At 39.6% G+C, this 135,049-nt stretch overlaps 5 protein-coding genes and 1 long non-coding RNA gene across 8 annotated transcripts in view; 4 read left to right on the top strand and 2 right to left on the bottom strand.

Annotated features, from left to right (window-relative positions):
* LOC135474119 (FERM domain-containing protein 5-like) overlaps nt 1–3,790 on the bottom strand; it is a 46,604-nt gene extending 42,814 nt beyond the window's left edge. Inside the window, exon 1 of one of the 3 annotated variants that reach the window (XM_064754137.1) lies at nt 3,392–3,790. In XM_064754137.1, coding sequence (XP_064610207.1) covers nt 3,392–3,490 — 99 coding nt within the window. In that variant the 5' untranslated portion in view covers nt 3,491–3,790. The remainder of the gene's footprint in view (nt 1–3,391) is intronic. The other 2 variants (XM_064754138.1, XM_064754135.1) reach the window with 2 other exon arrangements.
* A 12,933-nt stretch (nt 3,791–16,723) lies between these two features.
* LOC135473360 (uncharacterized) lies at nt 16,724–18,521 on the top strand. The gene is made up of 3 exons (XM_064753211.1): nt 16,724–16,895; nt 17,817–17,926; nt 18,426–18,521. Exons 1-3 carry the CDS (start codon nt 16,754–16,756, stop codon nt 18,519–18,521), a joined length of 348 nt encoding a protein of 115 aa, XP_064609281.1. The 5' UTR covers nt 16,724–16,753.
* Nucleotides 18,522–18,851: 330 nt separating this feature from the next.
* Nucleotides 18,852–22,261, top strand: LOC135472441 (uncharacterized). Its single transcript, XR_010444530.1, has 4 exons — nt 18,852–18,932; nt 19,757–19,866; nt 20,883–20,934; nt 22,225–22,261. It is a non-coding gene; the product is annotated as an uncharacterized LOC135472441 (long non-coding RNA).
* A 669-nt stretch (nt 22,262–22,930) lies between these two features.
* On the top strand, nt 22,931–28,768 carry LOC135473359 (uncharacterized). The gene is made up of 8 exons (XM_064753210.1): nt 22,931–22,943; nt 23,191–23,300; nt 23,800–23,851; nt 24,110–24,304; nt 25,130–25,239; nt 26,256–26,307; nt 27,595–27,743; nt 28,468–28,768. Exons 1-8 carry the CDS (start codon nt 22,931–22,933, stop codon nt 28,705–28,707), a joined length of 921 nt encoding a protein of 306 aa, XP_064609280.1. The 3' UTR covers nt 28,708–28,768.
* Nucleotides 28,769–31,677: 2,909 nt separating this feature from the next.
* LOC135473358 (arrestin domain-containing protein 3-like) lies at nt 31,678–40,022 on the top strand. Its single transcript, XM_064753209.1, has 7 exons — nt 31,678–32,048; nt 34,889–35,035; nt 35,395–35,621; nt 36,798–36,980; nt 38,054–38,236; nt 38,734–38,914; nt 39,250–40,022. The coding sequence occupies exons 1-7, from the start codon at nt 31,928–31,930 to the stop codon at nt 39,444–39,446; spliced, it is 1,239 nt and encodes a 412-aa protein (XP_064609279.1). The 5' UTR covers nt 31,678–31,927; the 3' UTR covers nt 39,447–40,022.
* A 2,865-nt stretch (nt 40,023–42,887) lies between these two features.
* Nucleotides 42,888–78,490, bottom strand: LOC135473357 (receptor-type guanylate cyclase gcy-28-like). Its single transcript, XM_064753208.1, has 19 exons — nt 78,469–78,490; nt 76,697–77,059; nt 74,058–74,251; nt 72,984–73,085; nt 72,286–72,421; nt 59,503–59,584; nt 56,549–56,651; nt 55,771–55,947; nt 55,115–55,219; nt 53,253–53,324; nt 52,378–52,534; nt 51,786–51,929; nt 51,128–51,323; nt 49,293–49,433; nt 48,537–48,729; nt 48,009–48,198; nt 46,289–46,372; nt 43,674–43,765; nt 42,888–42,959 (listed from the first exon to the last, which is right to left on the bottom strand). The coding sequence occupies exons 1-19, from the start codon at nt 78,488–78,490 to the stop codon at nt 42,888–42,890; spliced, it is 2,625 nt and encodes an 874-aa protein (XP_064609278.1).
* Between the last annotated feature and the right edge of the window lie 56,559 nt (nt 78,491–135,049).

Raw genomic sequence — 135,049 nt, 5'->3', positions numbered from 1 at the left:
AAATGTGCCTTTTAAACAGATCACCTTTACACATCCAAGTGCATGTTCTTTTGTACCTGGCCCTGTGGGTAATAATGGTGCTGGTACAGTACTAAACCCCTGTGGTGATGGTGACCCAACTGAGGTCCAATGTCTGGGTATGCATGTACCCTACATATAGCAGTGGGGTGTCCTACGCTCTGCCTGTGTCCACCAGGGTTGTATTCAGCAATGATTTAATCCTCAATTAAGTCAAACCACAGGTCTAAGGAATCCACCTTGCTCAATGCTACCTACAGTGCACTTATAGCCTGCATGGATGAAAGCTTTTGTTAACCTGTACAAGGGAATGGGTTGCTTTATACTTAATAGGGAACTCCACTACATGTAATTTACACCAGAAAACTGCAGGTCCACCTATGCTGGCACTAATATAAAATTGAACAGTATACTGTACTTCCTGTCAATGGTCACCGGTTTACCTCAGAACTGACTAACAGACACCTAGTTTGTGGTTCTTAGCTGAAGTGGGCGTATCCATAAATAAACTGGCTCCTACATACAAGTTGTAGTTTGTATTTCATGTAGAAGTTCTCAAAACACACACACGTACATGCAAATACAGGAGATGGACATACAGCACATCCATGTACATACATGTATAGAGCTATGCTTTTGCTCAGCTGGCTATAGTTACAAGCTAACTACGATCACACATTGCTTAAGAGCTATTATATATATATATATATATATATATATATATATATAGTTAGTTATTTATTTATTCATTTGACTGGGGCTTTACGTGTGGTCCAGATTATTCATAGTTACAAGACAGCAGTCACGTTTATGTGTACAGGAAATAATTGATAGTAATTTACATCTATTAACACCTACATGTATACATTTAAAGTTTTCGGTATAATTATGTAACAAACCAGTGTGCCATCTGGTTATAATGGTGCTGGTTTGTACTTTCTCAAGCATTTCCGTAGTTTCAGGAGCCTGGGAGGTTTAACCGCGAGGCTAATTGGACTTGCATAAATATTCCCTTAATTTTAGGTTCCCAGAAGGCGTAAAAACAATACACAGAAGTAACTGTGGATGATGACCGGTACACTTTTCTCATGCAATCCCTTTTCACAAGCACTATTTCACAACTGACTTGGAATCATTGACAGGTCATTTCTCATACATGCCCAAATTCTTACCCAAATAAAAGAAAACTTCAGTTTGTAATGGTGACTTCTTTTTCTGGCTGAATTCACTGTTATGACCTTGTAGTAAAGATACCTTTATTATATGTACTGTATGTGCCAGTAACACAATGCCTAAGTATATGACATACATATACATATGTACAATAAACATTAAGGTACAATCAGGTGCACTAATGCCTTTTATCACCCCAACTGTTGGGTCTGCTGACCAGTTTACATGTGTGCAGTGAGTGTGGGTACACAAAGCTCAGGGTTGCACTGCCCTGCCTAGGCTGTTCCAGATTTCTGTTACTGGTATTGAGAGAAGTCCCACATGGTACCCTTAGCCCTGAATGCTATCAGAGCAGCTGATAGGCCAGCACCCTAGGTAGCTACTGTACACTGTGTCTGCTGGCCTGCTACATGTAGAGGTGGTTTTAACAATAACAGAGATGATGGGTGAATCAATAGCAGTACTCCCAGTTCGTGTATTCCAGCAGGCACACAGTTATTAGTAATCTCTGTATCATCTCCCCCATTTAAACGCTGACGAAGGGTCTGTGTCATGCAATTATAACACGCTGTACAAGTACCGATGGTACTAATTGTGCACATATTATATAGAAAGTTAACTACAGCTGCTGGCCTTATCTTGAACATTTTTCGGGTGTAAAATGATCGCAAACCATTTCTTTTTCTTTCCATGAACATAATCTTATGTTATATAGATATATATATATAGAATTGGCATCGATACAGAATAGACTTGCATTCGTGACTATTTCTTGCAAACAACTCAAACTGCATGTTTGAAAGAATGCCCAGCACAACTATAATGTATACATGAATTTGTTTATCACTGGTAACTGGCTTTGCAAATTAAACAACAAAAGAAAAAAAACGTCTACATATAACAAAAATGAGATAAATTGTGTGTACATGTACATGCAAGTGTCCTGAAGGTAAATTATGGCATAAATTGGAATTGTATTGATTTCCAGGTATTTTACAGGTAACCTAAACATACATGTATACATTACAGATCTATGCGGGTTTATCACAAGCCATGTACATGTACTATGCTGGCTACATCTTACTTACATGTACACATACATGACATTGAAGACTAAGAGTCATAAATGACCAACTGGTTCGTCATGAGTTTATTAACATTACTACTCAATGTGCAAATACTGCAAAAAGCTACCGCTTGTTATGAACCCAGCATATACATTGTAAACAATCACAACATAAACTTACCCATGCACTAGATCTCCAGGAAGTGCTAAATGACATGCTTTCACTTTCAGTCAGATATGACTATGTTTCTAAGCTAGCACTGATAAATGATCCCAGTAACTTTAATCATTATTTTTTCTCTTTTCTTTCAACCATCTTTATTTTGCAATGCTTAAGTAAAATTTACCTTCATTTCTGGTAAATCCTATGTGTACATGTACCTAATTTGTGAAGGCAGATGATCTATAAACGGCATTGTAATGTATTGGATATTATGCATTCGAGAATTTGTTCATAGATAACCAGTCATTTCTCAGCAATACAACGATAAAAAAATCATACTGTTTCAATTTTTACTATATAAATGTATATGCAGGCCTGCCATATACAGTTACGTACATAAGGAATAACATATATACAATTACATGTAGATAGGCCTGTAAAACAGAGGAACCATTTAAAATTTCAAGTGACAACGACAATCTCAATTAAGTATTTCACTTTTTGAGATAATCGCACCAACACAATGGGCATAAAATATAAAAACTCCAGGACATACATTGCCCTCAATCTTAATCATTAAGCTTTCTTTTTTTTCTCTACTTGGCAGCGTGAATGGCCTACCTTCCATCTACATGCACCGTGACAGCACTCTATCTCAGTGTTAAATCATGTCGGTGAAGGGGTTAAATCAGTGACCACTCAACTGTGAAAGAATTCAACCATTTACCACAAAAATGTGTAGGGAAATTTGGCTTTCAGCAATCTGTGAGATCTATATATGTGGTATTGAACGAAATTTGCAGATTGAATTCATAGCTTTAAGATACTCTAATCCGAAAAAAATACAGTCGATGTATGCCGTATGTTATGCGTAATTAAACAGGCCGGTAAACTGAATTCAATACTGCATTGCTGCGGACTAAAATACTGCGGGGATATAGCTTAGCTCTGTGATCTCTAGTAGTACTCACTCGAAATGTTATCTGCATAGGCTCCGAGTCGTCCAGAAATCTGATCGTACACTGGAACTCCTGCTGTACATCGTTCTTGTTTCCGATTTTCTTAAACATCTTGTCGAGTTTCTGGAGGTAAAACTTCACTTGCGGGCAGGCCCTTACTAAATCCGCTTGTGTTTCGCTATCTACTGATGCTTCTGTGTCAACATTCAAGATGGAGCGAGCTGACGGTTAGCTTGGGCGAGTGCGAGCTTGACCCAGTTCTGCACGAGCCCTGCCCTTCTGCAGACGGTTACCCACGCCTCCTGTGGTAAATATCCACCACCCCACTTTACCGTGCACCACAGTGACTAACTTCCCAGCACTTATCCGCACAGAAATTGTTAAAATCCCGTCTTTGACTCTAAGGACGGACAAAAAAAGCGACTTGGCTTGCGGCCGGCTTCTCCGATCTTCATGGACTTCCTAGTTGCCTCGTTTTGAGTTGGGGAATCACCCGGCGAGCGCGTGCAGGCCGCGCGCATTGAGATTCCAGCAGATAGAGTTTCAAGATGCCAGCAGACCAAAGCTACATGCCTCCACCTTATCACTATAAGGAAAAGTCTGTATGTACTAAATTCCTCTCCAATACGAGGTATATAAGTACACAGTTCTATTTTTTTTTTTTTTTACACTGCAATTCATGAATTCACTTAACAATCAGAATGGACAATAAAAGTGATGCATTCAAGAAACGACTGGAAGTAGAGACCGCTTCAAGGGTTTCGCTACATTATATGTTAATGAATTTTATCCATTCATTCAATACGCGGTCTGTGACCTACGCTTGTGACCCATGGCATCCTATTTATCGTTTTCACGCGATGGCATGTGTCGCACTCTTCAGCCATAGCTAAATATACATAAACATTTATTCATTTCATTAGTGTTTTAGGCAGTAGGCGTACTCAAGAATATTTCACTTATAGGCCTACTTCGGCAACCAGCAATATGGTGGGAGGAAACTGGACAGAGCCCGGGGGAAACCCAGTAAAGATGTAGGCCTATACACGTACATATACATGTACAAGATGCTGAATGCAGACCGTAAATGATAATCGTAATGTTTTATAGTCCTATGTAAGGCTCTGGTCTTTAAGACTGCACTGGGCAAAACTTCACACGCATAATTTGACGCTCCCAGTATGGTTTTCGTGGGCAATGCATGAAATCAAAACATAGCAAAGGTGGGAAAAAAATCGAAGTCCATGTAATATAGTGATGATACGCCCTATATTAGTCAATGTCCTGCCATCATGTAATATCGCAGACTCCTCATTGTTTAGCTAACAACACTAGGCCCCTATATAAGAGCTCCAGAAAAGTCCAAATTAATTCATCAATAAAAAAAATAAATAAAATAGTACCTATACATTTGGCCTTGTAGTGTGTGCTATGTACGGGACGGGCATTTAACAGTTGGAGTGTAGGCCTGCATGACGGCACTTTCGCACCGATAATATTTTGAAGTCACTACATTGCATACACTTCATGCCGTTATGCAGAAATAGGCAGCAAAAGGGACCACATGTTAAGAATGACGTAATGATTCTTGCGACTGTTACTGAAGTCATAAACAACTCTTTGGATCCCGTCGTTGTCTGTCAGTGTAGACCTATGTACCGTCTTCACGACATTTCAAACACAAACATCGCCAAGCAATACGCCGACATGAAGATAGAATTTCAACAACATTGAAACAGACTGTCCTGACAGGGAATAGTCTTTATCATACAGTTATTAGGTATCGAAAGAGCGTTGCTGAAATTGGCCTATACATGTATAACATTCAAGATTAAATACGGAAACTTTAGCCCTATTTGAATTGCCGTGATCTTGTCACAACAAACTGCTGGAGTGTTTCAACAATCAATTTTCCAAAAACATGCATCAAAACGCATCGTTTCCATTGATACGTAATATTCTGTGAAGCATGTACGTGTGTACATTTTAAATAGGATTTTGTATACAATGCATTCATGCAATTAACGCTGTAATAGTAGGCTATATATGACTCGGATCGCGCCATCATCGTCTATATAGCTTTTAGTGATCAGCACAAGTTATATTCGGGAATAATGCTCTTCAGAAATAATCCTTTCCAAGAATACCAGAGAGCATATATGTATGCCATATCTATGCACGGCCGGACATTTGTCAAATCCCTTTTGTTGATCATAGCTCTAGCAATTCCACGGTATATGCTGTAATAAATTGTCTGCATGGTCAATCATGCGTGCATATAGAAATTTGATAATGTCTGAAAAAATTTCTAAGGAACCAATTTGTACGTTATGCAATTAGATCGCCACCCACATGACCTAATCTAAACAACATGCAGGAACCCGTCCACAATAGCTTATCAAGCCCTCTTCAAAATATAGGCCAGCGGGGAACATTTCCATGCAGGTGAGGAATCAAAATGTCACCTGTGACCGCAAACTTGCCATGTCCCGTCGTGTCAACGGCAAATGCCCTATACACTGACCAAACTGAACTGTCACTCCGTTAAAAAGTATTTCTCACATTTATATCAAGACAGGAGATTAAGATTTACCCCACGTATATATGCCGGACGTCCTGCGTGGTTAAAAGCGCCAATTATAATTAGTATATTATCATATCAATATGACATCCGAGTGAACAGCTGTTTGTAGCATGTTGAATTCACGCTGGGTGCATTTCTCTAAGCACCTTGGTTTTCTCCACCCATGAAACGGACTACCGTTGTATGAAGTGAAACACATACTTATCTAAGTCAAGTATATTGGCGATAAACGCCAATCACTGTAAACTGACGACCAAAAGAAACTTTACAAAGAGTTCAAATCAATTTATTTTGCCAAAGCAAAGGAAAAAGAAAAAAGAAAAAAAAAAAAAAACAGGATGACTGACGTTTAATATATTGAAAAAACCAATGACTTTTAGATATTGAAAGTCTTGAGTAAAACGTACAAAGCTGCCCTTAAATCATTTTACAAATGAATAAACAGAGCAGGGGTAGAAAATTAGCCATTCCATCTTGGTTAACAATGGGCAGAGTATACAAAAAGTTGATTATTTTTAAAATCAGTCAATATTGCGCGTGGCCATCCCTTGCTTCAATGCATGGAAAAACTCTCCAACGCTTAGAAAAAGTCAGTCGTCTGACGAGATGACGTGGGATTGGTTGCCACTCATCTTGGAGAGCGAACGCAAGTTCCTGTCGGTTGGCTGCAAGGTGTGGTCGTTGTCTTACTAGACGACCCATGATATCCCAAAGATGTTCTATGAGGGACATATCTGGGGAACGTGCAAGACGTTAACATTGTTGGCGTCCGGGAGTTCTGCACAACTCGAGCTGTATGGGATCTGGCAGGACACCACGTGGCTGCTTTTGAAGGAATGGCAGGACAACAGGACGTAGAATTTCTTTTACGTAACGTTCAGCTGTTAGGCTCCTGATGACCAGTGGTGTCCGTTCCTCTCCACAAATCACACCCCACACAATCACGCTGCCGCTACCAAACCGTATCACCTCCATGACGTACGTTCGGCTCTTCGACAGTAAACTTCCTGTTTGCCATCGGCTCGGAACATGCAGAAGCGGCTTTCATCCATGAAAATAACTCGTTGCCAAATCACGTCGCTGCCAACGGCGTTCAATTCGAGCCCATCGCAACCTCTGGCGACGATGTTCGGCTGTCAACAACTGCCCTCTGAATGGTCGATAGGCCCTAATACCGTAAGCCACGAGTTTCCTGGACACGGTCTGCCGGCTGACCCGGTGACCTAAGGCATTGATTGACGATGACGTTGCTTTCAGGAAGCGATTCCTCTGGTGTAAGGTGCGCAGGTACCCGTCTTCTCTGGGCGTAGTAACCCTAGGCCTGCTTGTTCTTGTCCTGTCCGATGTCTGCCTGTAACGTTGCATCAAGTTTGACAGTTACACGGGAGCAGCCGAAGGTCCTTATTGCTATGTGGACATAGGTGGCTCCCGTGGATGCCATACCCAGGGCCCTCTCGCGTTGTTCCGGAGTCAATCGAGGCATTACTTTGGTGGTTTTTAAGTCAGTGTGCAAGTCCAACACACTGTGTAACGTTTATATACCCTTATTACATGTGCAGTTGTGGCCATCCATAGGTCACGTGATTTTTCAACTTTCTTCGTTGTCTCAAAACAAATTCGTGTGGGCGTACATGACGCTTGTCGCACATGTGACTATGCTTCGTACAATGTTTTCCTATATTAGTTTGATATTAATTTGCTGAAAAGGCTGGTTAAATTCAACTCAGAGTCGTAAAGTTTCTTTTGGCCGTCAGCGAGATAGATAAATACTGAGACAAGACTTTTATTCCTCGGCTCCAAGTACGAAACTATTTGTGCACTGCAATACGGGTTTTGTTATTTCCTTCAGGTTGGTGGCCAAATATAAATTTGCCCGAGCTAATTAATGATGAGGGCTGGGAGTATATTCCTCACAAATGAGGGTTTTCGCCGCAGAGTGGTGGTATTCAGCTACCATGGGAGATGACTAGCTCCGCAGTTGCTTGGTGACTTTGTTTGAAGTTATCTCCCTGGAAAACGCCATACTCCTCTATCGCGCACGCATCGCTTGTTACGTTCGCCCTACGTCACTGCCGCCAATAGCAAATTTTGTACAAAAATCTTGAACAATCCCGAGGTCACTAGGATTATGGTGAAGAGGCAAGGAGAGATGTCAGAAAACACAAAATCTCAATTTTAGTTTCTAATAATGCTTTATATTCATGCATACTATTTATCTGAAGCTTGCACAACACGATGCCAATCAACACCTGCGTTATTATTGCATTGTTATTAACATTTTATTCCCGGATGCTGATTAAAAAGTTCAGCGCGAGGGCACCAGGGGTGCGGCTCTGCGTAACTAAGCCAATTGTGACGTCATAACAATCAGAAATTGTGAATTATTGTTTAAGAATCTACAGGAGAAAAGTATTAGTCACGAAGCCCTACGTGTATATTGAAGCACTTTGGGACTGAACATACACAACTCAATATCAAAGTTTATTTTCCTAAGCAATTACAAACATCCGCCTGTAATGATATTTAGGCTCTGTAAATAACAGCCCACAGTATTAATATGATCAAAATTAAAAAGCGACATGCATAATAAATGGTAAACTTTACTCATTTTAAACACTACGTGCAGAGGTTTTGACTAACTCAGATGTTCTAACTCCACAGAAAAGTTCTTTTTACGGAACATCTCAAATAAGTTACTTTCAAAGAAACTGAATAAAATGGATTTAGCATTCTTTAGATTACGTAATGCAACAAATGCCCATCATCAGTGGGTTCTATTCCATTTCTGCTTTAATCTTTACTGACGTGTACGTTAACAGTTATATTGGGACAAAGGCGAGACGTTTCCGGCGTGAAGTTTCCGGCGTGAAGTTTCCGGCGAGAAGTTTCCGGCGTGCTGGCTAGGTCGGATTGGTACTGCACATGACACCCACAGGTGATGTCCTTGCAGGCATTTCTCTGGTCGTCGCTTGTGCGTTTGTAATTCGGTACAGCACTGCTACGGTGGCCGGTGATTTCCGATATGATCTGTTCATCCACATCTTGCTGATATAATCGTGTCGCAGCTGTGGCCCACAACGAGTGGGCCGAAATCCACGAATTCTCGCTTCTCTCCACAGTCTCACAATACCGCCGGTAAGCTGGTTGACACCTATAGTTTGGTGGTCTTTCTGGTGGGCTGAAGAAAGAAAAAATGTGATGCATAATACCGGCATCGATAAAACGATTGAAAATAAGCAGGTTGATTTAGCCATTGGCGAACACTTAACCATAACTTGTTTTTCAAATGAAAAATCGAAAAAATGAAAACTTGCTACTGGTTTAAGTGTTCCATTTATTATATACGCGCAAAAATTTTTCCAGGTCCATTTTAAGCTAAGCTGTTAAATATATTCTGTTTAAGGGACCTAAAGTAAACAGGCCCGTAATAGCCACGGTCAAATACTTACCAGTGTTGGTCATACAGCTGAAAGAGTCGAACGAGGCTCCGTTCTGGGTTGTCTACGTTTTCGTATGCGTAGATCACTTAACAGTGGACCTTGCGGCGTTTCAGACCTCCCTGATTACCCTTTGACAAAATCTCGCGATAACAAAGGCATCGTATTCCATGTGAATTCTGCAATATGGACAGCTGGCTGTTCTGAAAGCACATCTGCCGGTGATCCTTTACAGCCCGTAATGCAAAGTTCAAGCCCAACAGGTGCAACATAGTATTTACTCGTATTTGCGGAGTTGAACTTCTTAAAAACTGTCTGTCATAATAACTCTTCCTCACTCAAATGTTATTACCTCTGCTTTACGATTCGCTCTCATTATTCCTTCTTCGGCTCGTTCCTTTATCATGGAATGCTTTGTCCTGGAGCAGTTTGTAGATCTGACCCTTCGTCTCCAGACACAATTGTAAGCTAACTACCAACTTGTATGGCGTTGTACCAGGTTATTCTTCGCCGGTACCCTTCCTCACTTCACAAATTTCATCTTTAGCCATCTCCGTAAATTCTGGCCCAATACCACTTATGCCAGAGTCAATTTGCGCGACACAATTCCGTTCCAGTTACCGGGATTTTAAACAGCTCAGCACTAATGAAATATATAGAAAAGACGAATTAGTTACGTAACATCTAAATGTAGCAATGTTTACGTATTGACTGCAAATATCTTAACAGCGCAGGTCGCTACACTCTAAAACGTCCGGATTTGGAGTAAATGTAGACAATCGTGAAAAGATATTTGATAGCGCTCTATCCATGAAGTTTGCACGTTCACAACCCAAAAGAAGCTACACTGTCGCTTCCTAAATACTATACAGGGTAAAGGCCTTTGGCCTTTGATATTGAAACATCCCATCTAACGAAAAACAAGAAATTCCAAAAAGTACTATTAAAAGTTTTGTATCACAGTTACAAACCAATTTAGTCGTCATTATGGCATGGTTATAGAAATAAGCCTTACATTTAGCATGCCAAAGAGCCCATTTCCTTATCTGTTTTCCGCTGTTTGAATCTGGTCGACGGTTTGGCCACTGGTGGCTCATCTCCGAAGGAAATATCGTCGTATTTGCTAGCAGGCAGGTTATTCGCAGGCATTTTCTTTTTAGGGAGACCTCTATATCACTGACGTGTTGTGACAACTCTTCATCAGACAGTGTATAAGACTGATCATCTTGTCGACTTTCGTAGGTTCTGTCGAATCCTCCATGTCACTCTGGTGGCGTGAAAATCGGTTTTGTGTTAGAAAAACATCGTCATCCTCAGAGCTCGCCATGTTTCGAGTGAAGCGTCTAAACGCATTCGTTTGGCTTATATACGGCGGTACCTTCTTCGCATAGCCATGCACTATCTCAGCACTTCCAGTGAATGGAAGTCGGTATGTGTGCAGATGTTCTTTATATAAAGCGACACGAACTAAGCGTTCCTTTGTTACATGGAGGTGAGTCCTGGTATTGCCAAGGTTAGAAAGTGAATGACCGGTAATTCGTTGCAGAGGACAAAAGAACAATAACTCTTGATTCTTGAAAAATAATCCACAACTGTGATTGTAGTTTAAGTTGGATAAAGCACGAGAAATTGTGGATTTTTTAAAAATAATACACAGTTTCTCGTTCTTTATCCTCTACAGAAAAGCCGACGTGCGTCGCACAGTCTCCAAATGCCAGGCTTATCCAGCGGTGACAGTATTGTAAAGCGAGCGCAGGGAGCGGCACATGCGTGGCATGGAGCATGATATAAGATCTAACCCTATACATTTATACGTACTGTGGACGTGCTAATGACTCGGTTCGATTTCTTGCAGTTGATCTTACAGAGCACACCGACACTATAATCTAAGAATGTAAACTGTATATACGATGGCAAACAATGCAGAGTTACGTATACACAGGCTAGAGTTTTCATGACCTTTTCTTTCAGTTCCTCTACCCACAAGTAACGTCTCTGCCATCCAGATCGTCTTGCTGAGCAGAACTGGACGTCAAAGCAAATACATCCAATCTACCGCTAAAAGACATATATACAGGGGATCAGTAGATAGTGCAGCAATAGAAAAGAAGGCAGTATACAAAATAGATACAGCATGTGTATAGTGTAACTCAGCCGGTATTTTACCTGCATGTAACTGCCAAAATTCAGCAGTTCTCGTCTAACGTTTCTACATTATACATATGGAGACGTGAACATCACGTAATATATCTACGTTTATCTTTGACATCATACACTATACATATGGTAATCTTCACTCATCTACAAGTATCTACATACACACTAAAGTGCATAGGGCGTCCGCTTCGGGAGCGGTAGATCCAGGGCCAATCCTGGCTCGAGTCACACTTAAGACCTTAAAATAAAGGTTGGAAATCCGTCCTGCAACAACCGGGGACACTAAGGATTCCTTCGTCGTCATATGACTGAAAAATTGTTAAGTACGACGTGAAACCCCAAGCACTCACTCAGTCACTCATTAAAGTGCACTAGGTCTGTACTCTAGTGAAAACCCGCATGAAATGTACCTTCAGATATTGCCTTCACTTGGAATTTCTTCACTCGCAAATCTTTTAACTTAAAAGTTGGTGTGTCAGTAATAACATAAATTCAAAACACACAAGGTCCACGATGACTGCCATAATTGTTATTTCCATACACAGGGCGTCAGACTTTGATAAATGTACAACGTATAAGTAAATACAGATACATGCATATTCTGAATATGAAAAAAGAATTTCATTTCATTACGGTGGTGAAGTTTTCACTCTTCTTCCCAACAGTAACATAAAGGAATCAAAATAAGTTGTAGTTAATGCTGATTCCCAGCAATATCAGTGGGAATTGCTTAGGTTTCTGGACATTTTCTCCATAAACTATCATGTATTGAATGTCAAGCCCCGTCCAGACTATCCAGCATTTTTCAACTTTTGTTAACTCAACAGCCAGTTGAATGCTGTTGAGGTAAGTTGAGTGTTCCGTCCACACTACAAGTCAGATATGTCAACATTATCCAATACTGTTGTCGTGTGTTGAGCTGTGTGTTTTTTTTTTACCAAACTTTCGATAAATTGGAGGAAAATTTCCATCTTTTTCTCCAGTGCATGGAATGCAATGGTTTTTCTTTCCCCTGTCTTTGTAATCTTTAGAGGGAGTGTTGTACAGGCAATGGTATTTTTCATACTCCTGTATCAACGAAGCTGTCTCATCGTGAGACCAGTTTCTCTCTTTCGCCTTTGGTGCCGCCATTTTGTACAAATCACGTGGCTTAAGGTGGTCACGTTATTTCGACACGTTGGCTGATTGGCCACTTTCACTGAGCTTGACTCAACTTGTTGACAAAAAATACACATACACATTTCCGATTTAACAACATTGGATGGTGTTAAGTGTTACTGAAGTTGATGAACCTGTGCAGACTACTCAACACCTCTCAACTTGTTGACTCAAGTTCAAGTTGACTCTTTTTGAGTCAAGAAAATGTAAGTGATGTTGGATAGCTTAGACGGGGCTTGACGGGTCAAACTGCATATGACATAGAGTATAATCGTCAACATATGTTTTTTTTTTGATTGGTGTTTTACGCCGTACTCAAGAATATTTCACTTATACGACGGCGGCCAGCATTATGGTGGGTGGAAACCGAGCAGAACCCGGGGGAAACCCACGACCATCCGCAGGTTGCTGGAAAACCTTCCCACGTACGGCCGGAGAGGAAGGCAGCATGGGCTGGTCTTAAGCTCACAGCGACCGCATTGGTGAGAGGCTTCTGGGTCATTACGCTGCGCTAGCGCGCTAACCGACTGAGCCACGGAGGCCCCCGTCAACATATGTAATATATGCCACAACAGTACAGGTGAAGATTGTGAATATATATAAAATATCGCCAGTTAAACGAAATAAAAGGTCATTGCATGTCTGAAACACCTATCGCCCGAAACAAAAGAATGTTGACAATGTTTTGTATGTCATTTCTTTCATCGTGCTTATTAATTATTCGGTGGATTATATGCAAAAATGCCCATAGCATGTAAAGTTTTGCTCCAAACAAATGTATGTGGCCTACTCTGATTCTGTGTAATCTTTAAGTGAAAGACAGCACCTGACTAATGTTTATGTCCACTTATTTTAAACCGGCATTAAATATTTTTTTAGGTTTTTTTCAACCCTGTATAAGTGTCATATGATGGCGTTATATGTGCCAAGAAGCAAACTTTGTGTTTGAAACAAACTATAGTCGTGACAACACATGTGCACATGCCGTGAGTTAGTAAAAGAGTTCAGTTACTTTTACGGACCGATCTTTGTTGTAATTCATTATCAACAACAAGACAATAAGTTCATTGAAACTTCGCCTTGACACACCTTCAATACGTCTCCATTATGGAGAACAAGGTGACGTCACGTTTGCTTTAGCTTTGTAACGTCGAAGGTATTTTCCGAATAACAGTCTAAGCCTCCGGATGGGCTGTGCTGGTGATTTTGATTCCTATAGAGTAGTTGCATGACCTACTTCTGGCAGCCATATTGGAGTACTGCGGCTATACCAGCCCATGTTAAAAGGACTCCAATATGCCCGACTGGCTATTGTTCTGACGGAGTCAAGATATGTCATATCTGCTTCTGTTAAATGTTTACAAAATTACAATAGAATTTTTGTATAACTAGATACTTGCTCACTTCTGAACCAAATAAATCTAAGCACCACTTTGGCTGATATAGGCATTTGACTGTCGTTGGGTTTTATGCTTCAATTTTTAGCGATGGCTTCTAAAATGAAGACAGTACTGACCTGTATCGCGGACGTCAGTGAAATCACGTTGGCTTGAACATGGCGTTTCAATAGTTTCGCTATATTTTATTAAAAGAAAAAAACGCCTCTTGTATACGAGAAAGACGGAGGGAAATTTAATTTCTTCAGTTAATTCAGAGGAAAAAAATTATATCATAAGAATTTATTAATTTTAAGCCTTCACTGGTGAGACGCTGTCTTCTCATTCCCATGAGCCGTCGGTATCCCATATGAATTTTGCACTGACGGCTACAGGTAACTAAATCGTTGTAAACGTTCTCAAAATGATGTCTTATGCAATATTTCTGCGCGTTATCTTATGTTACTTCGTTAATTGAATGGGTAAAGGCTATGTCACAGCTTAGGTTGCACAAACTCACAGCAACGTATTTAATTGGATAAAATTCTCAAGACGGCTGCCTTGGCTCACACAAGTCATTTGTGCAATATTGTGATTTTGTTCTATATGTTATTCGGTGAAATCTCATTAAAATAATGAAGTATGATACCTTTTAGAAGCTTGAGTATCCTGCTTTCTATTGAAATATGTTTTAGCCAGGTGCTTTCCTGTCCTTTAAAGGAGAATATTACAGGAGTTGTACAAAAAAATTTAAGAATGAGTTATACAAAGTTTGCAAAGAAAAATTATTCTGCCGATTTCTACATTTTCACTCTTTGTTGGCTTGCCGTTGATATACATGCACAATTGAGCTAATTTAACCGAGTGAGTCAACATTATATAAACCAGGTGAACTTTATGACTCTGGTTATATTACCCAGTTTTCTGAACTGAATTAGCTTTTTTATGACTCAAATTTCTGAGTCAGTTAACACAAACTTTTTTCTCAGTGTACCCACCCACCACTTAAGCATGTATATCTAGGTACATGTACAGTTTTGTTGGAAGTGCAATAGACTTAGTACTCTCGCCGAGTATGTCAGTTGTTCTACTCACGTCCCAAAATACAGGGCACCACACTTGTCATCTCGTCTTCAGAATGTAACAAAATGGACAACCGGATACATCTTGATAATTGTTGCGCATGTGTGTTAAATTCCATTGTGACAAATGGATAACCGGATACTTCTTGATGATTGCTGCGCATGTATGTTAAATTCCATTGTAACAAAATGGATAACCGGATACTTCTTGATGATTGTTGCGCATGTATGTTAAATTCCATTGTAACAAAATGGATAACCGGATACTTCTTGATGATTGTTGCGCATGTATGTTAAATTCCATTGTAACAGTGTACTATCTTGTGTGGTTTTTATCATAGTTATTTTAGTATTGAGGATATATGATGAAATAATTATTTTCATATTGACTGATAAAAAGAAAAATTGCCACAGTTAATATTTGTCTGGTTATAAGCCATTTTTATTAGACAGAATATGTTCGATAAATATAATCGTGTATAGGAATTTACAGCATGCCTATAGATGTAGACGTCGAAAGAACGTCAGCTGTATATGTAAGGTCTGCCAGCCATTACGAGAATGATCTAGCTCTGCGTTACGAATTGTTACAAATCTTATAATATCATAACATCATGGGATCATGTAACATTCACGTGTTCATGGTTAAGCGGGTATGCAATAAACATAGTGTTGTAAACACCGACCTGCGCACGGTTTTGACTTTCTCCCCGTTAGACAAATACATGTACCAGTTTTCAAACACGACATGTAAGTTGTATAGATTACATGTACATGTAGACGTAGCAGGCGTACGGGAAACTTCATGGTGGCACACACAAAAGTGTATGAAAACCAATGGTTTTCTGAAGTAACGCTGTAATGCTTACTTTAGTGATTTATTTATATATTTATTTCATGTGTAGTTTTCACTTTTACGACGGCGCCCAGAATTATGGTGTGGGGAAACCAGGCAGAGCGCTGGGGGAAACGCTGCACCTTACCAGGACAAAAACAAGTAAAAATTCTATACGAAATCAAGCCAAAAATTGCGTGTAGATCAGGTAAAATGTATGTTAAAAATAAAAGAAACCGTGCAGACCACATAGGCTTACTCGTATTATTTACTTATTTATTATACTGTTTTATAAACCATACTTTGTGATATTTCGCCTGCATGGCGGCGATCAGGTTTATGTTTGAAAGAATAAAACATGGGTGATGAAGGCGTGAAACTGCGTTTACACCGCACCCCGCCGTATATCTAACAAATGATCTGATATTAAATCTATATGTAAAATGCCTAGTGGAAGCTGCAATTTATTTGTTATTATACGACCACATCTGTCATTAACGCGTTGTCTCTGCGACAGCCCATTATAGGGATTGGCCAGCCATATGTTGCCATATGCCATATGTCTCCAAACGACTGACCCTTTTTATACACCTGGACAAATTCTCATCTTTTGACACATTCATCTGATAACCTGAAAAGAAAAGACTGTAAAAAGTTCTAATGTATGAGAAGAAAAAATCTTATTTCTCTGTTTATCAGGGTTCTCAGATATCATCGCTGTCGTGCACACGCAGACTGAACTAAAATGGCGCACATACCGTATGTTTTCAGCTTGTGTCTTGGAGTCATTTCTGTGGGCTTCTCCAGCGCTAACATCTTTAACAGCAATCCAAGTACGGGTGCCTGTCTCTGTGTGACGTCGTCCATAGCCCAGGTATTTGACAAAGGTAATGCCGCTTTTGAACTCGTGAAATATGTCCTGGTTCACTCACAAAGTAATATAATCCATCGGTGCCAGATATAAGCCACCAACTATTAACCCAATACCATACCTGCAAGCCTGTAGGTCACAAAACGCACTGTGACAACATGGATGCCAGTGTATTGAAGGGTTAATTTCGTTGAGTCGATTTTAACGCATCCGGTGACGTGCTACAGGTAGCCAACGTTTGGCCAATGACAGTGTGTTCTCTGTGGAAGTGAAATTAAACCTTGATCTAGTAAATAAGTATTAGTGTTTTTTTCCCCAAAAGATTATTGTGCATATGCTTGTCAGAGAACTTCGGGTAAATAACGTAGCTGAAAGCTATGTTATCTGGAATTAAAACTCGCCACATAATATCTACGTTTATACATATATCGTACATTTGGTAGGGTAATTTTTTTTAGTTTGACAAACATTAACGTCGTTGCACAACTTAGATATTATGTCCACATATACAGGCATAATTATTATAGAACGGAAAAATAGCCAAGTGGCGATGAAGATACTTAAAATAGGTAAGTGGTGATGAAGATACTTCGATTCAGCACATGAAATACACACTGTGACGATACATATTGGCTGAAGGGCGGCGTACTATCCACGTCTTGTCTGTATACAAACACCATGGCCTTACTTGGTACAGGAAACGGTCTGGACGTCCAAAACAAAGCGATTTGAGCGATATACGAGATAACGTTTGCAGTGAAAGATTCTAAAAGTAGGTGATTGCAAATTGTGCAGTGTTACCTTTTGTATGAGAGAACAATTATCAATTAGGGCTAGTGGAAAACACGATAAAATCACATTTGTGGCGTAAATATAGTAGTGTAATATATAAATCGATGGCTTTCAATGTTTCATTGCATTTCGTCTGTATTTACAGGATGTGGAAATGCCGTTGACAAGGCCGTTAAAGGTCAGTGCTTGAAGTATTATGGACTGCGCTTGACATGCGGCGACAAACAGTACTTCCGGTGTGACATCGTTGGCAAGGTAAGCTTCGGAAGTGAGCTGAATTATAGCACCTTTCATTGGACGCCAATGCATATCAGCTTGATGACAGGCACGGGGCATTAAGTTGAAAATGACAGAGTAATTTTACTTTTACCTAATGTACCGTGTACATGTATGACTGGAAGTTATCTCACATGCACTCACATGTCCAGAAAGAGACGCAGATTTGTCTGCATAATAAGCAACCGGATTATCCAAGTGGTAATGTTTTGATTTGCATTGATAGTGACCTGTAACCACTAGATTATGATTGCATGTGTTAGTTTATACCATATCTATTATAAAATAAGTTTTTGACTGGCGATGAAGATCACCTGCCACCACTAGATTTAACACGGGATACCAAAGACAGGACTGTACCGACCGCAGCTAGGATATGCTCTTATACCTCTGATGTTTCAATACACACAGAGATAACTATATGTAGATAATTTATTACATGTAAGTTGTATGTTTTTTATGGTGTTACCGCTTACAGGAGAGATGGCTGGAAGCGCATGATTTAGAACTAAGCGGCGCGTCCAAGTGCAGTAAGTCTATTTGTCATAGTCGTTCACTATTTCTAGGTCTATAGGTGTCAAAACAGACATTCCTATGCCAGCCGTGAACCAAACTGGGCGTTGCGGGTCGATATGCGCCAAACCAATTTCTACAACAACGTTCACCCCAAACCGCCAAGGAACTAAGAAAATATATAAAGAAATTAGGACGAATTCATGTAATCAGTAGTTTTAAAAGATGAAAGGAAACAAAAGCACTGAATCCACATGCAATGCTAACTTGAACAGGATATGACAAGAGATTACCACATATTTTTACAAAAAAAAAGAAAATGTTTTTGTGTGTTATTTGTTTGTTGTCTTTATAAACATCTTGGCTAACATCGCACTGCCTGTTTTGTCAGACACGCATAATATACTGGGAGCCAATCCGGATGCAGGAGCCTGTTTCTGCGCTACAACTGGTGCGGCGGTATATGACAATGGTAAGCTGTCCACAATAGACAGCAATATGCTCGATTTTACCCCTTTGCTCATGGTTTTACACGACTCATCGCACCGGATATTCTCCACGAGAGCATATCCATGTAGGATGTTTTACCCCTTTGCTCATGGTTTTACGCTACTCGTCGCACCGGGTATTCTCCACGACAACATATCCATGCAGGATGTTTTACCCCTTTACTCATGGTTTTACGCGACTCGTCACACTGGATATTCTCCACGACAGCATATCTATGTAGGATGTTTTACCCCTTTGCTCCTGGCTTTACGCGACTCAATACCTTCGATATTCTAGCCTATCGAGCCACGCGATACAAACTTACCTGTATGTCACCTAAGTACTAGAAAAAGTCTACACCGTCTCCAACTGGAGTCCATCCTAATGTTTGGTATACATTGAATGCACAAGTCATCCGAGATTTGAAAGTCAATCTAGCCGTTTGAAAATTGAAAAAATCAAAAAGTCAAACGTCCACCATGTTTCATGATATTCACGAAAAAAAAAGTTCTGGTGTGATGGCAATGCAGTTGTATTACTACACAATACATCTTAAATCATTAAACTGTGTTTGTTGTTCTCCTAGAAAATATACTCGCAAAAAACACGTCATGTGCTGTCTATCTCAAGGAGAATTTGTGGCATGTTTGACATGTTTTGAGAACTGTAAAATCTAATTTTATTATTGAAATGATACTTCAATGGATATAGTGATATATAGGTTCTGTTAAAAGCACAAAAAACATCTAACAGGGAAAAGAAAATGAGTTAATGCCGATGTTTAATGTTCTTTTTGATTCTGCATAGCTTGTGGTAAGTCTGTAAGCACAGTGAAATCTGGGACGTGCATGAAGTACTGGGGACTACGACTGACATGCGGAGAATCTCAGTATTTTGCCGTGTCTTATCAAGGAAAGGTAAAGAAAATCTGCGGAAGAAAGTTTTACAAGCAGCATTCATTGTGACGGTATTGCTGGCTCATGATTCATTGTGATGGCATTCCTAGTTCTCCATCCAATGCCTTGACATTGTTGGTTCATGATTAATTGTGACGGCATTGCAAGTTCACTATCTATTGAAATGACATTATAAGTTCGTGATTCATTGTTATCGCATTAATAGTTCGTGATTCATTGGGATGGCATCACTAGTTCACGTGACGACATTGCTGATTCATGACTCATTGCTATGACATTATTGGTTCATGATTAATTGTGACGAAATTACTGGTTCATGATTCATTGCGATGGCATTACTAGCTCATGATACATTGCGATTACATAAGTAGTTAATGGTGCATTGCCATGACATTACAAGTTCATGATTCATTGCCATAGCATTACAAGTTCCTGATTCATTTCGATGGCATTACTAGTTCATGATTCATTGCGATGGCAATACTGGTTCATGATCCACCGCGATAGCATTGCCAGTTTATAATTCATTGCGAGGATATTACTGGTCCACGATTCATTGTGACGACATTACTGGTTCATGATTCATTGCGATGACATTACTGGTTCACTTAGTAGGAAGGGCTTAATAATCTATGGTTGAATTCTTCACGTCTTCACCGCGATTATGGACGCACCATACTAAATTGTTTATGATGTGTTTTTCATTTTTTGCCACACTAGGTATGTAAATCATTTGTCAATTTATCGATCGGGCAGTAGTTGTGTCGTTCATGCAATCGATCAATTAGAACTTAATTATGTTTTAGGCGATATCATAACTGGGTATACAGGGTATCCAAGACTTTAAAATAAACGTCGATTGTTTCCCAAAAGCTTAAGGGTTTTGTGTAAAACAGCCGTTCATTCGACAATCAGTGTTTTATTTATGTTCTTATAATATGCCATAGTTAATAGATCTGTATGTATGCTTTGTCCTGTATGTTTATGAAAACCGTATCGTCTCTATTGTTCTGCAGAAAAGATGGATTGATGGGAAGGCCTTCGCTTCTCAGACTGCGCACCATTGTTGTACGTAGTTATTTGTTTATTATTTAATGGTAACAATATATTTGACTTACTGAAATGTATGAGGAAACTGTAGGTTTAATCAGGGTTTTTCTTTACCAGTCGACGTAATAAGGTAGGAATATTATCCATTTCGAGGTGATACATATCACATTTTATGTCAATATTTAGTTATCTAAATGTGCGAACGTCGTTTACAGGGGTCGGCATTGCTGATTAGTGACTCATTGCGATAACATCATTGGTGCATGATTCATTGTGATGAAATTACTGGTTCATGGTTCATTTCGATGACATTGTTGGTTAATGATTCATGGTGACGACATGGGCATGGATTTCTCACCTGTACGATGGCCTGTAGATTTTATGCGTGGAAAAAATTCGAGTACATTTGTTAAACCACTGGTAAGTTACTTATGAACGTTTCGACGTGTGCCCCACGCAGTATTACTAAAAGACAAGAGGTCAGCAACGAAATTAAGAGAGTAAGTATCTATAAACGTAAAATTACGTATATGCGTTCCAATCTATGGCGTGACAATTCACTGCGGCTGGTGTTTTCACATGTTTTATATGTCTGATTTACTTTACCAGAAAGAAAGTTTTACCTCATCTCACCTGGTTAAAAGGAAGGATCACCAAGATTTATATATATCTCTTTCATGATCGGCAATTCATCAAAGATATCTTGGGGAGACTACATTGTGTTTGTGCTGCCAGTGATCGTCGTCCTTCGTCCTCCATAGCACTGCATCGGGCAATGGCACATTATCTGCGTCTATTCCACACAGGAAGAGATGGACATCCTCTCCAGTGGTTTTGTGGGAAGGTCTGCCAGCCACGTGCGGGTGGTTGTGGGGTTTCCTAAATAATGCTGGTGGCCTTTGTATAATTGAAATGTTCCTAAGTGCGGCATAAAACACTAATAAAATAAACAAACAAAACATGTAAGGATAGACACGCCGAGACCATGTTTAGCAACGAAAGCAGCTTTTAAATACTTATAGACTAGCAGTAGTTGCTGGAAGTTTCCCATTAGCTCATTTCTAGCCCAAGAGTGTTGAATATTGAATTACAATAACCGACGTGACCTACAGAGTAAGGCGGCTTTTTTCCCCCCGGTATTTCTTGCGTTTAATTCTTTTTTACCCTTGCATGTACTTCGATATTCATACCGGTACTTTCAAACATCTACATGTATGAAACATTACTTGGTGAATAAATGAACATTTTAAGGTAAAGAAAGACCTCGAAGATTTTTTTATGTTGATCGTCATTTCAATATGACTCCAGCAATTGGCAGTGGACTTGGCACAGTTGACTTCCGGGGAAGCATGTCTCTGACGCTATTGTAAAACAAAAGCTACACGAAATCGCTGATTATTTCGGCACAAGGCTTGGGTCACCAGCGGGGACAGAAACGGAAACGGACATTCTCATGTGAGTTGATTAACTTAGTTAGGACTATTTGATTTAAAGGCAAAGGAAGCGCAAAAGTTCAATAAATATCAGATTTTTCACTAAATTTTTTTATATTTATTTATTTATTTGATTGGTGTTTTACGTCGTACTCAAGAATATTTCACTTATACGACGGCGGCCAGCATTATGGTGGGAGGAAACCGGGCAGAGCCTGGGGCATACCTACGACCATCCGCAGGTTGATTTTTTTTTATAAGTAAATAATGTAGCTGAAAGCTATGTTATCTGGAATTAAAACTCGCCACATAATATCTACGTTAATACATATATCGTACATTTGGTAGACTAAATTTCTTTTGTTTGACAAACATGAACGTCGTGGCACAACATAGATATTATGTCCACATATACAGGTATAATTATTATAGAGTAGAAAAATAGCCAAGTGGTGATAAAAATACTTAAAATAGGTAAGTGGTGATGAAGATACTTCGATTCAGCACATGGAATACACACTGTGACGATACATGTTGGCTGAGGGGCTGCCTACTATCCACGTCTTGTCTATACAAACACCATGGCCTTACCTGGTACAGGAAACGATCTGGACGTCCAAAAACAAAGCGATTTAAGCGATACACGAGATAACGTTTGCACTGAAATATTCTAAAAGTAGATGATTGCAAATTGTGCGGTGTTACCTTTTGTATGAGAGAACAATTGTCAATTAGGGCTAGTGGAAAAGACGATAAAATCACAGTTGTGGCGTAAATACAGTAGTGTAATATATAAATCGATGGCTTTCAATGTTTCATTGCATTTCGTCTGTATTTACAGGATGTGGAAATGCCGTTGACAAGGCCGTTAAAGGTCAGTGCTTGAAGTATTATGGGCTGCGCTTGACATGCGGCGACAAACAGTACTTCCGGTGTGACATCGTTGGCAAGGTAAGATCCGGAAGTGAGCTGAATTATAGCACCTTTCATTGGACGCCTATGCATATCAGCTTGATGACAGGCACGGGGCATTAAGTTGAAAATGACAGAGTAATTTTACTTTTACCTAATGTACCGTGTACATGTATGACCGGAAGTTATCTCACATGCACTCACATGTCCAGAAAGAGACGCAGATTTGTCTGCATAATAAGCAACCGGATTATCCAAGTGGTAATGTTTTGATTTGCATTGATAGTGACCTGTAACCACTAGATTATGATTGCATGTGTTAGTTTATACCATATCTATTATAAAATAAGTTTTTGACTGGCGATGAAGATCACCTGCCACCACTAGATTTAACACGGGATACCAAAGACAGGACTGTACCGACCGCAGCTAGGATATGCTCTTATACCTCTGATGTTTCAATACACACAGAGATAACTATATGTAGATAATTTATTACATGTAAGTTGTATATTTTTTATGGTGTTACCGCTTACAGGAGAGATGGCTGGAAGCGCATGATTTAGAACTAAGCGGCGCGTCCAAGTGCAGTAAGTCTATTTGTCATAGTCGTTCACTATTTCTAGGTCTATAGGTGTCAAAACAGACATTCCTATGCCAGCCGTGAACCAAACTGGGCGTTGCGGGTCGATATGCGCCAAACCAATTTCTACAACAACGTTCACCCCAAACCGCCAAGGAACTAAGAAAATATATAAAGAAATTAGGACGAATTCATGTAATCAGTAGTTTTAAAAGATGAAAGGAAACAAAAGCACTGAATCCACATGCAATGCTAACTTGAACAGGATATGACAAGAGATTACCACATATTTTTAAAAAAAAAGACAATGTTTTTGTGTGTTATTTGTTTGTTGTCTTTATAAACATCTTGGCTAACATCGCACTGCCTGTTTTGTCAGACACGCATAATATACTGGGAGCCAATCCGGATGCAGGAGCCTGTTTCTGCGCTACAACTGGTGCGGCGGTATATGACAATGGTAAGCTGTCCACAATAGACAACAATATGCTCGATTTTACCCCTTTGCTCATGGTTTTACACGACTCATCGCACCGGATATTCTCCACGAGAGCATATCCATGTAGGATGTTTTACCCCTTTGTTCATGGTTTTACGCTACTCGTCGCACCGGGTATTCTCCTCGACAACATATCCATGCAGGATGTTTTACCCCTTTACTCATGGTTTTACGCGACTCGTCACACTGGATATTCTCCACGACAGCATATCTATGTAGGATGTTTTACCCCTTTGCTCCTGGCTTTACGCAACTCAATACCTTCGATATTCTAACCTATCGAGCCACGCGATACAAACTTACCTGTATGTCAGCTAAGTGCTAGAAAAAGTCTACACCGTCTCCAACCGGAGTCCATCCTAATGTTTGGTATACATTGAATGCACAAGTCATCCGAGATTTGAAAGTCAATCTAGCCGTTTGAAAATTGTAAAAATCAAAAAGTCAAACGTCCAAAATGTTTCATGATATTCACGAAAAAATATGTTCTGGTGTGATGGCAATGCAGTTGTATTACTACACAATAAGTCTTAAATCATTAAACTGTGTTTGTTGTTCTCCTAGAAAATATACTCGCAAAAAAACACGTCATGTGCTGTCTATCTCGAGGAGAATTTGTGGCATGTTTGACATGTTTTGAGAACTGTAAAATCTAATTTTATTATTGAAATGATACTTCAATGGATATAGTGATATATAGGTTCTGTTAAAAGCACAAAAAACATCTAACAGGGAAAAGACAATGAGTTAATGCCGATGTTTAATGTTCTTTTTGATTCTGCATAGCTTGTGGTAAGTCTGTAAGCACAGTGAAATCTGGGACGTGCATGAAGTACTGGGGACTACGACTGACATGCGGAGAATCTCAGTATTTTGCCGTGTCTTATCAAGGAAAGGTAAAGAAAATCTGCGGAAGAAAGTTTTACAAGCAGCATTCATTGTGACGGTATTGCTGGCTCATGATTCATTGTGATGGCATTCCTAGTTCTCCATCCAATGCCTTGACATTGTTGGTTCATGATTAATTGTGACGGCATTGCAAGTTCACTATCTATTGAAATGACATTATAAGTTCGTGATTCATTGTTATCGCATTAATAGTTCGTGATTCATTGGGATGGCATCACTAGTTCACGTGACGACATTGCTGATTCATGACTCATTGCTATGACATTATTGGTTCATGATTAATTGTGACGACATTACTGGTTCATGATTCATTGCGATGGCATTACTAGCTCATGATACATTGCGATTACATAAGTAGTTAATGGTGCATTGCCATGGCATTGCAGGTTCATGATTCATTGCCATAGCATTACAAGTTCCTGATTCATTTCGATGGCATTACTAGTTCATGATTCATTGCGATGGCAATACTGGTTCATGATCCACCGCGATAGCATTGCCAGTTCATAATTCATTGCGAGGATATTACTGGTCCACGATTCATTGTGACGACATTACTGGTTCATGATTCATTGCGATGACATTACTGGTTCACTTAGTAGGAAGGGCTTATTAATCTATGGATGAATTCTTCACGTCTTCACCGCGACTATGGGCGCACCATACTAAATTGTTTATGATGTGTTTTTCATTTTTTGCCACACTAGGTATGTAAATCATTTGTCAATTTATCGATCGGGCAGTAGTTGTATCGTTCATGCAATCGATCAATTAGAACTTAATTATGTTTTAGGCGATATCATAACTGGGTATACAGGGTATCCAAGACTTTAAAATAAACGTCGATTGTTTCCCAAAAGCTTAAGGGTTTTGTGTAAAACAGCCGTTCATTCGACAATCAGTGTTTTATTTATGTTCTTATAATATGCCATAGTTAATAGATCTGTATGTATGCTTTGTCCTGTATGTTTATGAAAACCGTATCGTCTCGATTGTTCTGCAGAAAAGATGGATTGATGGGAAGGCCTTCGCTTCTCAGACTGCGCACCATTGTTGTACGTAGTTATTTGTTTATTATTTAATGGTAACAATATATTTGACTTACTGAAATGTATGAGGAAACTGTAGATTTAATCAGCGTTTTTCTTTACCAGTCGACGTAATAAGGTAGGAATATTGTCCATTTCGAGGTGATACATATCACATTTCATGTCAATATTTAGTTATCTAAATGTGCAAGCGTCGTTTACAGGGGTCGGCATTGCTGATTAGTGACTCATTGCGATAACATCATTGGTGCATGATTCATTGTGATGAAATTACTGGTTCATGGTTCATTTCGATGACATTGTTGGTTAATGATTCATGGTGACGACATGGGCATGGATTTCTCACCTGTACGATGGCCTGTAGATTTTATGGATGGAAAAAATTGGAGTACATTTGTTAAACCACTGGTAAGTTACTTATGAACGTTTCGACGTGTGCCCCACGCAATATTACTAAAAGACAAGAGGTCAGCAACGAAATTAAGAGAGTAAGTATCTATAAACGTAAAATTACGTATATGCGTTCCAATCTATGGCGTGACAAGTCACTGCGGCTGGTGTTTTCACATGTTTTATATGTCTGATTTACTTTACCAGAAAGAAAGTTTTACCTCATCTCACCTGGTTAAAAGGAAGGATCACCAGATTTATATATATCTCTTTCATGATCGGCAATTCATCAAAGATATCTTGGGGAGACTACATTGTGTTTGTGCTGCCCAGTGATCGTCGTCCTTCGTCCTCCATAGCACTGCATCGGGCAATGGCACATTATCTGCGTCTATTCCACACAGGAAGAGATGGACATCCTCTCCAGTGGTTTGTGGGAAGGTCTCCAGCCACGTGCGGGTGGTTGTGGGTTTCCTAAATAATGCTGGTGGCCTTTGTATAATTGAAATGTTCCTAAGTGCGGCATAAAACACTAATAAAATAAACAAACAAAACATGTAAGGATAGACACGCCGCGACCATGTTTAGCAACGAAAGCAGCTTTTAAATACTTATAGACTAGCAGTAGTTGCTGGAAGTTTCCCATTAGCTCATTTCTAGCCCAAGAGTGTTGAATATTGAATTACAATAACCGACGTGACCTACAGAGTAAGGCGGCTTTTTTCCCCCCGGTATTTCTTGCGTTCAATTCTTTTTTACCCTTGCATGTACTTCGATATTCATACCGGTACTTTCAAACATCTACATGTATGAAACATTACCTGGTGAATAAATGAACATTTTAAGGTAAAGAAAGACCTCGAAGATTTTTTTATGTTAATCGTCATTTCAATATGTCTCCAGCAATTGGCAGTGGACTTGGCACAGTTGACTTCCGGGGAAAGCATGTCTCTGACGCTATTGTAAAACAAAAGCTACACGAAATCGCTGATTATTTCGGCACAAGGCTTTGGGTCACCAGCGGGGACAGAAACGGAAACGGACATTCTCATGTGAGTTGATTAACTTAGTTAGGACTATTTGATTTAAAGGCAAAGGAAGCGCAAAAGTTCAATAAATATCAGATTTTTCACTAAATTTTTTTATATTTATTTATTTATTTGATTGGTGTTTTACGTCGTACTCAAGAATATTTCACTTATACGACGGCGGCCAGCATTATGGTGGGAGGAAACCGGGCAGAGCCTGGGGCATACCTACGACCATCCGCAGGTTGATTTTTTTTATAAGCGAATATACAAAACGTTTTCAAAACATCCGACTCTCTAGTGGTCTTAGTTCTTTGAATTAATCTGCAAATGCATTCATATTTAGAAGCAATTGTTTGTTATTGTCTATTGTTTACTGATTTATAAGCAATTGTTTGTTATTGTCTATTGTTTACTGATTTATAAGCAGTTGTTTGTTATTGTCTATTGTTTACTGATTTATAAGCAATTGTTTGTTATTGCCTCTTGTTTACTGATTTATAAGCAATTGTTTGTTATTGCCTCTTGTTTACTGATTTATAAGCAATTGTTTGTTAGTATCTATTGTTTACTGATTTATAAGCAATTGTTTGTTATTGCCTCTTGTTTACTGATTTATAAGCAATTGTTTGTTATTGTCTATTGTTTACTGGTTTATAAGCAATTGTTTGTTTTTGTTTATTGTTTACTGATTTATAAGCAATTGTTTGTTTTTTGTCTATTGATCTGCTACTTTGTTTCCATTCAGCACGACGTTGGACGTGCTGCCGACTTTTGGCTTGACGGTTGGGACTCCGGCAAGGCAATCTTTGACCGCCTCAGGTCCAGTGGCATCTTAGACACCGACTTCCAGGTGATTTGGCACGGATCGATGACGTGTACATCAGGGGAACACATTCACATCGGTCGCTATGGTGATGGAAGGAGAACGTGCTGGGTGAACGAGGGCATATCACGCTCCAGTGTCTGCGTGTATAATTGCATGTGAAAACTACTGAAATGCATTAACAATAAATATGGAGATATAAATTTACTGATAAATATTTTGTTCATCCCAAAAATATTCATCACATGTGGCATATGAGAATCCACGGTATATTAATAAATGCAGCATCATTATCATATTCAGGTGTCAGAATATTATTCAACTTTTCTTACGTCTGGAATTCAGACTTATTCATTTCAGACTTAGTCTGCAGAACGCTTAATATGCCCTATGTGTTAGTAAAAACTAAAATATCTATTATCTATCGATATTTACTTATATAATTCTTATATAACACCACGATCCAGAATTTTTCATTTGTACGATGGCCGTCAGTTTTATAGGTGAAGAAGACCAGACTAACAACGATAAACCAGCGGCCTTTGGGCACTGACGCACTTCCGCACTTGTGACGTATAGATTTGGGCGCCATACTGGCGGAGGAAGGAGTTGCCGCTGACGAACGCATGGCTGTCAAAGCCAGTGTCTCCTTATAAAACATAGAAATACAAATATGGACACACAAATACAGAAAAACAAATAACCAGATAAACGCGAAATTATGATTTACTAGAAAGGTGTCCGGTTCAACTTCAATGCGAAGTAAATCAGCTGATTTTATTAAATCATATTTCAAATATACCGGACTCTAATTGAAACAAATTAGATATTATACCCAGTGTAGTCCAAATAGATTAGCTAAGGTTGAGTTGTTGGAGTACAGTTTATACGTTAATAATTAATAAGCTCAGATTTGTGGTTGAAATGAAATCAGTCACTTGAGATGTTGACAACTGCATACGTTACGGATTTTTATTTTATAGTCTTACTAATATTGCTGGTTTGTCATTTTTGGTTGTACTTGTATGGTCCTTATCTTAACAGCCGACTAGACAATTTTCTACTTTACCTTCAAGCGTTGCGCACAACGAACACGCGGCAACGTCTGCATGATGCATGTGCGTGTGTGTTTCGACTGAAGTGTTCAGTGGCCTACTTCTTATATCACTTGTCTACAGCAAATAAACAGATATAGACAACAGTCGTTGTATGGCAACGCTATGGACTTAACGGTGATGGCTCTCCTATACAAACGTTGAGGGCAGGCCTACACATACAGCGGGCCTCCGTGGCCAAGAGGTTAGCCGGTGAATGCGGCGCAATGACCCAGGAGCCTCTCATCAATGCGGTCGCAAAGAGTACAAGTACAGCCGGCCGTACGTGAGGTCTTCCGAGTTTCCCCCGTCGTCGTATAAGTGAGATATTTTTGAGTAGGGCGTAGAACCAATCGAATCAATAAATAAATACACATATAGATATACATTTCTGGAGAAAATTAATGTGCATAACATGTGTTTTGACATAAAAATATTTGCTTTGGTATTTACTTATAAATACAATGTATGTACGTTTGCATATAAAACACCATCGTTACCAACACAATACACACGTTTAGTCCTCTTACCAGTGCCTAAAAGATTATATCTGCATTGATAAGATTAATACGTTCATGTTGTAGTGTTACAAATAGTCTTACAGGCAATGAGAACCAGAATATAGACATCCGGTATCTGAAAAACCGTAAAAAAAAAATACGGTTCTTTAAAATCTTAGGATTACCTCGAAACAATATTGTGAACAAATAAAATTGAATTGCATGTATTTGATATGATGTTTGAGCCACATGGCGGCATAACAATGTCGTTACGGTAAGGCATCTCTCTGGCTAAACGGAACATAATATCTATATGATCATATATGAAATATTAATACAATGAGTATTACAAAGGACCCAAGAAAAAGATCCTCCCCACCACCCCCAAAAATGCGTATACATCGTCAGAGTATTTGTCAACGGACAGTCTTCAACAAACACTAGGTTTGTGAACAAAATTAAAAAGGGTTTGATAACTGTTCCTTACCAATGAAACATATGCTGTACAAAGTACAGATTTAAAATTTTGTTTCCTTGTTTTTGTAAATATAAATCTTTGTAAAATCTGCAGCTCAACGATAAAGTGCCCTTTGTTATAATACCATTTTGTTATAAATACATAGATCAAAACTTCGGATGGTGGAGACAGGTAGGAGCATCATGGGAGGGATGATGGGAAGGGGCAAACTAACGAACATGTATGTAGTCTCACTAATCAACTGGCAAACTAACGCACATACATGTAGTCTCACTAATCAACTGGCAAACTAACGCACATACATGCAGTCTCACTAATCAACTGGCAAACTAACGCACATACATGCAGTCTCACTAATCAACTGGCAAACTAACGCACATACATGTAGTCTCACTAATCAACTGGCAAACTAACGCACATACATGTAGTCTCACTAATCAACTGGCAAACTAACGCACATACATGTAGTCACACTAATCAACTGGCAAACGAACGCACATACATGTAGGTCTCACTAATCAACTGGCAAACTAACGCACATACATGTAGTCTCACTAATCAACTGGCAAACTAACGCACACAGGCCTACATGTAGTCTCACTAATCAACTGGCAAACTAACGCACATACATGTAGTCACACTAATCAACTGGCAAACGAACGCACATACATGTAGTCTCACTAATCATCTGGCAACTACCCCAGGCATTTATTCCCTCACAAGGAGAGAGTCTCGCACATGCCTTTTGACTCTAGTAAATTGGTCGGGTAATTCTGTGCTCTATCGATCGAGGACGTACGCTGTTCACCCCATGTGGCCCATGCTCGCAGTTGTTAATATATTTACCTGTGGAGTGTAGAATGACTTTGGGCCAGGTCATGCACTAAGTGCGACGTGTCCCAGCAAGCTTCAGGGACCTGTCAACTACACAAGATCTGGCTGTCGCAAGACGTACCTTTCGCAATGCACTTTTGTATATTGACAACGACATTAAACTTCATGACAGCCGCGACAGGGCACCGTGGAAGTCTCCTAAACCACGCCATCCATCGGAATCTCTACGCACGGAGAACTGTCCAAGTCCAGTTAAAAACGTGTCTAAAAGCATCTCTACATACATAGGACTGACTCTTCAAGTCCCACAAAGAACCGGTACAAGTTTCGCATTTAACGGAATCTTCACACACCGATATAACGGCATAAACGAAGTCTGGTGTGTACCAAAATATCTGCGTACACAGAACTCTACGAAGCAGGCATATAGCGGTACAACCTACCGTGTTATTGTAAGAGAGCCACCGACTGCAGTCATGCCTAAGCTACGAGAGTTATCAGTGGTTGTTACGTCGTCTCAAAGCTCCGTTTTCTTCAGCGGTCAAGTGGTGCAGGGTCACGTGGTTGTGGATTTAGAGGAGAGCATGAGAATGAGAGGTAGGCCTAAGGTAGTTCACCATTAGTACAGTATCTAGCATTTATGATGTTATCACCGAGCCGCTATCCATAATATGTGGGGGAGCTAGCGGGGATGTGGCTCGATAACCACAAAATAAATCCAGCTGACTGTGTTTGTAACGCAACAACAACTGTGTACAATTTATTAAAGTAAGATCATTCAGTACAACCGATTAAATGACATGAGATAGGCCCCCTAATGCCAACCATAACACACCTTGGATTTGCAGTGTAGGAGTACTGTAACCTACTAATGTGACAGTAAGTTCCTATCTGCCTTACCAAGTTAAGGTACCCAGTTTCATGCTAAATCAAACATCTAATGGGAACCTCTTTTCTCACTCACCTGACAAGTACCTGAAACTCTGACTTGCTAGACAGGTAGGTGACAGGAAGTTACGGGATTAGTTATCAAAACGTCTGCCGTCCCAAGCTGTGAGATTAATAGGCCTACTAGTCCAAGCCAAATCAGGTGCATGGCCTGCCTATCAGTGGGGTAACACACCATTACCAGATTATTTCAGGGGGCATAGTAAATACAATGTTGGAATTAATTCCACCCTGGTTACACTTCCCTTATGTCCATTTAAGTTTCGTCCAGAAACTTGGAAAAAAACATAATGACATTACCGTAACGTAACAGAGTTATGTACGTACTCGTTCACTGGACATAACAAGTGTTTGAGTATTGCCTTCCGTTGAGTATTCCCTTCCATAGAATAAGAAAAGTAGGTCTCCTAAATTGCAGTAATAGCCAACTGTATTTGCAGTTTCTCATGACTAGATATGGGTATTTAGACATTTAGCGAAGTATTGCTAACATTGTTTTTTTTTTACATATTACAGAAGGTTACATTACCCTGTATACTGCAATCTTGTATCATGGGTCGACGGTGACATATATCTTGTACCAGCGTAGATGTTTATAGTTAATTTCGTTTTCAACGTTTTAGTTTCCTTATGGACATTGTGGACATATTGCATTCCATGGACCTTACTCATTTTGTTTCCTTGTAACAGAAAATTTTGATTTTCAATTCTTGTTCTAGTGTTCATGTGCATTTTCCGCAGGTCATGCTTGAGAAGACAGTAACAGTATGTAGTACACATGTACTTGGTCTTACATAACTCATGCGTACTCTGTATAACCACACTTCACCTGTATTGGTATTCACACCTGGAGCCTACCATTTCTAAAAATAGTCCAACTCTTGTATTTCCCATAACACCTGTTGAAAACGTGGCTTAGTTAATTACACAAAGTAAATACACATACAGTTAATTCAAGGATGAATTAACACCACGGATATTCGTAGATCAGATACAACGACTGCAAACTATGAATATTCAAATTCCTATATATAATTTTTATAAAACTGCTTGTGTCAGACTCTTCAGGGCGCCTGCTTAAAACGTAGTTAAGTATACTCATTTGTATGCAACGGTCGGCGTACATTTGTTGCACTATGTTGGTAGAACTTATACTTCCATGATTTGCACCAAGAAAGGGTTAACGCTACGGAGGAATCTCGTCGAATCAAAAGAGAATTAAAACATCTCAATAAAAGTGGGCATCTCCGTAGACTACTGCTTTTAATGACTTACAGTAGTTCGACAAATGCCCAGTATTAACTATCCATGACCGTATTTCACTTATACGATGGCGGCCAGGGTTATGGTGGGAGGAAACCGGGCAGATCTCTGGGGAAACTCACGACATCCGCAGGTTGCTGTAAGATCTTCCCACATACGGCTGCAGAAGAGCTGGCCTTGAACTCATGGCGACCGCATTGGTGAGAGGCTCCAGGGTCATTGCGCTGACGTACTAACCACCTCGGCCAATGAGGCCCCCCAGTATGTGGTATATGAAAAGCAGTGTTATTTCCTCGGATAATAATTTAAGTACCGTAATTATCTGTAGTCTTCAAAAACTAAATTTCATGAAAAAAGTGTGATAATGTTTTTGAAAAACTGAAGTAAATTTAATGGCTCAGTACGCGCACCGACCTCGCCACCATCCCGGCCCCCAGTTATATCACAAGACTGCACAGCAATAGAGATGCTCCCCATAAATCAGCTCTGGCTTAGTGCCCTTGTTGATCCAGCAGTAATCTTGGATCTTGCGTTATGTATGTGTCTATGTATGTTTGTATGTATGTATGTATGTATGCTTAGATTCAACGTCGAATTTTCAAGTCATATGACAAGGAGTCATTCGGGGTGTGTGTGTATACTCTGTGTCTTCTCGTGGCGTTCCATTCCGCCACTGAAATGACATGCCCGAAGACACCAGACATGGCAACTCATCCAGTCACATAATACTGACACCGGACCATCCAGTCCTTGCACTAACCAATCAGTGCTGTGCTTGGTATGCCCCGAGCCGGGAACCATACATAAATGATTCTGACTTTCCACCCCATCCAATGCATCAAACGTATCTTCAGTAAATTCCTCGGAATTTAGACAATGAAAATGCGTCTTGCCTATGCAAATGGAAGTCGTTCAACCCTCAGGCAAAAGGGTAACTTCTTCACTTAGTATCGATCATACATATAAGTGTGAACCTCCATTAAAGCAGTCAAACCAGCGAGAACTGGATTTGAGCCTTTGACCTCACTGGTCATTGATTAGACAACTTACGACAGTTGCAGTTCCTCCCCTTGGACAGTGATGATCTTTCAGAGTTAGGCAGGAGTGTGTCAGAGTATGGCATGACTGTCTATGATCCAATCTTCTGTGTTAAAACGATCCATTTCTCTTCCTAAATCACTAAATATTTAAGTACATGTAATGGCAATAAAGTACTTTGTTCCAAGGGCTTCGAGTTCACATGTCAGGAAGGGCGGATGTTCATTGGTCAGAAAGACACACAACAGGAAGTGGAAAGAACAGGCGCAGTCATACTCGTCATTACCGGTCTCACGAGGTGTACCTCAACCAGATCATTGTACTCTACGGCAAAGGTAATGTAGAACACACAGATGCTAAAATTGTGAACGAAATGTGCTTGTCATTTATGAGTATTCCGCCCAAGGCGACACTTGAAATGGCCAAGCAATTTATCATTGTGTATGGAAAGCCGTTTCAGTATTTATTTATTGCATCCGAAAATGGATCAGAATTATTTGGCACTCGTAATACTTTCTTTAGATTCACTTCTAAACACTACTAATGAAAACGTCTTATTAACTATTGCCACTATGACTCTCTGAACTCATTTTTACATGGGCAGGAAAATTTGAATATTTTTAAACTTCGTTTATAATTTGATCTTCTAAGGAATCGTCAATAATGTAAAATGCGCCTGACTTAAATTTATCAGCTCCAGACCAAGGGGGAGATAATCCAGAGCACCCGGCCGGAAGGTACACCTATCCGTTTCAGTTTCAAATTCCGTCAACAGCCCCGTCCTCCTTCGAAGGGGGTATTGGAAAAGTCCGCTACCACATCGCCGCTGTCATCGATAAACCATGGAAATTTGACGATAAATCAGTGGTTGCCATAACCGTTGTGAATCTGCTGGACTTAAACCGAGAACCACAAACAATGGTAGGTTGACCATAAGAGAATTAAACCGTAGACTGTGTGGAAAATCCTCTGTTCTCAAAGAACGTGTTTCCAGTCTCTCCTAGTGGGTAGTTAACATATCTGGAATGAAAACGTGTTTCTACAGTGGACGGCGTTTTCCTGATATACGCAAGCTGATTTTACTCTCCCCATTTTGGAAATGTTTATCTTGATCAGGATGAGAACACTTTTCTGTTTTTGAAAAAAGGTGTTGCCGCATTACATGCAATACAAGATAGCCAGATCTGTTTCTTTGTGGATTACTTTTATTCCACTAGATAATATCTTTTTTCCCCCTGCCTGAAACTATATTGATGTGATACATATATATATATTGGATGGGTCAAAAAAAACATGTTTTAAATTCGAAATTATTCAACATTTCCTTGGACAGGCAATTTGTATATATCTCTGCTCTCTTACTTTATGGCTCCTTCGACATTAAGCTGTGGACAGTTTGCGCAGATTTAGGTTCTTTGATGGCCATTTGTCTTCACCAATTTATGGTGTGCATATATGTACGTCATAAGCGGGGAAACTCGTCAGCAACTTGTCAAAGCCGATCGATGGTTTATGTCGTAGTTTTGGGTTTCCTTCTCCCGTAAAACTAACCATCATCGTATATGTGAGTAATTAATATGCATGGCCTTAAATTGGCTATAACGGAGATTTTTGGCCAAAAAATTCACATTGGTCAGTCATATCAAATTTTCTGTACTTATTAAGAAAAGCTCAAATCATTACCTTCCAGTGCTATCAGACTATTATCAGTATTATTTATAGTATTAAAATGATTCCAAGGTCAGAAAAAGTTATCGTGCAATTGGCTTCTTAAACTGCAAGATTAAGTTTATTACAGATTTTCTGCCCGGTTTTCACCCACCATAATGCTGGCCGCCGTCGTACAAGTGAAATATTCTTGAGCACGGCATAAACACCAAACAAATAAATAATAAATCTGTAATAAATTACAGATTTTGACGAGGCTGATATTTTGTGGAAGAAAATTATTTGGGCTTTTCTAAACAGCAGAAGTTGAATTGGATTTTCCATTGAATTGAGTTGATCGATTTTTTTTTGTCAAACATCTTCGTTATAGGCTCTTTAAACAACACTCAAATAAATAAATAAATAATAATGTTTCCTGCAATTTGATAGCTAGGAATCCATGGCGAGAATTCGAAGACCTTGTGCTGCCTGTGCTGTGAATCAGGGCCGATAACCGCTTCCTTCAAACTCAACCGACAGGGTTATGTCCCCGGAGAGCATATACCATGTTTCGCCGAAATCTGCAACAACGCCAATAAGAAGATGGATAATAGCTTCATCAAATTAGTACAGGCAAGATCCTCTACTGGATATTTGTACTGGGATTTGTGGTAAACTATAATTTCTGATATAGGCGGGCCTTGCCCTGACAATAGATTTGGGAAAATTTTGTTCGGCCTTGCATGGATAGGCCTACCGGTACCCCAGAATAGAGTGCTCTCAGTTTAAAAATCGGATGTAATCACCTACCCTTAATTACCAAGTACGACGAGGATATAACAGTATTTTTAGCATTAGGAAATAATTTTGGGCCCACGTGTCCGTAAAAATAACAGACCCACGGTGTACTTTTTTCTGCAAATCGGCAAACACAAAGGTAATGAGCAATTCTAGATTGCAGAATTACTGAAAATGCCGAAGGGGTAGTCTCAAAGGTCTAAACTGTCAACTCAAGTGCATCAAATATTTCCCGTACTACCGCAAAGATGTTCTCTTCATGATTTAAACGATGATTAATCATGGCGTCTTTATATGTTTTTTTATTATTGATTTTATCCTGAATAAATAATTTCCTAATGAGCCAATAGGCCTAATATTTAACATACAAACAACGCATTAGGTAATTCACACATGAATATGTGGTGGACTTTACCGATGCGTACGTAAACATGTGAACACACCTTATTCTTCTTTGGCTTATTTGACGTAAACATCGCTCACGAGGCAAGAGATCGTCCCTTGACAATTTACTTTGGCTGTAATTTCAAGAACCATGTATTGTAATACTTCTATAATCTAGATCGGCCCACAGTCATAAATTTTATTTTATTCATCTGGTTCTGTTTCATTTTCCGATACATTACTATAATACACATGTCATAGCGAATCGTGTTTGATAAGTGGACCCGGAACAGCCAGTCTGCTATAAAGATACTTTAATACGTCTACACGGGAGCAGGAAGGACAGTGGAATGGGCCAATAAAACATAGCCTCGAATTTCATCTATTATTTGTAAGTTATAATATAGGTTTCACCGTCGAAAACTGCGATACCCTGGGGGCTGTATTGCTGTCTGTTGTGATGAGCCATGCCCTCTGTTTATCACCCACACTTGGTAGATTATATCTATTTATGTTTTATGCAGGTAATACTCTTCAAAGCTTGCAGGAAAACTCGGCGTGTAGTGAGAGAATTGCAGCGGTTGCGAAAGGGTGAGATTCCCCCTGGCGGCACGGAAACCTGGTCCGGGGAGACAATCCGACTTCCGTCAATTCCCCCTTCTCGTCTTCAAGGCTGCAATATCATCGACATCGAGTATTATATAGTGGTGAGAGAATTATTATTTAATCTCTCAGATAACCTGTGGGTGAAAGTAAGAGCAAGGGTAGTCCTACACTTGACATTGATTAACTATAGCTGTGTGTCACTTACTCCAGTAGAGTCCAAAATATTGATTTTTTATTATCGGATACTTTTACGCATAACATGAAGATCACCTTGTTGGCCGTGACAAGGATTAGGTAGGCACTTTCGTATACACTGTATACCAACACGAATAGGCTTTTCACATCTACATGTAGCAACAGCTAAATTAGTTAAATTTGTAAAATGTCATGAAAACACATCATTTTGAGTAATTCTAATGACATCTCATTGAAATTAACATCGATGCCTTTTCTTTACCTATATCTGCTTAAGCCATGGTCTTAGGGGCCTGTAAATAGCTACTATTTATTCATTTACATGGACAGTTATTATAAAACTGGGGTAAATTGACGTCTGTACTCTATCGTGATCCTGTGAATGAGAACTGTACATTTTCAGCTGGTCGTGGATCCGTCAGGGCTATCATTCGACTTGACAGTGGCGCTGGAGATCATCGTTGGTTCTATTCCACACTGGTCCATAGCCCAACAATACAACCCCCAGGCGGCCCCTAGCGCACCCATGCCCCAAGGCGGTCAGGACACCGATCCACCACCTATTGCCTTTCCAGACTGCATGCGTAAGACGTTTTGCTTAGAAAAAAATATTACTGTAGGAAACGTGTTGTTGCTTTCTTTTCATCTGTTCTGCATATCTTTTCGACATACGTGCACCAGCTGTCACAAACGTTGCATGTAAAGTGTTGTATCAAGTATGTATCATTCTTTATACATAGGCTCCAAAAGTTCATTGCAATTTGAGTGGAAGTGAAAGTCGTCTTGTCACCTGAGAGACATTGTTATCGTGGAGAATTCCATAATAGTCCATGAAATGGAAGTAACAAGAATACGTAACTGTTTGAAACATGCCGTGGCTTTCATTGTTTCATCTGATCATGTATGTCTGTTTCTACAGCTCCTCCTTCCTACGCAGAGTGCGTGGGTGGTAAAGTGAACATCCGGGGAACGGAGAATTGGGAGCACACCCGGGGAAACGAAGAGTACTCCCCTCAGTACCCGTATTATGACTGGGGGACTCCTTACAACCCGGAGGGGGTGATGGTGGAGGGATATCGGCCACAACCCCTCCCTGCCGAGGAGTCCACAGAATAATGGATGAAGGCGTCTAACGTCTGCAGATTATTAACAAGTGATATTGTCACAAAAAGCGTTATCAGTAAATTTCTAGATATTGTTAATTCAAGCATTTTCGGACAGCGAGAGCACTTCAATCATCTAAAACTGGCCAAAATGTAAACTTCTCCACTATTTAAATTTCATACCCTTATGTCTCTCTTGATGTACACGTAGGGTACTCTTGACTGGATTTTCATAGTGGTTTAGGCCGAATGTCCTGCTGGATAAGTAGTTTCACAAGCTTTTTAGAAGCGGAAATAACTCAAGGTTCTGCAGGCCTCTCAGTATCTGTCTGCCTATCGTTTACAAAACGGAGATGTGAATTTCACATTGTATTCTATAAGTTAATCAATAACTGTTTAAGATTTCATAGTAACGTAAGAATCAAATCAATGTTACAACCACGACTTTTTGTAAGCGTCTGTCAGATCAGCCAATATTATTCCTTACTTATGTTTTTTATAGTTAATGTTGCGCAATGTTTTATTCTTCAGCGATAACTTATACCTCATGCGTTTGGGCAAATCTCCACTTTTTCAAAATGTGTTAGCATGTGGCAATATATTTTAAAAATGTTGTTTTATACAGTAAATATGAAGTATAGTTTTATAATTTGTATATTTGTAAATTGTACTATATTTTTAAAATAAAGTTTATATAATGTATAGTTTTATAATTTGTATATTTGTGAATTGTGCTATATTTTTAAAATGTTTTCAACTGTGATAAATGTACTTTATGTCCTTTTAAAATAAATTTTCTAAAGGCCAATCGGTTGTACCCTAGTAATTCATTGGAGATTTTACGCCATACTCAAGAACGTTTTCCTCTAGAGGAAACCGCATCGACGGGCAAAGGCCAGGAAATATAACAGTCCATATATGTGACAAAGCTCTTGACTTCAGACGAACCCAATAGGGCTAGATGCAGACATGCTACCTCACTGATCAAGGAGCTGTCGTCTGCCATTAGTTCCCACGGTTTAGACGAATTCAACCTCGATTCCTAAAATCTTCACTGGCGAAAGGCATAAATACACTTGCTAGTGTAAAGTTGATCAATGCAATTGTTACCACCCTCTGAAGTCTTGGCGTTCTTATATGGTAAAAGTAATGTTAAACACACCGTTTAACATCAAGGAAACCAAAAAGCATCTATTTGATTGGCTGGTCACTGATCGCGAATCCGGTCGTGGACTGATAGAATGAGATTAATTGTGATTTTGAATAATTAATTTATTTGATTGGTGGATTGGTAGCAGAGCACGGAGGAAACCCACCGGCGTCCGTATGCAGGTTGCCTGGAAGATCTTTCCACGTCTTTTCTACAGCATGAGCAGGATTTGAACACCAAGCAATCGCATTGGTGGAAGGCACCTAGGTCATTGCACCGTTCTATTTCACTGGTGTTTTACGCCATACTCAAGAATATTCACTTATACAACGGCGGCCAGCATTATGGTCGGAGGAAACCGGGCAAAGCCCGGGGGAAACCCACGACCATCCGCAGGTTGCTGTGTGATAAATGTGTAATAAATACACATCCATCAAAGACCATGAATTAAAAAGGAAATAAATAAACTGGAATAAATATAATGTTTTATTTACATTTACACAGCAAATTATAGGCATTTGGTGAATAGTCCCTATTATCTTTGCAAAAGTCAGATAACAGGCAGTACACATCTGTTCGCTACTTACGTATATATATAACAGATAACAGGCAGAATTCACGTACTAGTTGCTTATATGTTAACAGGAGACAGGCAGTACATGTGTACATTTGTCAGTTGCCTTCACATGTATGTTAATAGGAGACAAGCAGTACATGTGTACATTTGCCAGTTGCTTACACATATATGTTAATAGGAGACAGGCAGTACATGTCCACATTTGTCAGTTACCTACACATGGATGCTAATAGGAGACAGGCAGTACATGTGTACCTTTGCCAGTTGCCTTCACATGTATGTTACTACGAGACAGGCAGTGCATGTGTACATTTGCCGGTTGCCTTCACATGTATGTCAATAGGAGACAGGCAGTACATGTCCACATTTGTCAGTTGCCTACACACATATGTTAATAGGAGACAGGGAGTACATGTACACATTTGCCGTTGCCTACATATTTATGATAATAGGAGATTATCCGTATATATGTAACCGAATACAGGCAATATATACGTACACATTTACCAGTTTTTATTTGTTGGCTTATATGTAACCGACTACAGTCAGTATAGATGTACACATTTGCCTAAGTAAATATGTAACCGAATACAGGCAGTATACACGTACACATTTGCCAGTTGCTTATATTAATAACAGGGTCACGGCCAGCATTTACTTGCGTCTGCTCACAACAAACAGTACATGTAGGCTGAGACAAGACCATGACCCATGACGTTGGGTATGGAGTGAACTTTCCCAGCCCGTGGGACTAGGCTCCATGCCGGATTGATTTGTACAATTTCCTGCAACCACCCACGTATGTCACACATCAAGCATCACGCCATCTTCCCTGTAATTACGAATTCCGTTGATAACATGTACGGTATTCAAACCTTTCAATGTACAAACCACGATAAATGTTTCTGCTATAGAATGTTTATCATGATTAATACCTTAGGTTTCACTTCAGCGAACACGTTTGAAGTTTCCTCATAGCTGGCTATCCCACGTTCACACGTAACAATTCATTCATCATTCAAACTAGTAATACGGACCCTGGGACTTTTGTCCGTCGGACCTTTTGTCCACCGGGGCTTTGTCCGTTCCCCATTCATGGCTGTATTGGCTATAGCCCACAATAAATGCTTCCTAGTCGATTTGTAATCTCCTGCCAATTTTAGATATATTTTCTTTTGCTTTTTTCGGATGCCCGTTGGGTTTTCTTCATTGTTTCTGCTTGATAAGTGGTAGCAGAGGTTTCATTTTCATTCTAGGAATACGTTTGCGTGGTTTTCAGGAAATGGTGTCGCGAGCAAACTTGAGAAAAGTCATCTATCAGCTGTTTGCCAATTTTGTGAAAAGTTTCATCGATCAAAGCCTATCAGGAATGTGACTGGCGTTGTGTCACGGGACAAGGATTATCATGCCTCGAACTTTCGAGGCTCGCAGATATAGGGATAAACTGTGAGGTCAAACGTGAACACGTAAGTAAATGGAAAATTAATTGTGGACGGTTGTCTGTTGGTGCTTACCAACTATGTTCATGTAGTGTGGAAGCGACAATAAATCGGCATGGATTGTTTTCATAAACAAAATGTCGTTTTCCTTGTCTCTGTTCCCAGTATAATCCTTGGTCATTTGGTTTCTGGCCGGTAGAATATAACAATACCTTCAACTCGGCCGCATCCGGCTATATGCGTATGCGTGGACAGACATGGGCGCATGTTCGACATACCGTGGTTGGATCAGGGTACTGGTAAAGGTCGGCGGTATCCATGTTTTCCTAAAAGCCAGTATGTTGTCTGTAAACCTTTACCCTGTGAACAAATGGAAATCAATGTACCTGACTCTGGATACTGATAATTAGCTGGTGATTTCTTTAATAATGTACTCAGCACACATGTTAGGTGCCAATATAGATATGTGGGAAAGAGGCCCAGGCTGGTGAGAACGTATATACAGACAGGTCATTATATATGGTTAATCTCATGCTGGTTTCCTCTCCGACTGTACGTGGGAAGATCTTGCAACAATCTGCGGATGGTTGTGGGTTCCCCCTGCTCTGCCCGGTTTCCTCTCACCATAATGCTGACCGCCGTCGTATAAGTGAAAAATTCTTGAGTACGGCGTAAAACGCCAATCAAATAAATAAATGTAATTCATCTTGTATTTTTTTAATGAACTCATATTATTAATATTACTTCGTAAATATACGCATTATACAAGAATACAAGAACACAAAAAATTGCTTTTCTTTCATAGAAACTCACATTTATATATGATGTTTGAATATTTTTGCTCTTTCTGGGAACAATCAAAGCAGATTTTGTAAGTCTAAAACATTGAATGAGCTTGTTTTGAAAAACTTTCGGCCAAATTTACAACAACTTGTTATAAGTGTGAGATGTTGCAACATCACAACTTGCTGCCTTCCTCACTCAAAAAATGCTTCAAACAACACGTTTAATACGTGGTTATTGCAAATACGCCTGGCGTAATTCAGTACGTCTTTATTTACGGTGACTTCATACCTTCATGCTGACTTCCCCTCGTTTTGAAAACACATATCCACCAATGATTTGTAGAGCATGGTACGATTCTTGGCTTACGTGAATTTTCAACGCTGGAAACATAATAAAAGGCGATAAGTATATAATGTTCATAAATTTCTTAATGAATAGAGTATAAACAAGTTCAAAGTGTAACAAGTTCTTAAAGCTGAAAAAAATTCACACATTCATATATCAAACATAAAACGAGAGTGCAATAATTCCATTGCAGACAATTTTAATTATTCATTGACGTGTTTCGTATTGCTATAGTGACCTGAAGGTGTTTGAATCCTTTGTGTTAATGAAAACCATATCGAACAAATATTGCCATAGCAGTATCATTTGATCTTTTCGACAGCACGCTATCATTATCCAGACGGCAGATCTCTTGCCAACGGCGTAAACAAAAGCAGCAGTACAGTATGTGAGCCTCCAAATGTGTAAATAGCAACAGTCTAGTTGAATTCGGTTCCAAGAGCTGAAAATATATATCATTTTTCACGTACAAACAAATGCAATAGCACATGTCCAAGAAAAGATCTACCCAGAAAACTGTCAAGTTGAGGTAATATTCTCCTAAGGCTATGGGCTTTACAAACAGTATTTTGGTTTATATTAAATAAAATTAAATGTAAATTGATATACATCACTGTGTTCCTCGTGTAGTATACGTGACTTGTGTATTGTGACGAAAGTTATGTAAGACGTATTCAACTGTTGTAGGAGCAGCTTTTAGCATGATGTTGAACAGCTACTGTCAGAAACCCCTTCCTGTGCACGTAAATCATGCAGAAACATCCAGAAGAAAAAAAATCAGTCACAAACGAATGTTCTTTCTTCCATGTATGTGGGAAGGTCTGGCAGCAACCTACGGATGGTCGTGGGTTCTGCCCAGTTTCTCCCCACCATAATGATGGCGGCCATTGTATAAGTGAAATAGTCTTGAGTACGGCGTAAATCACCGATCAAATAAATAAATAAATCTTTCTTCGTATGTAAATCGTATCAAACTTACACGATCAAAGCCTCTAACTACATATACTGTAATACTACGGCTTCAAACCTTCCCTCTGAGTATGTATCATTGACAAATGTAGGAACAGCAGTAAGTTGAGAACAAACGGTAGACCTTTCCCCTCTACTTTCTCAGCGAAAGTATTAAAAGCGGACCCCTGTTGACGACGGCTCGCTTTATTTCTGATGATAAAACAACACGGCAAAAACACATCGAGTGGTGACAGATGTAACTTTAGCGCTTGTGAGATACTACACGTACATTAAATATTGCATATTACAGCTCCATTGCTCAAACCAAGAAAAAATCATGTATGAGATAAAAAGTAAATGCGATCAATATTCAGCCGCTACCATTGTCACAGACGTAAAGGTGGGTGATACAATATGCTTTACACCTCAGAATGTCTTGTATTACAAGGTGTGTTGGCCAATTTCCCCTGACCTATTATGAAATTAGAGAGACATTTTCAAATTAAGTACAGGTTGGTAAACAGTTCATGGTTGAAGATGGTTAAACTAGATTGTATAGGCTTCATAAGACCCTTGAACTATTCAGAAACTGGTGGAGCTAAGTACAGTAAGTGTAAGACAATTCTTCTTAGTGCTGAACACAAACTCTCACTAGCAGACTATTCAAATTAGAGATCAATATGTTGCTGAAAGAGTACTACATCCCTCCCCACTTCACAATATCTGAACAAGGGAACTTTTTATCTGAGTTAGGGTAAACGCGAGCCAATTTATAATCAATAATCGTGAGGTCACCAGTCTAACTTCATGTCAAAACCAACCTGATATAACTAGTTGGCATACATATGATAAACTCAACGTTTCTTTCAATACTTTCAATTCTTTCAATCAGCAAGTTGTCTCATTAAATGCACAATGCAGGCGCAATTTAAATAACTTTAAATTTGATTGGTGTTTTACGGCGTACTCCAGAGTATTTCACTTATACGACGGCAGCCAGCATTATAGTGGGTGGAAACCGGGCACAGCCCGGGGGAAACCCACGACCATCCGCAGGTTACTCGCAGACCTTCCCACGTGCGACCGGAGAGGAAGCCAGCAAGAACTGGGTCTGAACTCACAGCGACCGCATTGGTGAGAGACTCCTGGGTCATTACACTGCGCTAGCGCGCTAACCAACTGAGCCACGGAGGCCCCAGCAATATTAAAAGCTGATTATTGGACCCCTGCTTACATTTTACTCACATAATATTCTCTCACTGTTTTTCTCCCTCAAGGAGCTTATAATTTTGCAGATGTCTGTGTATCTGTATTTCTATCTGTAGGTCTATTTGTGTGTCATCGTTTACAGAAAAGTTATAAAGGGATTCGCATGGTTTGGTGCACAGGCTGCCCTTGCATGGGCTAAGGGCCAAACTTTGGTGGTGACCGGGATAGAAATGTAGATTTACGAGCTCCTTTTACGATCGATCCTTCATCGTAGACAGAAAAGAGAGAAATCTAGAGGACCCTCTGTTATGGCTGTCTTGGGGGGGGGAAATCACAGATCTTGTTGAGGCGGAGATTTGTGTTTTGGTGTACTTTTCACTAAAACAAACAGCCTTTACCTTCGCCGTTGGATTCCATCCTGGAGGCTGTGTTGACGGTGTCTCCAAATAAACAATATCGAGGCATTGTTTGCCCTACAACACCTGCAAAATGATAAAAAAATTCTACCCTTTTGCTTAGAACAAAATGTTGGCCGTTAAGAGCGCTGACCATACAATGCATTAACACTTTACACGTGGTGTATTTTGTAACGTTTAACTCTGATGACATAAACACTGTATTTCTATCACGCAATATTTGTGACAGATCAAGAACATGTTTTCCACTGCTGCACATGTAAGTTTACACATGCATTATACCGTAAATCTCTAGACACAATAATCTTACTAATTACACTAAAGCCTTTGCTTAGCGATATATAAATGGCGTTGTGTGAGGTAAAGTAAATTGTCATGGTTAAATTTCAGCTCTTATTAATAGGTATACACCTATAGAGAAAATGAGACTTTTCGCAAAAAACCTCGGTAGGTTTTAAACAGTACATATTTATATTCCTTTGTGATGTTTGCAGCCGGCTACGATCTTTTAAATCAAGAAAGACGTGCTGCGAGTTTAAATCAGAGAAATATCTCTGATAGTAAAACTTAACAATTAAAATTAATTAATTTTTAAATACCATCTGTATATACTATGCAGGCCATACTAGTATACCATGTTCTCTAGAAGACTAGTATACCATGTTCTCTAGAAGAATAGCTACCATATTCTCTCGAAGACTAGTATACCATGCTCTCTCGAAGACTGGTATATCATGTTCTCTAGAAGACCAGTATACCATGTTCTCTAGAAGACTGATATACCATGTTCTCCAGAAGACTGATATACCATGTTCTCTAGAAGACTGATATACCATGCTCTCTAGAAGACTAGTATACCATGCTCTCTAGAAGACTAGTATACCATGTTCTTTAGAAGACCAGTATACCATGTTCTCTCGAAGACTAGTATACCATGTTCTTTAGAAGACCAGTATACCATGTTCTCTAGAGGACTGATATACCATGTTCTCTCGAAGACTAGTATACCATGTTCTCTCGAAGACTAGTATACCATGTTCTCTAGAAGACGGATATACTATGTTCTGTCGAAGACTAGTATACCATGTTCTCTAGAAGACTGATATACCATGTTCTCTCGCAGACTAGTATAGTATGTTGTCTAGAAGACTTGCTGGGTTAATATAATTGAAACAGGCGATAAAACAAATTGTGAAAAAATCGAAATTCTATCTGATATATCGAGAAGACCACATTAGAAGAGGCAGAAAAAGATGTTATTATTTTAGGATCAAAAAAATAGAATGTGAAGAAAGAAAGAAAGAAAGGTAATGGGAGCTTCTATTGTTGTGTGGAACAGCAGGCGTCATTGGATCGCAAAAGCCATGAAGGTAGGCCTACATACACTTCATCCATAGAAATCAGTGCATCAATAAGCAAATAAGTGAATTTATTGATTTATTTGATTCGTGTTTTACGCCGTACTCAAGAATATTTCACTTATACGACGGCGGTCAGAATTATGGTGGGTGGAAACCGGGCAGAGCCCAGGGGAAACCCACGACCATCCGCACGTTGCTCGCAGACCTTCCCACTTACGGCCGGAGAGGAAGCCAGCGCCTTCATTGGTGAGAGACTCCTGGGTCATTACGCTGCGCTAGCGCGCTAACCAACTGAGCCATGGAGGCCCCCAAATAAATTAATTAATGCAGATTTGGCTTACCTGCAGCACATGGCCCTGTGTGTATCCCCACCCTTAGCTGCAGCTGAGAACCCGGCCGATGCCGTATGTTGAATGTTACTGTAGCACTCAGTAGATCGAGAGCCATGTCAGCGACGCACATCGGGTGTTTCCCACCATTTCTCAGCGGGGCTCCGCTCACCACCATATAGGCGTCGCCGATCGTCTCGACCTGAAATTGACCAATATCCTCCCGTTAATTAACGTTTGTCTTATTTTCAGGAACTGAAATACGACTTTGGTTAGTCCAATCAGTTATTTCTTTTGTGAAAAGATATATGTCTAAACACAGAGAGCAGATCACTCAGAAAGCAGATCGATTTTGTTAAACACAACACTCAAGACTTGACATTTTCACTATACAGTTTTACAGGTGGAGGAAATCTGTGTACACGAGGTAAATCACCGACCGTTGGCAAGTTATTGACGAACATTCCCTCGTATGGTGTACAAACTTACTTTTGAAGTCAGACGTAAAGATGGAGAGAGCGTACAGGACATGGTTCCTACCTTATAGACGTCATGCTCTGCTATTGTCGAATCAAAACAAGTGTAGAGGTCATTCAGTAAATCCACCACCTGCATGGGAGTGCTTTCCGAAGATAGACTGGTAAAACCGACTATATCCGAGAAGAAAATTGTCACGGAATCGAACAATTCCGGTGGGACAATTTGACCAAGTTTGAGTCTCTCTGCAACAGCCCTGTAAACAAACGTATTTTTAACTGATTTTCATGTTAATTATCCGTGTATTTAACTGGTGCATTTTCCCCTTAAGCAGCAGTCATGGTGACTGGAGGGAGGAGGCGGAGTGCCCGGATTAACACCGGCCAGGACAAATCTAGTGACGGAAGGTCATATACAGTCTTTGTCCAAAGCCAATAACCCCCTTGTTCTAACGAGGTTTTTATATATTAATATACTTAAATTGTATCAAACTAACGTCGTCACTCAACTTTTGCATTATATTGTCACATTTAACTTATCTCACGGTATAAAGTGTATATTGCTGATGGTTATTTTTCAACAATTATAAACCACTGGTATTATTTGTCTTTTTTTCAGAACGCCTATGACCGTAATTTGTCCGCTCCATTTCCATTTTTATATTAAACTTAAAAAGAAAGATTTTTAATTCTAGCATTCATCATGTTACGCGTGGTTCGAAAAGCGAACTACAAAAAAATACAATTGAGTACAGTCAAATCAACCAGCATCTTTAGGTTGTAAGAGGAAGGCGCAGTTTGCCCACCACTGATTACTCACTGAGGCAGCATGCTGTATAGGAGCCGGTCAGTTTTCTTCTTCTCCTCAACCAGTTGTTGTGTGCGTTCCTGTACAATCCCTTCCAGGTTACTCGCGTATTTCTCCAACAGGTTCAGCATGTTGTCCACGATGTCTTTTTTGCTGCAGAGATGATGTTAACAGTTAAAGGATTACAAAAACGTCGCTAACTGACATATAGTAGGGGATATAATTTCCAGGGTTAAATCTTACATCTACATTACGCTTAAATAAAGGTTACACATAGCCAAAACTTGGCTACCTTTCACAAGAGCCAATCAGCGACGACCACGAAAGAAAAAAAGAGGCTAAACTGAACTCGAACGCGATGCCCAAGACATAAGAATGACAGGCACCCCAGAGTACATGTAGTAGGGTTACACCGATAACTGGCTGACAGGAGCAATACTTGGCCTATCCGTTGGGGACGCAAGAAAATCATTAAGTGACTTAATGTACATTTAACTGTAACAGGCCACGTATATACACTATGGCAGAGTATTATTGTGGATGGGCAATAGGCATCGACGTTATGTCTTTCCTCTTCTATTCCGTCCATTTTTCAACAACAGCACAATTTTGACAATAACCCAACCTTTTCTTATTCGACTCTAAGCAGTATCGTAATGCTCTGTTCACCCATACTGTACACTGTGAACTGTTCTCAAACTAATCACGAGACACACGACAATCCGCAGGTTGTTGGAAGACCTTCACATGTACGATCGGAGACGACGACCCCTTGAGCTGGACTTGAACTCACTGCAATTGCATTGGTAAGAGCCTAATTCGTGTGTGACTGCTTTAGCACGCTAACCGTTAGGTCAAGGAGACTCCCAGCATTTCTCACAAAAGCTTTATTGTGACATTATATGATCATGGAAAGCATGCTTCTCAAGCAGAATGCGTTTCCTTAATGATGTGTTACCAAGGCCATGCGATTGCCTATTTTTCCGAAAAATTGAATTACATTAATACGCTAGGGTGTCTCCACGGATTCTTGGGCGCACGCGTTATGTCACACAACAATGTAACATGTCCCACAACAATGTAACATGTCCCACATTTTAATACCCAAGGCAAGGATTTATAGCTGAGGTAGACTGACGGGGAGGTGGAATCATAAAGGTAAACACAGCCGTCAACGCAGGGACCGTGGAAACACTGCTAGTTAGCGCATGCGTCAAGCTATCACATGGAATATTACAAACGCAATCGCATGTCCGTGGAAACACAGTTTACGCTGAAGAATTTAGGTAGGCCTAGTTTACCTTAGAAAAACCCGGTTTTGTCATGTTTGTACACCCAGTACGTTATGACCTCTAGAGGTTATCTGATCTTAACACCAATTCGTTTTCAGTATGTATATATATGGGAAGCTATTTTAATGTATCATCCGTTCTAGTGGCCGCCGTTATAGCGTGACGTGGGGAATTGCAAGCAATTCTACTCATAGTCTTACACGACGATATATTACGTGTCACAAGGGTCATAGATTTAACATTGGCATCCTGCTATTCTTGTATTTCGCAAACGCCAAGACGCCTGTCCATTATGCATTCCGGAAGCTCTTGGACCACACTGCGTTGTAGCGCAGTTACATGTAATGTTACGCGATATTTGATGAGAGTATGCCGCAGAGGCGCTGTCACAGACTTGAGATACATGCATATTGATGTTATCGATGTAATTCGGCTCGCTGCAGGTTTAAGTTAATGGAGGACAGGTGGAAAACTGATGCCACTTTGTGCGTTGAGTGGAGTAGTCGCTGAAGTAAGACTCAGAGACAAATAAAGGCCCTTCAAATATCCACTTACTTTCCGTTGTTGAGTTTCCTTAGGTAGCCTTTGACGTCATTAATATTAGGTCGTTTTTGTGTCTCTTCGTCCCAGCAGACCTGGATCAACTGGAGAATTCTCTTGTCTTCCACGTCGCTTTCCTCGGAGTCTATTATTTCAGGCCGCATCAACGAATTACAGCCCTGAGACCCACTCCTTACTTTCTCTATTATTTCTGTGGACAAAATGTCACGATTTTGTAATTTTCTTGAAATTTGTGGATCATTTTGTTAACTCTATCACCTTTATTTCCATAGTTTGTGTGTTTTCGTGTAACTGACAAGCACCTTTCGCGTGATTATAAGACATCGGAGTCGTAAATGTTACTTTTTAAATCGGATTTGAAGTTCTAACTGCACTGACAATAACACATGTCAGATACACTCAGGATAGCATAGGCCAAAGAACGCAAACGTTTCAATAGGCTAAATTAATTAATGTCTGTGAACTCAGAACGTTAGGTGTGCAATTGATTTTGCATGCAATATTTATTGTTGCGACGGATACATTTTGTTTTTTAAATTTTTTTTTAAAAAAAGTATAACAATATGAAAAACATGTATATACAACTGTCAGTTCCAAGAAACCTCGTCGACTTCCTGTCTGCAGCCTGGAGGGTTGACTAGGTGATGCGTACCTTGCGGGGAGAGTTTGCTCATGTCATAAGGCTCTTTCCGAAAGATTATCTCGTACATTACGATCGCCAGACTATAAATGTCGGCAGCCTTGGTCATACCGGAAGTCTGGGGTGACAGCAGCTCAGGGGCGGTCCACAGGAGAGCTGCAGGTACAAATGAATTAGGCATAGACAGCAGAAGGAATGTAATCAAATGATCCCATAGTCAGGCATTCCAACGAAAGCCTCGAGAAATAAATCACCGGTTAACCATTTTGTGGGTTGATGTTCTTGATTTTGCGTGTCCTTTTTAGTGTATGGAAATGGAAGGGTTAAATCCATCGTCACATTAAAATTCGTTTGTGTCGAACTGTACTCAGTATGATGAATCTGTTACACATAAATGCGTTGGGAAAAAGTATTTTTATACAGAATATATAATGGGCTATAGTTTAGGGTACAGTACACATATTTGTGGGTTAATTTGGCTTCAGTCATCCTCTAAAATCTGTTCATGCAAACCTGTGCATATTCATCCTTCCAATGTGTCTTCAGTGGGATTGTTTTTGGAGAAACGAAAGCTCGCAACTGAAAAAAAAGTCAGTGAAAATACCTTTGTTCTCCTGGTCAGCAAAATCTGTGTCTAGTTGGCGAAGCTTGGTCATCCCGAAGTCGGTGAGCTTGGCAACCCAACGATTGTCAACAACACAGTTGCTGCTCTTTAGATTACCGTGCCATTTCAGAGAAGAATCATGAATGTACTGAAGACCCTGTAGAGAAAATGCAGAAAGTCGTAAGGTTACTGTGTTTGGAATTCATCTATCAATCATCGCCGCGTAAATATTGAAATGGATAGTTATATAAAATGATTGTGGTATACACAGAATTTGAGAGCTTGGCGGAAGGAGGTACATTGCATTAGTAATAAATATTTCTTTTTTTTTTTTTTTTGATTATTTGTTTCAGTGTCTTTGTTCAGGAGGTGTTATATTATAACAATGTTATTCTACATGTAATATTTTTGTAGATATTTGATGGTTTACATGTTTTACTGTTGAATACTGCGGGCATGATTAATGATAGCAACCCCAGAAACGTATTTGTAACGACGTATTCTACCTCATTACAACATCTTTCCAATTGTTACATTCACACCATCTAATTTACGCTGGGCCTCCGTTGCTCAGTCGGTTAGCGCGCTAGCGCAGCGTAATGACCCAGGAGCCTCTGACCAATGCGGTCGCTGTGAGTTCAAGTCCAGCTCATGCTGGCTTCCTCTCCGGCCGTAAGTGGGAAGGTCTGCCAGCAACCTGCGGATGGTCATGGGTTTCCCCCGGGGCTGTGCCCGGTTTCCACCCACCATAATTCTGACCGCCGTCGTATAAGTGAAATATTCTTGAGTACGGCGTAAAACACGAATCAAATAAATAAATCTAATTTACGCTGAACTTTACTGTTGGTAAGCTTTGCTTTGATATCAACACTCACATTTACAATATCTCTGATGAGGGAGAATTTGAACATCCAGTCCAGCTTTAGTTCGTCGTTTTCAATGATATCCTGAAAGAGAGGAGTTGTGAGAAAATTTGGCATCTGTAGGACATATTCACACGTAAATTTAGGTTAATATATACACTTGTTTAACTGAAGGAGAGGTTGGGAGCCAAGCAAGCTTGTATATGATATTAGATTAATGCAGGCGGTTGAAAGGAATGGATAGATCCGACACATCCGAAGTCTCACCACCCCTTATCTTATCTCCGAACCACATATTGCATAATGTACGTTCATTGTAAGTAAGGTTTTATCTTCATTCATTCAGTGTAGATACAAAGACAGTACTCAATTTACTTATGTATTCATTAATCCATGATCATTCTATTTAGAAAAACGAATTGCGTACTATGCAGTAATTGAGTTCGTATACAGCCAATCTATATTCAGTGAAGGGACAGAGCATAATGCCACAGTTGTTCATAGCAGCTCCAACTTGCTTGTTCAGACCGTTTGCATCTGCGAACACAGAATACACATTTCATATTGGTCGCCATTTAACAGGGATATAGCTAGGCCATGTTAGTTGTAGATATCTTAGCTGGAGACAGTGTTCGCCTGATAAATGGCAGGCCTGATTCAGTCATTTCAGACACGTGTCACAATCCGAAACACGATTTATAAGCACATTCAACGACTGAAATAGTGAATTCATTTACTGAGTGAAAAGCTCAGAGATGTGCTAATAAAGAATCGAACAAAGAAGAAGAGAAACACATGCCTTTCCTTTATGTGTTAAACCCGAAAATCATTAACAACTTATCGCCAAAAAGGCGGTGACTGGAAACAATCGGTTCTATAGGCTTAAATACATCTGCGAAATTATGTAGAATAATCTGTAATAAACAACACATATCGACTGGTACTTGGTTTTTATGGTATTATTGTTTTAATGTTTATATTGTGACTAAAACGAGGTTGAGTTGTGCAAACATGTAAATCTTATGGCCTACAGATGTGGACACCATATTAGCGAAAGACAAGTGACCTTCAGACAACGTTAGACTGCGCAAGTGGCTACACGAGCATCTTCGACCGCTGATTCATATTCACAGGCAGCGAGAAGGGAGGTGAGAATTGTGGTTGACTGACGATAATAAACCGAGGATGGTTAACTGACAATGATGAACTGATGATGGTTAACTGACAATGATCAGCTGAGGATGGTTAACTGACAATGACTAGATACTCCGGATCCCGGACAAAAATATCTCTCCTGATGTGAAAGTTCTGCAACGTGTAACACTCACACGTACAGTAATTAGCGAGAATCAGAAACGTTACACTATATATGTAACAAGTCAAAGTGGGTGGAAACCGTAAACAATATTACCCATCAGATAACCATTTTTTATTACTTTGAGTTCATATATTTACCTCTTTGTTGTTTAACGCAATGCTCAAGGATGTTTTACTTATACGATATATTTTGATGAGTCCAGAAAACTGTAGTGTACCGGTCTTTCAGTAGAAATTTCATCGTATAATCTATGGAAATGTGGGTTCCTCTCACCATAATGCTGGTCACCGTCGTACAAGTGAAATATTCTTCAGTACGGCGTAAAACATCAATCAATCAAACATCAATATATATATATATATATATATATATATATATATATATATATATATATATATAGATATAGATATATATATATAGATATATATATATATAAAAAATGTAACCTTGCTTTAAAATGCACAGATGTATTCTTTTAATTGACCCTGATGAATCTGTGATGGGTATGCTTTACAACCGTTTCCCATGACGTACACATACTAACGAACTAACCTACCTGAATGCTTCCCTTTGAGCAGTAAGCTGTGAGAAGACACGGTAACCTGTCGTCAATGCAGAGTCCGGAGAATGCGTTTACGTTTGGATGATTCAAGTCTCTCATCTGAAAAACATGACGAAACCAGAATAAACGAAAGCGTCTATACACTCCACGTATGAAACTGAACGTTCGAGAAAAATGAGGGTGCATATAGCACATGGAGTGTAAATTAATACAAATGAAATCTTCAAACGCCAAAGCATGTAATTCCATTGTCTGTCCAATCAAATGCAACCAGAATAGATCAATTTATGTCATTTGTTTAAAGCAGCTCTGTTCTAGAGGGGAATGTGGCATTCGTTTTACTTTTTGTAAATTTTATTTTCTACAACAGACTATTTTTTCACAGTTTAAAACTCACTGACATTGTTTTGTCCATGTGAATTTGCTTCTGGAAAGTCAAAAAGCAAACCCTTTTTCCAGGGCAGTTTAACACATGAAAAAGCCCAGATTTACGAATCAAGAGAAGATAACATTAATTTCTAGATCCTCTCCTGTTGTGAAAGTTTATAGTTGTATTGTTCGATCATACATGCATGAAATTCACAGCAATGAGAAATATGTAAACATGTGGGTGCAGAAGTTTAGTTCGTATTTCTCACTCAATTACCCACCGCCTTTAGCTCCAGCTGGTCCTCTCTGCATATGTTCACTATTTTTCGAGACAGGACTTTTAAGGATACCACTGTTCCTTTATATGTTGCTATTAGTGAGAATATCTGCCCATCCAGTCCATTGATTGTGAAACGGGTGGAACTACTTCCGGTCGTCAGCGTGGACTGAATACTTACCTGCAATCATCATCAAAACATAACAGTTATCAATAAGGCACATTAACAAGATCCGGGATTTCGCCAGTTAAGTTTAACCATTTCACAGCTTTGGTCACTGCCCTTGTTTTCCCCTCTATCGTGTTGTCTTTTGAGTTTTAGGTTAAGATCCATGATGAAAATATTCATATATTATTCTTTCACAACATCTATTGGCTGCATTACAACTCGTGGATATAAATGACTGAATTTGTAAATCATATGCTATTTATTCATTTCAGTATGTTATATCAGTTAGCAGATGCTTTTGCTTTTGGAAATGTAAAAATATTACCAAATATGACAAAGAAGTGCCTCGCCCGTTGCTACCATACAGTAATTACCATCTTTTAAGTAGAAACAATCAAATATCGTATGTCAAAGAGCAACTTGAAGAATTACTCTTATAAAAATTGCATCTTATATTATTAAATACGTGTTAAGTTCAGGGAATACCCGAAATTAGATTGGTTATTTTGCTCAAAACACCACTTCTGGGATGAAATCTTAATTTGTATGGAGTTTTGGTAAATGTGCCTTTGCTGTGGACGGAACAGTTACATTTTCTATTGAGAAGCCATACCAAACTGTTTCTTCTTTCACTGGCTATCCGTTGGGTGAAGACGATATCCTCATAGTTTACTTTCCACAGCATTAACCTCAACTCCTGTTCCAAACGGAAACGTCTGTCAAATAGATTACGTGGAATTATTCGGCATCACAGTTGTTAGAAAGAAAACCCTCTGGAGTGAGAGATTTTCTCAGGAAATGACTATAAATAGAGGCTTATGTACAGAGGGTTTATGGGCTAACAAATGCCAATTGTACCTGTTTTACACCTAGCACTTTGAATGTTTCTCGTCCAGACTATTATGAAAGGCTTAACATATATGTATTGTGGAGGGTGTTAATTCTGCATATATACACGATTATAGTTGACCTACACGAAAACAAAAACAATCTTGTTGACGTACGACTTTACCATGTGTTGCTATGATACCGCTAGCTACAATCGTTTTCATAGCTGATGGCATGTGGTCCAAGCTTTTATTGCAAGACTGAAATAATCTAACCCCCGTGGCGCGACATTATACATTTAGGAACAAAAGTAAGCTCCAGTCCACATTTTAGCCTTATTTTCTGCAAGTTTGGACAAAATGGAGGTGAAGTTTATTGTAAACGACAATAGAATTGTGTACATAAGTTTATGGACAGATTGTTACAGTTTTATGTCAGTTGCAAACAACCATTGTTATGCAAAGAAACTTTCGCCATCAGACTCATTTAGAGCAATATATCAACAAATCAGTTTTAAGGAAAGCTCATTTCTACGCTGGAGAAGTGATTTTACCACATATTAGTCAGTAGCATACACGATAGAAGTGACTAACCACAGATTAGCCAGTAACGTATACTGCAGAAGTGATTGTACCACAGATTAGTCAGTTATGTACACTGGAGAAGTGATTTTACGACATATTAGTCAGTAGCATACATGGTAGAAGTGACTAACCACATATTAGCCAGTAACGTATACTGGAGAAGTGATCGTACCACAGATTAGTCAGTTATGTACACTGGAGAAGTGATTTAACCATATAATAGTCAATAGCATAGAATGTAGAAGTTACTTATCTCAGATTAACCAGTTAAGGCATACCGGAGAAGTGATCGTACCACATATTGGTCAGTAGCATACACTTTAGAAGTTACTTACCACAGATTAGCCAGTAACGTATACTGCAGAAGTGATCATACCACAGATTAGTCAGTGGCAAACACTTTAGAAGTTACTTACCACAGATTAGCCAGTAACATATAATGGAGAAGTGCTCTATCACATATTACTCAGTAGCATATAACTTTAGAAGTTACTTACCACAGATTAGCCAGTAACATATAATGGAGAAGTGCTCTATCACATATTGGTCAGTAGCATACACTTTAGAAGTTACTTACCACAGATTAGCCAGTAACGTATACTGGAGATGTGATTGTACCACATATTTGTCTGTAGCATAGACTGTAGAAGTTACTTACCTCAGATTAGCCAGTAACGTGTATTGGAGAAGTGACTGTACCACATATTTGTCTGTATCATATACTGTAGAAGTTACTTACCACAGATTAGCCAGTAACGTATACTGTAGAAATGACTGTACCACAGATTAGCCAGTAACGTATATTGGAGAAGTGACTGTACCACATATTTGTCTGTATCATATAATGTAGAAGTTACTTACCACAGATTAGTCAGTAACGTATATTGGAGAAGTGACTGTATCACAGATTAGTCAGTAACGTATACTGGAGAAGTGACTGTACCACTACACAATTCTAAGATTCTCGCGCTTTAATCACTGCTTGTAGCCTTTGAACGAGTCTTCAGATGGTGTGTCACGGCAGAACTCGTCATTAATACTACATCCGATTCTGCACTGGTGGGTATCTTTGAGAGATTCCATGTTCAATTGTTACTGTCCACGTACAAAGGTTTGGCTCTACGAGGACGCAGCGCTAGGTTGGGATCAAAGATGTCATTAAGACCATTTTGACCACCAAACCGTGCGCATTACCGTCACAGTGTCCAGGGTTCATCCACATTAAACACCGCCCCATATCATCAAAGATCCCCCACCACCCAGAGGGGTCGTCCGGATATGTTTCAGAGCAATCCAAAGCTGATATCACCTCCAGGCATTCAAATAAGACCTCTGTTATCAGTAGCATGCAGTTTTATCTTACACTCATCCGTTCGATGTACAGTAAGGCAAAAGGCCAAATTCCCAACCGTTTAGCCCCTTTACCGCGTCAGACGTTCACGGATATGTCTCGCATTCTGCAATGGACGTTTGATCTCCCCATGTTCTCTCGCCGCCTTGAAATGACTCCTAAATGTCATCGAAGAAAATAGTTTGTGGGCACTCTACTGGTTCAGTAGCAAAGGGGCATTACCAAAGAGGACACTCCATCCTCACGGTTAGATGTACACTTGGTGTTTCGGACCTTGAACTGTGCATGTTTCTACACCAGCTGAGAGGTTACGTTATAGAGATATTCTACATACCTGGCAATATATCTACGTCAGATCGAATGACACCCGTTGAATATCTGCGCCTGACCATTGCTCAATCTCACATGAATATCTAGCTTTCCGTTGTGGATATCAACAGTGACAGACCAGTAAACAATAGTTTACAATTTTCAACTTGCACGACCCTGATTTCCCCGTGCATCATACGGAACAACCAACGTCCACGTGTGTTGGCGATTCATCATATACATATATGGCACACAACGTTTATGTCATGAGGGTAATTAATAGCACTTTTTACATTAATACCAAAAATGCACATGCATCTGATTTTACAGGTGCTTAACCTTTGTTACTATTATATACTAGCGCTATTACATAATAATAATAATAATAACAATAATAATAATAATATATATATATATATATATATATATATATATATAGAACTGCATTTCTAAAATTCTAAAATTTGAAATTGCACTATCCCTTTGTTAACATACCTGTAGTACATGATCCCTGCCAAAATGCAGCCTATAAACAGACAGACCACCATGGGAATCAAGGCAATCAAGAAGTCCTCGTCTGTGAAGAAATGCATTAATTAGAATTATATCACTACATAATAATTCTCTCAATCTCCGACATAAAACATACGCCGTTCTTTAGGAAAACACAAAAACATGCTCCTATCTGACCCTTTTTCCATTTATACGTAAAATATTTTTTAAATTGTATCTCACTTTTGTTTTCATTTTGTCCTACTGATTGCGGGTGAATCCTTTTCACTCTGTTGTATCTTAAGAGGATGACAGGAATTACAAGCAAGTAAGCAAAGTTTGTGTCTGGAATCATACTTTTTGTGTGTTCTGTACAAAGCTCTCCGAAGAAGCCACATGCCGGGACATCGAGAGGAACTGCGTTGCCTTTAGTGCCCCATTTTATTTGACCCAGGAATTTTATTTTCTGATAAAAAAACAACAAGAAAACAACACAATAAATAACTTGTTATATTAATACGGGAATCAGTTGGAATAAATCGATCATAAATAACAAGTAACAGTGCCAATACCTAAAAGGGATTACACTATTTAAGTTAAGATATCTTCATGATGCCTCTTTATATCTAATAATTTTAAAACTTATCTACTTCACACTGGAACATCAACAACAATAGCCCTCAATCCGCATCTTTACGAGCTTGAAACCGTTTATTTATTACCTTGTAGAAACACACGTGAAAAAATAGAGAATCATTCAGATGAATGCTAATAGCTTCTTCAGATAAAATTGCTTCCTTTTTAATGGATTGTTTTATAATTTAGAGACTATTTATTGGAGTATGGAATTTACAACTTGGCACGATGTGGCAAATTACCGGAAGAGGAAAGATTGACATCATGTAATCTAATCGAAGCACATGACAAAGAATTCATTTCCTTTTCGCGATGTATGTGGTCTTGAAGTGAGCTTAATTTTTGCGAAAGCTCATCCGTTGTCAGAATAAACTTCTGGTGAGATTTGACATACATCAAATCTCAGGTTTCACTCCAGTGAACTCCTGTTATGTACATCAAAGTAATGAATCTCCTGTGGTGAGTTATTACATGTTCTATTAAAAGAGCGGGACATGTTTACCATTCCTTAGGGCTACAATTACCGGATACTCAGGCAGATGAACTTTGAATTCAAACACACGACTGCCACCATGTGATTATTACTTAAAATATTTTTTTTTAAAATATATAAAAACAAACAAAAGAGATATGAACAACTAAGACTTCGTAAAGAAACGGTAGAAATAAATAGGAATGAATTTACGAACATATTTTAAAAAGATTATAACATATTCTGTTATAGTTTTGATTTTCCTACTACATGCAGCGCTGAACGTCAATTGCTCTAAAATCAAAGACGCGCGCTTCGGAACATACCCGCATCACGACTCTCGCCACAAAGCTCCACCTTTGACGACACCATTTCAAAGTAAGGGGTTATCACATGTGTTCAGGCCACAAATTCATTATCGCAGACGCCAACAAACTCGTGCTAATTGCTTTACCCCTCTGCTTTGTGTGTGTATGGTCCTTTTCATGACGCTTTCCAGCAGTTGTTGACAGCGGACGAGAAGATGAATGGGAGGAATGAGGCGTAATTTTGTGTGAAACAAATATGTAAAAGTAGGTATAAAGATTAAGACACAACGAGTCATTATTTCTTAAATACTCTCTTCTTTCTCGGCGCATGGCGGCAACCGTTATCCATTTTCTATAGTATTACAACTGCAGTGATAGAAATCGCGAAGGGATATGAAGAGTTTGGACCTTCATGCTCATTAGTGTTTGTATTGAAATTTACACCTACTGTATAACCACTAATTACCTCAGCCAACATCAAAGTTATATTATATAATTCTATTCGTCCCACTGTTTGCAGCGGTGCTTGAAGTGTTACTGGAAAGAAAACGAACAAAATAGAAACCGTCGAATACTCAGGACAAAATGCTACGACAGTGATTGTCCAAGGTATGATCCCATGTTAAGTCACCATGTGGATGTATTGTTGTCCTTGTGGAGGTTTTTTGTTATTAAGCAAATGCATTCCTTACTAGCTCATTTCCCCTTGTATGCCTGGGTTTGTCTTGTAATAATCATGTGGAATTCTCTGAATGGTACATGCCTTTAGCATTGAGGAACACTGGATTTACATGTACATACATGCCTTTAGCATTAAGGAACACTGGATTTGCATGTATATACATGCCTTTAGCATTGAGGAACACTGGATTTTTACACGTATATCAAGCTCTGATGAACTGAGGTAGCCATAAAATTACGATCCTATAACCGCTAACTCCAAATATGGCTGGGCTACAAGAAAATCGTTCACGGTATACACATCTAATCACCATTCCACGTTCATGAAGCTCACATAGGCTTGGTTTAGACTTACTTGTATCTTCAGAATCGATTACTGTGCCACATTTGTTACTAATCACTTTCATTTCAACATAATAGGTGTAAGCTTTCATGAAAATGATGAAAATCAGAGCTGAAGGTCGAACCTAAGACTAGCAACTGGACCACTAACGAAATCTAAAGTAGTGCTTATACACCTTTGCGATCCCGGGACAGGTGGCACATAACCCGTTCTTTTCCAGTGGTGCATGGGAAGACGTAAATAATAAATGTGCTTAGCATCAAAGTGCTTAGCTTTTCAAAATGAACATCTAAGAAGGCTGTCAAAGGCTATGCACACGAGCTAGTGGCGCCATGCTTGAAGCCACTGGAAAAGAATACCTCCCAAGGTGGAATAGTGAGGAATTATTTACGGACGCCACAGTGCATGTTGAACACCGAAAATAAGAGGGAAGCACTGTTTTTGGATGTTTACGATGAATAGCACAAATGAGCAGATATAACTGAACGAATTAATGGTTCTGTTAAATGTCCCATCTGTAAGATATAAACCATAAAGCGCCAGCGCCAAGAACATTCGTCCTATTGCCTCGATGCAGTAAAAACAGCCGAACTATACCAGAGACGCCCATTCAACCCATTTTGCGACCAGCACAATACTGACCGGATCTGCTATTACGTGTATCATTCTCGGGTAAAGCGGTGCCGCCTGGTGTGAGACAAGCGATCTCTGACGTCACGAACAAGACGCCCTCTGTCGTCTACCTGAACAATAATTTCACAGCTGTATCGAAATATGTCAATTTCATTTCTTTCTTTGTATATATAGTTAAGCACTCAAGCTTTTAGGAGAAAAACAAGCTAAAAAGATTCGATCATATGTAACTGTTGGAATCAAGAAAACGATAAGATAAGTTAAACATTTACTCAAAAAGCATGCTTAATTACTCAGTTTGTATGCCATATATTGTTTATATCCGTACTACGTGGACATTGGCCTGAGGTCAACAGCAGTCACTCCAGGCCGCATCCGCTCCCTCGAGACAGAATGGGTTTCCATGAGACCCTTTCAAAGACGTGTGGAAATTATTTGTTTGATGTGTGTGTCAAATCATTTACCATGGTTGGGTGAAGGAAGTAGGTTTTTGTATGTACTACTGCAGAAATAATCTATAAGATAAACATGGGTTTAATGTTAACTGAACTGAACGGGTGAAGCATTAATAATTCAAATAAGGTTAATCCAAACCTAATGACTTGCTCACATCTGCACAGAACACCATTCCTAATGAAAGTCTTTATACATGGCTTTGTTGGTGTCGTTGACCTAGACCCTTGGCTGTATACGTATGCATGCTGCTCGTTAAAATTGTACAAGACGTAAATGGGCAAATACGCATTAAATCTAAACTCGCCGTCAAATCCGACATTTGCATACAGTAGGCCTTGAAATGGCGTTTTAAGACAATTAACGCAAGACCCATGCTTGTCATTGTAAGTCCACTGATTTCTAAATGTCTCCGTATAAGATAAACAGCGCTATGGATTCGCAACGATGATGGCCCGTGTTGCATATTGTCCTGTAACGCCATTTCATCCTATTATTGAAAAAATGTCACGGTAAAATTCATTATTATGAATTCCAACAAAAGTCAAAATGTTATCTTGAACTGTTTTAATTCTTTTCTTTGGATGTACACTTCATTTTATGTTTACTTTTCTTTAAGCATAAGAAGACGTGTAGGGTATCTGGCGAAAGAGTTTTTCACCGCATGGTCCGGTTTCAAACCTAATGCGGTTAAACTAATAGCCTACACATTCTTGAGTATAGTGTCACTCAACAATCAAACAAATAAATCAATTAATGCACAAATAAATACCAGTACATAATAAATTTAACACACAAATAAATTAGCTTCACACTATCTCTTGTTTTTACCATAGTTTCAGCACTAGGTGCTACAAAAAACTGACTCTCATATTACCTGATTAGCAGAGCTTGTCATTTTGACCACCATTTTGACTTGAAAAGCGTCTCCATTTGGTCAAGATCCCATATCCAGTAATCTGGGTCTCTGTCGCCGTTAGAATCAAGCTTGACCGTTCCAGTGATGCTGTTATCAAGTCACAAAAAAAACAACAAAAAACGTTTAGTTTCTTATCCTTATTCCAATGATCATGTCTGCTTATATCGTGTCAAATAAGCGGAAATACAAGCAAGCAAATGCTCACAAAATGAGGTGTTTGTCTTAATATGTAATACAACAAATAAAATAAAACTGTGTCTTGCACAGCGAATAAATGAGAGTAACTGTGAGTGAACACTGTAAATTAATGCGAGTAACATGCAGATTACAGTGTGGTTAAATGAAAAAAATCTGTGTACCCCATTTGGACTAATGCCAGACAAGTCGTACAGTTATGCTTAATGCACCTGTAGACAACTGGTGTGCGGTGGTACAGGCAATTATCCGTAACTCATGAATCTTTACTCAGACACTGTATCTGGAGAATTATATTTTGACATTTGCGAATAGTTCATGAATATACAGAGAAAACGACAATGAAGACTTTAACTTATGTACCACACAATGTGTAAGTATATGTAGATCTAAAAGTAGCTGTTTACGTAAATGGAATTTGAACTCGAAACGGTATACATGTAGTACGCGGGCCACCACCAGCGTCAAGAAAAGGCATCGTTTTTAGTCTTACTGTATGTGTTTAATTCTTAGGTCAATATAAACAACACCCATTTGGGGAACAGTTAAAAGGACCATCAGTGTATTTCAGATATTATTTCAGAGTGTTCTTATCTTCAGCGCGGCATTAAAAAAAACAGTTCTCACTAGTTGCTATGAATTTCCGTTACAAACGAGAAAGGCATTCTGAAAATAGAAAATAATTAAAGCATTTACAATCCTTACAGCGGTACCGGTGGCCAAACATCAAGGCCAGTTGAACGTCAAATAAGAACAGCTCTAAGTAATACACAGACCTAATTTGCCACGATCGGAAAAATTCAGCTTTGTTAAACATCTGTTTACGAACAGATGCAAATACAAATAACGACGAATTGCTTGATTTAACTGCCCAAATACACAGACAATGGAAAATTCAACAAATTCAGCCTGCATGAATTGTAACTGTATTGAACATTTCTATTTGTGAAGTAGGGTTGTGTTATTCAAACATTTTTAACGAGAAAACTGTTCATTGTAGCTCAAATTCCTTGCATATTACCGAAAGGGCATGTCTTGGGCTACAATTTGGTGCAAGTATCACATTTCTAGCTATCATAGTTCTCGAGTAATAGGCCACTGAAATTATGCACCAAAACTTTCAAAAAGCTTTCAAGAAAATGGAAGAAGAATAATAAAAAGCCGAACGATTTCAATGGGTGTTCCAGCACATAGTGCGTGGCCACCTAATTGCGTAAATCATGCGTCCCGGATCGCACAAACCAGAAGGGGAAGTAGGCATTCACCATATACAGAAGATTCTGTAATTACTTTTTACTCTTTCGACCTGAGAGAACACACCTTGGAAATTGCCGTTAATTGGGGACAATAAACATCGGTCTACATCTGTGTTAACGATACGTTATGAATACAGTACTTTCACGAAATAAACACTGTTCCAGGAGACATTTATGTTTCGGTCAATAACTTACGAACACAACGTACGTCAGCTGTGGGTATAAAATACACCGCAATTACACAGGTGTACTTTCCTTTTCTTAATGATTACAGTTCGAACGAAAGTCATTAAAACCTGGACATACGGCTTAAGACAAAAATGTACACATTCTTTCTTTGTCTAACAGAGGATTGATACTGGTATACAATGTCCGTGACTCCCACACTTACAATGACAAAAGGCAAATCGATAATTGGTAACTCTCGGCATTTCAAGTAAAAGGGCTATTTCCAAACCTGTGGGCGGTCACAATAGACAAATTTCTTCTTAGAAACTTCACAAATGTTCAGTGCATAATATATGAATGATTACGGCCCTACGCAACAACTGTAATATATGACCAGTATTAAGATGACATAAAGGAATTGGAAGGCAAAAGCCAGTTAAAGTGAATATAAAATCTGCCACTGTATATACACAGAAAAAATGATATAGGACACATTTATCACAGAAAAATATGTAAAAAAAATTCTATAAAGTTTTGAAAGCCAAGAAGATGAAGTTCAGCATTGTGGATATGACACTGACGAACAATTCACTAGGAGTAGCCATGGTTCTAGAAGCCCTTATGAAGTTGGGCAATCACTAGCGCTGAAACCGTCACGTGACAATTGGCTGACACGTCAAAAACCATATTAGTTTTCGATTGTCAGTGTGTTTTCTTAAACTGGATAGACAGATATCAGTGCAATAAACTGGATTTTGCAGTTAGGTTAAGTGTTAAACTGATGCATTCTGAATCACACATTTATCAGCGGGGAACTGAGAACGACTGCCCGTGTCACAATGTGTACATGTTGGGCAGGATACTGCAGTAATTTATCAGAGTGAGCTGGGAAGAAAACCGCCTCGGAACAGTCATTGGTTAAAGAAAAATATTGTGACTTTGTATTATTTTTCCTTAGCAGTCATATTTATTACGAAAATATCTTCCCAAAATCTGAATGAAAGGATCTGCTATCAATTAGAAGATCCTGCTATGTGTTCGGTAAACTCCGTGAAGTCGGTACAGCCAGCTAAGCCAAATGCCGGACGAGGACGAGCAGGACAGCTAAAACATGACGCTTGTGTCCACGAACATCGCCTTGACCGAGCGCCAAACTGAAAGAAACAAAGGCTTTTCGAACACGGAACAAAACTGATACTCTCTTGTTGGGTATCGGGCGTTTTTGATTGTATTTTGTCATTGTCACATTGTTCATACCTATGGTACGGGAGAGCTCCTAGGTCTTGTGACGTCACTCTAAATAGATACAACATGACAAAATGGCGTCACCAAATAAGTGGCTAGGTACTAACGATTCTTTGCTATTTATTTTGTTGATAGCGATGTGGAATTTTTCAAAATATTTTTAGAGCATTTCTGGAATACTATTACATTAATTAATTCAGCTTTAGTGGCTGACTTTATGTTCGCTTTAAATCATTTTGGATATATCACAACAGGTTTGGCAGGGACATTTTGGTAGTCTGGCATTGGTGATTACTTGCCTTCTACCTATGTATTCCCCGGAACTATGCTCCATTTCCTCCCACCTTCGCACATATGTGAAATATTCTTCAGTACAGCATAAAAGGTCAATTAAACACATAAAAAATGACCTACACAGGAATCTCGTTCTGAGCGTGAAATTTGGTTGTCACACGAGCGAATGTCCGTCTATCACATGTCATAGGCCGTTGGTTTAGGTTACACATGCGCAATTCGGACAAATGGGTCCAAGATTTGCATTCAAACTGAAGAGCGAAGGAGCACTGACTGGATAATACTGCCACACATTTAACCTTGTTGATACACTATAAATCTCCACACTTACACTGAGGGAAATCACTGCGCTCCTCTAATCTTTGTTCGGGGACTTTAGGATTCTTCCATTCAATTGTTCACACTGACGGGTGAACAGTGTGGGTTTAGCAATATGTAAAAATTGGGACAGTCATTGTGTGACATTTAGGCTTAGGGAATCTCAATGCACAGAGACTTTTAATCCAATACACCAATTTTCTCTTATGTTCTGTTATGAGCCATATTGCACGTTTATGTCGCTTTCTCGTTCCAACCATATTAGCTATGCTACTCAAGTATTTGGTGTGGCCTGATTTCGTGTTTTGTTAACATTGTGTATGTTATTAGCTCACTGATTGAGCGCCGCTCCGGTGGCTTAATAGTTAGACACTCGAAGTCAGGAGACTTAGGATCAAACCCGGTTAGGGTTTGGCGGCCAGCACTGAGAGGTTAGGGCAGGTTTGGCGTGGTGTCAGCGTAACGTGAATAGGTAGAATGTTATGTCTGTTATCTTCGGTATGATACTACATTGGCGGCAGCAATTTGCCGGTATGGACTCGCTCTTCCACAAGAACACATACCTTACACACCTAATGGCTCCTCATCGCCACATGACTGGAAAGTTACTACGTACGACGTAAAACCTCAAACATATATACGTACATTGATTGAGCCTTATAGCTTGTCGTTCAAAATAGTATCTGAGCATAACAGACAAAAATACAGGTGCAAGTTACAAGAAGATGTACAAGGAGGCAGCACATGGGTCAAATGCTGGTTAACTGGATCACTTAATTCTGATGGCATTATAAGTCATTTGTAACGTTTTCTTCTAGATTCTTGAATGAGAATGACTTAAAATGCAGCTTATTTATGGTGGGGAGAAGGTGGTCACGCTAGTCACAATTAACACCAAATCCGATATGAAGAAGTGAAGGTTTATCGTATATATATAAAATCCCTATGAACGATTAAAATTTCACATGGTTATATTTTTGATTTTAACAAAATGCTACTCCTGGAACTAAAATAATAAGGACCATAGGCCATTTAAATTGCATATTAACGATTAAAATGTTAAAAACTGATCTGGATTCCAATTTTTCCATTTCTGCAATAATGTAAAAGTCCTTCTTGAAGACGTTAATATAATTTCAATAATATTAATAATATCAATAATATAATATAATATTTCGCTCTCAGTTCAATGCGTTGATCATTTTTATGCTGATCTGAAGATATCTTTTCAACATGCACAAATACATTGTTGCCTAAAATGATAGAATAAAATAAATTTAGGTTACACTTCTGGAAAATACTAGTATTTGGTTCTCCCTGCAATACACTTGGCTCTTCCTGACTACTATATGAAGGACCTTTATGTAAGTGGAAGCCAAAAATTTAGTTACGTGGAAGGGCTTTCGGTTGAGAGGCATGTAAAGCGACACAATTTAAGTTTCGTACTTTCTCTCCGGCTGCACCCCTATATAAACAGGCCTTCTGTTAGGTCATCCCTGATTTCATGGACGCAAATTTTGGCATAGAATTTCACAGTGTCATGCCTGCTCCTACGCCGCTAGCGATTCGACGGAGAGTGGTTGCCCTAAGGCGGGAAGGGTTTAAACATGCCGATATCGTCACTTTTACAGGGATATCACAAAGTGCGGTCTCTAAGTTTCTGAAACGCGTCAGAGAGGTACATCAGTTAACGCCAGGAAAGTCAACAGGGCGTCCACGTTCGACCACAACACGACAGGATAGCAGACTGATACACCTGTGTCGAACAAACCGCAGAATGCCAGCCAGCCGTCTCCGTCTCTTGTGGAGGCAACACTATGGGGTTCGTGTTTCACGCCAAACCGTGACTTTTTGATTCAGGGGATCGAGCAAGACGGTCACATGTCCACGTCTGACAGCTCCGCATCGTGTTGCACGACTCCTTTGGGCTAGGGGGCACCGGGCATTACAGGTCGGCCATTGGCGTCGCGTTGTCTTCACTGACGAAAGCAGATACATCCTTGACCGACAGGATGGACGACAAAGGGTTTGGAGATTGCGTGGCGAGGACCTCCATGATGACTGTGTCTGGGAGTCCCTTCAGTGTGGTGGCGGTTCTGTGATGGTGTGGGGTGGCATCCATCATGGTTGCAAAAAAGAGCTTTTCGTGACGGAAGGAAACGTTAACGCCGCCGTGTATCTGAATATTTTACAGGAACACTGCTTGCCACATGCAAGACAAGTCTACTGCAACAACTTTCGGCTTCAAGACGACAACGCCAGGCCACACAGGGCCAACGTCGTCAGACAATTTTTTTGGGATGGGGGTATGGAGCAGCTCACATGGCCAGCTTGTTCGCCTGACATGAACCCCATCGAGCATGCCTGGGATGTCCTTGGCCGTACGATCAAGGGCCGGGACAATGCACCTCAAACCCTACAAGGATTGGCACAGGCTCTGAGGGAAGAGTGGGACGCTGTGCACGTTGACGTCATCAACAACCTCGATGATAGCATGCCGCGGCATCTCCTTGCCCTCATTCGAGCCAGAGGTGGTCACATACGTTACTAGAGACTTTTAATCTGTTGCTGAGACTTTAACTGTGCATTCCCATTTGTCAAGTTCATCGATTTATCTGTTTTCATTTGAATCTTATGGTCACATTAAATCTCAACAATTCAAGCTAAATCTTCTGGTTTTGTATTCCTTTCACCATTTTGCATTCTCTGGACGTCTGAACATTGCAAATGGGTCCACCTTTAACCGAAGATGGTAAATCTGTCTAGAATTTTCTTGGTAGCCCAAAATCTTGGGAAATCTGGTGCAAAGTTGGAAAAATCTGGTGCAAATTTGGAAAAATCTGGTACAAAATATTTTATTCCATCATTTTGGGCAACAGTGTATGTTAACGCATATTGTTAAAATGTTAAGCACCACACTCTTCCTGTATTAATATTTGACAATTGTGTGACATATCTCCAGGTTGGTGTACATCGCAGAGTACTTCATACAAAATGGCACTGTGTAACGTTGGGTCAAGATATTTCATGTATGGTAGGATCGATGTTAACTGTATTAAGATACTGATCGAACCGGTCAGCCTGACCATCCCAACGTGGTCAAGACTTAATCCACATATTAAACGAACGTGCTCATCTTGATAACCGTGTGTCGCATATAACAAAACTCCACGCAAATTTGAAGGAATGATCGAGCGAAACAGCTATTGGATAACACCATATAAATAATTTGCTGATTTTTACATGTATACTACGATTCCAGAAGCGCGCAGCAATAGTAAATCAGCTTAGTGTATGCTCTGTGTAAATCCATTTCACTTCAAATATAATTTATTTACCTTCACAAGTAGAATCATTGGGGCCCAAATTTATGGGTTAAACTACATTCTATTTATCCAGAGCAATTCTCGAATTTAAAGGTCAAAGTATTTTGCTTAATTGCTTCTGCCCTTTTGCAAACAAGTCCCGATATCCTAATTGTCTGAATCAATCATCTTAAAAACCATTTAATCCCAAATGGCACCTAAGGCTTGTTATGGTTCTATTTAGACGACACAGCACCTGTCGACATTCTATACGATTCACTAAGTTGTTATTTTTGAAGTTTTATCAAATGCACCCATTTATTCTGGCTAATCTTTAGTGTAGTTGCCATAATGATTGGCGTTTACTAATTCACATGGCAGTTAATGTATTGGTGTTAAAGCTAAGAGGAACAATGACGCACGAGTGTTTCGACAGGCGCTTTACTCAGCGACACCCAGAAACTATCGACACAACTGTCAGTAAAAAGCCATCATGGTAAGGATAGAGCACAGAGATTATTTAGAGCACACTTGTACGTATTTGTATACAACATGTTTGTCCGACTCCCATGGTATAAGTGAAATAATGAGTATGGCGTTAAGCTATAGTCAAATAAATAAATATTATAACATGTTTGGTGGCTCAGTTGGTTAGCGCGTTAGCGCAGCGTAATGACCCAGGAGCCTCTCACCAATGTGGTCGATGTGAGTTCAAGTCCAGTTTATGCTGGCTTCCTCTCAGAGCGTACGTGGGAAGGTCTGCGAGGAACCTGCGGATGGTCGTGGGTTTCCCCCGGGCACTAACCGGTTTCCTCCCACCATAATGCTGCCCGTCGTCGTATAAGTGAAATATTCTTGAGTACGGCGTAAAACACCAATCAAATGAATAAATATAACAGGTTTGTATTTTGGTGAACAGCAACATAGCAGTTCAGACACATGCTACCGCCTCAAAGCACTCTGACCGCGCCTCTCAATGTATACATTAATTAAACATGTATTATGTGTACTTATGTGTTATCAAATGTGCATTTCCGTAGTGCTTTGTTTTTGGCTCTCCCGTCACAGTATTGACCCAAGGCATACATCCGAAAGTTAATGTGGCTATTTGAAGGTCAAGTCATAGACCATGTCGACTGCTATCTTCAGTTGTGACCTCGTTCTACTAGAGATGCATTTCCACAGCTGCACTGACTACCTCTCCGCTAAACCCGGAACTAGAGGCCTACTATTCATCGTGTTGAATTAGATCGCCATTTTAGATATACATGTATGAACACTTGCAATCAAAACGCAACTGAGATAAATGCTTTACTTATCGACAACTTACATGGTAGCATGGTACACTGATTACACAAGCTGTTGACTGCTTCTTGAATAATTCCGTTCTAATTTCATAATTTATATAGCTTTTGTTAGTTCTCTGGTGGTTTGTCTTGAACACCGTTTTGGGAATTGTCGTTACAGAAATTGACAAGCGCTTTTATAAATTCACTCAAGAATGGATAACCAAGGGATGAAACTAAAACAAAAATTCTAAGCTAATATGCATGAACTAACCTTCAAAAGTTTTCCCAGTTGCTTTCTGGAACATCAGGGTACCGTTTCGTGGATCATTGCCTTCTGCCAATGTCTCATTCAATACCAACAAATACAGATAGACGGCGTCGTGAAGGAAAGGTGAATACAGCGACCCCTGGGGTAAAAAAGAAAACACAGTTTCCAAAGGACTGCGCACGTGTATTTGTCCACTGGTTTCAATACAACATCCCAATGGACACTAAAGTCATGACAGTGAGTTCGATCTGCACAACAACCTAAATAGGTCTGACATCAACCTGTGCATGGTCGCGATACCATGACAATGGCCACCGTCGTATAAGAGAAATATTCTTGAATACACTGTAAAACACAACAAATATATAAATAATTAACCTAGATATTGAATTTCCTAAACAGTTTTGTTACTATGGCATTCTCTTGATCGGTTTAATTTCTACATGTGTCTATTTTGCAATCCAGTATTAAACTTTCGATCAGCATCTAAAACACAAAACATATGGTGGTGTACCATCTTTTTTTAAAAATTTTAACCTCTTCTTCATGTGTGTGTGAAACATTAAGATTTATATAAGGCTTCTGTAAACTCATCTTATAGAATAAAAGAGAAAAGACAACTGTTGGGTGTCGCACGTGTCAAATGCATGTTCCTGAAAAAATGTAAAGTCAGGCGATGCAAAATGACAAAATTTACCCACCCGTTGGGAAGTAGTGTAGTTCCACGGCGGCTGGCCCATTTTTATGGGAATCAGATCCCTGAACTGTTCCACTTTAGACCCAGCCATTTCTGCGACAGTTATCTGAAATTGTCAACAAATGTTTCATTCTGAGAGGACACCCAACACTGACGGATTTTCAAATGTCTCCAATGCACATAGAAGATAAAGTTAACTCACATGGGATTCCATTCGCTGCAACCACCGTAAGAATCAAATATTGCACCACAATTGGTTTATCATCACTTTGTTTTATGGCGATTTGAGAGGTTAAAGAAGTTCTGTAATGTAATGAACTAAAACGTGATATCTTACACATTCGAAGACGGGTATTTTTTTTTGTCACGAGTGGCACTTCCACAACATGCCGGGCACCTGTTCTTCCGTTTAAAACGTGTAAATATTTCCAACACTTAATTAACCATAAAATCGGCGTGAACTGATGAAAAACTCACTGGATTGAACGGAAAAGAACTCCTTATCAGATTACACGGCTGGAAATGTGTCTTCTTGTAGATTGTAGTCCAATCTACCTGACACAGCTTCGTGCCATATAGGCATTTGCTCTTTGCGGTTATTTCTTTATGTTCAATCTTTAAGGAATGTTCCGGTATCTGGAGAGGTTCGAGTAATTATTTTTTTGGAGAATTTCTTTCGGCTCCAACACCAATGTCGTATACGTGAAATATTCTTGAGTTCATGTCATATTATAATGAGGTGGGGGTGGGGGTGGGGGGGGGGAGGTGGTGATGCCTCCGTGGCTCAGTTGGTTAGCGCTCTAACGCAGCGTTATGACCCAGCAGTCTCTCACTAATGCGGTCGCTGTGAGTTCAAGTCCAGCTCATGCTGGCTTCCTCTCCAACCTTACGTGGGAAGGTCTATCAACAACCTGCGGATGGTCGTGGGTTTCCCCAGGGTTGTGCCCGGTTTCCACCCACCATAATGCTGGCCGCCGTCGTATAAGTGAAATATTCTTGAGTACGGCGTAAAACACGAATCAAATAAAAAAAATAAATCATAATATAATATTTATTACATTTATCTTGAGTGGTTTACCTGAAATACGGTTGTGAAGGCTTTCTTGACGTCCTGGTCCAGATCACTGTTAGTGACCCAGGGCTTAGCGACGTTACTCGGAGGTAGCTGGTCGGGCACAAAGAATACATAGTCACCATCGGTCATGCCTTTGCCATGAGCCTGTAACAAAATCTTCCTTAGGTCCGCCCGATTCTCTGTGCACAGGATTATAACTGCAACAAACACGTGAGTAATGTCACAAACTTTTTAATACACGAAGTAATTTCCTCAGAAAAAAGTGTGACGGTAGAGGAAATAATAGTGCCTTTGATTTGTGTGGTAAAAAATATGTTTGGAGATCGTTGAGAAACTTCATGTGAACCGCGTTAGCGAGAACGGGAGACGGTTTTTGGGATATATGATATCAAATGCAATTAACTACATAGTGCCTTGTGTTTACAGAATGAAAGACAGAGACTGTGTGATCTACAAAAACGGAATAGTATAGAGTTTTATATCCTTAGATTATACGGCCTGTTTTGTGTTCATGAAGGGAATTGGGAAAGTCACAGTTGAGATACATAATTAAATTATTTATTTATTTATTTGATTGGTGTTTTACGCCGTACTCAAGAATATTTCACTTATACGACGGCGGCCAGCATTATGGTTGGAGGAAACCGGGCACTGCGCGGGGGAAACCCACGACCATCCGCAGGTTACTGGAAGACCTTCCCACGTACGACCGGAGAGGAAGTCAGCATGAGCTGGTCTTGAACTCACAGCGACCGTATTAGTGAGAGACTGCTGGGTCATTACGCTGCGCTAGCGCACTAACCAACTGAGCCAAGGAGGCCCCCATGATTAGATTATGGATAACGTATATGCATATACGTATAGCATGTTACAAGACTAGGACACTGATGTAATTCATTCGCTTAGAGCATCTCTTGCGTCTCTTCATCATCAATGAATACTGTTGAGTGTTTCTCGTTCCAAGAATACGCCCTAACTTCTTATGTTACATCTTCGTTCTATGGTGGTTTGTGTTTAAGGTCGGAAAATAGCCTTGCGATTACTGAAATGGTTGACAGCTGCTACATGAATAGTATACCTGGAGTATTTTGTTTGCTGCTTTTATTTTCCACGAAAGTGGAAAGGCAACAAAAGTGTTTATCAGTCATAATGATGATTGTACCTTTGCTTAAGTAAATTACTTGAATTAACGGAAATTAATTGGGAATTAGTTAGATGTAAATTGAAAAAAAAGAAACTGGCAGTGAACAATTAGCCGAGCCGAATCTTCCCTATTATTGTTGAACTCGGTGCATTCCTATGTGTCGTTCTCTACTTGTAAAATCTGTGCATCAGAAGAATCAGCCTATTGTTACTATGCACTACCTTCAAACATGTGGAATGTGATGTCAGATATTCGTTTTCAAACTGCAGGGCTCTTCATATACAAAGTTGCAATTAGCATACCGCGAATCAATACTTGCAAACTAGATCCACCAGCAGACGAGATGAAGATGTCAAACTGCGATTAAAACGGCACACACACACGTCCGTTTGAACCGCTACAGCTAAACATTTCTTGTTCATTCTGGCGTAATTTCAAAGACTGTCAACTTCTGCCCATATTTCTTAAACATGAATATTTAATTTACTTAATACATAATCAAGTCCCCTTCTTTGAAATTTTAGTCATGTATATTGGTTTTATCTACATAACTCATGTAGATACAAGCCACATACAATCACATGACTCAGAATTTCCACGTGTTCACAGATCGATCACGTGATTTTACAGGCGAAAGACAAAACAATAGTGTTATCTGTCGCTGGCTACACGTAAATCACGTCTGGCGAAAACTGTATACAAGAAATCATAAAAAATGCATTTTATTTTGATATAAAGCCAGTGACGGTATTGTGTGAACTCCTAACGTGATAACAACCCAAACAAATTCTGTCCCCCGAAATGCCGGCCTCACACACAGTGCTACTGAAATGGGGTAAAAGTAAATCGTGGTAGTTTTCGGAAACCTCGCTTGGAGTATGTTTTCTGTGTTTGTTGGGAGGTTCCCGATATGAAAACGAAGGAAAAGGAACTCTTCTGCAAAAGAAGGACAATTCCCACTGTTAAGAAACAAAATGTGCATGTAGACTGACACACTAAATTGGAATTACACGGACAAACGGAGCTGATGACAGATATTTCTCAGTGAAAGTCGTTTTTAGCTGAAATACATTAATTTTGTACACATGTGCCTTGCATAATGAGAGCTCTAAGCAGACAACTGTGTTTGAGGTGACTTCCACGTTGGCCTAACTCGAATAATGTGGACACCGTTTGGCATGGCGTTGTTTTGAGACAGTGTTTGGAATTTAAAGGTTTAAAATAGACATCGCTTGTCTTGATACTTCCATTTCATTCATGGGTGTATTTTGAGATGTACATGTAGGCCTACGGGTCGGGAGACCTGTCAATGACTTTACCCCATTGGGCGAGGATTAGCAACTTAGGCTATTAAGTCCCATGCAGGGTCGTGAAACGTGCGTGGGAGGGGGGGGGGGGGCTAATCACACTCTTCTGTCATATTGCCGTCAACTCAGATCGTGCGAAAGTAAACGACAGTAACTCACGTGCGAAACTTTAGGTCATTTACCGTACTTACCTCTGGCTCGCTGCTGAACGCGCGTCAAGATGTCGTCAATCGTCTCTATATCGAGATTATCCGAGATCTGAATCTTATCCGCTACTGTTATGTTTGCCAGTCGAAACTGCTCCTCGGCAGACCGGAAGGAGTAATCACAGAACACCTTCTTCTCGTCCGTCTTCCTCCTGCTCACCAAAACGACCCGTGACCAGTTAAAATGGCGGAGTACCTCTACGAGGGCCAAGCCCAGCTTGTTGAAGGGAGGGCCGAGCCGAACTAGAGTTCTGTAGGTAGCTTTGTCTCCGAGAATAGGGTCAGTGGAAGCCGGAGAAAACATTGGAAGATTCCAAAATGACGCCAATAGACCAGATGGTTTAGTAGCTGGCAATACAGACCAATATGAAAGATTAATGAGAATTGCGGAGGAAAAATCTCAACTCCAAACTTGTACACATCATCGCAAAAATATTTTGTTCTAAAAATTCTCCCTAAAAATGCATTTTACAGGCATGTATATTGAATTTCATGAAATATTATTCCAATATGATATTTTCTAAAATATCTTTCTAAGATCAACAAAACTCTTAGAACAAGGCAATATGAGTAATTCAGACATGGATGAAATTTTAGGACAAAGGCAGAATACAAAGGTAAATTCATTTCATGTTGCATGCCACCTTGTTTTGTTGCAGATATCATGTGTCAATAAATAATAACCACGAACAGTTATGAAATTACATGAATTCATGAGTGACCTTGTTTTAACATTTTTATCTACAATGCTTTGTATTTTTCTCTGATTTCCTACCAGCTATTGAGGTAAGTTTACATTCAAGTTGATATAGAAATTCTGGTCAATTTGGTGAATGTGTATTATGTTCAGGGAATTATAGTGTATATAGATAGGTAAATGAATCCGTGAAGATATACGTACAAGAGGAACACGGTGGGCCAATAAAAACATCAACATCGTCCACCTCCTTCATAAGTAGGGTGCTACCAGCGCCCCCTAGCGCTCCACACTTGTCGTCACGCCATATTACACTGGAGAAAAAATGTAAGACAACAGTAAAATGTACCTAGACCTATTTCTCCGTACTCTATAGTATTTCACCACAGAACCATCATTACATGTAATTCCAGATACTAACTCACTGATTGGTAACTTTTCTCGTCTAGCTGCAATCTAAGGACGTGAAAATGAACATTGTTTGAGATGTTTCCATTCGTTGAAATACAAAGGGTGGGTGTGGGCTGAGGTAGTGTGTTGTGGGGTAGTGGGGTGGGCTCGATTTGCAGGTGGCTCATCCTCCACTTTCTATCAGTGTGTAGTTTTAGTTTTAGGCTTCACCTGTTTAGGATGTAACATGAGCACTGCCTCGCCTCCAATGACGAAAATGACTAGCGCCATGCATGGACTGACTTTGTCCATAATTAAATAATCAATATTCTATCACAAAAATGACGAGTCCTACATAGTAAACTCAACTCTCACAAGCAAATTCATATAAGATCTCTGCACTTATAGATCACGAACAGATTTTAGTCGGTTTTTACCAAAAAGTTTAAAAACTAAAATTGTCAGCCATTTTGCTTCGGCCTGACGCAATTATCATGTGGCGTGCCCAGTGAAAACATCTAAACAAAAATCAAAAGTTTAAAAAAGACGAAAAATAAAATATAAAAATACTAGGAAAATATCAAATTTAAGTCAAACATATAAACTGATAAACCTTGCAATATAAGAAAATCTAAACCGGAAAAAGAAAATAATAAAACACGAAACATACCACAATCGTCAAGAAACGCCATGTTTGATCACCATAGTCAAGAAACGCCATGTTTGATCACAATCGTCAAGAAACGCCACGTTTGATCACAATCGTCAAGAAACGACACGTTTGATCACAATAGTCAATAAATACCATGTTATCGACAAAAATACAGAAAATTGGTTCAAACTGCAAGTGCATCGGTAACATGAGTAAGGGTGATTAACTACTGGTAAGTGTTAATAGTGCAAAAAAGCATTAGAGGAACAATTACAGTGCTGGTATGCCAACTAGAATTAGTCGCTGGGCGCGCTAACTGGCACAATCAGGGCAAGGGAAAGTGAACCTACAAATGGTAGGGGCTGAAAATCTCACAGTCATGTTTGCTGATTTTAATCAGTGCAGAGCTTTCGCCTTTTTTACATTTTATACAATTTTAACAATTAGGACTGTCACAACAGCTGTCAAAAATTTAAGGTTATACAACCAGATAACAAGCTCTAACCCTACATGTATGTACTCTACTACCCTATACTCTTTCCCACCATAATGCTATCGCCGAGACGGATAACGTGCACGCGCGGCGCAATGCCCCAGGAACCTCTCACCAAAGCCTTCGCTGTGAGTTGAAGTCCAGCTCATACTGGCCTCCCCTCCAGCCGTAAGCAAAAATGTCGCAGGCTTCCCGTGGGCTCTGTCCGGTTTGCTCCCACCATGATGCTGGCCGCTGACGTACATGAATATGTTAAGTAGTCTGTTGTAAAGCACTAATCCAATAAATAAATATTCGGTTCCCCATCCACTAACCCCTTATATTTGAACATACGTATATGATCACATCATCCAAATGTGGTATAGAGATTTTTAGAACAGTATGACGTATGTTTTGAAATTGTCGCACTTATGTTGCCGATATACGGCTATATGTATGCACCCGAGGCATTTCCTATTGTTAGGATTTGTCGGTCAACAGGTCATGTAGTCCTTACATACAGGCTAAATAATGAACCCTACAACTTAAACTTGTATTAAACTTGTAAATGTACCACATGAAGATGCAGCGAGATGTCTTCTGTCCGACGAAAATATCCAAATATTATAGTTTTCTCCTGATATATTCCCTTGATGCCCAGAAAAGCACTCTATCATACGTTATCACCCTATATCATAAATTCACCCTATAGGCCATTAGATAAGGGATGAGTGTGTACAAGCTGAAGGTCAGGAAACGGCACTCCGTTGTAACGACGTGTTCTAGTAAACGAACAATACAACCAACAGGCTGGCCTTAGTAATTGTACCTCTAATAATTTACATCACGACAGAACATATGAGATTGAAGGCTGATTTTTTAGAAATGATTAAACGACATCGGTTATTGATGAGTTTCTCTGTCTGTGTCGCCACTATAATAACTATTCCCGGTATAGATAAATATTGATCACTCGACAATTATCTACGCTACAAACTCGGTCACATGCTCTGTGGTTTGAAATCCACCTGCGGTTTGTATCCTCCCCCCTCCTCAACACCTCTCCAGCACCTCCCCCCAAACCCCCCACCCCCACCCCGTCCTCACCACTCACCACCACTAACCCTCGCCAGATTCACGCCCTTCCGCCTTTGCATAATTTACATGTACGACATCTTTGTCAAACTTTGTTGTCCCAAGGTTTTGGCAATGCATCGAGGATTTCTCTTATTTGATTGATCTTTTGAAAAACGATTTAGAATTGTTAATCTTATCCATAATATAATCGTTTTGAATGATTTATTGCTATTATTATTATTATTATTATCTGATCGATGTTTGCGCCTTAATCAAGTAGTTTTTCATTCATATCAGTAAGTTGTATGAAATGGAAAATAATCAAAATGACCAGATAAATCACAGACCGTTCGAAGTGTTTGTCAAATTCCTGAATTTACGCTGCAGCAGAAACACTGGAAATCAAATTCTAAAGCGCGATCTTAACGACCTGACATGCAGTCGCGGCAAACCAGCGATTGATCCATACAAGCGAGAATTTTGCTTTGAAATTACGTGCGTGGGGGCAAAGAGATGACGGTATACATTCTACTTTGTACCACAGATATTGTCTACCGCACAGTTACTGCTAACAGATATTGTCTAGGACACAGATAATGTCCACAGATATTGTCTAGGACACAGATGATGCCCACAGATATTGTCTATCATAAATCAAGCTGCACAGATCACCAGATAGAACAGTAGCTACACGTATATCATACGATACACACAGACAGCGATAATATTAAAAATACTCACTTTTTGTGATTTGTTGGGGAACATTTCAACAGCTGCGTTACGATCAATTTCTGTGTAGTATTTATTTGATTGGTGTTATACGCCGTACTCAATAACATTTCACTTAGACGACAGCGGCCAGCATTATGGTGGAAGGAATCCGGGCAGAGCCCGGAGGAAACCCACGACCATCCGTAGATTGCTGACAGACCTCTGTGGAGTACAACCCTCTCACTTTTCATAGGCCCTAAATTAATACGCTTGTCCTGAAGATAACCCGTAGCTTAGCCATATTCTCACATGTGGAGGAATTGGCTAAGGTATTTTGCCATTACGACCTCGACAACTTACATCATTAGGCCAGCCTGTCGATTTGATTGATTCAATCAATTGGATTCGTAATTTAGCCGCATGGGTTGACTGATTCAATCAGGTGTATTCGTAATTTAGCCGCATGGGTTGACTAATTCAATCAGGTGGATTCGTAATTTAGCCGCATTGGTTGACTGATTCAATCGGCTGGATTCGTAGTTTAGCGACATGGGTTGACTGATTTCGGTTGAATTCGTAATTTAGGCCGCATGGGTTGACTGATTCAGTCAGTTGGATTCGTAATTTAGCCGCATGGAATGACTGATTCAATCAGTTGCATTCGTAATTTAGGCCGCATGGGTTGACTGATTCAATCAGTTGGATTCGGAATTTCACAGCATGGGTTGACTTTCAATCATAGCATTTAAAAAAGAATAGCATTCATGATTTAGCTGCCTGTGTCGAAGTGAAATGACTTTTTGCTTGTAAGTTATTTTACGTGATCAGTCTGACCATAAACCTGGTAACGTCCCATGTATGACGCATGAGCCTAGTCCTACCATGACGTCAGCCGGAACGTCACCTTTTGTCACATAAATAAATACATTACAAGCATCCCACGTACGACAAAACAATAGATGTGCATTTAACAGTCTTCTATTTTTCTAGAAATCGTTGCAAATGTCCCTTTAAATCTGAAATAACATGATGTTCTCAAAATATTGAAATAATGACTCCATCTTGACCTGTAATTTGGTATCTTAACGCTGAGGTGCGATTGCTGACTGCAGTACATATATGTTAGCCACGTAGAAGTCATGCCAGAGGAATCAATTTGCTCAGATTTTACAAATCCGTAAGTACTCTTTTCTCAATTCCGCCACGCCGCACTTATAGGCGTTGACGTCGTGAGGGAATTAACAATATATAGAGTTTGATCCGTTCGTGATATCAACTCATGCATGAGGTGGCGCAGTACGTGATATATCGAAAGAATTATCATAACTAAATAACAAACCGTAAAGTAACAGTACTCAACATTTAACAAATGCACCATTACAAACCTTTTTTTAACTGTAAAAATATTAAAAACCAAAGAATTAAAAATGTGTTATGAAAAGCTTGAGCAAAACTACGCTATGAAACTGAATGTAAGCTGATGATTTCTCCTTCTGCGCATTGATTATGGAGACAGAAGCGAAAGAGGTACCAGTACTTTACCGTAGAGTATAGTTGCTTAGAATCCCTTCCGACTGAGCCTTATCGACGGCTATGGTAGCCGCAGCGGCGTTGTCAACCCAACCTAGCCGTACATGTCGCCTTGGACTCAACATCCCAAGGCGAATCTCCCTGCTGGAAGACATGCTTATCGATATCAGAAGAATTATCCCAAGCGGGTGGCATTCTCACTTCGTCTTCGGCGTCTGCTTTCCGTCCGTTACTTGTCACAAGTGCATGGCACTGTTTCGCCTCCAGAAGAAGAGATGCGTTGCCCCGCCTTCTCACTCTCTTGCCATCGAACCGTTATGATGTCTGGGCTGATAGCGTTAATGGGTTCAGTTTGGCCTCTAAATGGATGCACCTAGATTATCGATCTCGCGTGAAATGCGCGTAAAGTGACCCTCGCGGAGTATAGAGGTGCTATGGGGTGGGGTGGAGTGTGAGGGGCTCTAGTAAACAGGGCAGGCCCCTGTTTACTAGAGCCCCAGCAGAAACGTAATTAGACATAATTAACTGGTACGTAACGTTCTTCAGGTTTCAGTCAGCACATTTACATGTATACTGCATAGTAAGATTGCATATGGCCTTTAAATACAGTTAGTTTACTTTTGCGCACAAAAATTCACGACGTAAAACACCAAAATATTCATAAATATATAATCATAAAATTTGATGTACTGATTGAAAGTACAGATTTTTCATTTTCCCTTCCAAGTTTGTTTCTTTTGTTACCAAGGCTGTCGTATATTTAACCCGAGTTCCATTTGACTTATTTTCGTATTTGAGCCACACATCGCATTAAAAACGTGGGCTCAACACAAACACCATCACTGTTCCCTCCTTCGTTACGGCCATTAAAAAGTATTTAGTCAAATTTTGAGCACGATGATTGTGTTGTAAGTCTTAATTAAAGCGCGACGTCACAGGTTTGATTGCAATTTTAACAAGTGACTTATGACTGCATGACAAATGGATACATGTATTTATTTATTTATTTATTTGATTGTTGCTAACGCCATGCTCCTTAGTGGATGGTCGTGGGTTTCCCCTGGGCTCTGTCAGATTTCCGCCCACTATAATTCTGGCCACCGTCCTATAAGTGAAATGTTCCTGAGTACGGTGTAAAGCAAGAATCAAATGAATAAATAAAATAATTTTTCACTTATACGACGGCGGTCAGTTTTATGAGTGGAGAAAACCGGAGTGTCATAGCGTAAACCAGAGGCCATTTTCAAATAAGTGGTCGCACTTCCGCACATGTGATCTACGGTACAGCTATACACATCTTGTTGAGGGGGGGGGGGGGGGGCAATTAGTACATACTTGTTTACGATGTGTTAATAATCACCTGAGCGTCGTCGACCGGTTATCATCACCAAGGGTCCTTGGAAAGTGAGAGCCCGGGAGAAGACAAATGACAAGAATTCCATTATTTACACTCTAATACAATTATTTCACATACTTAATAATAATAATTATACACTAATTAATTTTAATACGACATAAATAAATTATATTTCCACACTTATTATATTTATATTTACCTATATATATTATTATGCATATTATCTTTTCAACCAGTTGTAAAGTTTATTAAAAAACAAAAGGGGGCCTCCGTGGCTCAGTTGGTTAGCGCACTAGCGCAGCGTAATGACCCAGGAGCCGCCCATCAATGCGGTCGCTGTGAGTTCAAGTCCAACTCATGCTGGGTTCCTCTCCGGCCGTACGCGGGGAAGGTCTACCAGCAACCTGCAGATGGTCGTGGGTTTCCCCCGGGCTCTGCCCGGTTTCCTCCCACCATAATGCTACCCGCCGTCTTATAAGTGAAATATTCTTGAGTACGGCGTAAAACACCAATCAAATAATAAATAAAAAAGTCCAGATTTGCTCATCTGACGAATTTATTGTTTAGAATACATTGGGACAAACAGCAGATACAAACATTTGTTATCTTTTAAAGTCAATCGATAAAAAATAGCAGGCATTAAATTACAATTCATCCCGTTGTAGAAAAATTGACACGGGTATCGCAGAAGTGGGGAAGAGTGGACCGACCATAGACATCTGAGGATCTCATTCAGAACCTTATATAGCCAAGGTTTCATATGTATGCTATTGGGATCATCTATCATCCACATAGCTAGTTGATGGACAAATCATTGTGGACACGATATTTATTAAAATAAGCATTTTGTATGTAACCTGCTGGACACTCTGCTAAATGTCTACATTCGGTGAGGTACACGCCCCAGGACATTCCCGTGGCACATGTACACACCAGCTGCCGCTCAGTGGCATTTGAACATACCGACGTCTTACAAATGTAGGCTCTACTATGTTGTGAATGTATCCGGTTCCACACGTGCGAACACAATGTTCATCCGATGTGCGTTGGGTTTATGATCGACATTGTATGAAAACAAGAAATGAAACTGTCTGGACTATTTTGTAACGAAGCAGCACCTACGTGAGGCTTGAAACACATCCCACAGCCTTTTAAGGGAGCTCGGTGATCAGATCTTTATCACTAAAAGACATTTAATGATTTAGTTGTTAAATAAATTTCAAACTGTTCTCAGTACTATGGCTTCACCAATGCAGTGTAGATGGTAAACTTAGACAATCAGTGAAGCAGTCATTAGCTTTGCCTGTATGACAGGATCGTGATCTGAGAAAGTTTTGGAATGCACAGGTTTGTAACAGCTGTCGTTTGATAATTTCTTCATTTTAATTCAGAAATTAAAATAAAGGTGTGACTGGTCGGGAAATCTTCAAACCTCACTTTAGGCGACTTGATTCCATGTGATGAGGATTAGCATCCCAACCATAGCCTACATGAAGCTTATTAATGCAAAGGGTTTTGTTCCGTGTTTCGGCGGAATCGGGGCACTAATCAATCTATACTAATCACCAGATAAGAACTGCGTGAAGGGCTAGGTATAATCCATGACACCTGTTCAGAGCAATCTCATATGAAGACAGAAATTACATGCCCCCAGCAGGTTACCTTGGTCCATTCAGCATTTCACACGTGCTCGGAACTTTGTAAAAAATGGCAGGATTATAATGGTGATTTCAAATGCACATGATTTCAAGCCAAGAGCTGTACATTTACAACACTGTTTCAATGTATTAAAGCCTCACACTATGGTAACCGTACATGTTGGTTACATGCATGTCAGCAAATAAATTGTATTTAAAAAAAATCATTTCATACTTAAGTTTTCTTTGGACAGTAATACAAACGGAAAAACAAAGCGGCGGATTAACAGGAATTTAGAGTTTTTTTTAGGTTACAACACTGTAGACATTTAGAAAGGAATGGATGGTAAAAGTGTTTACACTGTTTAGTCCATTGGTACCCTCTTTACCCCGGTTGGATTCAGGCGGAATTTTCTTTGATCTACCACAGCCACGCAATGTGGGTGTTCAAATCACATGGTGGCCTGATAGGGCCCATAAGTTGTGGGAGAGAGGAAACCGAGCATCCAATGACTTAAAGCAGACAGGATATATTAGGCACCTGGCTCAGAGTCCCGATAACCCACACGCTTGAGTTCATTATTTTGGAATTAGAGGTTGTCACAGTCGATGAGTGGGAATCAATACTGACGTATGCTTTTATCGAATGCATTTTGGTTCAGTGCATTTTATCATCTGGATACCTGCGGTTTGGACACTTCATGAACAATTCCAGTACTAGATCGGCATTTATGGATATAATATTACGGAGAACTTACCTGGATTATACCCGGTATGGATTTTGATAAAACTGGATTCAAGGACAGCTTTCTTTTCTGAGTGTGTTTGCTAGCTCTCCTCTGGGTCTGGAAATACCTAGACCGAAATGTAAACCTGAAACGATAGGTTTATTCAAATACAACAGTGATAGTGCAGAGACATTCAAAAGCATCGGTTCTCTGTATAGCCCGTGATGTCACAATTGCGGGATACAACAGGCTTCAGTTGCACATTTAATGTATGAATTACATTAGACTTGTAGAAAGAGGGGCAAAACGGACCCTGGGGGCAAAACGGACTTGTGTGTTTAAGGAAGTGCTACCGGTGCTGCCCTCTATGTTTCGGGTTTTTGGTGCAGTAGACTCGGAGAAGTCAGCATACCAAATTCAAGCGATTTCACCAAATTGCTTGAAACACACATGGGTGCATGATATTTGATGCAGTTTGATCTGAGGTAAGACAATCTTTTGTGTTATCCATCAAGGCAGAGAAGTGCGCAGGTTGCAGTCGCCGATAGACGCAATACACAGGCTCTAAGATCAAGTTGTCGTCTGCTCAGAGCAGACGAACTGCATGTGACCTACTTTTACTAGCAAAGCGCGCCAGTGAAAACAAGCCTTCGGACAAAATGGACTGTGTCCGGTGCGGGGGCAAAATGGACCATTGGTCCGTTTTACCCAATCGGTATTCATCACATGCAATGTAAAATAATTGCAAAATGCATGAATTATTGTAGATACAAGTTATGTGCACAGACATACGCAGGCACACACCGTTTTAATACGCAGAAATATTGAAATTTGATACATAAATAATGGAGTGAAGTACAGACAAATAGGCCTATTAATAAACTCTGTCAAAAAGAAACGCAACCCCTGTCCTCGGATATCAAAAATTCGTTCGAATAAAGTTATTACTTCCAAACTAAATTTTAGCCAAATGTAATGAAATTATACACGTTTTTAATGAATATTACCATCCAAAACAACTGCCTTTTCTGTCCTAAGTGTATTTTATTGCTTATTACGTCACAAGGCATGGACTGACGCGCACACAGAACCATTCACATGCAAATCATGTCAATGGCAGTTATAGTGTGGGGGTGTATGAAAGCCCATGTGCTTTCGTATTTTATTCATATATTCGTCGACGAAAGGCAGTCGGTAAAATGCCGCGACTGAGTGCTGCCGACCGAAATATCGCCATTGGTCGTCTTCAAGCCGGAGAAAGTTTTGGTACTATTGCACGACACCTAAATGTTCACAAAACAACGATATCCCGACTTTGGAGCCGTTACAACAACTTTAATTCGACCAACGATCGCCCGAGAAGTGGAAGACCAAGAATCACGACCCCACTTCAGATCGGTACATCCGGGTCCTTCATCTGCGTAATCGGCATGCCCTACCAACTGTGACTGCCACACAAATACCAGGTTTGTGGAGAGTGTCGGCTCAAACGATTAGGAACCGTCTGAAAGAACCGGGTTTACGTGCCTGTAGGACCAGTTGTTGGACTGTACTACGCCCCTTACATCGACGCCTACGACTCAGGTGGTGCAACAACGTAAGGATATGGACTTTACAGAACTGGAGGCGCATCTGGTTTTCTGATGAATCCCGTTTTCTTTTGACACGTCACGACGGAAGACAGCGTGTGTATAGGAGACGTCATGAACGCTTTGCGCCCATCTGCGTCCGGCAGGTGGACAGATTTGGCGGAGCAGTGTTATGGTTTAGGGAGCCATCTCGTACAACCAGAAATCAGACTTGGTGATTGTTCCAGGGAACCTGACAGCCCAATGTTACATCACCCACGTGTTACAGCCTCACCTCTCTCCGATTATTGACCGACAGACACAGCGTTTTCAACAGGACAACGCCAGGCCTCATACTGCACGTGAAACAATGAACTTTCTGCAGGATTCCAACGTCAGTGTCTTGCCGTGGCCCTCCAAATCACCAGACCTCAACCCTATTGAACACCTGTGGGATACTCTGGATCGACACGTGCGTCAACGTCAGCCACCGCCACAGGCGCTTCAACAGCTCGCCGTTGCGTTACAGGAGGAGTGGAGGGCCATTCCCCAGGAGAGAATCCGGCGCCTTATCCGTTCTTGTCCAAGGAGATGACGTGCAGTGATTGCAGCTCGTGGTGGTCATACGAGATACTGAGGAAGACGCCCCCTGGTGAGCAACTGGTGTCTGTGAGATGACTTTTGAAAAGACAGTTTTAAACATGACCATCTTGATTATTATTCTGCCAAATTTCTGACTTCTGTCTTCAATAAGAAAAAAGTTGTGCCGTCCTAAAACTAAATATTAAAATCTCTAAAATACGGGGGTTGCGTTTCTTTTTTGACAGAGTTTAGTTTAGGACAAATTGTCATATCAATAGAATGATATATTCTCGTTTTATATTATTTGGAGATGGTACGAAAATATTCCAGGAAAACAGATCGACAGAAATGGGAGGAGTCTTCCATGATCAACGGTACTGAGGCCGTAAAACACGGATTGGGCTTTAGTAAGGCCGGCATACAGCACGGAGTTCTCAAAACAATGGTAATCAGACGGTCAAAGAACCAGAAACAGTATGCTACTGGATCTTCAAAAGTGCTTGGAACATGGAAGGTAAATAAATCTGTTTTTTCTTTGTACCAAATATACTTAAAAACGTTATTCTTTTTTGCTTTAATCAGGAACTATAATGTGTCCTGTATATAAACATTCTCAGACTCTTAATCTCATTGGTTGTAGCAATATTGTGCTATCACTAAATGCTGTGTAAGATGCCATAACACAGGGGTTTATTTAAAAGGAAAGTGGCATCTAAGTAAAATTTCATTGGGTTTAAATCTTTTTAAAGTATCATTTTTTTCTTCTTACACGTAAAAAGTGATAAATAGATAAATAAATAAATAAATAAATAAATAAATAAATTGAATTTTTGTTATTATCTCTTCATACCAACAGGCCACATTTCCCCCACAGGTGGAAAAAGAGCTGGGGGAGTACATCACATGCACAGAAGAGAGGTTGTTTGGGCTTACTACTGCCAGTGTGAGAGGCTTAGCTTATCAGATAGCGGTCAGAAACAACATTCCAATTCCTTTCAATCAGGAAACACAGAAAGCTGGCCGGGATTGGCTATATAACTTCATGAGATGCTATCCTGAATTATCTCTTCGTCACCCAGAAGCCACTTCTGCAGAACGAGCCAGATAAGTCAACAAGGTCAACGTTGGGGTGTTCTTTGACTTGCTTGAAAAATTATTCGACAAATACTGGTACTTGCCCAACAATGTCTACAACGCTGACAAAACGGGGACAACAACAGTACAGGGTAAACCATCAAGGATCTTGGCAAAGAAGGGGAGGCGGCAGGTAGCAAGTCTGGTATCGGCTGAACGAGGACAACTGGTTATTGTCGAGATCTGTATGAGCGTGACAGGCTCTTTCTTTCAACCACTGTTTGTGTTCCCTTGAGTGCGAATGAAACCAGATTTGCTCCGCCTGCATCCATTGCTGCCTGCCACAAATGTGGTTGGATGCAGCGTAATATCTTCATCACCTGGTTTCTCCACTTTATCAAAGCTTCTGGTGCATCTAATCAAAACCCTGTCTTGTTCATCCTTGACGGTCACCCGACGCACACAAAAAAACGTAGAGGTAATTGATCTGGCAAGAGAGAATGGTCTAGACTTCTTGTGTTCACCGCCACACTGTTCGCACAAGCTTCAACCACTGGACGTGAGTTTTATGAAGCCTTTGTCCACATACTATGGCCAGGAGCTTGAGAAATGGCTGCGTAACCATCCAGGCCGTGTAGTGTCCACCTTCCAGGTCGCAGAGCTATTTGGCAAGGCTATGAGGGCTTCTAATGATGAAACTGCAGCCCACGGTTTCAGGAAAACCGGAATATTTTCAATCAACAGGGATATTTTCGAAGAACATGAATATGCACCAGCGGGGCCAAGAGATCTTCCAAACCAGTTGACATGTCTGACACATCATCTCTCAATCCATCAAGGGAAGTCGTATCCACTGAGCCATCAGAAAACAGCAATATAGAACCTCGCCATTCAACATCAAATCAACAGGTCGGTCAACTGAATCCTTCAGCATCGGAGACAGTACGTCATACAAGGCCATAGAAACTCGCCCTACAACCTCAAACCAGCCAGCCGGTCAACTGAATCCTTCAGCACCAGCAACACAGTCTGCATACTATATGTCACCCTTTGATATCTTGCGTCTCCCCAAAACCTCATACAGACCAAACAGAAAGAGGAACTCTCGTCGTGAAAAAACTGCCATCTTAACGAGCAGTCCATATAAGGCAAAGTTACAGCTGAGAGTCGAAACTCCAAAGGTACCTAGAGGAAAGCAGAACAAGAACGTAAAATCTACTCCATCTAAAAAAAAAAGAGTGCCACTGAGGCTGACTTAGACAACGACCCCGCGTGTATTTACTGTGCTGAATTATGGAGTGCTCCAACAAGTGACAGCCAGAATGAATTTGTTTGTAACCTATGCAATTAGTCATCCGACTGATATACAGTATATCGCCCCAGCACAAATCTGTTTCATGAAGTGTGAATAAAATCCATTTTTCTTGTCGAGCCACAACGATACGTTTTTGTGTGTGTGATTTTTTTGTCATTTCCTTTTTATTCGTTTGCAAGTATTGATGTATACTTACGAGCCAGCGAGCAGTAGCGCAACGGTTAAGGTCGTGGACTCGGGAGCGAGGGTTCACGGGTCGCGCCCCGCCATGGATACAATCAGAATTTCAGATTCCACCCCAGGCAGGTGAAGTGGGGATTTTCTCGGGGTCTTGGTGGCGAGGTAGATGACGACACGCTAGTAATATTGTAAAAACGGTAAATTGACCGTAAAAACAGGCTGCTCTCATTAAAGGAGTCCTGCCCTCCACCACTGAGTATTCATGTGGTGAAGTTGTCAGTGACTTACCAATGGTTGGTGTTTTACCTCGGTTCCTTAATAGGATTTCCTCCACCCGAGGTGACCTACAACTACTGACCCGCTGTCATATAAGTGAAATACTCTTAAGTATGGCGTAAAACACCAATCAATCAACCAATATATACTTACACGAACACAAATCTAAATATTTATTCCAGATGAGGAATTTGCACAGTTAGTGACTGGTGTACTGCTCTCTGCGTCATATATTTCTAATGGGGCAAAACGGCACAGTTGGTCCGTTTTAACCCACCCTATGGGGCAAAACGGTCTGTTTGAAATCTCAAACTTCTTCAGTTTTCCTACTATTTTCTGCTCTTTGATAAGCTTTAGTAACTTTTTTTCAATTACCTGGTCGTACTTTTTGATATCCAGCCTATTAAAAGATATAAAACGTTCGATTTTCTTATATCAACGGTTCTGAAGTTAAGTGGTTCGTTTTGCCCCACTTTTCCCCATACATGTAAACATCTACATTTTCAACCAAACCACAATTCAACGCATTTCGGCTTAATCCAGCTTAACGGAGGTTAAACACGTTCAACTGTTCAATTATCCATACAGACAACACATATTGTGTACTACATGAAGTCATATGACCTGATTGCAACGTACCCGATCGTGGCCACTGTTACCATAATATCATTTAATCATAAAGTGCCCTATTAATCCCTAGATGACAGTTTAACAGTATCGAAAGTAACATTACATCTGCATATACTAGTATAACATATCAAATCATAGTTAACATACCTGTAACGATAGGTTTATTTAAATACAAAAGTGATAGTGCAGAGACATACCAAAGCATCAGCTGTCTACATAGCCCGTGACGTCACAATTGCGGGTTGCTATAAAAACTTGCAACGTCACACGGATTACCAGCTGTGCGTTCGATTGGATTTGCGGGAAACAGGAATAGAGTTGGGAGCGCTTGCGCAGAACCACCAGTGAATAAAACCGTGTGAACCAAATAACAACAACAACAAAAGAGTTTAGTTGCCATGCATGCACTAAAGATGGCAGCATGTCAGCCAATAATAAAAAATTTACTTTAGAACGGCACGGACCTGGACGATGACGACGATTTTCTTTTATTCATAACGTCGTGTCAACATAAGCAAGAGAAAGTACCGAAAGTGGACATCTTTGCTGAAAAGATTGTCACCCACTCAGCGAACTTAATTTCCGACATGATTCTCGCATTAAAAACTGACCTACGTGGAAAACCTTGGTTGTCACCTGAAAAACAAGTTTTAGTGTATCTGTCGTATATAAGCAACCAGTACAGTGCGCACGAAGTGTCTGGGTTATTTGGACAGTCCAAACCAACCACGCACCAATGTGCGCGAAGGGTTTCAGCTGCACTTTGTGATTTTAAGGCATAATTTGATAGCATGACCTGACCAACAAGAACAAGATGTTATATCTACTGTAGTTGAAGAAATGTGCCATGTACCAGGATGGATTGGCTTCACAGACGGTACCCACATTCGGGGTAACCAGAGTCAATGTTAATCTCATGACAGCCTTGTATCCAAAAGCAGCTTTGACTCCGCCTTTGTCCAGTATTTCGGGGGTTTCGGTTGATAAACTTGACGTAGTTTGCTATGAAGGGCCAGGCACAGCCTCGGCTTCTTGTGAGTCCACACAAACTATATCAAACTTGGTGCCCTGGGAATAGCTCGTGGGTACATTAGCAGTTATTACGTTTATCTGCATTTCCTCTAAGCCTGGTCAACCATTCTTTATCCTTTGAAGCGTTTGCGGATCAACTGATATATAGGCAGATGTACCATTAGGAAATGTCAGTTTCACTGTTTTCAAATAACCGTCCATCTTGAGATGTCTAAAAAATGCAACCCCATAAGTCTGAGCTTTCAAGAATTTCGGTTTATTTACCCTACTAGCCTATTCGTTTTTCAAGTCAAAAACGTATTTTACAAAATATGTCTTGTCGTCTGTGTATATTATATGAAGTAGGCATATTATTTCCAAGACAAACTATTCCTAGCTGATAACAGAATTGCGTACGAAGCTCAAGCTTAAGGAATGAGGATTTAAATTGTAAGCGTATTCAATGTGCTTCCATTAATAATACAAATATTAAGAATAGATGGGAAATTTTTCGAGTTTAACAGTAATGTTGGAAAGTTCTGCCATCGTTGATTTAACGGAAATGTCTCAATTTTAACAGTAGGCCTAATGTTGCAAAGTTTTGACATCGTTGATATAACGCACATGGTAACCCTCAGTTTCAACACTTCGGTTGCTTAAACCGGTCCGAGGTCAACGAGGTTTGTCAATGTTTACCTAAATAAATTCATGGCCGCGCACAGTGTCCCCAAGTCGGCCACAGGCTTTACAACATTGTGCAACAACAACCACCACTATGTACAGTGTTGAAGCCTTCGTTAGCTACTGATTGGCGATCAGTAGGCCTACAGACCAATTTCAAGCACTTATACACACAATAACGCCATTTGCGAATATCTTACAGAAAAAAATACTGATTTAAACTAATGAACCGATCATAATTTGAATTTCACATGGAAATCTTACCATAAAACCTTTGCAGACAGCTTCTTCCGGAAAGATTTGTAAGGAGGTTACGTGATAGAAACCCGTGTGCGGCTCAGCTGAATGGGGAGGGAGAACTTGACCTAGATAGGTAGATCTGTGTTACAACACTCATCGTTCGATTGGAGTTGCAACTCGAGTCCATTCCTTGTCCCATTCAAACGCACTCTAATAAACTGTAAAGCGAACGCGGAATGTATGTTGACTTTAAAAAATACGATTTTAGGGTAGGGGTTATTAATATACGTTTTTTTTGGTGAAAACTTTTTAGTAAAGTTTGAACTTCAATCGTAGCACCTGTAGTGTACGTATACTCGGCCCATAATAAATGATGTTGATCTGCAGAACGTCAGCTCCTTCCAGATGTTGCTTTTTTTTGTTTTTGCACTGGTACTTTAGCGGACAATGATCAGTGACTGACATTACATCAGGATAAGCTAGCTCGAGGGCGATCATGCGTGACGGGTAGCAGGCACAGCCGGGAGCTATAATCCGCTTAGAGTGTATAAACAGCAATCAGCCACCTCCTTCGGCGGTGTTCTCAGAAGTTTAATTACGGTACAGCAATATGAAAGTTATTATTGATAGCCCCATAATTAAAGCCCTTGGGTTACATCACAGGCAGAAATCCTGGCTCCACCACAGGCTAGTCCTTGCTGTATAGGCACCCCATCAAATCCTATAATGTTACCCATGGGACCCCAGGAATTGAAATTTGAACTAACGCAATCGAAAATTATATCAAATAACTTAATATTAAGCTTATAGAACTGTTGAATAACAAAATACCCTCTTTCCAGTACCTGAATATTAAAGTTGAAATGGGTCCTGAAAATCATGTTTGTCTATAAGGAAGTTTGATCTATAAAAACAAAAGGCACCCTTTCTTCCTTTACACTTTGTACGTTTATTTTTTACACTTTGTACGTTTATTTGTGAAGAAGCTATGGCATTCCGATACCACTGGAAGGACATAGTTCACAGACAAAATGTAGAGTTTATACATAAAGACATTAACAAGTATCATGATGGTTGCAAAAAGATCCTAGTTTGAATTGAAATGAAAACAAATATAATTATAATATCAACGTCACTTCATGGAAGTTTAAAATAAACTCATGATCAGGAAAATGTCCGACAATGCACAAGCCACCCTAACACCTCCTTCCGGTCGGAGTTTAATATAAATGAAAGTTACGCCAATCATTTTGTTAAACATTTTACAACTAATTTACAACGTAGTACTAATCGGTGTAAATTTATAGACGAAGGCATTTCATGTTGTTCAGAAAGACTATTCTGCCTACCCTGGCAATACATAATCTACTGCATTCACATTGCCTTAGATCATATCCTCTAATGAGGAAACAAACAAGATGTGTTATATAGACAAGTACGTCATATTTGTTATATAGAGAAGTACGTTATATGTGTTATATAGAAAAGTACGCTATATGTGCTATATGGAAAACTATGTTATATGTGTTATATAGAGAAGTATGTTATCTGTGTTTTATGGAGAACTGTGTTATGTGTGTTATATACAGAAATATGTTATATGTGTTACATGGAGAACTACGTTATATGTGTTACATAAAGTAGTATGTTATATGTGCTATATAGAGAAACATGTTGTATGTGTTATATAGAGAAGTATGTTATATGTGTTATATAACGAAGTACGTTATATATGTTTTATAGAGAAGAATATTATATGTGTTATATGGAGAAGTATGTTATATGCAACATATGCACGTACACGCAGTGTTAAGTTCCTTGCGGCCTCAACTCTTGGTGGTATTCTTACCTTCGTCATAAGTCTTACATTTGATGGATATCTTATCCTCTTGCTCGTACGATGAATCAGTCCTCTACTCTTGGCGCGAAGTACAAGTGTATGTACAGGGTTGGTTCAAAGTTGTCCAAGCCTGCAAGTGTTATTAGAAAAATACAGACCTTGTCATGTTCTCTCCATACTTGACAAAATTTTCCAAATCAGTAGCTACATAATTAATATACCTACAAGCAAATGTCATGATAAAAAGAAACGAAGAGATCAAACTTCATTGTATTTTTACTATGCAGGCCTATCCAAAGCTCTTGATACAGTTGGTCATAACATCTTAAGGCAAAACATTCAAACTTTGATTTCCGCTGGCTCATTAATCATATTTAGATCCATAACACAAATGAACCAGGGAGAGCTGCTCTCATTGACCTGAGGCCGGGAGTGAGTGCTTGGGTTTAAACGTCGTACTCAACAATTTTTCAGTCATATGACGACGACACAGGCCTAGAGAACGAGACTTTTACAGGGAAATAACCGTAGGGGCATGCGTGTAAACATGGAGATGTAGGTCACGCCCTCAATATTGACTGCTTCTTTTCTTCACGTATGGCATTCCACCTTGTACACCATGTTGATGCAAGAGAATTCACGTGATTTGTAACTAACGTGAGACTTCGCGATCACAAACAAACAGCGAGAGCTGTTTTATGATATATATGCAAATGAATCAAAGAGAATTTAGGTGGAACACTTTTTGGAAATACACGTTGGATATAAACATCACAACATGTGGTTCTTGTTATCGGGAAAATTACAATTAATCGTAATGTTGGTTACGTATAACCGTGACACTCATTTACACAGCTGCAGTGTACAGTCAGTAAGCTTTGTTAGAAAACCGTTCCAAGGACTGAGGTACAGGATTTCTAATATGGTAGGCGTATCTAGGGCAATGGTTTTCAGTAAGAGGATAAGATGATTGTCATATATCGCAGTATGGCCTGTGTGAGTTCGTGTAAAGCTGATGTACAGTTAATGATTCAAACATCTGTAATCAGAAAGACAATCATAAAAGCTCTAAAAATATCAATCAGCGTGGAGAGTAACAGAAATAATCATTGCAGGTAAGCGGATGAGCTGACGAGAAGCCTTTTCGTCAACGGAATCAACTGATAGATCCCAATTATTAGAAATGTAGAAACAGAAACAAAGCTAAGCAAAGCTCGTCTGATAGTGCTTTAAAGTAACACCATCTTGCTGATCATGTCGAACAACGTTAACTTGATAAATGAAGATGAAGTAACATAGGCCCGATGCAAATCTATGCCATCTATGCACATGGTGGCAAAAATCCATGAATGGGGTAATATCCGACAACTATGGGTTTTTTTCTCTTTCAAAAACAACAGTTGAAACCACATAATTACACCCTTTGTACTGACCATCCATTCAGTAGAATAATTTCATTATTTGTCAGAAGATATTTTATGATTTCAATTATAAGTGTAAGTCATTTTAAAATCATTGTTTTACATATATAAACTATACATAAACTCGAATACGAATAAAATACACCGGCTTAAACTCAAGTAGACTGACTCAGAAGTAGATGTTGATGCAATGCTCATCTTTAAGCTTTGGCCATCATCTTGCAGAATGAAGCTTTCGTTTTTCGGAGACACGCAATTCATGTTTCCCCGACCACATAATCTATCACGTTAAGATCTTTTGGCCATAAATCAACACGTCTCACTGAAGTTTTACTCTGAATTTAACAGTATTGTACTTATATGACGCTGATCAAGATTATGAGTTGAGGAAAACAGCAAAAAAAGCTGGAGCCCATGGGTTTAACAGGTGTCTGGTTATTGTGCAGTGCTATTGCAGGATTATAACGTATTAGCCGGATGAATGTGTGGGTCAGCTGATCTAACGATGCACTGACGTACCGAGGAGTAGTGAGCATCACTGACTTGTTTTATTAAACGGCAGGTTGAACTTATCTGCAGTTATGAGCTGCAAAACATCGGGCTTTAAACGATATCATTGTCAGGGTTTTAGGACCTAGATTCATGATGTGAAGATGATTGTGCTGTAACGTAGTGGATGAAATGACTTTTTCTGACTCCGGCGAGAGCAAATCGTAATATTATTCATCCATGGCCATATTTAATATTTGTGACATTTATTCGTTTCGGGGACACATGCTTTTCGGAACGTAAAATGTTTTGGCTGATAAAGCCTACCTCTGTCGTTGTAATAAGCCTGGTCGACCTACTGTCTCAACTGTATAACCCGCGACCTGACAGCCAGAAATATTAGTAAATATTTGGGCCCTGCTCAAAGTGAAACATTTGAAATTTTGTAAAAATTTTGAAATGTAAAATACACGAAACCGGATAAACGGCTAGAGTGCTGAAGGGAGGTAACTGTGGGAATTTTGTTTCGCACACGTCCTGTAACAGCACGTCTCTGAAAGTCAATATTGCTGTTGTCTGTTCGATAATGTTATTCTTCATATTTTTCTAAAACATATAAAGTTATCATACTATTAGGAAAATATAAAAGTTGAAATTTTAGAACGAGGCGTCGCAGGCGTCCGAAATCTAAAACTTCAGCTCTTCCACATTTGCCGGGCTAAAATTAAGAAAAATCTACCTTCCTCTCCTATTTCTCTGTAGTCTCTCGTCCGCTGTCAACACTTGCTCGAGAGCTGTCAACACCTGCTCGAGAGCTGTCAACACCTGCTCGAGAGCGTCATGAAGAGGATGACACAAAGCAGAGGGGTAAAACAATTAGCATGGGTTTCTTGTCGTCTGCGTTAACGGATTTGTGGCCTGAGCACAATTGCTATACCCAATTACAGACATCTTGCATTGACACGATTAAGGAACTAGTTTATAGTTGAATGTGTCATTCTCGTGTGATTAGAGTTGTTATACCCAATTAGAGACATCTTATAGCTCTACTTTGAAATGATGTCGTCCAAGGTGGAGTTTTGTGACGCGAATCGTGGCTCAGGTATGTTCCGAAGAGCGCGTCTCTGATTTTAGGCCCGTTGACGTTCAGCGTTGCACGTAGTAGGAGAATGTAAAGTATAATAGAATGAACAACCCAATGTCGAGTGTTGTGACGCAAGTCGTAACGCGAAGCGAACGTCTGTGATTGTACCCCTTGGCGTTCAAAGTTGCATGTAGAAGGAAACTTTAAAGCAAAACAGAATTGAGCTTTTATCAAATTTCTACTGAGTAGCGAAAAAATAGTTGAAGCTGTGTCTGTCCCTTTACACAAAATCAGTGACCTCGTCGGTATTTCCAGATTGAATAACGTTCCAAATCGGCCTCTGCAGCTGGACTAAACAAAATAAATCTGAACAAAGACATCTGGTTGCGACTTAATGATGCAAGCTGTACTTAGAGGAAATGACTCTCGATCACCATAGTTTTCCTGTAGAAACAACAGTTCTTCGCCGTTAAGACATTTCCGAAGCATAGTCTCCATTTGTGCAAATGCTTTGAAGCCTGGCTGATCAGATATATCCTGGATCGATTTGATCGTCAGAACAAGAGCTGTATAAAGTATCTGCTTGTAGTTGCACCAGATGGTGGTTTTCCAGTACTCTGTTCCAGTCGGTTAGATGCACATGTTTTGTGGAAAGAGAAGATCACCTACTCCATACTCGTTTGCAGATGCAGAATACAGAGCACGACATTTGTTGTCATTTCTCAATCCCTGGAGAGCTCGCACAAGATCTGCATTTTGATTTCTGTAAACCGCACACAGTTTTGTGGTGTAACTATCGTTCTGTCAGCCAGATTCATTGCAAAGAAATAATAAAAAAAATTAATAAAAAAATATCAAAACATCCCACCTATGCTTGTGTACCAGTCACCGTAGTTATCTTGCTTGAGTCTGTGTTCTCTCTGTGACATACATCAAATTCCATTTGTAGGACGCGAGAAAAGCAATGCTGCACGCATTTTTATGGCTCTGACCATGGAATGTTGCTTAAAAACTATATACAGATCGTCTGTCATTCAAGAATATACATTGCATACAAGGATATGAATTAATTCAGGTGATTTTGTGTGTGTGTTTTGAGAGTAACACGGATTCAATAGCATAAGGGAGAAGCAGTGCTTACATACGGAAAACCATGGTCGTGAAACGGACTATTGGCAATGAACAAATAAAGCGACAGTATTTAACCTCAAATCAACAAGTACAGTCCGTTGTTAATGCTCGTGTAAACTGGACTCAACAACCACTACAGTAACGACAACGAGTATACAACGACTATACAACAATTTACTGTTGCTTTTGGCAGTCTCTGATGTGTGTCGCCTGAGTGTCGTATCAATCCTTTATGATCACACATTTTTAAAAGAGTGCATTTCCTACTGCACCATGCATAAATGGATGTATAGCTGACAGATCAGGACAAGAATCAGGGTAATCCTTTCAAGAAAAACAAGGATATTCGTGGATAAAAATACTTCAAAAGTTTTATTCTTGACCTTAAAGCCTTAACGTTTAGACAGGTGAATAATATTCGATGTTAACAAATATAACTATGGTGGTTGACAGCGGCCATTTTTACCGCTCCTTCCGCGGCCTCTGCTCGAAGGTCGCTAATCCGTGCCTTCCGCGCCCTCCATGTATTCCACGAGACAGTGGCCGTTCTGCGACCTCCGCGCCCCCGCAGAACACGCGGAGAGCGCCGTTTGAAAACAAAAATGCTCCTCCCGCGATTTTCGCGTCCTCCGCGTCGTCCTGTTAATTTCTGTACATGCGTATTCGTCTGAGAGTTTTCTACACTTTTGTGTAAAAGACACAGAGACGGACGGTTATTTTTTATATTCTGTTTCTTTTAGCGAGTTGCATATATTCAGCTGACTGAAAAATCAGCCATGCCTTTACTCAGTGGCACGTAACAAAACAAGCTCTACACATTGATATTTTGAACATCCTTATTATTGCCAGAAAAATACAGTCAAAATACTTTTCTAAATTATACTGTTAATATTCGACACCAAAATCTCATTGCCTCGGGTGAAGTCATAACTATTTTAAAGCTTATTGCAATGTGGACAATGGGAGCGGAGAGTAATTTGTTTTACAATGGCTGCACCAACAAGCGGTTAGACAAAACTCTGAATCTCCGCATCGCTTTAGTTTCCCAATATTCATCTCTAAATCTAGAGTGCCCTGAGATCATATACTACAGGAGATAAAATAAAATTTATTTATTGAGGTTATATTATACTAAAACATTTAAATAATTTCAAATATAGCGTTGTCAGCAACAGGGTTTACTGTTAAGTCAATAGCAGTTTAGGTAACTTTTGTTCGCCCAATATCCATCATGCCAATGGTTTTTGGATAATTCTGAGTCACCCGAGGCAATATGTATTTGCCGCCGAAACCGAACTTATGGACTTTAAGTATTAGAAAAAGTTTTCTTACTTGATTTTTCTTGGAAGAATATGAGCTTCCAGCATATCGATGTGTAGAGCTTGTGTTATTACGAGTCACTGACTAAAGGCTAATTATATGAGACTCTGAGGGAAATAGACAAAACAGATCAGGTTGTGTATGCTTGACCATGTTTGCGTTCGCATGTAACTGCGCTGTGTGATCGGTGTTCAGACATAAAAAGTTCCAGAGAAATACTAGGTGTTTACATAACACCAGGCTACAAGACAAACATGTATATCAGCGAGCCTCGTCAAATTGTTCCGGAGCATCGAATGAATTATTATGGCTTAACGCCACATCGGCACTTTTCCAGCCATATCGCGGAGCATCGATAGGGTTGATATGTGAGCCTTTTAAACAGTACCCAAGAACTCACCGACGAAGTGTATGTAGTAGACATCTCTACAGTTCAGATCAATGACCTTCATCATGTGAGCACAATGTTACTGAGTTATTCTTTTCAAATACTATCCGTGAAATAAAAGCATTAATTCGGAAAAAACTGAAATTCAGCTCTCAAAACCAATACTGCTAATTACTTTCAGACATCAGACATCAAGAATTAACACTGAATGGAGCATTTCAAATCCCCGGTCAACTGTTGAGTTAGATACAATTTTTGTGAACATAAAACTGTGGGCAGTATTGGACAAAGTACATTAGCAAGTGCCCTTTTTATCCTTTCTGGTATTACCACCATTTTACTGACGGCCCATGCATATCATCACACAAAATTTAACGGTCTTCCGCCTTTCGCGGGAGCAAGAAAGGCGCGGTTCAAAAATGGACACCATCAGCCTCCATGTATAACACTGAATCCTCCACCATACAAGGCTTTCAGTTGAAACCGAATGTTGAACAAGGAATTTAAATTTCTACCGCTCTCTTATGCCATGCTGACAAGGAGCAGCCGACTACAACAGATTCCTTACAGCGCACGTGTAGCTCCCTAATCTCGCTTTACATCACTGCTACCACTAGAAAAAGTTTGGCCATTCAAGCAAGAGCGACACGTGGGCTTGCTATAGGCTTAGCCTTACCACTAACATCCTCGTGCTGACCAATTATCTGCATTCATCAATAAAATGTAACCTGTGACACATTACTGTTTGTCAGGCTTGGCAATTCTAGGTCGCCCTGTCTGCGTGATGGCAATGCATTTCCAAGTCAGTATTATGGCGTTTCACCTGATTAAGTGTGAAATAAAAATGAACCACCTATTTCATTGTAAGTATTCATGAAGGCGAAAATGTTTTTGAGTACAGCGTAAAACAACAAGGGAATAAATTTTTAAAAATGATAAAAAATAGAAATAAAGCCACGTATGTATTCTGGCCCTATGTAACTGCGTGCTAATGATTACTGGTGTGCGGGTCGCAGTTTTCGTATAACTTTCCATACTGTCCGGTGATTTCATGGAAATATGACACTGGTCTTATTTACTTGATGGGCGAAACAGTTAGCGGAGTAATATTGGTAGGCTAAATCGTAAACCATTTTCTTCTGAACAAAAAAGTGTAATGCGATTGAGAAAAGTGTAATGCGAGACCCAAGGATGAAGTTGGCGTTTGGTAGTGTGTCGCACCTGTCCTCCTTTGCGATGATACCTCGTTGTCATGTTGATTCATAATCAATACTAAAAGGTAGAGCCACAGTAGAACATAACCCACATATTTATCCCTAGGTAACTTTCAAATTTTAGAATATTGTTCTGTCTTTAATATATAGATTTAGACACAAATTTAATGGTGAGTGATGAACAGCTGTTAACCCTATGTACAAACCTTGAGCTCGTACTGAATTGTCCAAACGCATGCATAAGTCTTAGTCCACTCTTCCGTCCTTTTGCTTTCTTAATTCCACAAAGGAAGCTATGTTTTTTACCCGTCTGCATTTGTCTGTCAGCAACTTTACGAACAATTTACAGTAAGTAAGGATTCTGGATAAAATTATTACACATCTTGAACTTGGGCAACGCTCAATCCAATAGACTGTGATGAGGACTTTGATTATTTTTTTAACGGATTCTTCACCGCTGACAGTAGGGAAATGAAGAGTGTTGAATCTTTGTATGATTCTCCACATGCACTCCACCGCTGAGAATAAGGAAAAGCAGAGTGTCGAACCTTTTTTTCTGAATCTCCACATGCACTCCACCGCTGACAGTAAGGAAAAGCAGAGTGTCCAACCTTTGTCTGAATCTCCACTTGCACTCTCCGAGTGTTTGCTAGTTTATACATGTAACCAGTTTCAAATAATCTCTGTCATACATCATAGTTTAGGGGATGAAAGGCAGATTGCTACTTTTTAAGCCCTGCAAATAAAACCCTTTTTAAGGTAACTTTACAAGAGCCCGGATTTCGCTGTTTTTTTTTTCTTTTCTTTATACTCTAGTCATTTTATATTAGGCATATTGTTTCGTATTGTGAATTTTACGAGCAGTCTTGTGTGAATAATATTGAAATTGACTTTTAGCGCCTGACAAGCATAAATATTTATTTATTTATCTGTTTGATCGGTGTTTTACGCCATACTCAAGAATATTTCACTTATACGACGGCTTTCTTCTTCATTTTTGTGGTTTTTTGTGGTCATCCCTGTGGCCACAATTGTCCAGGCATTTCCTGTCGTATATGTAAGTGAAAACAAAATTAGAACACAAACATGTTAAAAATTATAATATTCATTCCAGCCTTGAGCGGTGGATCATAGGTGACGTTAGGATAATCGAGCCGTTGACTGACCTGGGTTTTTTATGACACAGATAATAGCTGTCAAAACTTGTTTTTTGTTTCTATTTATTTATTTATTTATTTGAATGGTGTTTTACGCCGTACTCAAGAATATTTCACTTATACGATGGCGGCCAGAATTATGGTGGGTGAAAACAGGGCACAGCCCGGGGGAAACCAACGACCATCCGCAAGTTGCTGACGGACCTTCCCACGTACGGCCGGAGTTTTTGTTTCTAAGCTAAGGACTTGATTTCTTCGCGGTCAATGCCCTCATTTTCCCTTCCATAAAACATGGCAAACCCACGAAACACTCATCTAAAATAATCCGGCGGTAAAAAAACGCAATTATAGAAACGAAAACAATTGCTTGCCTTTGCAGATAATGCAGTAGGTGTCACACTATTGACTGCGATAGGAAATACCTTACTTATTTTTAGCACAGTAAATGGAAATCTGTACTCACAATGGGCGAGGCGCCAGTGCCAAAGATAAAGGCGAGATTGTCCAATATCTAATCTTTCCTGAAGTGCCTAATTGAAGGTAGTGCTCATTACAACTTCTTAATAGAAAATTAATCAGGGGAAATCACCGAGACAAGCTATGGTGTGCGATTTACTTATGAGTTATATGAGTTATCTACCTTTGGTAAGCGCGTAACACAGCTTCACTGAGGGTGGATGTGGTTTTCCCCCGGTCTCTGCCTGGATTCCTCATAACATATTGCTGGCCGCCGTCGAATAAGTGACATATTCTTGGGCACGGCGTAAAACACCAATCAAATAAATAAATATACAAACGGGTATCCCACACTGTAGCGAAACGGCAGAGAATGGTGTGTTTTTAAACAGCTTGGAACAAACATGTTTCGGTGGGAAATATATCCTATAAGGCCACACTGTCACGACTGTCTCTGCTCCGACAAGCAGCTTATAACCATTCCGATTGTGAGTTCGAATCACAGTTTCCACAGGATATGCTGGGAGTAAGTTTGTCAGCAATCTGTCGAGACACGGTGGTTTATTCCTAGGTTTGTTTTTCCCTAGCTATAAATTAGGCCAATCTCGGGTAGGTGAAATACCCTTGAATACAGCGTTAAACTCCAAATTAAGTATTTAGTTAATATAAGTTAACATGGGTAATGGTTTATATTTTATGAGTGTATGGAGAAATGACATGAGATACAGGAGTCAGTCAAGCGCACAGACATTTCAACCACCTTGCACAATATTCCAAGTCTCTCGCGTATTGATATGGCGTGGATTGGCGTGGATTCCAACATCTATTTGTCTGGTCGGCAGCATTTCACAGCTGCCTTAATCTACTCGCAAACCGTTGCCCGCGGTATCTACCAGCTCCCCTTGTGATCCTGAACCTATGTTGGTTTACCGTAGATATTAGTACGAACTTATGATTAAGCACCATAAGCCTACAGTAAATTTTCACCCGGGACGTGTAAGAGTCGTTACAGCAAGTGATACAATTCCTCTCTTGATACCGATATGTTTCGATAAAACTTTTGAGATCTGGGCAATTATGTTAAAAATATGCCCTATTTAATGTAAACTCAAGGACGACTTTAGTCTGGAAATTGCCGAAATTATTATCCATCTACGTTATGACCATTTTGTAACGCAATGACAGTACGTATATATTCAAGGAAAAATTGGCATCGGTTTTATATTAATTTTTCTCTTTCCAGTGGAATTGGTAGTTGAAAATATGATTATTGTGTGGTGGGTATTTGGGAGCACCTCTTGATATATATCGTCATTGGACAATAATGTTATAAATAATGATGTCATGCATGTCTAAAATTTATTTCAGTGTAAGTGTGTTGTCAATATCCAAACGTAGCCATATTATGATAATATTTTTGAATACATTAAAATATAAACATTATCAAAATCAAGATTAAACACATTTTATGATTGAAAAGAACAGATTCTAGAGCAAGTATATTGATTAAACATCTGTTACATGCACGTCCTCGTTTATAAACTGAGCTTCAGCAGTCACGATGGAGCAATGGCGGAACATTTCCCCACACGGTGACGTCTAGGGCCCAAGCCAGGCTGACTATTGTTCTCTCATAACACAAAATGCCACAATAGACTACAAAAGCTTGCCCCCAAATTACTTTAGGCGGGAGATGTTCGCCATTAGTCTCTAAAATCGTTATCTGGAAGCCTGGTTTCTTTCAACAGGTTGTTCTTGGTTGTGAGTTCAAAAGCTTTTCATGACTACGACGTAAAACACAAAAAAATAACTAGCTAGATAAATAAATAAAATTACCAACTTTGTTGATCAACACGAGGACTGCTGCGTGTTGTTCGGATTGTTGTCGGCATTCATTAAATGTGCGAGATGTCATACATGAAGATGATGCTATGATCGATGTATTCCACTGACACATTGCGATAAGAAAAATGTTTTTAACAACGCGTCGTTAGGAGTAAGACCAGACTTGAATTGATAAAAACAATGCTGAAGATAACGCTAGATCTTTTGAAAAGATTAAGCAATGGAAATATGTTTAACGGAGATCTAGGGGACGTTGACATTTGATATCTTCGCTGTGTAAATGCTGAATGCTAAATGCTGAATTTATATGTGTATTTGAGTGGTGTTTTACGTCGTACGCAAGAATATTATTTACTGAATTTAAGCTTCAATCTTGTTTATGGTTAATGCAGGAAATGGTATAATGGATTTTGGAGAAAACATACTGTTATTATGCTGTGGGTAAAGATATAATACTTGTAATTGTCATGATACAGTGTCTATGAACTCTTTTTATGAATGCTGAGGCTACTCAACAGACCACCTTAGACACCAATGATAATGGAGTATTTTATGACAAGGCCTCTGAACCAAATGTTTCTGAGCAGAAAACTTAGAGGACACGCCATTTCTTGGCCGCCGCTCTTCGTCTAAGGTGGAAATCCTAATGCCAAAGAAATGTGGTCAAGGCAGTGTGGATATCCGAAGATGTGATTCTATGCAAAGAGGTTTCACTCTGTGAGTTCAGCGAAATTTCTTGGACGTTGTAACTGTTCAAACACTCCACAGCTTGACGAATGTTTGACACGCCTGGATATCGTGGAGAGTTGCTTCATTCGGGCAGATTTGCGGCTCTTCCCGCTTGTGGACATGTCACTCGTGTCTGGTAATTCCTTCGGAAGACTGGTACTCGGCGGAAGTGTCAATCAATATCAATTAATTGGCTGGAGGCCAGGAACAAATGCAGCTGATGGAATTCTTGCTTGAGACGGTCGTGAATGGTTAGGTCATTTATACTTGGCTGATTTTCGAGGTGATGAGGCGTGTTGCTTGGGCTTAAGGGGGGGCTTTTGAATTCACGTGAGTGGCAATAAGCTAAAATCAACTTTCACAGGAAGTTACGCCTAAAAACAGCTAATAGCAATGGCGATTTGCCCTCACCCCCTCCATCCGCCACTCAAATAACTCTTGAATTGAGGGGTTTTTTTCTTTTTACTTTTTATGCTCATATCTTTTCGTAGTGGGAGCTGAAGCCCTTCGTTCACACTGATGCGAGAAAAATGAGATTTATGTCTAGGTGGGTGAGCCGATCTTAATATCAGTTGTGACCTTTGTCAGAATTGAGCAGTTAGCATTTTTCAAAGATAGCGAGGAAACATAACGCTGTTTCACTGTAAGTGCGATTGCTTTATGCTGTGCCACGCTGTACGAAATCTTACTTTGCTCGAGCTATAAGGCCAAATGTTGCGTTTGTGGTTCATCTCACGGCGTGTACACAAACAAACTAATGTAATGTTTTTAGTATTTACATTTAAATTTAGATTTCTGCATTCAGATGTAGTTTTTGTTGGGGTTTTCAGTTCATAAACTTGTAATGGTTTGCTGTTGCATGAACACGTGTTTCGTCATTTCAAACAAAGACAGGCGTCTTAAACAAATACAAATCTACATGGACTGAGACAGTTAAAGAGGTGCACATTTAATGTTAATCAGTGGAAAACCATTTTCTCGGTGACATCCAATGCTGTTTCCTGTACCCGCCATTATCAGTGTGCGAGAGGGCATTTCGGGTAAATGGGCTAATTTCCTTTTTTCAATCTAAGGAGACGAAATGTGTGGGAAAATCTTGCAGCAAACATAGCTTGCCATTAAGGTTGCGAGTGATAGCGGGCTTGACGAGACAGTATGCTGCACACTAAACGTTCCCAAGATACCATCCTTAGCGCTCTATGGCCTATCTGGGGAAAATAGCCAACAATTCTGTTTATCTGCTTTAGGGGCATACAATCTGCCCAGCGGTAAAAGTAGAACTCCTACTGTAAAAGTTTCAATTCCATCAGGTCGGCTATCATAGTGAACGTGAACGATTATTGTTGAATTTACCTGAAGATATAGGCGTGATCCGGAAGGACAATTGTCTGAAAAAACAGTGTTCATTATTTTTTTTTCACTTCCGATCTAACACCCTTCCCCACTTTAAACTCCCTCTCATGACCTTGTTATCTTTCACTTAATGTTATTCCGTCCTGTTTGTTCACGTAAAGAACTCCAAGGGTATTCCTGAGAGCTTAGAACCCGTATCATAACTATCGTATAATAGAGAGAGTTAGATCCATTAAATCCTATTCAAGTACATGTAAATTTTTAAAAAAGATAAGTGAATGTATTTTCGACACAGTCTCACCAGAGTTAGTGCCTATTCACAGACAGTAACCGCACTGGTGAGAGGCTCCGGAGTCACTATGCTGCGTTAGCACCCTAGACACTCGGCCACGGAGGCTAAGAGACATTTGCGTGTATAAAGTGTGGGTCGTAAGTGTAATTCACTATAAATGAGTTTTCTGCAAGCCATTAGTCTAAAGAAATACCGCCTCACTTTCTCCAGGCTACGATGGAACTATCGTCTTTCAGCTATCTTGTTAACACTATGCAAACTAACACTTAACCAAAGTCAAAGAATGGTCTTTTTAAATTTAAAAAATATAAAGAAATTATCGCCAGTGTTGGAAACTAAAAACCTACAGACTTTAAACAAACTTGACGATGTTGACTTCTTTGAGTTTAAACCCAGATTAACCAAAGTAAATGTGAATTTTGTTCCCGCTAAATTGGTGAGGCTGACTTGGTCTCCAACCGCCGGACCTTGTCAGCACCACGGGATAGTAGAAGGGAAAGGCTAATAAATTGTTCGCGAGTGTGAGCTGGTCTTGTATAATGCATGAAGCAAACAGCAGTACGTATTTTAGCTTTGTCCACCAGATATCCATATTTAAAGGTCTCAGGAGGAAATCATTAGGGGGCAGTTGTCTATAATTACTGCACACGCTGTTTAAACTTATTCTCAAACTAGACGATGGTGTTTTTTTGGAGCCATCTTAATTAACTCATATCTGATTTTGCTTAGTTTATTAAAGGCAACAATAATTACAATAAAGCATCGTGTTCACAGTGAAGGAGCTTATAAAACGTCATTGTAAAAGTAGATATCAACAAAACACGACACAGTCCTGAATCACATAAGAACTGTTTTCCATAACAGCATGTACGAGGTGTTTGCATTAAGGCCAGTCTCGCACAGGATATTGTTATTTTGTTAGTCCTACATGCAGTTCTATAAACCTGAATAAAACACTTACTAATTTATTTATTGATTTGTGCGTTTACGACGTACTAAAGAATATTTCACTTTCATAACGGCAGCCAGCATTATTGTCAAAGGAAACCAGGCAGAACCCGGGATAAAGAAAAAAAACACGACCATCCGCAGGTTTCTGTCTAACCTTCTCACGTACGTGGGAGAGGACTTGAACTCAGAGCCACTCCATTGGTGTGGCTTACAAATGAAATGATCTCTTTAGGCAATAAATGGGTATAATTTCAAGAAATTTAAGACCGGTCTTAAGTTCTTCTGGTTTAAATCTTATGATAGATGGTTCATTTGAGTTATTACGTGTGATGGCATTACAGAAATGACTTCTAAAGCTGTGACTAGATTATTTCTGTTTCTGAGTCTGTCATCAATGATTATGTGAAATGAATTGTGCGACTGAAGCGGTTATAGAATTCCCATGCCAATAAATCATAGTTCATTTGAAGAAATCCTTATTAATAAGCTTGGATTTTATAAAGATAATTCCGCATGCAATTAATCACAGGCAATGTTACTTTTTCATTATGCACAAAAGAATTTTGCCCTCAGCGTCGGTACAAGAAATAATTTCGTTGGGCACTATTTTGGATTCTACTAAAGAACTATGACTTTTCTTTGCGATTATCACAAACTCATCTACTACAAGGGTTTCAAATTGTTCGTTTTATGTTACTCTTCGTGCAAGTAGAACAAACAAACTGATTGTATTTTATTTGCGTAAGTGGTAAAAGCTCTGGCCAAACTTTAATTAATTGAATTTCATTGAACCGTTCATCGAATACTTAAAATCTGTAAATAATATTTTAAATATAAAATATAGTATTTTTGTCTTAAAATAGCCTTTGAACATTTTGCATCCATTAACTATTTCCTTTATTGTCCACAGAAGTTTTGAATAGTCGATTCGCCTTTCAATGAGGATAAGGCGAGTCGTTGTCCGCCGAAGTGAGCAGTAAGTGACTGGAATCATAAGAAGAGTCACCACTCTCTGACGGTGCTAAGTGATATAAAGGTACTTTACTTTGGCGGAGCTCTGGCCTCCTGTGGAGATATGCTAGACTGGTTTCATTTGAATCATGACCGAATTTAGCATTTCCTATCAGAAGCCATCTATTTTTACTGTCATAAAGGGAAGATCTGTTTTGGAAAAGGTCGAGTCGCATCGACGATAAGACTTTAGAAATGCACTGATGGGCTTGAGTATGACTGTTATCCCCCTAGACGTCAAGTATCTACTGTGCTGAGGCTTATATCCGTTTGAATGAACAACAAAACGCCTATACTTGTTAGTTCACTCCACTACTTTGTCCTAAATGGCATTGTAAGTTTGCAAAGTTCGTTTGAAGCGCGTACACATGCAACAGAAAGAAATCAATCACATTTTAGGCAAACATATCACATTTTTTGTTAAATCTCACAGGAAGCAGATATTTTTGTATTCTATCTTTCTCTTTTTTAACTATTTGACTAAAAGTACTGTCTTTTTCTTTTTTTTTTTACTAAAATCATGAGTACATGTTTTACACTTTAAAAAATACAAATGAATACAAACGCAGTTGAATTTCAAAGCACTAACAAATGTATATACCACAGCGAAAGGGGAAGATATATCTGCATGATACATTCAGTATCAACTAATACATTGTTTTTAAAATAACATTTTATAGAAAAACCATGTTAAGCCATACTAATTTAGGCTTCAAAATAAACGTTCCTCAGACATCATGGATGTTGAACTCTTTAGTAACTTGCCATGCGAATCAGCACCTCAAGACACGGCGTTAATCTTATCATCAGTGTATCTCATTAGAACAGGCTAGGTGTTGCACCAGCCTTGGGGTCAAAAACCACCTGTTGTATTCAAACTACGAATCTCGCCGTGGTTACAGCCATTTGTATGCTAACCGTAAAGGTCAAATTGTGACCATACAACCACGAGTATTTTATGAGTGGTAAGAATATATGCATTTTTATATCATACACAGTTACAAGATGATGCCCTTTAAGTGCGCAGTTACTAGATGATGCCATTTATGTGCGCAGTTACAAGATGATGCCCTTTATGTGCGCAGTTACAAGATGATGCTCTTTATGTACGCAGTTACAAGATGATGCCCTTTATGTGCGCAGATGATGCTCTTTATGTGGACAGTTACAAGATGATGCCCTTTATGTGCGCAGTTACAAGATGATGCTCTTGATGTGCGCAGTTACAAGCTTATGCTCTTTATGTGGACAGTTACAAGATGATGCCCTTTATGTGCGCAGTTACAAGATGATGCTCTTTATGTACGCAGTTACAAGATGATGCCCTTTATGAGTGCAGTTACAAGATGATGCCCTTTATGTGTGCAGTTACAAGATGATGCCCTTTATGTGTGCAGTTACAAGATGATGCCCTTTATGTGTGCAGTTACAAGATGATGCCCTTTATGTGTGCAGTTACAAGATGATGCCCTTTATGAGTGCAGTTACAAGATGATGCTCTTTATATGGGCAGTTACAAGATGATGTTTTTTATGTGTACAGTTATAAGATGACGCCCTTCATGTGTGCAATTATAAGATGATGTCTTTTATGTGCGCAGTTACAAGATGATGCTCTTGATGTGCGCAGTTACAAGATGATGCTCTTGATGTGCGCAGTTACAAGCTTATGCTCTTTATGTGGACAGTTACAAGATGATGCCCTTTATGTGCGCAGTTACAAGATGATGCTCTTGATGTGCGCAGTTACAAGCTTATGCTCTTTATGTGGACAGTTACAAGATGATGCCCTTTATGTGCGCAGTTACAAGATGATGCTCTTTATGTACGCAGTTACAAGATGATGCCCTTTATGAGTGCAGTTACAAGATGATGCCCTTTATGTGTGCAGTTACAAGATGATGCCCTTTAAGTGTGCAGTTACAAGATGATGCCCTTTATGTGTGCAGTTACAAGATGATGCCCTTTATGTGTGCAGTTACAAGATGATGCCCTTTATGAGTGCAGTTACAAGATGATGCTCTTTATATGGGCAGTTACAAGATGATGTTTTTTATGTGTACAGTTATAAGATGACGCCCTTCATGTGTGCAATTATAAGATGATGTCTTTTATGTGCGCTGGTACAAGATGATGCCCTTTCTGTGCGCTGATACAGTATGATGCCCTTTCTGTGCGCTGATACAGTATGATGCCCTTTCTGTGCGCTGATACAGTATGATGCCCTTTCTGTGCGCTGATACAGTATGATGCCCTTTCTGTGCGCTGATACAGTATGATGCCCTTTCTGTGCGCTGATACAGTATGATGCCCTTTCCGCGGGGAGAATTGTAATATGATGCCCTTTCCGTGCTGACCTATAAGATGATGCACTTTCCGCGCGGACTTGATGGTGCGCTTTAAGTACGCTGATACAATATGATGCCCTTTATACGAGGGCTTATACGATGATGCATTTTCCGTGTGCCCTTATAAAATGATATCCTATTCAAGCGTATATGAAGTCGCCCTTTCAGGGTGCCCTTATAAGAAGGTATACCAGGTGTATGTAAAGGTGACAACGCTTTTGTGGGTACTGAAATGTGATCACGTCTATATTTGTATTTATAAATTTATAATATAATTATTTCTTTGATTTGTATTTTGCGCCGCACAATAACATTTCATAACGGTATGAGGAAAGCATGGTAACTTGTCATTTTCCTGACAAACCTGTTGAGTTTATTAATAATTGAAACATCACTTGTCCATGGTATTACCGCTGGAGACGAGGTGCTACATTTACATGCCTAGGTTATGTGCACAAACACGATAAAGGACACCCTCACAGTGTATTAACATTTGTATACATCTCTACCTCTAAAAGGCGAGCACGCCTCAAAACCACTCCGAGTTCCGGCTTGCTGAAGTGGTTATCTGTTAGCCCAGTAATGTCACATCCATGGTAAAATAACTCTTAATGCTGTTTCTGCATAACGATTTTGAGGATTCTCCAAATTGGAAATCTATAAAAATGGGTCGTGCCACAAAGATTTTTGAAATAAAAAGGCTTCGTTGTTATAACCCACAGGAATAGATGCATTTGTTTGCCTGCAATAATGTCCGCTCTTTTTTAAACATGTAAATCAGTGAGCCACATAGGCTAATCTATTCCTGTAGATTCATATCCCATGCAATGAAAAAACTGTAGTGATTCGATGATCCTGTTTTACGAAGCAGTAGTAAACAAATGACGCTCCACTTTAAGGGATTCTCAGAATAAATATAATCATGTTTTTTTTTACTTCAAATTCCCTTCTTTTTAGGCGTTGTGCTCACATTAAGCAAGGCGGTCCTAACACTATGAACATGAACCAGATTAGAGTTAGATTTCGCCACCACAATGGTATACTTGGAGACCAAAGGCAAGAGATACAGAAGGGCGTTTCTATAGGAAACACATTAACAGCCATTTCAATCCGCCCTTTTTTCCGCGAATTAACTTTTGACATTTTCAGCGATACTTAGATTCTATTTTTCATATCACAGGGCAAAAGAATTTTAAAATCTAATACAGAGACAGATGATTAGACAAATCTGTCAATTTGAACCTCTCTGACCACAATCATTGTCAAAAATGCATTCGTTCGGTCTTTTGACATCATAAAAACGTAATTCGTCTTTTCACATAAACTCAATAAAAACTGAAGAGAAGAAATACATCATTAGCCTTCATGTTGAATGTGGATCGCAAATCAAAAGGAGACAATTGGCTTTGCAGTGCTGTTCATCTTCGTTAACACTAGACAAGAGATAATTATGGCCGAGATATTATAAGACCCTGGGATATTGGGTTTCAATAATTGCGTCCTCAAAACGTATTTGTATCCACTGAAATTCTCGCGTTTCAATTGCCTTGCACATATTATTTTCTTTTTCGCATTCTGTTTACCTGGTAGGCGTTTAACAAATGAAGAATTGCTTCGTTACGATTGATTATTTCCTCTTGTATATCAGATTTGCTGTCTGGCCTTTAGTCATTTTGGTCAATTCATTAAATCAGTTATTACCATAAATGGTTAGAGTAGGTGTGCTGTGAAAGGTTTGATCTGTTCACGCGACTGGAGCGTCATTAGTCTACTATCAAATATAAAAGACTACACTGCGCAAAGTAACCGTGTGGTAGCAAATGCTCACACGCAACCGTCCGTAACACGTCCACTGATATCAATGCCAGACTATTGTTGACATATTCCCATGAACTTGGTTCACGTAATTGTACTTCCATGGATACATGGTCAGAGTCTGTTTTTGGTCAAGTGATTCTGTTTTCAGGGCCTTGTCTTGTCCACTCTCATCAGCTACTGTCAGAACCTTGATGACATATTCTATTGGCCTTTTTTATGTGGTTGTGTTTTCATGGCCTTTTTTTTGTCCACTCTCATCAGCTACTGTTAGGACCTTGATGGCATATTTCAACGGTCTTTGTTCTTTGGATGTACTTTGAGTTCCTTGATTTGATTCGGTTTGATTGATGTTGATTTGAAAGTGTGCCGTACTAAAAAATGTTTCACTTATACGACGGCGACCAGAATTATGGTGGGAAGAAACCGAGCAGAGCCCGGTGAAAACCCATGGTCATCCGCAGATTGCTGACATACCTTCCCAAGTACGTCCCGAGAGGAAGCCAGCATGGGCTGAGAGGCCCCTGGGTCATTGCGCTTTGCTGGCGTGCTAAGCTCTGAGCCACAGAGGCCTTGATTTGCCAAATTTAAAAGGCCACTGTCAGATCCTTGATGACGTACTGGGCAGTTTTATGCCGGCCCTTGGTCCTTCTGATTTCATTTTCAGTGTCTTGTCAGATCCTTGATGACGTACTGGGCATTTTTATGCCGGCCCTTGGTCCTTCTGATTTCATTTTCAGTGTCTTGTGAGATCCTTGATGACGTACTGGGCATTTTTATGCCGGCCCTTGGTCCTTCTGATTTCGTTTTCAGTGTCTTATCAGATTCTTGATGACGTACTGGGCATTTTTATGCCGGCCCTCGGTCCTTCTGATTTCGTTTTCAGTGTCTTGTCAGATTCTTGATGACGTACTGGGCATTTTATGCCGGCCCTCGGTCCTTCTGATTTCATTTTCAGTGTCTTGCCAGATTCTTGATGACGTACTGGGCATTTTTATGCCGGCCCTCGGTCCTTCTGACTTCATTTTCAGGGTCTTGTCAGATCCTAGATGACGTACTGGGCATTTTTATGCCGGCCCTCGGTCGTTCTGATTTCGTTTTCAGTGTCTTGTCAGATTCTTGATGACGTACTGGGCATTTTTATGCCGGCCCTCGGTCCTTCTGATTTCGTTTTCAGTGTCTTATCAGATTCTTGATGACTTACTGGGCATTTTTATGCCGGCCCTCGGTCGTTCTGATTTCATTTTCAGGGTCTTATCAGATTCTTGATGACATATTTTCATGTTCTTAGCTCTTGTCGTTGTACTTTCAGGATCTTGTTTTTTGCAGACAAAAAGTCCTTCTTCAAACGAAAGTTCTGCCTATAGCTTTACCTTATTAGCGGCTTAATAGCTTATCTTCTTTCCGAATGACTTCAGAAATAAACCCAGATTAATTGCCATTAAGGTATATCCCAATGCTAAAAAAATTGCAATTATTTGACAAACTGGAAAACGTGAAGGCGTAAAAATCGGAGTATAATGATGAAGTAACTGGATTAAATAGCCTTGCGGAGGAGCACTTATTATTCTGTTGGAGCCTCGTACTTCACGAGAACATAATGTCCAAATGGGTTTTTGTTGACAAGTGTGAAGGAAGCTATTTGATTTTATTTAAATGTACCTTTGACTACGACGGCCATTACCTGAGTAAAACTGTTTAAAGTTCAAACAGCAAATGAATTGATGTTCTTCGGGTTTACACAACGTTTAGAGTCTAAAGATGAAAAACAAACAACAGAAAGGCACAGAGTGGACTGTGTAGGTAACTCAGTGCTTAATACAACTGTCTTTGACTGGATTTCACCAGCAGCTGTGCTGTATTTGTATTACACAGATGTTGTGTTTCCGTTTTTAACTATGCATGAATTAAAGAAGACATGCAAGCATTACTAATAAAAGCATTTTGTATCCTCACCGTGCTATAAAAACGAACACTGTAAATTGCTTCTCTAAATTGCAAGTTACCTAATGCTTAAACCAGCTTTACCTAACTAATCTTAATATAATTCACTGTAACATTTTATAGTGTATCTGAAAGTGGCGAGTTAACCTTTGCTTTGGGAGAGAAGGATTCTGTACGTGCTGGTTAATTACTGTAAGCCAGATCGAGGTTGAGTAATGTGATAAACCTGGGTGGTTAACCTTCCCACTACAGACCCGGCCTCCTTCTAGAGTTACTCTGGACATGATCCCCCCTGCCCACCCTATCTGCACACACTAACTTTTATCCCAGATGTTCGAGAAACTATCATTTTTGCCGCACATGGCTGGAGTGGTCCTGAGATAAAGTGCCAGTGAATCTCCACAGAAGCTCGTTCATTGCCCTCAAGGTTCAAACAGATGACACACAGTTGAGACTAAGAATTTCCTTCGATACACGTTTAAAAGATATACCAGTCGCTGTTAATGTGTGAAACCGCCGACGGCTAATGTGTACTTTAGCGTCACTAATCGATTTGTTTGCTCCTCGGGTGATTGGGCTCACCATTACCGGTAAGAGGAGGGTTCACCAAAAGCCCTATATTCCCTATACAGCTAAAACTCAATTCATGTTCTAGTTAGATAATGTTAGGCGCGATAAATACAAATGTGACTGTAGGAAGCATAAAGAGGACTTGGCCAAGGAGAAGAAAGGTCCAGAGAGGGTAAGAGACAGGGTACTGATCATATGTCTGCCCTGCCCTAATTGATTCGCCACTGGCGGGAAGTGCCGTGATATTAAGCTGACATACTCAATGGTCTATATACTGGCCTAGGAAACAACGTGCATGATTTAAACTCAGTAGTGAAATATATATGTATTAACACGACACAATGAAACTCCTGGGGGCGCGGGGGGATTGGGGGGGGGGGGCAGATGAAACTTTACATGTATTTGATGGACACAAAATTTCACTTTGATAGATTTAAGAGGTACCGAGTGAAAAGAGAGATGTAAGGGAGATGTTGTTTTCCTTTCCAAAAAAGCACCATACATAAGGATAAAGGGAAACTGGAGCGTTCACAAGGCAGTGTAACAGCTTTCAAATTGTTAACACTGATACTATAACTGAGTGAGCTGTATTGATGAAGTTATAGCAAATAATCTATCCTCACAAGGGAAAAAACATCGCTTCTGTAGGCAAATTGACAATGCTGTGTTCCAAACAGAACACGGATGTGTGAATAGCCTACAAGAGGGCTGGCTATGGTTACATTAACAGCAATTCGATCTATGTTTTACCGAGCGATTGAAACACTAAGTACACACTGAGAATATGCTCGTATATTTGATGTGCTGACAGGTCCTCGGCCACTGTTTGGTTTTCATGGTTTGTCGCCAGTTTCTACACCCTCCTGTTGAGGTTTCGATTGCTAATTACACAGTTATCAGCAAAATGCATTCGCCGAATGATTTTCTCGCCAAACAGTAAATCAAACCTATGTTTGCAAATTAATTATTGTCATTAATCAATGCATGTTAACAAAGAACTAATGACGGAGACTAAATTTGATAAACTATTCTGCACTATGCCAATTAAATATAATCTAGTAGGGTGGTTGTCAAACCTGAACTAGAGCCCGGTAAACCCAAGGTTTACCCATCCTATCGTTATGATATCCCCATATAATATTCCTGAACTTGTGACTGGCTTTGAACTATAATGATAATTGCTAAAGTATCGACGTCTCGTGTTTAGTAACAACCACATTATCGATACACATGGTTTTGAAAAGTGGAAAATGTAAAAGGCAATGCACCAGTTATAATATACAGAGAGTAATGTACGTATGTCATAAGGCGAAGGGTTGTTGAGGAAGTACCTCGCGTAATGAAGACAAATGTTGAAAACGAACGTTTGTACACATCAATAAGCGTTTATCTCGGAGTAATGATAGGGCCGAGCTGCCAACGTGTAGCACTGAGAATTTATCACAGTTGGGCACAGTTAGGTCATAATTAATGCCAGAATCCCACAAGAAAATAAAAAGGCTGAGCTCACATAGAGTTGTCTGTCATTGTTAAAGAGAAACATGCTGAACATAATTGACTTGGGAGATAACTTTCCAAGTTGATCCTCTCACAAATTATATCCTCACAGAAAATGATATTTCAAGTTTACCCCAACTATCAAAAGCCAAATAAATTTAAAAAGCAAGTTACTCTCAAGGCAATTAAAAATTCCACTATATATCTCAATTTTAATGGCCTAAACTTGTTAGAAAAATTTTTAATTTACTTCAAATTGTGGTAGTAAAGTTGCAATGCTTTACTGTTGTAGCTTTATGCCACAGTTTTCTGTTCAAATTGTGCTTCATGGACGTTTTGTCGTGTATACATGTAGGTTTGTCGTGTGTGCATGTAGGTTTGTCGTGTGTGCATGTAGGTTTGTCTTGTGTACATGTACGTTGGTCATGTGTGCATGTACGTTGGTCATGTGTGCATGTACGTTTGTCGTGTGTGCATGTAGGTTTATCGTTAGTGCATGTACGTTTGTCTTGTGTACACGTACGTTTGTCTTGTGTACACGTACGTTTGTCGTGTGTCCATGTACGTTTGTCGTGTATATATGTACGTTTGTCGTGTGCACATGTACGTTTGTCGTGTGTGCATGTAAGTTTGTCGAGTGGCTCCGAAAGAGAAAACAATACCCAGTTAGTCACTGGCCAAATACCTGTGTTCTGTGGGACTCGGTATAGAGCCGTATACAGAGGCAGATATCAAATTTCTGCTCTGTGGAATCAACTAGGCATTAACCAAATAACGGGTTCTGCGGATCACTCAAACAGTCATCATCTAAATTACCTGTGGCATAACTCATAGAACCATATCAACAGAACCATATCAATAGAACCATATCAACCAGTCATCAACCAAATGACCTGTTAGGTGGTATAACTCATAGAACCATATCAGTAGAACCATACCAACCAGTCATCAACCAAATAACCTGTTAGGTGGAATAACTCATAGAACCATATCAAGAGAACCATACCAACCAGTCATCAACCAAATGACCTGTTAGGTGGTATAACTCATAGAACCATATCAAGAGAATCATATCAACCAATCATCAATTATTGATGTTATGTGAAATCCCTCAAAGAACCATCTCAACCAGACATTGTCCAAATAACATTGTGTGGAACCACTCATGACAAAATATCAACCAGCCATCAGCCAAATATTCTGTTCATTGGAATCATTCAAAAAACCTTATCAACATGTAATTAACACAATGCCCGTTTTGTGTGATTGGGCTCACTTGCACAAAGAGAAGGTAAATACAGTTGTAAACCCTACAACTGAACTTACAATTCATTGTAAAATAAGTTTTGCCTAAGGAAATGTATTGTGAATGTAACTTTTTGGAGCTACGATCACGATCGTACCCCAAGTTTTACTCGTACATAATGTGGTCTGCTGTGTAAATGGAAAATGTACCAGTCATTCATTCGTCCTTGCCTTCATTTTCAAAAGAGTTCTACGTCATAATGATTCAGCAACTAACAACAACAACAACATGTGAAAAAGTCCTCATAACATCTTTCTGAGACAATCAAATTATACATCTTTGCAAAATGAGTCTAAAATTACTAACAGTCTACCCAAGGATAGCTAAGGCAAGTATTTGTAAAGGTAATTTTGGGTCCATTGTAAATATTTTCAATAGGGATTGCAATTTTTGATTCTAAACTTAGACTTACAATCCTTTGTGCAAGCAGCCCCTGGTCATAATTAGCTACACTTACCAACCAAATAGGCCTACCTGTTCTCCGTGTTGACTCATTAAAGCATATCCAGGTACAGTCATCAATTAAACAACTGTTCTATGGGATCACCGTATCAAGGTGCTGCCATCATCTAAACAGCTGTTCTCTGGGAAAATGATAAAACCAGATCCAGCCTGTGTAATCACCCAAATAGATATACATTTTAATTATATCTAATCTTGTCCTAAATTCCCAGAGTGACAATAGATTTAATTATTTTTGAATAGGGAATTTTGTGTTCTTTAAATTTTACATCGTAGAATATAATGGCCTTCCGAAACTCTGCTGTTGTCATCAGTGGCTCTCGTCTAGTGAATGAATAGGCCTTAGATCAGCATGACAGGAGGATGTCAGTGTGCCCATCACGAAAGATAACATGGGATAAATATGAATATCTCCGTGAGCAAAGGCCAAGTTCGAATTAACGGAAAACTGATTAGGTCTTTTAAGAAGATTCCAGCTCTGAGTGAGATGTTAATTTTTTTTTCGGCAATTATATTCATCGATCGAAATTTTTAAAGAATAATACATGAGAATAAAATTAATCCGCAGTGTAAAAACGGTTTGGTTTGCCAGAACAGGTGCAGCACGGAAACTATTCCCACGTTTTTGCTGTTTTCTAGTTCGGCTATGGCAACGCCTAAGGCCGCGTTATAATGTATAGCGCATGGGAAAGATGCGGTGAAGTAGAACACACGCCAGAAGGGTACAGAGAAACAAGCAAGGTGTATATTGCGTCACTATATCCCCGTTGCCACTTAGACTAACACCATAACTGCTACTTTGTTTAGCCAAATGACAAAGGTATGCAGGAATTCACCTGATTTCAACCTAACATCGACCCTATCTTGTCTTAATATACTTGTATATTCCTTCTAAGCAATTCCTTGTGTTTCTGAACCATTGTATTTTTGGAAATCTAGTTCTACCTTTGAATTTGATAGACATAAAAAATGTAGTTTTATTTATAACAAAAAATTTAATGAACACGTACAGATGTATAAAATAAAATACGCAGTGGGAGCGTTGCAGCACAGAGTGAATTCCTATGGGAAATTTGCTATTCACCTCATCAGTGTCAGAAATGATTAAACTTTTGCATTTTTAAAATATTTATATAATAGGTGTGGGCTTCTTAAGGGTTTTTTTTTGACGACCTCATTTCGGTTATGATATTACAACTCGATGCTGAAAACCAGCTAGCTAAGAACAAGGGAATTGAGTCATCTTCAGACATTAGACTTAGGTTTTTGAAGCTTTACTGTTACAATCTTTGATTACATACAAGCTATCCACCCGGGAGACTGTCTGTTCCAAGGAATTCTGGCTGTTTTGGTAAATTTGGTCAAGCTAGCATAGGCGAAAAACAGTAACCAAGGATCTAATACCTTAGAATTGGTTATTACGTTGTTAGTCATGGTTGCCCATGGCAAAGGCTGAGCGAAGGAATCTGTATGTACAGCCGGCGACCAAAGCTTTCAATTTGAAGGAATACTTCGTTCCGTCAACATCGAGTTTAATGAAATGCATGGGCATTTAGATGGATAACAGCTATGTTCAAGAAACGTGTCAAATCCTCTGGTACTGTCCGGAGCTGTAATTTCTGACGCCTATTCTGCTCATTAAAGACTGTTTGCCCTGGCTAGCGTTTAGCGCCACATCTCGATTATCGGCTGGTCGATTTAAACGGCGAGGTAACGGCTTGCGTTGTGTAACCTACCGTTCTACGCGATCGATGATTTCATTCGCTAAACATTTGCTTTTCGCGCCAGGAATTAATCCTTAACTTTGCTCTTATGGAAGCAGAGTTCGTGTCAAAAAGGTTGTGAAAATGTGAATAAAATCTGAGCTAAGCATGCTGGTTCTCCACGAGTGAAAGATTCTTCCTCATCCGTTTATAGTAGAAAACTATAAACCCATATACATATATAAAAAACCGCATGCCAATATTAGAAATGTTAGAATGTCATAGTGAGATTTTAAGGTCATCATAGTTTCAAGCTTCTTTTCATTTCTTATCCGCTTTAGCTTTGATGTGAATTATACATTATGAGTTAATCTTGTTCAGTTGGCTCATCCAACGTAATGACACAAGACTTTCTCACGAATGCGGTCGCTGTGAGTTCAAGTCCAACTCATGTTGACTTCCTGTCCGGCCGAAGGTCTGTCAGCAACCTGCAGATGATCGTCAGTTTCCTCCGGGCGTTGCCCGCTTTCCTCCCGCCATGATGCTGGCCGCCGTCGTATAAGGGAAATATTCTTCATTACGGCGTAAAACACTAATCAGATAAATAAATAAATAAACGATAAAATAAAATTTATGTAGAACTAAAAGGTAAATCTATAACTGCAGCATGTTAATACATATGCGTGTGAGACCTTGGTAGTCAATGATGCATAAAACATCTAGATTGTTTTACTTTTCTTAACTCCACTACAAAGATATCACACTCCCGACGTCAGGTCATGTCAATGTAGTTCGTCTGGATCTGCATTTTGAGACAAAAAGTCTATAGGAGAGAAAATATAGTAAGAGAATTCTTATTTTTTGTATCATGATAACAGAATCTAATTTTGTACTAGATTTGCCTTGGCGACATCGGTATTGTGGCAATTAGCATAGATTCACAGACGCAATATTACTTTTCCGAACATAAACTGCAATAGAAGGGATTGACAGCAAATTACCCCCTTCACATTACAACACCTGAACGGTATAGAGCATATATGAACAACACAAGAGCATATCATTTTACAAATTTGGTGTTTTGAATAAATTACTGTATTACTAACCCCTCTTTCGTAAAGCCATAAGTTCCACTACCCATTCATCGTTTTTGGGTTGAAACCTGAAGTAAGGGGGATAACACCGACAAGCGTTGCTTGATGGGTATTGACGAATTTGTCCTGGTTCTGTGAATCCCAGTGGTGTTGATACAGCACCTGAATTCTTGGGAAATGGGAGCTCTGTGTAACGGTAATCCATTACACAAAAGTTTTGTGTATATAACTCCCATACTGAGAAACATTGGTAATTGGATGACGTTTCAGGTGCTACAAGTTAAGCCTTGTTAGGACCAATGAAATCCATTGATTGGTTGATTGGTGTTTAAGGTTATACTCCATAATATTACAATTTTATGAGCCGAGGAAATATGGCAGCCCATCATCTGGCAAAAAAGCGAACAAAACCACATGTAACACGCAGATTTCACCCCATATAAATGAACCCATCATAATGCTGGCCGCCGTCGTATAAGTGAAATATTCTTGAGTACGGCGTAAAACACCAAGCAAATAAATAAATAAATACCATATAAATGAATGATCTTCAGCAGACGTCAGTGAGGGCTAACTTCGAAAGTCCTTCAAGCCCTGTCAACTATTTGTTGTCTTCAAAACCATGAAGGCTGTGAAATAGGACAGTCTTGGAAAAATTGTTAAGTACGACGTTAAACCACAAGCACTCACTCACTCACTCTAATGCTATTTAAATCTTAAGTCTGTTTCTCAGTACCGTATCATCAGCTCTAACTTGTAAGAGTATCACTTTTTCGTGCAAAACGACTCGAATACTTCATTTGTAAAACGTGGTAATGTTATGATACGGTATACTCATAACTATTCCTCTGGAGATTTTGTTCGACAATTTGGACACTTGAAATTAAATCGATACTGTCATCAATTTGTACTTAGCTTCATCTCGACAATATGCTACTGATGGCTTTATGCGTCGGAGGTAGATAAAGACTTCCAAAAGCGAAGTTTCTGAAATATGCCAACAACAAATTGACTCACCACGCATTATCATCGATTATGTCAAAAATAAATTTTTTTGAAGAAAAATGGAGAAAGCATATTGTAGAACAAATGCATATATCATGCTGAGCACAGTGGCGGTCAACTTTCATTTTAAATGTATCGTTACTGGTAAACCAGACATCAGTCTCGGAAGTCTCTTTTTATGTATCTTCAGAAATATGTTGCTATATGTGTACGTCGTTAGGGAAACCTCTTAAGATGATGATATAGCAAAGGCAAGCAATGCAATCGACTGTCAGATGAAAGCATTCCTTTTCAAAGCCTACCACTAGTTTAAAAACGTCAGAATTGAGAGGTAGCTGTTTCCAACAGAGATTGCTTCAAAAAACATCTGAGTTGTCATGAGGGGCAGTGACTGTGTTGTCGGTCTGATGATGCTTCCTGGGGCCAAGAAGCCTTGGTCAGTGACGTTTCCTGCTCTAAACCTTGTTGGCTGCTTCTGGTAAGGTTTGATGTCAGGAGGTTTTTCCATGTCTATGCTAAAACAAGGTTACTATGGAGCTGTACGAAGTATCTTCTGGTCAAAAGCCTGGCCAGTGGCAATCATTTTCTTACATAGTCATGTGCATATCGTAAATAGTATTAAGTAAAGAAAGAGATTTAAGGAATGTGCTTTACCGATTTATGTATAATTACTTCCCTTTTGTTCGCTTTTACGTATATATTCTTTCTTTGCGGATGCATTAAAACTAGTGCTGTTCTTTAACGTACATATATTTAGCCATCTGATATAAATGTAACTATTTGTATAAGTAAGCTTAGGTCTGATTTATTGTATCCAATTTTGTGAAATGGCTAGAGTGGTGGTCTTCTATTGCTCTCAGCAATGGGAATATCTGTCATATATAATATGTCCAGTACCGGACACCGAATAGGACACCCGAAAAGACAACATACCCAATCGCAGGACACTGACATTAACACGTCCTGTCAAAATAAGGTGGAGCGCATGGAGAATAAATCTCAAGTGCCTTTGGTGTGATGTATATCAGGTTTTAAACCGGCTTCCTTAGCTTACTAAGCGAAGCATCTTTCGTGTCAAATCTGGCGTTTAGAGCTCACACAGATCAATTTTCCTCAAGGACGTGTCATCTCCAGGCGGCCGATACATCCCACTTTCGCTACCATAATGCACACAAAAAGGCATTATCAAAGGTTTGTTAGAACTCGCGCTCGTATAGATTATGTCGACGGTCGGTCTATGTCAGCTTAAAACAGCAGGTTTTACAAGAGACCAAGTGTGAGCTCAAATGTTGGGTGAAATCATTGGCTGTCCTCTAGCTGGTTGAGTATCCAAGGTGTACAATTCGCAGCTAAGACAAAGCTCTATTGAGAAAGCTTCTCAAGAAATACCAAGCCAAAATGGGATTTTACACTCCCCTCCCCAATATCCTCTCATTTTGTTTTCCATCCAACGTGGTTGTGAGATAATCTCAGTAAACTACATTACTATGCATCTCCTTTCGGAAAATGAACAACCTATAAGTTTTCTTCTCTTTGACAATGACACATCCTAAGACACTCCACGGGCCAAAACGGTCACTCTAAGTTCCTTAATCATAGTGTCATTTGAAGTCAGTGTGTTCCACGAAACAATTCTACCTCCGTTATAAATGAAAAAACGCTTTTTCCTTGTGAATGCGGTGGAGACCCGTCAAGACGGCAATGGTGACTTGGCAGTGAAATTGAAAACGGCTCCATCACATCAGCTGTCCATTTTCAGCTCGGTTTTCATCCCGAGGCGCGAGGTCATTGTCTGCTTTCCTGGATGCCATCCTAACAAATCACACCATGTTTTTCACGTTCTGCAAATTTGCGAGAAGAGGGATATGAATGGGATGGAATCCAGCAAACAACAGACCAGTTATTAAAGTTTATGTTGCTGTCTGGGACAGAATTATACAGCTCAGAATTGATTAGTGGAGAAAATAGCGAGGTTGTCCAACCGATTGGAAGACCCATTTAGTGGTCTATTATAGAGTTAGACAATGTTTCTGGTGTCGGCATAATATGCAAATCTGGGATTTGGACAGATTTCTGGGATGCCATGTAGTACAGTAAGCTAGTGTGCAGGCACTAACCACAGCCTGACGAATATTCTTCGTTTCTCATGCTTATGACTGCGAAAGGTTCAGAATGAAACGTTTTTCCATTGAATGAATCGCTTAAATTTCCAACATGTTTATTATTCAAACTCTTTATGAATCACACACAACACACTTTTCCATCGTACCAAAAATATGTTTTACTGATATTTCACGATTAGTATTTTAATGAACCTATAATATTGTGAATGGTAAACAGTGATGGTAGTCCAACTGTGACCTCAGACCTCAGTCCCAGACAAGCCATTCGGGTGTGATGAACAGAGGATGAACGTTAATTTTGCGAGAGGGTCGGCGAGATTTGACGTGTATTCGCGCGATTACTGAGATGTCACTTCATTTTATTACCTGTTAAATCGGCCTTTTTACCTAACGTCATACCCTGTCAGGGAGAGGGAATTAAAGACCTGATGTCTGCTTACCATAGGCCAGACTCTCCACAGCTATGGTTAGGTACAGAGCGATTTGTGTTACTGACTCTTGGGCCCTATGTTGGAGATATCTGCTGAAGACGAAATGAATCCACACATTGTACGGCTTACAGATCTGTTGACACTGGACCACGGACAAAAAACCCATGGGACGTAAGGCGAAAAGATCCAACGGCAAAGTACTCAAGACGAATAAGAATTTCGTGCATAGCACAAAACTCAAAACGTTAATATATTAGAGGTGACATCAATGGGTTTTTCTGCACAATGGAGACTCAGATCTAAGTCCAATTAACCATTGTCCTATGCTGTAATTACTGATGAGTTTATCACACTTAAAAAGGTAAATTCACCTACAAGAATACTGCTTTGGAACTATACTGTTTGAACTTACTTCAAAAAAGACTTTGGCCAAAGTTACATTTACAACAGTAAATCCAAAACTGACAATGTATATTGTCTGTAGTTTCGTACCTCTAAAGGTGTAACCGTGTATTTTACGCTGTGAAAATATAGTTGGACATCTACTTGTAGACGGGTAAATAAGAATTTCTCCGGGTATATTTACTAGATCTTACAGGATTACGTTCCCTTGTGTTTTACGTCCTAGGATGTTTGTCCCATAGGATCATGTGCCTTTGTGTTTCCTGTCCTTGAGAGTTTTGTCTTATAGGACCATGTCCCTTGTGTTTTATGTACAAGAGTGTTTTGTCCAATAGGATCACGCCCATTATGTTTCATATCATTGTTGTTATTGATGTATTGACACTCGTTCTCGACCACACAAACACATCTGTTACGTTACAACAGTCGTAAACCACTGCCTTAAACGCCTACTGTCCCAGCTTTGTCAGGGAATTGTGTATTTTAACGTTTAGCAGCATATTCTTTTTGTTTGGTTTGAATGCATAAACACACAAACATTATATAGAGCTAGGTCAGTCCAGAAAATGCTAGTATTGGGACTATCCAAACAAAAAAAGACAAAACGTTGAGCGAATTTATATGTACAGTTTATTATTGCTCAGCATGCTTAGATTTGCTTTGTTCTTCTACAAATTTTTTAAGCACCAGAGTGTATCATAACATTGGGCTGGAGTTTTTTTTCTCCTGAACATTTGTTCCCCACGGCTCGCGACTTACACCCCATTACTGATACACCAAGAACTAATAATGCTACGAGGACTTGATTGCATACAATCTCTGTCCTATATTCTCTTAAAATTTTCGATTTTTCATAACTGCAGCATTAAAATAAATAGCTTTCATTGGTGTTTAATAGAGTATAAAATGGTGAATAAAACATTTCTCATTATTATATATCGCTGCCGAGGCATCTGTTGAAATATCTCACGCAGTAATTCTCCCGTTAAGTGTCATAATTCAGATGAATGCGCGTGCTATTTGCCCTGGAGATGTCTAGCTGTTTGGAGAGCCTAATTGCTGGGGATTCCCACAGTCGGGTTGTGCAGACACCCTCATACCTATAACAAGCAACCAAACACAGTGTCATATTTCCATATCCTGATAATTTGATCGCCTGGGCGTCTTCGTTAGAACGTGTTTACACGTCCAGTGTTTGCCACCGACCTTCGATTACTGGCCCCCGTGTGGAAAAGGACAGCAGCCACGAATATTTTGTAACAAGGGGTCAGGGTAAATAATGGGATTGCTGGAGCAGTCTGACACAATTCTAGGGCACCGTTTTTTTTTGTTTTTTTTTGAGACAGTATGTTGAACTCGACGACATGCCATTCATTTCCGCTGCATATTATACGCGCGCCTTAGCTCTGGGTTGGTATCAAAAATCTTGTCTCAACTTCCGGATTAATAAGCTGATTATTTTTAATGCGATCAGCGTAGATCATCGCGTCTTGCAATGTTTGTGTAATCCCTTTTACACCAGCTTATGTCTACATGTATTTGTTTACTTTATGTTTTAATATTTCGATTTCAATTAAGTCATCATCACGAAGAAATTTAAATTAAATGCGGCGCTGCTAAAGCATTTATTCGGGATTATTTTGCTTATTTAACATCTGCTACATTGCACTCATCGCTATCACTCATTCATCATTCCATGATGTCAATTATCTGGATTCTTCATTGTCCAACAAAATGCTTTCATCATATGTATTGTTGTTCAATCTCTGCTGTCTGTCCCCCATTATCATTGTATTTTGTTTTCTCATCATTTTCATATGATAATAACTCTTTCTTTGTAGTTTATTCTCCATTGTCTATCATTCCATATTCATTGCATACCTTGTTGATTGTTCTCCATTTGTCTATCACCCTTGTCAACTGCATTCTTTATACTTTCTCTCCTACTTTGTCCTTATTCTCCATTATCTATCCTGCCTAGTTCATTCCATTCTTTGTTGTTTATTCTCCATTGTCTATCATTCCATTTTCATTGCATACCTTGTTGATTGTTCTCCATTTGTCTATCACCCTTGTCAGCTGCATTCTTTATACTTTCTCTTCTACTTTGTCCTTATTCTCCATTATCTATCCTGCCAAGTTCATTGCATTCTTTGTTGTTTATTCTCCATTGTCTATCATTCCATTTTCATTGCATCCCTTGTTGATTGTTCTCCATTTGTCTATCACCCGTTGTCAACTGCATTCTTTGTACTTTCTCTCCTACCTTTGCTCTTATTCTCCATTATCTATCATGTCTAGTTCATTGCATTCTTTGTTGTTTATTCTCCATTGTTGCCTGGTGTTAACTGCATTCTCTGCCGTTCCATGTCCATTCCATTCCCTGTGTTGTATACTCCATTGTCTATTATTCCATGTCCATTGCATTCTTCAGTTTATTGTTCCTTTGTCTATCACGCATTCATTGTAGTTTATTTTCTTTTTGTTTTTCGTTTGTCTGTGTCATTGTCTGTAATCGCATTCCCAATACATTTGTCCATTTGTTGTATATTCGCCCGTTGTGAATTGCATTTCTTTGTTGTTTAATCTCCATTCTGCATATCACTAGCCCATTTCTCGTAAATTGCACTCGTTGTCTATAGCCCAGTGTATAACAGTATTTGTTTTTCGCTTTTTCTCTATTCTCTATCATCCCAGTACCGTTGAATTCTTTATTGGTCATTCTTCGTTTGTAAATCACACTGTGTTAATTGCATTATTTGTCGCTTAATCTCCCTTTACCAGCACATGGGGTGTCCACAGCAGTCTTTGTTGTTTGTTCCGGGTTGTCTATCACCTCATGGCAATTGCATTCTTTGTTGCTTATTCTAAATTGTCTTTCACCTCATCGTATTTGCATTCTTTGACGTTCATTCTCCTTTGCGTTTAATACCGCCCCCTTTGCACTTTTGTAGTTTATTTTGCAATATCTATCACGTTGTTCCCTTTTCATTCCTTATTCACCATTCTCTGTCTCCCCTTGTTAGTTGCATACCTCCCTATTTATTCACATTTGTGTATCACCCCATGTTAATTGCAGTTCGTTTTGTTCATTCGCCATTTTCTATCACACCTCCCTTAATTGCGTTCTTTGTTGATACCAGAATACGGTGACAAACATAACACTTATATATGTGAACAAAATGGTACTAAGAGCCAAACTAAAAACAATATCTTGTTACTCTTTATGTCTGTTGGTTGATTGCGTTTCTCTATTGATAATCATATTCCTCTGATAACTCTTCGGTGTTCTGTATAAAACCAATGTTAAGGGAAGGACATCACCTTAAAAGATGTACCTAAATATTATACACAACAGCACACTAATGGAGTAGGCTTGAGTAACAAAAGTTACATTTAGAAACAGTTACCGTGTGGGGGCACTTATATGAAGGAATGTTGACAATAATGATTAAACACCAAAAGTCAGCACATAATCGACGTGATGTGGTAGAGGTATGTGTACAGTTGAGGATTGCCATAGCTAACCTTAAAGAGGCTTTAACCAGAGGTATGGGGAGATAAAAGATGCAGTTCAGAGCGTGGCGAGTTTCAGGCAGATTTGTCACACTATCGATGATCAGCCATGGCTGGAACTGTATCGATCCCACAACGATCAAATTCCACTCCAACTCCTAGTCTCGTTAGGTTGTCAAATAAAATATCGGACAGCCACGACACAAGCTTCTCTGTGGGTTGACTAAGTTAATATTCTATTTGATACGAAATTAACGAACTCTATTCATCTTCCATCACATTAATTGCACCGGCCACTATATCGAACGACTTCTCTCTTAGAGAGTAAATTGGAGAGTTTTAGTGTCTTCTTACAGCACTCAGCCCGCGCGTGAGACTCCCGAGCCCAAAAGTAGTTTACCCCCTGACGTAGATATAACTACATTTCGGCTGTGTTCTTCTAAGGGACGAACTGGCATCCAATGCCTTAGAAATAGTCATCGCCTTTCCGTCTTCAATTTAACGAGCTGATGGTTCCATAACATAAATAGATAAAGATACCGTGTCCCAATTTCCCTGCGACTGTCTGGCACAAGGCAAAACAGACTAGTCCCTTGCGTCGGCACGATTCCAGTTCCCCTGTAACAAGTCCGTTAGCTTTCAAACGAGCGTCTCTCCACCAGATGGTGCTAGCTTTATATGAATTGTCCTTGTCAATTCATATCAAGGCTTAAGCAAAGGTGTTCTGGCATCCTCACACGATTTGTATACCGAAAAGCCTCCGTGAAAGTGACAACGGATCAGATGCCAGGTTATCTATAACGTCAAAGTTCGTTGCTCATCAAGGTCTTATTGCAACTCTAAATTCGATCGTCAACTTTGAAATTTGAAACACTAAGGCGAGGTCATATTTTTCTAAACCACTCATCGCTCAGGCTGATGAACATGACAGGACACAACAGCTGACGATAGACATTTTTGGCGGAATATCCATCAAATGGCCCTATGATAATCTTTGATGACCTTGAAAGCTTTAATATAGCTCCAGCCGTTACTGTTACCCCACTGAACAGATAATTTCCTCTTTGCTTTGTACAAGTATTTCGAAAAGTTCAAGTAATGGGTGACTTTAATACACGTGTGATTTACCGGTAAATCAATGCCGATATTGACATTTCACTAATTAATTGTTTCAATCTGGAAATGTTTCGATCTTTTCATTCCTTAAAGTTCAACCTCTATTGACTTTAAGGCAACGTCCAATCTCCAGAGAGGTCAACATAAATCAGATCCACCAGCAAAGGTCAGTAAGGAGTGCCAATATTTGGGCAACTGAATTCATTGCAACAAAAAAGCCTTCTCTCTATAACACATGATTAACAGAGCTTTAACCAGCAAGCAATCAAAATTTCATCATTACGCCTTTTGAGAAAACGTCAGGGCTAGAAGTATTGCAGACGAGACGCTCAGACGTTCTATACCCCTGTCACTATATGTTCTATCCAATGTTTTAGCCGCTGTGCCCGAAGAAAACCTTTAACATTTTTAAAACACTGTGAAGATTGACATGCCTTAACATTTGAGAATAGCTATACATCAAAACGAGATAAGCATGCCAAGGGTAGTGTTGCGTCTGACCCGTCGCCTAATGCAGAGGACTTGTTCATTGAAGAAGAACGGGATGTCGCCATGAGTACAGCGTTAAAAACATTAATCAGGCTTCCTAAACCAAAAAGTACTCCAGTACCGTTCTTAAACAAGCATTAAGCGTCACTTACACGGAGTAGACAAGGATAAAGTCTGTAATAATTATGTTGTCTCACTATTACACATAATTCACCAATAAGGCCACTTCATCATAGTCAGGTCTGCTCATGCAACTCGCCTGCTAACTAAGCCTTGTCGCCTCAACGGGCGAGGCACAGTCGCCCATGTTTTCAAGGACAGTTTTAACGATGACTGGGTCGATTCAGGAGGGAAAATGTTCCAGTAGTTGGGTTCGTTTATCAAAAAACTAGTAATTTGACTCTAGTTTTGCGCGCCGTTTTTCAATCCACTTGAACTCCAGTTTCCTTGCTTCAGTCTACTGAGATCAGACGAGGAAAATTAATGTGAGCTTTATTGCCTTTATTCATCTTCCTGTCGGATAATTCCAGCTCCCACGAAAATCGAATAGGGGATGTTTTAAGGGAGGGAGAAACGCTGTAGGTATCGGCACATTGGCTGTAAGTGGCGAGTGTTTGTTCGCTCAACAAACAACGCTCTCGGGAGAAAACGGTCCAATTTTGTCAGTTCCGCATACACGAACAGATTGACTTCCTTCCGAGGCCTCTTACCACCACTAGTCCCCGGACGTCTGTTTACAAAGCGAGGTGAGCCGAATTTCAAATGCAAAGCTTAGTCTAAGGCCGGTACGGCAAAGTTTATGTTCACTTACATCAGGACACAATACGAATCGGTTCAAGCTTCAACGTCACCCGTCCCAATTCATACACTATATTGAATACATATTCCATGCTATTCCACCGATATAACGCAAGTCAAGCCTATCACATAATGAATGTGGAAATTTTTCTGTCTGCAGCACACACGGAGTGTGTGAACACTTCATTATAGCCAAGAAAGTTGGTGAACTTTGTATAGCACTTTCCAAACATGACTGCGAAGCTGCTTTTGTACAATCGACATGGCTGCTTTGTGTACAATGTCGGAGCGGACTATGCATCGTTGAACATTTTGCCGGTTTTGATTCTTGTGGAAATCACCTTCTATTGTCCCTTACTTGGTGTCTTTTGTAGATAACACACCAGCCGATTGCAGGAAGTACGTACTTTTCCTCGAAGTTCCTGGAAGTTTTACACCTTTTCCAATCACAAACTCACGACTTTGCAAAACAGCGCTTTCCAAAAAATACATTTTTGTTGTGCTCTACTTTTCAGGCTTGTTTTTTCTTTTGGACATTTTTGTCTCTGTAGAGAACATTGTAGAGATTCTCTCAAAAGCAAACATAATACCCAAGAATAACTCATTGCTAGCTCAACAAATCGACATCGAAACTCCAACATAGATAATTGTCAAACAGGGCTAATACATGGCTATGTCGGATTTGTATGTTTATGGAAACAAAACGGATGATCGATTGACGCCTGGTTACTTATAAATCAGACCGCCGTGTGAAGAATTTCTGTGCACACTTTATGTAACAACAGCAAAATATGTCATATAAGTTGACGAAAGAGAGGTGCATTGGACGAATAGTGTTTAGTTGAGCATTAGTTTTATTGCATACAATTCTACAGAATTGACTGTGGTTTTAACGCATTAGTAAACCTTGAGTTGTTGCTCCTTTGAACTGTCGACGTTATTCTAGTTTGTTTCGAATAGATCGAACGATTATCGACTGACCAGAGACTCTTTTCACAGATCATTAAACCGATTTAACGGTCTACAAACATTTAATGGATTGATGTAATATGTGGGTGAAAGGTGGTGCGGGCCACGTGGGTCTGCTTCACTTCGTCAGGGCTAGTCCGAGAGGATACAATTAGGGTGTATGCCCACAGTGTTACGCGATGGAATTACACTGGCCTGGTGTTGATAGATGGATAAGAGAGTAACAGCTGGTTAGCTAGCGTTCCTTAAGGATGCTTTCAGGGCTGGTACAACGCAGACATTAGAGGCACAGATGGAGAGCAAATCTATCTAAAAGAATAATTGCTCAACTGTTTCCGCCTGGCGACAAACATAGATTTAAAAATAGTTCGTGTGCTCTGTCTGCAAAAGATTAAATAAGCTGTAATTGTTTTCTGAATTAATCAAGCTGCAGATGTAATCATATTGATTCTCTCATAATTCACCTGTGGCTCAGGATCTCTACTATAGCGGCTGCCTTAGTGTCCCAACAGCGCTGTTGTAAGCGGTCAGCTCTCAACACATAGAGCATATCAGAGCATTAATACAGAAGAGGCTAGTGAGTGCTTGGACAGTATCAGCAAATATTGACATAAGCTGCTTGGCGGTGTGACACAGCGAGAGTAGAGGAAGACCGAGGATTTAGTCTTGTGGCCACTAACATTATTGATCTTATAAGGAACAAATTTGGTATTAAGGAATGCTGTGGTCAGTGATAGTGACTGTGTAGGTCACAATGAGACGGAATGTGCTGGTAATCAATTGCCGGCTCTGGACAACTCTAATCAATAAGACGGCATTGGGTGCGACCAAGTCGTGGACAATTCCTTCTGCAGAACCCGCACAAACACGTCCCAGTCAGTACTAATTCTCTCTGTCCATGTCCGACTTTTTCTTCAGATCTCCCCGCAATAACCTGTATGCACTGCTGTCACTGTGGCCAGGCGAGAACTGTCATAGATGTATCTCGACTCGACGGGAATCTCTTCTGAGATCCTAAATTGACAAGCTTTGAGCTGAAGATCTTCAGAAGGCGCGGGTAATTATCATCAACCGAAACCTGTTTTATAATTGCGCCTTTATTGGAATCTCGGCCGGGCAGAACCAGTCATTAAGAGATAATGAAGATAACTATGTATCTATGTATGGACAAAATGTTATACCTATCTACAAACAAGTACACGTACAATACCAACGTGTAAAAACTTTTGTTATTGAAATTCGGAGGTTGTTGCTGACTTGAA

The sequence above is a fragment of the Liolophura sinensis genome, chromosome 8, assembly GCF_032854445.1.
Source record: "Liolophura sinensis isolate JHLJ2023 chromosome 8, CUHK_Ljap_v2, whole genome shotgun sequence".
In the NCBI taxonomy this organism is placed as follows: domain Eukaryota; kingdom Metazoa; phylum Mollusca; class Polyplacophora; order Chitonida; family Chitonidae; genus Liolophura; species Liolophura sinensis.
The sequence above is the reverse complement of the archived record's forward strand: the minus strand, read 5'-3'. Positions and strand labels throughout refer to the sequence as shown.

Coding starts and splice junctions, on each gene's coding strand:
- LOC135473360 (XM_064753211.1), top strand. CDS start 16,754: ATGGCGCACATACCGTATGTTTTCAGCTTGTGTCTTGGAGTCATTTCT. Junction 16,896..17,816: donor AGCCCAGGTATTTGACAAAG/GTAATGCCGCTT, acceptor CTGTATTTACAG/GATGTGGAAATGCCGTTGAC. Junction 17,927..18,425: donor GGTGTGACATCGTTGGCAAG/GTAAGCTTCGGA, acceptor TACCGCTTACAG/GAGAGATGGCTGGAAGCGCA.
- LOC135473359 (XM_064753210.1), top strand. Junction 23,852..24,109: donor AAGCGGCGCGTCCAAGTGCA/GTAAGTCTATTT, acceptor TAACTTGAACAG/GATATGACAAGAGATTACCA. Junction 27,744..28,467: donor ACGGAAACGGACATTCTCAT/GTGAGTTGATTA, acceptor GTTTCCATTCAG/CACGACGTTGGACGTGCTGC.
- LOC135473358 (XM_064753209.1), top strand. CDS start 31,928: ATGCCTAAGCTACGAGAGTTATCAGTGGTTGTTACGTCGTCTCAAAGC. Junction 35,622..36,797: donor ACCGAGAACCACAAACAATG/GTAGGTTGACCA, acceptor GCAATTTGATAG/CTAGGAATCCATGGCGAGAA. Junction 38,915..39,249: donor TGCCTTTCCAGACTGCATGC/GTAAGACGTTTT, acceptor CTGTTTCTACAG/CTCCTCCTTCCTACGCAGAG.
- LOC135473357 (XM_064753208.1), bottom strand. CDS start 78,490: ATGGCGTTTCTTGACGATTGTG. Junction 72,422..72,983: donor ACTACACTACTTCCCAACGG/GTGGGTAAATTT, acceptor TTTTTACCCCAG/GGGTCGCTGTATTCACCTTT. Junction 48,730..49,292: donor CTATACAGCATGCTGCCTCA/GTGAGTAATCAG, acceptor GTTTGTTTACAG/GGCTGTTGCAGAGAGACTCA.